The sequence below is a fragment of the Dicentrarchus labrax genome, unplaced genomic scaffold, assembly GCF_905237075.1.
Source record: "Dicentrarchus labrax unplaced genomic scaffold, dlabrax2021, whole genome shotgun sequence".
In the NCBI taxonomy this organism is placed as follows: domain Eukaryota; kingdom Metazoa; phylum Chordata; class Actinopteri; family Moronidae; genus Dicentrarchus; species Dicentrarchus labrax.
In genome coordinates this window covers 20222442-20358798 of record NW_026136710.1, presented here as the reverse complement: position 1 = coordinate 20358798, position 136357 = coordinate 20222442, and the positions used below count along the sequence as shown (strand labels likewise).

Here is a 136357-nt window from a genome sequence, read left to right as displayed (position 1 = left end):
AAGAGTGACTGATTCTGAGTCCGTACAGTTGCAACATATCATTAAAACCTGGAGGAGCTTCATCATTCCCTGTGCCGCAGCCTCACGTGTGCATGTACACAAACACACCCTCCATGTCCAAAAAAGAAAGAAAAGAAAATGGACCAAGCAGGACCAGCTGAAACGCAATCACCCCTTTAAAATCTCCACGGCAACCAACCCAGCACTTACTCCATCTGCTGTCCAATTTAATGATGAGGAGAAAGGGAGAGAGGAGGAGGAGGAGGAGGAGGAGGAGGAGGCAGTGTGCCTGGCACACTGCCTGCTGCCATTCATCCATTCAGGACCAAATCCTGACTAACAACAGCATCCCCCAACAGTCAGCACAAACACAGCAGAGTCCCTGCAGGGTGGAGCTGATCCCACTTACTGTTACGTCACTGTAAAAATGTGCTTTTTAGGAATCAGTCATGCTGCTTTCTTTCTGAGAGTGAGATCAGAACGATCTCATGCTGGAGCTGGAGTCACTGTTAGCTTAGCTTAGCTTAGCATGAAGACATGGAAGCAAGGGGAAACAGCACCTCTAAAGCTTACTAATCAACATGTATAGTTTGTTTCATCTTCACACAAACATGTAAGAATACTGTATAATATCTGTGAGTCCCTCTGAACTCTTTCACCCTGAACAACCTCGGCTGCCCTCTGTCTCAACCCGGGTCATAAAGAGCTCTGCTGCTGCAGCCACATGCTGCTTCTCAAGTGTCCTTTCAACATAAAAGCCTCCTCCTCCTCCCAAAATCTTTTCTGTGTGCTGGAGAGCTGCAGCAGATGGTTGTGATGGGCCGCAGTGTGTGTGTGTGTGTGTGTGTGTGTGTGTGTGTGTGTGTGTGTGTGTGTGTGTGTGTGCATGTGTGTTTCTGTGTTTTTAGTTTGTTGGTGTTTTGGGTGAGCAGGTTGCCTTGGATACAGGCATCAGCATCCCCTCCACAGCTCAACTCAAATAGGTTTTTATCTATCTACATTTATTTGTTTGTTAAGTTATTTATCTATTTATTTTTAGGCGCACACTTTATCAATTGATTACAAAGTGAAGAAATGGAGGAGGATGACACTGATCGGACATTTTCATTATTCTCAAAATCATGCTACTGTCAGTAAGTGAAAACAAGACACAAGAGCATTATGTATTTACAGCCATACAGCATTTGTTCATGAAGGAGCCCTGACCAACTTCATATTCAGCTGATGTGTGTTTAGTTTAGGAAAATATGTGTGAACAAATGTAGTAAGTATCTATTCTGCTTCCACTTGTTTCATTGAAGCAATATGATGTGAAATATTCAAACTCCATACATTTTCTGTCGTTGGGATTTCATTTACATTTTCTGAAAAATGTTTGTCCGAACAAGGTGAGTTTGCAAAGATGGGTCCGTAGTTGCTGACTGCTGACTCGCTCTGTCTGATCGCTATGCTAATATACTTTTAACTATGCTAATGTCGTCCTCCATCATTACCATAAGCCTGCTGCTGTCGTGCTGCAGGTCACAGCTCAGGGTCAAACAACACACACGTCTAACTCTGTGTGTGTGCGTTTGGACAGAGCCAGGCTAGCTGTTGTCGTTGTGTGTATATGCACACACACAACAACAACAACAGTGCACACACCCATTCCCTCAGTCATCAGCTGTTGATGCTAATTTCTGTTTCTGATCTCCATCAGTGAGGCCTGTTTCAGCTCATGATGAATCTAATCACTAATTACATTAACAAACCTGAAGCCCCTCAGGCTGCTCCTCCCTAATAAAAACATTGTTTTCATTCAAATGCTTCCTTTTTAACATCTTTTGCAGTTGCAAGATTCAAAACATCATTGCTTTGGTATTAAAGGGTGATAATTTGTCTAGTTCTGAAGACTTCAAAATAAAGGTTGCATTGCATTACAGTTAGAGCTATAATTGGATGTTGGGTAGAAGCGAAAGAGCATTTGTTTGTATTAGATTTTATCTTTACAGGCAACCAGAGTGTAAATAAATATGGAGATAAAGTATTCTTATCTGTTTACATCCACAGTTGCAGCTTGTAAACACAAAGTGGACAGGCAGGCGCACACACACACACACACACACACACTGCCAGCTGTTTCCAAAACACTGGTCTGCCTCTCTATTCAGTGGTGGGGCCCTCAAGGGCCTCGTTCAGACACAGCAGCAACACTGTGTGTGTGTGTGTGTGTACATGTGGGTCTTGTGTTTGAGCCAACATGAATCTTGAGCATAAAAGTTCATTCTAGGAAATATTAGTTTCCTAATAAAAAAAATATACAGAAACTATTTCACTCAAGGTCCGCCTACTAGCTTTTCCCGGAGCTTTCAACCACATATCATAGTTTAAAGATAGATACTATTAGACTTCTGAGGAGATTGTAGATGTTGTGCATGCAAGATTGAAATGAGGAGACCGGACTTGACACTGACAACACTTATTTGTATCTGTGTGTGTACATGCAATGTGTGTAGAAGCAGATCAGATGGCTAAATGTGCTTGTACTGCGCCCCCATCCATTGCACGCCCTCACCAAAACAAAACTCAGACAAAAGCTACAGCCAACACTTGTACACCCTCATCAATGGGCACAAAGAGCAGAAAAACGACAGGAGGGGCCCAGCACAAAGGTGCACCGAGACCCTGGCCCTCTCTCCTCTTTTGTGCTGAAGAATGGCGAGGTCCAGGAGCAGCTGCTGCTGGCTGCACGGGACATTTGAGATGGTCCCTTTCACTAAAAACAAAGTCTGGAGCTGTGAGTGTGCAGGCTGCAGGGCTGCAGGGCCGAGGAGGAGGAGGAGGAGGAGGAGGGGAGGGCGGCTGTATACAAAACGAAAGGCACACTTTGCCAGATCAACGTGGAGCTGACTCCCCATTCATCCTGCAGATCAGCAGCAGAGGGGTGGTGGGGTGGGGGAGGGTCTTAAAGTGAAGGAGGAAGCCTTTAAAGTTGACGTGAGTCACATCAGTCACAGCACAAAGGGGTCCCAGAGGTCTGCCATATGGACGCAGGCACATCATCTGTTCAGGAGTCACTGAAAGAAATCCAGCCAGGGCCAATAGCAGCGCGAGCTCTGCACCCTGCCTTACCCAGCGACAACACATCTCTGGTTTCTGATTGGCTGTAGAGGTGTTGTCATTAAGACGGTGTCTCAATTAGCCAGATAGGTAGGAGGGCACTTTGTTGTTTTAGTGCTTCAGGATGATCTGTGTGTCTGATTGATTAGTGTGGGTGAAAATTAAGGAGATGTGTTAGAAAATAGTTTACTTCCTCTCTATTCTCAAAGGTTTCTTTTACGCGTCGCTCTCCAAAATGTCACTTTGAGTATCAACTTTTTAAAAAAAATTTCCGACAATTACACACTTTGTATGTTTTCTCAATCAGTGGGGAACTTTTTTTGCTCAGCTGATTTCCCTTCAGATACCAACTAAAAGAATCAGTTCATAACAAAATGTAGCAAATAAATAAAAAAAAAAAAAAAAAAACAACATACATAATACATCTAGCAACATTAATATTTAACTCCAAGATAAACAGAAAAACTGAAGAAGAAGGAAAGAAAGATAAATGAGTGAATTCTGAAATACACTCACTCTCACTACAGAGATTCAGCTTATATTTTCCCTGAGGACATTCTCAACATACATCTGCTTTATTTAGAAATATGAAAATGTTACTTGTTCCACCTTAAGCTAAATTACGCTCAACTTCACAGATGCTGAGCACTGAGGGCTGCACATCTGACACTGTTACAGCGCCCCCCAGTGACATAAGACTTTATTGATCCAGATAGAAAGCTAGATAGATAGCTAGCTAGATAGATAGATAGATAGATAGATAGATAGATAGATAGATAGATAGATAGATAGATAGATAGATATTTTATTTATACCGAGGGAAATTAAAGCACATGGAGAAAACATTTGTTAAAATAATAATATTTTAACATAAACTGATCAGAGGTGGAAAACAAGAATAAAAGAACTAAATTAATAAAATGAAAAAAGTTTATACAAAAATTATATTAAATAAATAAATAAATAAGATATTCTGAAATAAATAGTGATATGAATAAACTGTCTGATCCAAGATCCAATATATGTTTTATTTTAGTTTAATAGTTGATATTATATTATTATTATTATTATTATTATTATTATTATCATTATTATCATTATTATATTATTATTATATTAATTATATATTTAATTTTAAATGCCCCTTTCAAACCAATCATTGTGATGTGTTTTTTTTATTCCAGAGTAAATATTAAATTGTTTAAATGCACTCATTATAATAATTTACTTGATGCAGTTTCTGCAGCCATACACTTCAATATATTTATGAAGACACTGATCAGCTTTGCCTGCATGTTCCCTCAGCCTCCACAGAAACATGAAAGTCTGTTTGACTCAAAATAATTTACTGTTAGACACTAAATCAAGGATCTCAAACTGCTGGCCCAGGGGCCATTTCAGGCACTGTGTTCCCCTCCTTACGGCATGTGACGTGATGTCAAAAAATATTACTATATATTTATTATACCATTATACTATATCTAGTTGTATCATGTAAATTTAAACTAACTCTTCATATACAGTTAAAATAAAAGCACAACTCGTTTGGTGCAAAATAATGCAAAACTGAGAGGTGCCTGTAAGTGCGTGCAAAGAGTTAATAAGAGTAGAGCAGGTTACAGGGCTTTATTTGTTGTGTGCAAACAACAAAGATGATAGAAAATGATAATTTGATAATGTTATGAATTATGTTAGTAATGTAAATATTTTCAAAATATTTCACTTTCTAGTAGTACTTGAATTTTGAAGTGGCCCTCCTATAAACTGAAAACACCAGCTGCACGCGAAGCCAATTTGAGTTTGAGACCTCTCCATTAGATCCATAATACGTTTTGGATGATTCAAAACAAGCCCTTTTTTTATTTGAAATGAAGTTTCATTTTGTCTCCTTTGTGTGTATGCTGTGAACAGGACAGGAATAAAAACTACTGGAATTAAATTAAAATGACTTGCATGAACTTGAAGCAGGAGGAAATTACATTTCATAGTTTTAAAAGTGTATTTGATTATTTCACAATTTCATAGTCATATTACATTTTGTTTGTCATCACTTTGTGTCTCCAGATACATGAATTGTGAAAAAATAATTAGATGTGCTGGCCCACACAAATGTAAAAGCCTGATTAAGGAATAACCTAACATAAATACATATATATGGTTCAATACCAACTGTTTCCTTCAGATGTTTGCAAGTTCCTTTTTTGTATCTTTTGTCAATTACTGAGGCAAAAATGCCCCAAAACCCCCCAAACCTTAAAAAAATAAACATGTATTTGCAATGTGAGCCCTTAATATGAAGCAGTGTCTGTTTGTGACACTTGGTTGAAAGTTGAATCTGTTGAGACTTTGAAGTAAAAAGTAAAAGTCCTGGTTCTGCATTAAAATGGCCCCTCTGACTGATACCTTATCCCATAATCACCTCATGATCCCTGGTCTGAATGAGGGTCAGAGGGGAGTGGAGACAAAGTCCTCACACACATCCAGTTCAATGAATTCATCTAGTCTGTGTGCAGTGTTCCACCCGGTGGTGTAACACTGATACTGCAGGCGGTAATGTTTCACCATCACATCACAGAGCAGCAGCGCCACCCTGTGCTTAAGCGTCGCTCCTGCATTAATTTAACTGCTCACATTAGACAATATGGTTTTGATTCAAGCTATTCATAAAATAAATGACCATGATAAACACGTAAATTTAATTCAGATGAGAAAATAAAGAAGCTGCACGCTTTTTATCCAATAAATGTGTTGAGTTGGACACAGCGTACAAACTAACACAGAATAGTAGATGTATAAACATTAGTGAGTTTCTGAACTCCGTTTCCTTTGGTTTGTTTGACATCCAATTATTCATGCTGACTGAGGGTGTCCAACACACACAGACCCACAGAATATCACAACTTGTATTCAATTTAAGACAACTGTGTTTCTTATGTGTTGTTTCTTATCTACCTTTATTTTATTTAATTTTGACTGATTTAATTTTATTTTACTTTATTTATTTTTAAGCATTTAGTTTTTTTTTACATTAATGTTAGTTAAAGCACTCATTATGCAGCAAAAGTTCTGCTTATTTAATGTACTTTATAAACTGGTAGTTTAATCTCCAGCAACGCATCATGTTCTATAAGATCATCATATGGTTGACGTGTGGCTGTCTGTAAAAGGTCGACTAAAAGGCCACATTTGTTGTGCATTTTCCAGATGATCAAAGAGGGTTTTTGATGAAGAAGTAGGAGTATTGTCTAAACCCATAAAGGGTCAGTAATTTGAAAAGTAACTGCTTTCAGACAAATGTAGTGGAGTTACATTACAAATTATATTTGTCTCTGAGATGTAGTTGAGTAAAAGTATAAAGTTGCTGAAATAGAAAGTGTTCTGAATTTGTACTTACAGTAAGTGCTTGAGTACTTAGTTGCATTACATCACTGGTTCTAATGCATTTCTATGCCTTTTATATCAAGTCCTTTGAATTGAGTGTGTCTGAGAGGTGCTTTGTAATGCCTTGATTACATGTAGTTTTTGTTTTAGATTGAAATTCTTTTGCATACTTGATTCATGTTATCTGTGTGAATCGACCCTGGAGAGAAATAACTACCGTAATACATTCTACACTCAAAAGTAAAAATGTATAGTTTCCAGGACCCTGTCGAGATAACCATAATGACATCACTAAGACATCATCAGGGTTATTTTCTCAGACTTGATGAAGCTGAATTATTATTATTCCACTGATTGGTACTAAACATGACAGGTAAAATGTGCAAAATCAGTGGAATGCACCTTTAGGTATTGTCCCATTAAACAGGTTAGGCGTGCAGTGATCCATCAACCATGATTACAATCGTATTATTTTTATGTTTTTAATGTCAGGTTAGCGCTATAATTAAATTTTCCTTATCCTGAGCGTACGGTAAAGTTGAATTTTGAATCGTGAAAGCAGAGATTTTTGTTGCTGCTGCAGGAAGTGGTCGAACCTGCTTCTCCAACCAGACCACCCACACATGAGGCCGAGGCGAGGAAGCATCAGTCTGCCCATGTTTTCAGCTCACAGTGAGTGTTTACTATGTCAATAGAGGATCTGTGTGTGGTCGAAGGACTGCGTTGGAGATTCATCTATGTTTCCCTCTGACTGATCTACCATTCGGAGTGCAGTATGGCAACAAACTGAAAGACATTAACATGTTTAAGCACTTGAGTTCATACACAGTCCATTAAACTGAGGACGAGACAGACGAGTGAGTGCAAAGCGCCACGAGACTCGGCTGACTTACAGCCACGCTTTGCTCGACTTGAGAAACACAGTTCAGACTGAAGTGCTGCAGAGTTCTCCTCTTTTCTCTCTCACTCAGATGTCCAGCAGCATTTCTTTCAATGGATTCTCTTAGACATTAATAAAAACACATCACTGGCTGCGTGTGCATTCATGACCCTGTTCCAAAATGAAGAATAACAGAATAACAAGGAAACGCAGTGGCCCACAGGTGGACATCATAGACAGACAAGTTCTCATAACTCTAATGTGACCTGTTAGAAGTAAGAATCAAAGGGGGATTGAACCGGCGAGCTTGAGGCCAAGCCTCCTTCTCGTATCGCTTCAGCTGCCAGTTATGCACAAGTATGTATCCCACCATTCATCCCCAACACACACATTTTTGATTTACTCAGTGAAGATGGAGATGGATGGAGCTTGTTGAGGCTGTATACAGAAATCTGCAGACGCCACTTAGGGCAGAAAAGAACCCATGCTCCATTCTCAATGTGTTTACAACAAAATAAAAGATTAGATTTGCAGGTGACAGTCTATAATTATAATATTCTCCTAAAAAAATGCTGGAAATGAAAAACAAAGATAACGTACCAAAGGGCTCCCATAAACTGCTGTGATTATAGCTGAGGTTAGTGCATGCCATTTCGCATTTACATTTTTTTTTTTTACAATTATTAAAACCCAGTAAAAGATTTAATTATAACCCCCCCCCACACACACACACACACACACACACACACACTTCTGAAACAAAAATCCCTCTACAAACACTCTTTTTGTCATATTTGTATTGGGCATTGATAATAAGATTAGCACTTTTACATAAGTAAATGATTTGAGCCTTTCTGCTCAACCCTCCCACCCTCTCACTATTTTTTTTATCTCTGTTATTTTTCCTTATTCTGTTTCCATCTCTGTCTTCTCCTCTCCTACTTCCTCTTTTACTTCTCTCTCTCCTCCTTTCTCTCTGTCCAAGGGTGAACAAGGAAACAGACTGGAAGTCATTTCAGAAAGAAATTAACACAGGAGTCTAATACTCTAATGCTCCCACACAGCAAATTGGATTTGTGCGCTTGGCTGACTCTGAGTATCAGTGTGTTGCAGGACACAAAGCCTCCTGCAGCAAAGCAGAAACACAGACTCAGGGGAGAGACAGTGGTGGTTCAACACGGCTAAACTCTCAGACGGAAAAAAAAAGAAGAAGAGAAGTGTGTCTGGTTTGGGACAGTTTTTTGTGCTACTTTTGCATTTACACTCCATGGCCAAAAGTATTTGGACACCTGAACAAACCTGGCTGCAGAGATTTGCTTCCATTCAGACACAAGAACACCAGTGAGGTCCAACAGTGATGCTGGGTGATAAGAACTGGCTCACAGTCAGTGTTCCAGTACATGCTAAAATTGTTGGATGGGGTTGAGGAGGTCAGGACTCAAGTTCTTCCAAACCAAACTGGAATAAACTTTATTTTATGGACTTTGTGCATTGTCACAGTGAAACGTTGAAAGACCTTCCCCAAACTGCTGCCACAAAGTTGGAAACACACTTTTGTCCTTTGGATTTTTCCTTTAACTTTATTTGATTGTTGGAACCGTGGAGAAACTAACAAAGACTGTTTTGTCTATCCGCTTTGAACCAAGTTACGATTACGTGAGGTAAAATTACTGTTTTTGTCTATGGAGTTCCGTGACAAGCGGTAGCAACATGACGGCTGTTTCTGGTTAACGAATAGGTTGATCTCTGTGGAGATCCTTTCCATAATGTTGTCAGACACAATCAGAGCCTGTCAGTGGCAGAACAAACACTTTTAGTGGACTTACTTTGACAGGCACAATTTTGCCCAAGGATTAACGTTAGTTTAGTTAGTGTTAACAGTTAACAGTAGCCCTTTCACAAATATTGTAAGATCAAACATGGTGAATTAAGAGTTCATTTCGACCAAACCAGAGCTGGTGATTGTCATAGATGCTGGTGCTCTAGTGCAACATCTAGTGGCAAGTGAATTTGGTATATTTAACCTTTGAGGAAAACTTTTCATTTTTTATTATTTAAAGAAAGCGACTTTTCAAATTGGACAACTTTAGCTTCCGACTCGAGTAAAACAGACTCATAAACTCTCCCTTCAGGTAAAAAATCCTGTTACATCTGAAACCTAAATCAACAGCTCATTCCTCATTTCCAACCTGATATTGCTGTAATGTTGTAATATGTTTCATTACTTTGCTGCCCTGCAGCCCGAATGGTAATTCAGTTTGTTGGAAAACCTCTGTGTTGACACCGAGGCATTTCTGGTTGGTACTAGGAGACGTGGATGTGGTGGAGGTCGGAAAAATATTGTTAATATTGTTCTATCTAATGTAATCTATAGGATTTCTTTCCATGTAGCAATGGATTTAGTTGTCAGAATTTGTTGTAAAAGTTACATCAAAGGAGCAATGGATTAGATAAGCTGTTACATACTTTTTTGAACTACAAACATTGTAGCCTCTTTAAAGTTTCTGACATCTTTCCTCTGAGAGCTGAACTTTGATCCTAGAGTAAAAAAGGATGTTTCATGGCCTTCAAAAGCATAATACAAGTCAGCAATGGTTGACTGATTTATACACTTGTCCTTGTACTTTATAAAGAGAACATGTTCTATAGAAGTCCTCAATAACAACAGTACAAATCTGTATTAAGGATACAGAGCTGTGAATGAAACCTTCTCACTGCTATCTCAGAATTTAAACGCATTACTTGAAAAGCTCTTGTGTCTTTGGTCAGAAAATGGGCTGACTTTAGGTTGAAGAAAAAAGTGAGCACTAGACAAAAAAGCTTTAGAAAATTGAGGTTTATATAACTAAAGTCAATCTCTAGTTCTGAACATAGACACATTTTTATTTTTTTAATTAAATTCAGATACTTAAGCTGGAAAGTTGGCAAGAGTTAGATGAAAAGATTGTTTCCATTATCAAATCTGTCCATTAAGTATGAAAAGACAGCTAAAAGACAGTTAGCTTAGCTTAGCATAGCACAAACACTGGGAACAGAGGGAAAGAGCCAGCTAGCTGAGCTCCATCCAAAGATAACATCGCCGTACCAGCACCTCTGAAGCTCATTAACACATTACAGCTCGTTTGTTTAATCCGTACAAAAGCAAGACGTTGGGGTTTTTACAGAGTGGGACTACGTTTGGGGAACTATTTCAGTGACTTCTTGTTGTAACCGTTAGGCTGCCAACCAACTCCAGCGTACAGCCTTTATGCTAAGCTAAGCTAACTGTTTCCTGGCTATAACTTCATATTTAACGAACATACCTCATACATACATACTTACATCATCGAATTATAACCCCAAATATTAGCAGACCCTAACACGTGTAACAAAGCTAACAGGAGGGTTGGAGAGATGTCAAACTGTCTGTCCGTGGACACACCGCCCTGAGGAGAGGTCTAATCAGCCAGAATAAGTGAAATCACATGTGTGGGTGTATGATGGACATTTGTGGGTGTTAAAATTGACACTAATAGGCCTTTTTTATGGACAGTGTTTTGACATGTCACATTAGCAACAGCACATGTAAATAATGAAATGAATGATGGCTGAATTCCATGTAGCTGCTTCAGTTTCAGGGTCCTGGTTTTGTGCATGCTGACTTACTGTCACGCTGTCATGGCTTACTGGGAACTGAGCCATTGTTAATGTTATGAGTAACACCTGTGCTTTTCTTGTAATGTCAAGTCAAAAGGCTTGTTCGAGAAGAACTGCGCCTCGCCTGGAGCAGCAGGAGGTAGTAACAAAAAGCTGCAGATAAAAGGTCCAGTGTTTGACATTTAGGGGGGCAGAAATGGAATATAATATTCATAGGTATGTTTTTATTAGTGTATAATCATCTGAAAATAAGAATCATCTTTTTGTCACCTTACAATGAGACATTTTTATCTACAGACGCTGCGGGTCACCTTCCATGGAGTTCACCATTTAGAACCACCATGTTTCTACAGTAGCCCAGAACAAAAGAAACACTGGCTCTAGATGGGTATTTTTCTACCACTATAGTTTCTCCGTCGTGCTTGGAAAGGGAGGGTGAAGCAAGGGAGTTGCAATCTACAACTACATCGCAACACGCCACTGAATGCTACACACTGGAGCATTCAGTCAGGCAGTTCCTTCAAACAATATACAAGGAAGTCACAGAACTATTTACATCCTGTTCGATCCATGTGTAGGCTACCTGTAGTTTGAAGACCACATTCAGATATTTAAATAAACTTTATTGTTATTAGCATCAACCAGTCAATATATGTTTGTTAACAGATTAAACCTTCATTGCACATGAGACTCATAGCGTGCAATGTAGCATTAAATATTACAATAACACAGAATATAAGGATTTTCATCCAATGGCAGCCCTTTGATCCAAAAATAATAATAATTACTCAGTTACAGTACAATTTTTATCTATGTGTTGGCACTGAGTGATTATTGTTACTCTCAAAATGCTTTAAAATGCATTGATTTATACTATAGTATACTAAAATTTCTTGGGGGTGCAAGTCTCCCAACTCCCCTTGACTCATGACCTCAGTATTTCTAAGATCGCTGGCTACGGTCCTGTCTTTAATCAAAGCAGAGGTCATTTTTATTTAATTTAGGGATAAACACCTTGAGCTCTTGCTGGTCATGTCATTTAGAGGTATAACATACCGGTATGTGTGTTTACAAAGCGTCAGCTGATGACCTTTTTGAAAGGTTTTCATATGTTCAGCAGCTGGATTCAGAGAGGAGCGAGATCCCTCAGCTGATATTAAAGCATGAAAGTCAAAGACTGAATTTACAAGGTTTTAGCAGGACGGCGGTGATCTACAGGCATGACGGACACATTATGAACAGCAGCGGCATCGCTGCACTTCTGTGGAGCTCCTTAAACAATTTCCCCACAGCTCATTTTTTAACCTGCCACACAGCCGTCATCATTTAGCCCCATAATTCCCCAAATTCACGCATAATCAAACAAATTAGCCTTTATGCTAATTTCTTATGACTCAATTATGTTAAAAGCCTGGCTTGAATGACAGTCATAATTACAGTCATAATGCTGGCAGAGATATTAGCGGCGAATAATACGGTAATGGATATCAAAGGAGCAGGCTTCATCTGCCGTGTAGAGACGCCGCTGAGTGGGTTAGCAGGAGTAAATAAACTCTGATGTGTTTGCTGATGAGCTGTTTTTGTCCTGCAGCACTGCTGAGACTCCACAGAGGTCAGCACACACACACACACACACACACACACACACACACACACACACACACACACACACACACAGATGAATGGACAGAGACCAAGTCATTTAGTCATTTTAATAGATTTGATTCCATCTCTGTGCCCCGTTTACCTTCTGTCTCTTTCTAAGCTTTTGACAAGGGTATATTTGAAAAGACATTTTTTTTCCCTCATTGGATGGTTTGATTTCTCACTCACCAACTGATCTTTTTGTTTGTCATCGTCTGAAAAAAAGTTGTATTAATTATGGGCAAATATGTCCCTTAGTGGACCAACTGGGAGTATTACAATTCATCTCATTACACATGCAGCACAGAACACGACCCCTCGTGGGATTAGTATGCTTTAAACGTTGGACTGCCATACAGTGTCTGAAACCTGCACCTCACACCCACCGCTCAGTCTTCAGAGCTACGTGGGGCTGCCTCTGAATTTATGTAACCTTCTGAAACCAATAATCTGACAAACACAGCTTAAAGCAGATGTGCAGAGGTATGAACTTCTGTATTAAGCTCACTTTTTCATTCTTCACTCACCTTTCACTTGTCCTGTGCTGTTACCCTTATTTATTAGATGAGTAGAAATTCCAGGTACTTGTGCTTTACTTGGGTATTTCAATTTTATGTAATTTTTACGCCATTACATCTCAAGGGAAGATGTTGTACTTTTTACTCTTCACAGCCTTTGTTACTTTTCAGATTACAGTCTTTCTTACCCTTCCTGTCCAGTGAAGACAACAATGTAGATCCAACTCTTGGTGAGTTTGAGTTAGAATATTTCTGATAGAACTGAAGTAAAACCAGCAGGGTCTTTACATTGTACACATTGTACAGACTACTTTATTTCAAGCGTACCCTGCTTTTGAGTGTATTAAGTGTAAACTGACTGTTGGGACTCAGAATGACATCAGTACAGTTTTGAAGCACAGCCTTCTTTTCTGCTGCCATCTAAAGAAGGAACCTCTCTGTGTCCAAGAAAACATACTCTAACACAAAGGTACAGAGAGATTTTAAGAGGTTTTTTTGAAAGGCTCTGTGCCAAAACAAGAGGTTATGACAAATACTTCATGGATCTGCAGCAGCCACTGGAAAAAAAATCATTACCCCTAAAGGGGGAGGGTGACACTGAACTGGATGGCCACGGCATAAAAAACTAATATTCTTAAATATAATAACATTTTCTTGTATTGAGCCAAAACATATGCCAATGGGGTAATTTCTTAAAGCTAGCATAAAAATCTGTCCAGTGAAAGTCCATAATGGGAAAAAAAGCCAAAAATATGGCAGTTGTTCTTATTACAAGCAATGGACACGCAGTTATTTAAGATAGATTTTATAATGTTTTAATATGTATTTTGGTCAATTTAAGAATTTGTATCTTAATCTAAGATTCACAATGAGCAGAAACATCTTCAGACAGCCAAATAAAGTTAGTGACTTTGTCTTAAAAGAAGGCACCAGAAGCATTCTTATTTGTAGCATTTTTCATGAAAACAACGAAAAACTAAACTGCTGCTTCATTTACAACACTGGGAGAAGTTGTGCTAGTGGTCTCAAAATAAAAAAAATAAGGAAAAGAATGTTGTTGCTCTGCTGGGATACTATGCAAACCATTGTTGTAACTTGTTACTGCTTAAATCTAACTCAATATTAGCTGTAATATCTTATTAAGACAGCGTTGATTTTCTTAAAACCAGATTACTTTTTTAATGCAACTCATTTCCCCCAAACAAGGCTTTTTTATTTCCTTGAGATTCCTTTTTTACAGTGTATCATGAGTGCATTCACATGCACACAATAGCACATAAGGGATAGTGTATTCATGTGTGTGTGTGTGTGTGTGTGTGTGTGTGTGTGTGTGTGTGTGTGTGTGTGTGTGTGTGTGTGTGTAAAATGAGTTCAGATTGTTTGTGTTTCATTTAACAGTTTACATGTAGAAAGTGTAGTAAGCTTGCAGGATTTCTTTCTTTAAATTGATACTAAAATTAACGTCAGCCTTATACAAAGATCTTACGAAGTCTTATTCAAGTTGGCCATGTTATTGTGCTGATATTTTATGTAAATGTATAAAAAGTACTTGTGTATAATATACTTCATATTAATTTTAAATATAATTTAAACAATAATATTTCACTGATTAACATTAATCACTGAATGCTTCAGTGATTTTTGTTAGTTATGTCACTAATTTCCCCTTTTAACAGTAGTTAAAAGATACATTTTTACTTCCAAAGACTGCCACTGACCTAGAAAAAAGCTGGCCAACTGCACTGACAAGAGTTTAATCAGCGGATTCCACCCTTCATATTTTGCAAATCCAACTGAGATACAAAGACATCTCAATCACAGACTAACACAGAGGAGGAAACAGTTCTTCTGGCAAACGTGGTGATTAATACCTCTCCTCATTGCAACGAGAGTCACCAGGAGGATCTTTTTTCAATCATGTCCATTCTTTTCAAAGCCTTGGAATTTTGGCATCTGATAATCACTTTTGGACTCATGACAGATAGCAATAAAAAATGAAATCAAATCATGGTAATATTTCCAAGAACTGCAGGAGCCAAGGGTTTGTGTTGACAGAATAATAAGACATTAAGAGGCTTGGACACGAGATTTCTTTGGGGAATGATTTTTCTTTGTTTCGGGATGGATTGATTGTGTTTTGGAAAATGTTCCTCATTGCTGAGGTCAGAGGTCAAAACACTTGGCTCTTCACTGTGGGGGGATTTTCTAACTTGTGACATTTTCCTCCCTCTGTGTTGTTTTCCTGTTGTGTATCAGAGCTTTGTCTTGCTCAGCCAGAACAAACAACAACATGCAAACAAAACAGTCCATAACTTTCTATCACCTACTGTTGTGTTGATAAAAGCGCTTCCTTTTCAAAGCGAATCGCTGGGCGCCGTGATAGATGGATCCGGAGCAACTGCAGAGTAATTGCATATTTTAGGGCCCTCGGATGAATTATCCAGCGCTGATCCGTCATTATAATACTGAAACTCAGGCCGTCATTTGCAGTGAGGAATGTTGCTCAACACTGGTATTTGCACAGCTGCAGGGGGTCATAAATAATTGCAGAAGACACGCGCACATTAGCTCAACTCTTTCATCACAAGTTCTCAAACAAGGTAGCCTCCTGCTTCCTTGCATGTTGTCAGAGGCACTCGCTTTCTCCCTCAGTCTGCCATTCTGTATTGCATATTTACAGTTTATGTACGTATACAGAAAGATTTAATGGTATCCAAGTTTATTGAAATGCATCCAGATCTGTATATCATATCATATTATATCATATCACGTCATATAAAACAAAATCAACCGTATTTTTGTGCATTTATCGTTTAGCTGTTCGAACCACAGCTATATTTTTTGTCACTCTTATCACTCCCAAACACCAAAAAACAGAAAGACACTGTTAGCAACTAGCAGGTAAACATAGTGGTACATTTAGCAGCTAAGGCGCCGGATATTTCCCTCAGGAGCTGGCAGAGCTAAAAAGAGGGATTGTTGGACATACATTCACACACAAACACGACTCCAAATGAATGATATTACTCCGTAACTGCTGGATGTGTAAATAAGCCACTGTTTGCTAAAATCAATCAAAATCACTTTAACCAAAATAGTTTGAGTCACCTAAACTTGACCAAAACTTTACCGTAGAGACGGCAATCATTTGTTTAAACTGTTTTATGGATCATTTGTGATGCCCTGATGGCTCAGTTCTGTTCATGTCCCAGTAAGCCATGACAGTGTGACAATGAATCAACATACACCCTGAAACTAAAGCAGCTGGAATTCAGCCATCATTCATTTTATTATTTATACTTGTGCTTTTCCTACTGTGATGAGTTTAAGTGTCTTCAGTGAAAAAGTCTTATTGCATCAGCTCTTAGAACTTGTGGCATATGTAACTTGCCGATGAACACCAAAAACGACCTTTTTGCTAGTTTTATTTTTATTTATGATCCATGCAACATGCTGTTTAATATGCATGTTGGTATGTCACACCTGTCAGATGACGTCAGATGAAATAACCGCAGGCATGTCAACACATATACTGCAAAAAAATAAATAATTTTGGCAAGTGAGTAAAAGAAATCTGACTTTACTTGATTTTTTCAAAAGTGTTGCGTCAAACATTTGGCATAGTATAATTCTGTGAGCCGAACATTTGGTGATAGCGATAACTTAGCTTGGTGAGGGCTTTTGTAACACTTACAATGGTGTGTCACTTCTGGTGTGAATTTCAGGTGGGGATGAAAATCCACATGCAGATCGGTAAACCAGCCTCAGCTATAAATCTGAGCAGACATATTGGCTCTAAAATCAACATGATGCACTGAATGTGTGCTGTGTGAGCGTGGATGTGTTTGCGAGGTTGTGTGTGAATTGATGCATGTGTGTGATGCTCCTAATGTCTCTCTGTCTCTCTTAACGACTCCTCATTCTCGTTTGGAGAAGGATATGGATCACCGCTGCTCGCTGCTCCGCCGCTGCTGTTCACCGTCTGATAACTCTGTCCAATTAGATCACAGAAGCTGCTCACACTCACCGCCTCAGCTCGCTTCTGAGGGTGACAAATATGACAATTACCCAAAGTACCAGGCGTTGCTGTTCATTCCTTATTAGAGAATCAATCAGGACCAGGAGCGCTGGGCCCCAAGGCGCCGGCACTTCCTTAGCCCTGAGGAAAAAGGGCGGTTATTCTGCATGTCGGCTCTGGAGCTTGCTGCTGTTGGGTAAAAACAAGTAAATAGAACTGAACTTACTTAATGCTAATACTTGGACCACAAGAACCTGCTGTCAAGGAGTACTTTTACAGACACACCTATTCAGGATATTAATTATATGCCACCATACAGATATTATTCATACCAGTTATACATCAGTTAAACAAGAAAAAAGGCCGTTTACCCTTGGCATTAACATACATTGGGGGATTCGATCACATGTGGACAGCCTACCATCAATTCACAATCGGCATTAGAATGCATATCCATGTATGCTTGAGTGGCTGCTTGTAATCGGATCTCACTTTCCCACTCTATTTAAATTTCTGCAACATCATTTTAAAATTTGTAATGTTTTGAGGAATTTTTAAAAGGAAAGGCAAAGCAAAAATTGCAAAAATAGCAGAAAAATAGTTTTTGGACAAAATTGCTAGGTTGCACAGAATTAATCGGGATTGGCTGAATTTGCATTAATTGTTGTGATTGCAATATCAGAACTTCCAGGAGAGACTGAAGAATGCGGTCATATGCGGCCAAGACAGCCTCTGAATCTGTGGACAGTTGTTAAAATGAGTGGTCAACAGTGAAATGCCTTTGTTTTTTTCCAGAGGCTGCTTTATGTCTTGGTCTCTTAAGACATACTGTAATGACTACAATACAAAGCTAAAATGATAACTCAAACCAGCTGAAAGACGAGACTGTAAGGGTCATAGCCAAGAGGTTCAGATAATAGCTAGTATTTCTGCAATATTTATAAGGAAGTAATGGCAGAAAGTTTATTTTTTCTAGAGACAGCAGCAACATGAACAGGAAGTTGAAGTCGCTAAGTAGAGGAGATTGGATGGTGTGTGGAGTATTCCTGGAAGAGATAACATTTCCTCACTTGACATCAGTGAACAAAGGAATCACATAAATTCTGACACCCTGCAAGACAGACTAAACATGCAAATGAAAACATGAAGGTCCAACTGCATTAGAGACTTTGACCAGAGTGCATTTCTCAGTGAGCTGTGAGTTGGATAACCTCCAGTGGGGGTCCTTTAGTTCAGGTCTCTATATGGATTTATGGAAGCTGCTCGTTATTCTATTAATGAGGATTAGACATCCAGGGCAAACACAAATTGTAGTAACAACACACTGAACAACATGTCACCTCTGTCAGTCCTGGACAGTCACTGGATTAAAGTTTTGAAATGGACATGTGGGAGATGAATGTTTTAGATGGGGTGATCAATGTATTGAGTTCGGGTTAGGGGGTTAGTGATTTTTATGGAGGGGGAGTCTGCTAAGAATCTGTTAATAAATCACACTGTTAGATAAAAAGACCATTGTGTTGATTAAGGCCTATGGCCTTGGGATGGGCTTTACAAGTGATACAGTTAGGAGGTAACCAGGTCATCTTGGAGATACTGGAGGGTATGATCATTCTGGAAGTCTAAAGAAAACATCCATGATGAGGTCTTCTCTCCATGCTGCATCCAATAAAAGAGTCTTAATTCATCACACTGCCTGTAATTCTTCAGAGAACTAGCAACTCAATATTTTGGAAGAATCTCTCCTACAGACAATTTTCTGCAGTTTTGCATGTTGTTTTAGTGTTTTTTTTATACTTTTAACAGGATTTAGCAGAACCTTAGCTAAGATGGCCGCCTGTGCCCCCCCCCACTGAGCTAACTGGCCAAATGCAGCTATAGTTAGCAGCAATTACTGGCCAATTCTTACATATTGCACCTTTAATAATAGGGTGCCTCTATTTGCATCCTACCTCATTCGTTGCTCCTACCAGGTGACATGAAAAAAGTCTCTGTTTGCCCCAAGCTGCCTGGCAACTCCACGTGTCTCTCTAACCAAGGAGGTTTGATGTTGTCATACACTTACATGGCTGTAGCAACACTTGCTACTACCAAGGGTTCACTCAGCACACGGACCACAACAGAGATTAACAAGCAACAACTTTATAACTATTGTCAGCCACACACTATTGAGACAGCTTAGCTCACTTCCAAAGTCCATGAAGGTTTCCTGTGTCTCGTAAATCCGGCACACTACTGCAAAACAAAGGGTAGAGTGATTACACAATGGGTAGCAGCTGAGATAATCAACTCACCTGGTGCTGCTCTCGCAAGCCTTCCCAACACCTCTCTCTACTGCAGCAGTGCAAAACACACCCACCTCCACAATGGCTTCTCCTACCATTCTTATGTGGACGACACCCAGCTATTCTTCTCACCCCCTGGAGACCCTTTTTCCCAAAACAAAGTTTTCCGACCCCACAGCTCTTCTTTGTTCACTACACCATTTCTCTGTTTCAACTCCAGTTCAAGACTCACGCTAGTCTGAAACGGAGTGAAGGGAACTGTTTCTTCTTACATTCAAACCACTGTCAAACCTTACATTCTGCAATTGTGTTTCTGTGCCTATAGACGATTGCCTACCCGTGAACCACATGGGCCCCGTGGTTGCTCGTCTCGGTCAAGGCTCCTCTCTGTCCTGGCCTCACAATGGTGGACTCAACTCTGCATTGAAATCAGGAGGCTGACAATACTGAGCTTACCTTGCTTAAGGTTTTGGCAAATAAGTGCTGCACAGAAAAAGCATTTTTCAAGGACTGTAGAGACCTTTTTGCTGAGAGTGATGACTGGCTATTCATTATATTTCATTTGTAGGGCAATCTTGGTTGATCTCTGCCAAAAAACTAATTGCATTTTGGAAATGCCACCAAGACTTATTTGTTTTTGGAGGGCTTTTGTTCTTTCCTTTGCATTTTATTTTAATTCAAAAAGCTTCTGCTGCTGTACAAATTTCCAGCAAATAGCATTTACTTGAATTTTTACATGCATCTTTTCTTTTCTTTGATGGTTCATCTGTAAACGTGTGAAATTATAACGTTAGGTTTTGCACTTAGTAATTATTACTTCCAAATCTTTGTCATCAAGTTTGTCTTCTTGGCATTTTTCCCTTGCTCCATGTTTTCAGCAAGTGTACAACTGGAGCCTTTTGTTTTCGGTTGATTTGTATATTTCTATATAAATGAGCCTGATTGAGTGCGAGGCCCGCCATATAGAGTGCCTGAGTTTTATCATTGTTTATAGCGCACAGTTGTGTCAATGGCTTCTCGTTGATCAACTGGGCTTAGTTAATGCCAGAGAGGAGACAATGCAGCAAGTACAGTCTATCTATCACTAATAATTTAGTTTCACAGTTTTGCTCTCCTCGTGGTGATTACTGCTGATTCATTACTGCCTTTCTCATCATGATCATCACCTTAATTATAATCCTAATCATCCACATCCACACCTGATTTGATTTCAGCTCACTAACTGGTGTGAGATTTGTTATGATGGTATATTTATTAGAGGAAGTTATGAGGAGTCACTGACAGTCATTTATTCACTTTTATTCACTTACCTGTTCTGCTCAGAAGACAGTTTTGTGTTTCTCTAGCAGTTAGTATGTCAGCTCATCTACCATTGCTTCAGAATAAACTGCAGTGATTATGAGTTGGTGTTCATGAATCATTTTACCAGCTAACATAACATCAATGTAAAGGGGCACCGATTTTACACATGATGTTCAATTTACTTGTCATGAGGAGTGCTACTCCGTATCTCTTACTTTGTAAGACTGCAGGGGTGGTCAGTCTGGCATATATACCAAATGTTGGCTTTTTCCTCTGTATCTTATATTCTAAGATGTTAAGTTAAAGTCTATCAAGTGTATAATATTTTTCTCATTTCTTTCTAACCCTCATGTTTATAGGCCTTTAATCATTGTTTATTATGTCTAGACCTAACTGAAAACATGCTTTCTCATCAGCTGACACGCTTGACTGGCATTCACATGGACACATTATTTTCCTCTCAGGAATTCTCCCCTCCTGGCGACCCGGAGAGTCTTCTCCGCGCTCACGGGATGACCGATACCTGATCCTGTGCAGGAACCTCCAAGATCTTCTTCCCAGCCAAAACGAGTGCTCTGTTTAATGAATAAATAACGGTTCGGCCCGGTATGCTGGATCACAGGCAAACATGTTTTGAGTTAGTTCTCGGCAGGAAGAGGCGACACAGATACCGCCAGGGAAACCCGATGAGACCAGGAATAACATTTATGGGGAAGAGAACATCATAGCAGGTTTGGTCGAGCCCTCGCTCACATCAAGACAAAAGGGAAGGGCGTGTATTTGATGTGAAATCAAACTGAGAAGACTGGGATCAGTTTTTGGACGATGACTGTGCAGGAAGTGGTCACCGATGGAGATACGGACTAATGACTTACAGATATTTACAGTCACACTGTTCAAGGCACAGACAAAGTCAAGCACACAGAGAAACACCAAAAAGAATTCATCCCATTATACCTCATATAATGGTCTTTGTTGTATTATTTATGGTCCTTTAAGGGCTGAGATAACTGTTGTACTTTTTAGGCTCATAAAACCCCGTTAAAATGTCAACACACTCGGGCGCCCTGTTAGTTCAGTCAGTAGAGCTGGTGACCCATGTACCGAGGCTGAGTCCTTGCTGCAGCAGCCCAGGGTTCGAATCTGACCTGTGGCCCTTTGCTGCGTGTCATCCCCTCTCTCTCTGCCCCCCTCTCCTGTCCCTCTTAGGCTGTCACTATCAAATAAAGGCAATAAAAGCCAAAACAATTCTTAAAAAAATAAAATAAAAATGTCAACACACATAAAATGGGTCTTCTTTGTAAAAAGTTAAAAGCACAGCATCTTCAAATCTCATGCTGGCAGCAAAATAAAAAATGTTATCCTAAAAAGTGACAGGTAATGTATTAAGTTTTTTTTTATGTGACAGACATATTTGTTTGTTTACCTTGATATTTCCCCCTGTAGCTCTAAATCATCCTTAGTGGTAATGATTTTGGTATTTTTTTTAGCAGCTTTGTTCAGACCAGGAATTGTTATGTCCCCTCAACCCTGTTTACTGTCTACTGCGCCTGGAACAGATTCCTGTTCCCTCTTTAATCCAGTGGTGGCACTTGTTACACTCGTATGTGACAGTTTTGGCCTTGATGTTGCTGACAGTGTGACCTCCAGAAGTCTCTCTGGTCACACTGGGTTTTACACTCTCTTTCCTGTGATCCAAAGACTCTCTCTCTAATCCATATTATATTGCAGTAAGAGGTATTAGCATGTCTTCCAGAATTTCTGGCCTCATGCGTGTGTGTCAACATGGACAACACCAGCTGTGACTCTACTGAGAAAGACCAGAGCTAAAAGTCAAACTGTCAAGGTAAACTAAATAATTACACTAGTCTATTAGTAAGAAACACCTCTCCAGCTGTGAGAGCTGAGACTTGATACATCTTTTCCAAATAGATATGTGTATGTACAAAATTTCATGCCAATCCATCCAAGAGTTGCTAAAACATATAACTTAATTTTTTAAATCAAAAATGTGAACCTCAAGTTGGCACTAAAGGAAGAGCCAGGGGATCGCCAACATTAGTGAGATAAATCTTTTGGGAACCATAAATATCTGTACCAAATGTTGTACCCATCTAACTAGAAGACGTTGAGCTATTTCACAGGATAGTTGAAAACCACATACTGGTGGCACTAGATGATGAAGTCAGGGCATCACCAAAATGTTATGGCAATCAATGGATTAGTTGTTGAGACATTTGAGTCTGGACCAAAGTGGTGGGCTGACTGGCATTGCCATCCCCAGAGTCATGCCAATAGCCTCACTAAAAATCTGTTAATAGTGAGTGAGAAAGTTAACAATTTTAATTAAAGTACCCTTCCACTCAAAAAGAACTTTATTCTTGTTCCTACTGTTGGAAGGTTGAGCTTCACTGTGCAGAATGATGTATGTTTTCACATTTAATGAGGAACAAAGAGTCGACACGTTTCCGACACACATTATTGTTCCAAGCAGACTATTTGTATATGTGTCCTAACAGATCTGGAGGGGATATTTGAGCAGCTAAAGTTGTTTGGATTAAGCAACTAATGTGAGGTTACAGGTTTTTAAAACTGTCTTTCTGGGGTTACTGTTACGGTTGAATATTGAGTTCCAGGTAAACACTAAAACTTCAGACATCTGTTTCAGAGCAAAGTGACCTCCCAATAATTAGTTCAATGCTGTGTCTCCTTCATGTAATTATTATGTGGTTGAAAAAAAATATTTTCCCCTGTTTCCAGGGGGCGTTAGGTTTTCAAGATGAAAACGCCTTTTCACTGAGCACTAGTATTGAACATTTCCAGTGTGTTGAGTGAGTCGACCTGTTTAGATGTCCACATATTGGATATATGTATGTGTTTTGGAACAGGAGTCTGGAGGTGCTCAGATGAAATATTTTGTTTGGTTGAGGAGGTTCATGCATGAGCGGAGGCCCCTGGGGCCATCTCACTCAATCCGCCCAGCTCCTCATGTCACGACCCCGCTGTGACCCTCATCACTTCTCACTTCCCGCTCCGCATTTTCCCACCGACATAATAACGCGCTCCTGATGGCCTCAGAGGTCTTTTTTGATACGACCGCTGCCACCTTATTTAATCTTAAACTCAGCGGAAAGCCACAGGTCAAAGACGTTTCAAAGATGTTTTTCTAGTTGTCCTTTTCAAAATAAACTCTTCCCTGCTGTTTTAGTGATACAATGAAGAAAATAAAATGGAAGGCCTGTTCTCAGAAAGAAATGAAGTGTTGAAGCTTAGACATTGTTTAAAGTGCAGGTGAAGTGTGTTTATGGGTCAGTTCAGAGGTTCCTTTTGGAGTGACAACATTGTCAAATAAACATCACACTAAGTGTTAGCCCTTGTTCCCTCATTTCCCCGCAAAAGTCAAACATGCCATGGTCATACTTTATGCTACTAGCATGCGACTCTCTGGAGAGTTTGTCATACATGTTTTAAAGTGACTTTTAATGACTGCTCATGAAACATATTTCCTGGAAGAAAAGGCTGAATAAGAGGCCTTGTTTTAATGAAGCGGTGTATAATTTAAAGGGCTGAGAAATTTCATCTTTAACCATAAAGCAAAGGGAGAGAAAAGCTCAAGAGATGCACATAACATCTCCCCAGATATGCATTTAAGGCCATCATATGTCTGTGAGTAATGTGCTGCCTCCACTTTATCGCACAGACTCTAAGGACTTTCTTCTCCCACAGTATTTATTGCCCTTTTGCATTATTCATAACAGTGTTGTCATGTTGAAATAAATAAATAAAAGTGTAGACCTTGCAGACGTTATCACACATGTTCTTATTCTGTACCTGCATAATATATCATGGCTACAGGGTCGACTTCTTCCTCTCCTCACCTTTTAGTGTGGCTCTATGGATGGTAATGTTGGCCTGTCGGTCGGTCCACTACTTTGGTCCAGACTGAAATATCTCGACAACTATTGGATGGACACCATGAAATTTGGTACAGATATCTTGTAGAGGCCCGAGGATGAACCATCTGTCTTTCTTAATTCCCTGACTTTTAATCTAGGACCATCAGCATGGTCAAACCTTTCACTTACCCAGTAAAATATCTCTACATCTAAGGCACAAAGGTTTGTACAAATGTTCATGTTACCTCCGGGCTAAACTTTGGTGACCCCTTGAATTTTCCTCTGTTTCTATTCCTTATTTACCTAGAAAACTGTTGACCATCCCGTCATCCTGAGTAAGTATTATCAGTGTAGCCTTGTATAGCCTTTAGTGTGTCAATATCCATACTTGTAACAGCAACTTTTATAAAATAAACTTGACCTACTTTTCATTTGTTGGATAGTCACAGAAAAAAAATTCCAATATCCAACTCCATTCAGGAGCTGTGCCTTATCACTGGGACTAAAGTGTCAGAGGATTGTTGCAATACCGACCTACCTGGACTGTGAGCTTGAAGGAATCTGGGAGGTTTGTTACACTACTAGCATAGGAGAATGAGCACCGGAGCCGAGTTGCTCCGACCAGGACTCCGGGGAGGAAGAATAGCTCAAATCACTGCTGTGTTGAAGTACAGCTTGACACAACTGCTAGCTAGGATTCCATGACATTTACTGGGTATTCACTTTCCCTGAGGAGGAGTCCTTCCTAATTTTGGTGACTCCCTTAACATGTCCTCTTGCACCACAGTCAGGAAACATTTCACCGTTGAGCAGCACAATGGTCGACATGTTATGGAGCCTACTGGATGGATTTCCATGAAATTCATGAACTCCAGAAGATGAATCATCGTTTTGCCAATGATTTATTTAGGTAAAAAAGCTGTATTTCTATCCTTTAAATAAGGCAGTTTAAGGCACATTCATGTTCCACAGAAGATTAACCATTTTAGGATGTTATGTGAACTCCTTGACCATTACTTCGGTCCACATGGGTTTTCATGAAATTTTCAGTGGATATTCATGTTCCCCAGTGGACGACTCTCAATGATTTTTTTTACAAATTTTTAATTGACAAATACGCATTTAAATTTACTGACCACATTAATGCTGCTCAGAGGATGAAACTTTTGATTCTTAAAGTCAATCTGACCTTTCCTCTTTGCCCATGACAAGGTGTCTCATTCATGGTCTCTAGAGGAGCAATCCTAGTGATTTCAAGAGTCCCTTCACTTGTCCTCTAGCACCACTCTCAGACCAAAAGATTTGCAGGGTATTAGATGGCCAGATGTCCATGACATTCACTGACTCACAGTTGTGCTACATCAGTGTATAAACCCTTTTGATTTTAATGACCCCATGACCTTTTCCTGCAGCATCGCCTTCTTCTTTTTTTCATTTTTAGTTTTCTTTCTCTGTCCCTTTGCATGTTAAATAGTCAGCTCTCCCTGTCCACACAGCTGGAAAACAGGGCTTCCAAACCACAGTTAAGACAAAGGTCGATATAGCTTGTTTTCAAACATGCGGGTTATCTAATGTGCTGTAATCAAGTGGCGGTGACCGATTGTGTGATTGCTGGTGTTGTTGTTGTTGTTGGCATCATTGGCTCTCGTTCTCTACTTCTTCCAGACCTGGATCTATATTTAGAGAACAGGACTGTGGTAATGGGATGATAAATGGACTCAGCGAGGCCTAATTTCACGGGGCAGGAAATCACTGGAGAAAAGCTAAACTGTAGAGGTTGTAATTACCCTCAGGGAGAGATCAGTCACAAACTACAATACAGGAAATGGATGTATCATGATTCATGGTAAAGTAACATGTTGTACATTCAATCTCTCACAGTGATACCACCTTCACGTGCTTGTGCCCCTTTATGTGCTTTCTCAGGGGATATTTTCTTTTTTTTAAGTGATATACTATTCAAATGACCTCATCTCATTCTACTTCTCAGGAGACACTGAGCCGCACACTGTTGATCACTCACCACTGTTTCCTCTGCAGCTGCAGCCTCACTGCATGACGTACATGCATATATAATGTTATATGTAAACAGTGTTTGTAGAGTGATATATTGTCTTGCCCGATTCATGTTGTTCTTTTGCACCATGTGAGATTCTTTTGCTGCGGCGTGCACAGTAAAATATTGTCAGTATGTTTTTGCGTCCATGTTCACAGGACTCTGGAAATAAAAACCTGGTAGGGGAGACTGGGGTCAGTTGACAACAGGTCTACAATGTTATGGGGCTTTTACAGCTGTGGCTGGGAGTGTTGTGACATGGGCTCTCTATCATTGTATGTAGCTACTACAGAGCCTGGTTAGGTGGAGGTATTTTTGATAAATCATTCTTGAAAGGAGTTTTTAACTGATTATGAAACAGACTCAATTAACTTTTTTTAATACTGTTGCCTCTATATGATCTACATAAACAAACAAACAAGATCATCATTGAGAAGACTGGCTATTTCTACATTGTAAATTTTAATGCCTGCTACAGGGTCAGATTCCCTTTGAAATCAATGAAACGAGGTGGTGGAAGCAGTGCCGCGCTGATTGTTGCTTTAAATACTCATTTGTCATCTGCGCCCTCAGTATACTACATTACATTTAGTTAAGTAATTCATATGATTGAAGGATGATTTGTTCCTTTTAATACCTTCAAAATACTAATGTTATTTTGCTTGAAGCTGAGTTGAATTAATTGATGATATCTGCACACAGAATGGGGAGGGACGTCAAAAAGAATTTTGTCGGGTGCCCAGTTAGCTCAGTTGGTGGAGCTGGTGACCCATATACAGAGTTGCTGCAACGGCCTGGGTTCAAATCCAACCTGTGGCCCTTTGCTGCATGTCATCCCCTCTCTCTTCACCCACCTTTCCTGTCTCTATAAAAATAAGGCCAAAAAATAACTTAAAAAAAAAAATAATTTCTGGATAAGGGCAAGCCTATCTTTTACCTATCTATAAACCTATGAATTTATTTTAAAAATATAACAACATGAAATCAAAGCATTCTAATGCAAGAGTGTTGAGGCACCAAGGACAAATGAAAAAAAAGCTGTTAACCACCTTTAATTGTGAGAGAATCAATAACAGAGTTTGAGGGCACAGATCATTAGCTCAGTAAAATTGCTATATTGAGGGCCCTGAAATAAGTATATTTATTACATTACAATTTATTGTAAATCATTGTAAGCAATGACTTACTTTTCTGAAAAGAGATTTAAGTTTTTCTAATGGATATAAAAATAATAATAATAATAATACCCTTTTTTATGATTTGTGATTCACAATTACCTACGAGATCCTATTACTGCTTTTATGTTAATAATCAGTTTCAAATAGAGAGACACTTAACTTTATCCTTTGTCACAACACAGCCCACAGTCAGTCCAGACTGGTATTCTCTGGTTAATTTTGAGTGAATGAATGAATCGAAGGTGCATAGATAACCAGTCTCTACCCAATACTTTATGCTCTTCCTTGAACATATTACTCTTTATAAATACACTGATATTGAGAATTATACAATTATAAATTATAATTGATGTGAGTGAGAGTGATTCTAGTCCAGGTCCTATTTTTCTTTTGGTGCTTATTTTGAGAAGTTTTACCCCACATTTTAATATCTGATCGATGTGTATGACGCCTCAGTAAGGATGTGTTTGTTGTTCTGTCAGCCAGCAGAGGGAGCCATTCTTTGTCAGTTTGATGATATCAGATTTCTTCTCCTAGTTTTAACGCAAGTCATTCTTATCTTGGCCAGCTTTAATCACTTCTGTGCAACAACTATGGTAAAGTTTGTGTGTGTGTGTGTGTGTGTGTGTGTGTGTGTGTGTGTGTGTGTGTACTATGTAACCCAAGCTGGTCCGGTCAGAGAGCTGTTTGGCCTTCTGATACTCTGGAGTAAATATGAAAATAAAGCTTCACACAGGAAAGCCCTAATTAGTCTGTCACTCCAAACCTACGATTCAACCCTCCCTCACCCACCTCATCCACCCCCTTCTACTCTCCCACCCCACTTTACCCCTCCTCACCCGCAGTATTTTCTCCCCCTGTCAGAGTTGGTCATGAGTGTCAGATTTAATCTGGTGCAGGGGTCGACCGAGCCCTGGGGTGCAGGGAGAAACCCATCATTTTGAGTTTGTTTGTGTGTGTGTGCATGTGATGGATAGAACAGATAGAGGAAAGGATTGGGCCGCAGAGAAGGAAACAGCCTGACAAATTCAATAAAACACCTCTGAAGAGCGCCTGCCGCGCCTTCTGCTTCACTTCGCCTCTCAGAATAAATATGAGTTTGTCTAAATCCGCGGCGCAGCGCATTACCGTTGTGTATAATTGTCTCATTTTTTCCGGACCGTTCCTCTGTTCCGTTGTTTCACAGAGTGAATCCAATTACAGGTGTCACCATCACTCACAGTGGTGGATGGAGTGGATGATGCGGGGATCTGGACGATTGATTGGTTGTTTGCGGGGTGATCGCATTGATTATCCGTGAAACCCTCCGACTGACAGTTTCTATCACTCACTCCCAAATGAGGCTCCAAAAACCTGAACTTAAACTGTGTCGGGGGGGGAGACTTTATCTATGACCTCCCTCTATTGACCGTTTCCTCTGAGTGATGCTAAAAGTAGACATGAGATATTTGTCTTCAGGTTCCTTGTGGGGTTTGAAAAACAACATATTTTTGGAAACCACACAAATCAACCAATGTGAAAACAGATGTTGTCATTTTACCAGATGTAAATACAGTTGGTATTGTCAATTTTTTAAAATGAAGACCTTGAAATGGGGGTTTCCGAATATCCTTCTTGATGAACTGATGTAACAATTCTGGAGGCTCCATCGACATTTGCAGAGCCAAAGAAATAAAAATGAGCCAGACAGAGCATGCGGATGTCAGACGTGATGGCAGCATAGGAGAATTTAAGGAAATGCTGATCAACTGGCCCCATCTAAAAAATACTTGGTATATGGGTCTAAGTTGGACACAACTCTCCCAACTCTCTGTGGATGGGAAGCCGATGAGGGATCATGTCATTAACCTGTCTGCGCCAGATGTGTTAAACCACGCCCCTAGCTCATGCCATAGCTCCCAGTAGTTCCTCATACAATGTTGATTAATCCGGTATCACTATGGTTGGACACAAGTGCATAGCTTGAAGCGGATATTGCCCCGCAAGGTCATGTCATTCCTTGATGTTTTACAACTCCTACTGGTTGGTCGGGGCACCTACATAGAGGGTCAGGTGGAAAGAAGAAGTTGAAACATGGTGTTTTCCATTCAGATAATAAGTCCACCATCTTTGAGGACCTTCAAATTCCATACATTTTCCATTAATGAGGTGTGCAGAGAAAGTGTGGAACCACAGGGGTATCATATGGTTATCCAATGAAACAAATCAAACCAATGTAAATAAAGGAGAACAGGAATAGCAGCATCAATGCTGTGTTAATGCCAGATAATCATAAAATGAAAATGATTAGTTTGTATAATCTGAATCATGAGAAAAAATTCTTTCCGTTTCTATTTTATTTTCTGTTCCAAATGCAACTTGTCAACTATTAAAATGTAAGTTGGTGACAACTTTACCATTTCATTGTCTTTATCGGTCTATCAGATGGTTGGTTTTAAATAGCAAAAGTCTGAACTAGAACCTAAAGTTGGACACAGTGAACCTGATCCTTTTGTGGAAGACAACGTGAAGAAAACTAAAAATTGTTCCCAGCATCTTAGTCCACAAAGAGAAGAAAGACATAGATCTATTTTGTGAACTAAACAAAAACACAACAGAGGGAGTCTGTTTCATGGCTTTGTAGGGGTCACAGTTAAGCGGTGGGGTTAGAGGTGCAGAGAACCGATGCCCTGCCCCGAGTTCCAGGGGGCAAGGGCAGGACTCTCTAATCACTGGGCACAAGCTTTCAGGATGAATGCGTAGACCACAAACATATTAGATCCACTGAGATGAGGATAAAACTGACACTAATGATCCCTTCACCGAACTTCATGTGGAGTTAATTTCATGGTTTTCAAGTGTTTATGTTTGCAAATTAATCAGCTGCTTGCAGTACTTTAACATGATGAGTCAGATTGAAAATAAATTGCAAGAAAACATTTTTTTTAACCAAATAACACATAAAAGAAACATGGGGGATTGTGCTGATAAGATCAACAAATATTGCCATATTATTTAATTAATTATTTTAAAACCAGATAAGTAAATAGAACCAATTCTCATGGAGGCATTACAGAAACGTTTTAGTTTATGTCAACAATAGTATAATTAATCTCTACTTTTTTTCTTGAGGGTTTTTATTTAAAAGCTTTAATAATTTTTTTATATATTAACACCTAATTATTAAATATAATGTGAAATGTGTCACTGATAAACCTACACAGAAATTATCACCTGACTCTGCAGTTCCTCTTAGCTCAATGGAGCATTTTAGCCTTTTTCAGCTCACTGTTTTGGTTTGACAATCCACAACTTTCATTTCCAACAGCAGCAGGCAGCTGTTTTCAGTGACAAAAGCTCTAATAAACCCTCTGTACACTACCTGCCCAGCACCTAACAGACAAAGTTAGCAATGAGCTGTTGAACATAGTGGAGCATTTAGCAGCTAAATAGACAGATATTTCCCTCGGGAGATGGTGGACAGCAAACCGGAGCTAAAAGGAGAGCGAATATTGGACATTCATTAGGTGGACACAAACATGACACCAAATAAATGCAAAGTTTGCACTGTGTTTGCTCGTTGTGTAAAAAGGCACCTGTTTGCTAATACGTTCACCATATCCCCTTTATAAGGTGACAATAAATCAATGTTGTGTTTACAGCTTGGTGTGCTGGCTCCATGTTCTTCCTTTTTAAATCAAGAGTGTACTTACTACTGCCCAAAAGAAGTCTTTTTAAAAAAGATCTAACTCTTTTCTTGTGGTTTTAAAGTTAAAACTAGTAATAATAAAAAATACTACACATACTTTACACAAAATAAACAGATGTATCATCAGAAAGCATAATGGGATATTCAACCATTATTTTGTTTTGGCATTAGTTTAAACATGGTTTAGAATTTCTGAATGTTACTGCACATCTTCAGGATTGTTCCATAGATTCTTACTGAAATGCATCTGTTTATTTTACCCTGAAAAGAAAACACTGACTGACTGACTCAGTTAACTATCAATCAGGACACTGATTCGTATTCAAATATTCTTATTGCATCTAAATATAGCTGTCAACTTTTGAATTATCTGTGGTACTTTACAGTTATTTTTTATTCTGAAAATAACTGTTGAGTTTCTTTACTAGTTGCATAAAAAAACTAATTTCCAGTGAGAGAAGAGAAACCTTTGTGGATGCAAACTTAATTAAAATAATAGTTTTACACTGTCTGGAAACTCCAACAGCTTCGATTTGTTACTCTTTCATATTTTCACTGAGACGTTTCATTCTCTCCTCCACCTGTGAATCCTGCTCAATGTGCATAAACTACCCTGAACTGTTGATAATCAATGTTCACCCATAAAAACTCAGTTGAGCCGCTCCCCAGGGTGAGGCGTGGCGGTGTCTTATTTATGAAATTCAATATGCGTGCAGAGAGAGTGGACTGCGGTCCTCGGGGGTATCAGTAATGGTCTGGAATAACTTCCAATTAATGAGCCAGATGGTATTTTCACAGTAACACCTGGGATGTCCAGGCGCTCAGCAGGCAGGAATTAATTCCACTTAGAGTAATATTTCAAAAAGTGTTATCCCCTACATCCCTGCTTCTTCTTTTTTCCACTGCTGGCTGCTTAAAGCTGTAATAAATACCCTTTGCACCTCTCTAATAGAGCAAGTCTGATTCGCCGGCACAGGCCTCTTCTCTTGTTTCTGAGGGTGTTTTTAGTCCTTGGTAATCCTGCTGAAAGACGTAACTGTCTGGGACGACTTCCAGGGAAGCACAAGGGCAAAGAATGGAAAATGGCAAATTCCATGTGTTGGTCTGTTTATAACTTAATATGCCACTCAGGCTCCTGCAGCGTGGAGTAAGGGCTCTGGCCCAGTGCACACGGGCTAAATCGTGTTAGTTAGGCAAACACTGCAACATGACAGGATTAACCAGGAATGTGAGCAAGGCACAGCAGCCAGCGACTCACAGTATTTTGTCTTGTAATTATGAGTAAGACCAGTCAATTTGTTGACCACATTGGCCACATCGCTACGTACGTCACTTGGAGTCTCTATACAGGGCTATTTGGACAGAGTGATACATTTTAGGTAAAAGGTTTTACACAGTCTTCTACAGGACTTCTCTGTGCTTAAATCAGTGCTTTAAAGTTTACTGTATTTTATTTTAGATTATATGGTGGCCTTAAGGTTCAAATATTTCACATAAAAGATAAAACACACACAAAAAAGAAAGAAAACATTTACTGAACTGCTTTGTAAAATAAAACATTCCACAAACCAACGAAACAACAAAACGTGAAATTAAAAAAATCTGAGAAATGACAAAAACTTAGAAAACATATTTCCCAAAACAGAAACCACAAAAAGACCAAACGGAATGAATAAATTAATTAAAATTTAAATAAAGTAAAAAAAAATTAAGATTATTTTGAACTAATTTGTGGACACACATGATGCACAAATATCATACACATAAGTTTGTGCAGCTATCCTTGTTAGGACATTAATAAACATAGACAGCCTAACCCAGCCCCTTACCCTCACCTAAAAAGAGGGCCTCAGAAAGGACACTTGGACACATTAGGACTGGTCTTTGGTCCCCATGAGGACTACTGGTCCCGACCAGGTCAGTGTTTATACCAGAAAAGGTCCCCTGTAGGCAACATAAAGGCATACACACACATAAAAAAAGAACTGAAAACATTTCACCAAACTAAAATTTAACATTTTAAAAATGACATGTTTACAAAGTCAGTGCAACATAAAATACCAAAAAATAATCGTTCAGCCATTAATGTATCTAAGGTTACAGTATGTTCCTTGTTCAAAAATACTTCAGTATGGGTGGTATGAATGTCAAGAACACTACAAATAAGAAGAGAAAATGACCAAGTGGAGTTCCAAACCACAGCGCTGAGGTTCATGTCTTCACCCCTGGGCTTCAGGCCTGCACTGCACTGAGAAATTACATTAAACTAAGCACTTTCTGTAACAAAGTACAGTTTTACTTTTACAAGACCCATCATATTATGGCCACAGGGACAAGAATGTGGTTGGTTGAGTGATATTCTCAACTGATTCAACCACATTAACACTATGGCTTTAGTTTTAAGATAACTATAGAACCATATCAGCTTTCTAGTAGATCCACTGCTACATATTAAGAGAACTGGTTCCCAACCTTTTTGAATTGTTATCTTTTATTGCATATTTTAAGTAATGCCGACTGCCAACCCCCTGTCACAGATGGCACCTGTTCAGCTGAAGAGTGTTTTTCTCTTCTCAGATTGTTTCATTTGAAAACTCTTGAAGAGGTAAAACCTTCCAGTTTTTCACAAGAAAAAACAAATATTTTAGATGTTCTTACTTCTTTACTGTTTCTTTCAAATCATTCCCCCTTTATGTTGTTATCCTGTGACTCTTTGGGGGGTGGCCTATACCCCCAAGTTGGGAACCCTTGACTTAAAGAAAGGACAAGAGAAGCAGAGGATGATGAGCTGTCTGATTACCATTCTAACTGCACTTAACTAACTGCACCATCATCATCATCATCATCATCATCTGTGCAAATTAAAATTATTTCTCCCAGGGCATCAGGAGATGGAATAGATTACTTATCGAGAGATGTCAGCTGCATAATGCAGCCATCATTCCAGAAGTATAATCATTAAATTTCAAGAGTAAAATTATTCCAAATATCTACACTTACCACCAAAGCGTTTGCCCCTGCTATGAATTTGAAATGCTTCATTACAAAAAAAGTGAAGAAGAGATTCCAAATAATGAAACTTGGCATGTTTTGTCTGCGTCTCTTCACAGCGACATTGGGTTTATTGTCAAGTGCACAATGGGCGTGCTGTGATGAGCTGCCTTTGATGATCATAAATGAAATCAGAGCTCATTATGATAAGTCGATGTTGATCATCAGACGGCCCTTTTTTTTTCCGGCTCATAATGATCAAAGTCGGCTCAAACGTGTCTCCCTGGGTAGTTCTCGTTCTTGCGGTTTGCCGTCGCCCTGTTTCCAGGGGCAGAGCTGCAGCCCGGGGGCTTGGTCCTCCATATGGAAGACATATGCACCCGGTTATTTGCTCATGTAGAGACAGACTGCCTCTCTGCCTGTGCTCTATGATGTAATTAGTAGCTTCTCTTGTCAAGAATGAGGTTGCTGTTTATCTTTGTCGAAGCCTGTCCATTAAATCATTATTAGCTGGCTAAATGCTGCAGGAGGAGTTTGCTGCCGGCGTGGCCAGTTCACTGATTTATGGCCAAATATCGGCTGTGTCTGACTGTCCTGTAATTGATGGCTGGGGTTAAGCTTGGGCTGATCCATAAAGAGCAGTTTCTGCACTGTGGGTAATGCAGGCCTGGAAACTGAGGAAATATGAGATAGAGGAGGCAGTGAGTCACAGGAGGACACAAAAAGTCCCCACTTGAAAGCCAGAACAGGCATTACATAGATCCATGTAATGTAACGTTGCTCATGACATCCCAAGTATTACTTCTCAAGAGATTAATAAGAGAAAAACTAAGCAGTTTTTTATGGTGCCCTTTTTATTGTTGTGCAACATTCAACATTTATGAGAGAAAGATCATCCTTTTTTACAATCTTATGACATAGTCACTAACTGTCTTAGCTAAGCATGCCGTGCAGGAAGTTATAATAGATAAGATTTTCATTATTTTTTCAGCAATTGCTATGCAACGTATGTGTAATTTCCCCCCTAGTAGTCTTCATTGTTTGTGGCGGAGTCCGCCGCACTGCAATGCCTCAAATTGCCTACCTACGAGGGACCGATTTTTTGCACCGTTATTTCCACCATTATTGTCTGTAGTTTTACTTCATTGATGTCATCCTCACTATACAGCACTGTTCACTCTGTAACAGTCGTGTTTCAGCGGGATTAAGTTACTACCGATGCAAGCTACACATTTCCCACTGCTCCTTCACCTGGTGAAACACTGGGTGGATTTTATTGTGAAGCAGCCACAGGAAACACAATGTATTTGTCACTGAGGATGTATTGGTGCTAACCACGAGTGTTCATCAAAAGTGTGTCCACAGAACAATACACGGTTATTTTCTGCATTAGGTCTGACAGCGGATCGTTTTTATGATCCATTGGGGTGCCCAGGTGGCCAAGAAGTTATCGTGCAGACCAATGAGTGCAACATCTTCCATTCAAGTTCAGCTGGGCACCTTTGTTGAATGTCATCTGTAATTAAAACATAAAATGCCCCTAAAATATATATATTTTTTAACACATCAAGGTAACCCACTTTAACATGCCCTGTTTGTGTGGAAAAATACTTCTGCCGCATACATTATAAAATTAGATTAAGGGTTGCCCATGGCATGATGGAAAAAGGCAGATTACTGACTGACTTCCTCATTAAAACAATGGCAGTTTGTTTTGACTGTGCTGTAAATACATTCACCTGTTGACCACCACACACAAAAAATAGAATAATTCTAGATAATAATAATTATGTAATAATAATAATAATTGCTTGAACAAACAAAAAAAGGGGAAATGTTGCTAATAATTTTAGGATTTATATGATGTGAATATACATAAATGCTAGATAGATTTTGATATTTGTTCAGTAAAGTGATGCTATTTTCCATGAGAATTATTTCTTTTAGGAGGGATCTGTGTTGACAAGCCAGCAGCCGTGTGTGATGACAAACAGCATCTGAACTTCTGACATAAATGTGAAATATTAAAACCTCCTCTCACTCTTTGATGTCCACGGCTTTTGGCAGACCTGCAGAGGACTCGCAGGGAAACGTCTGCCTTTAGCAACGCTGCATGTGGGTGTGTGGTTTTGTTTGTGCATATTTGTGAATATGTGTGTCCCTGTGTAATCCCAGTTTGCCAGGAAGTCTGGCTCTGTGGGCAACATGCAGTGATGCATGCTGGGAGCCTGAGGCATGGAGATATTAATTAGCTTAGAGGAAACAATAGATGACTGGCTAACAGAGAGCAGAGCACAATAAAGACTTTTAAACAGGGTCATTTTCATTTCAACTAAATGGAATATCTCATATACATACCATGATTTACAGACAGTGATGTCTTCCTATCCATTGGGATGGAAAAACATACTCCATCACCTGTCTTTTTTATGTAGGTAAAGTATGAAAAAGCTCATATTACATTTACGATGGAAGATGAAGCAGGAAATGCAGCTCTGTAAAGAGATCCCTGAACAAATAAAGAAGCTTATTTGCGAAGTATTAAAAAGGCAAAACTGCCACGATGAGAGCAAGTCTTCATTACAGGTCTCTAAATTATTTTCCAACATATCACAGGAGTGGGTGGTGCCGTTCAACATCAGGTCTCCCATCAGGCAGTAAACATTAATTGAAATTCTTTGTGTGGCGAATTCACACACATCATCATGTTTTCATCTGCTGTGGTATTTAGATTGAGTTTTTGATCTTTATTTTGTAACATTAATATTTCATTTATGCTGTTAGGGATTTGGTGTGAAATGAGGACATTATTATGCTGAATTATTACTGAATGAGATTGAGTTTTAATAAATAATGGGGTTTTTTTTACACAGAGATAAGAAATGAGGGAGATTGAAACAAATATTGTCAATTATTTGTGAATGTTAAAAACATGGTTATCAATCTATAATTTATGGAAGTTAATAAAATAAAAGGTGACTCTGCCATTAGTGTTTGTTTCTTTTGAGTGGAGAAAAAGACAAATATTCTCTTTGTTTCTGTTCCTCTGGAGCTCATAGAATGAATGAATAATATGATAATGTAGACAGTGTCAATTTAATCTCAAAAATGTTTTAAGATCTCCACAAAGAGCCAAAACAAGATTTGTGAGTTGAGAGTTACATAATGCTCATTTATTTAATGCATATATAGAAAAGTATATTGGTATAAATAAACCTCTTAGAAGACATGATACTATTAGTAATTACTGATTATATGAAAGACATCGCCTCTAATAAAACTGAGCTGTAAAATTAATTTCATGTCATGAAGATGTCATGTAAATGTCTACACCAATGCCTTTCAGTTGTCGTACTTATGGTTTATTAATTATTTTTATTTTACTTTGTCATTCTTTTGTTTTTGTCCACCTTACAATAAACACAGTGCAATAACACTTTATTGTCCACCACAGTGGAAATGTGTCTCTGACTATATCTCAGCAGAATAAAACATTTATTATCAAAAAAAATGAGACATGGAGGACCAACATAAAATAAAACACACCACAAGTCACTCTGTGCTCTCCGGCAACAGCCGAAGTAATCAAAAATGACAACAAGCAAACAAAAAAACAGGTTTAAATCCCAGTTGCATTGGGAATTAAATATTTTTTTGTAAATAGTCTGCCAAATACCTCCCGGCAGGGTTGGGTGGGTTGATACTATCAACCGTAATGTTTGTGTGCATTTTGTTATTTACCATTAAAAACTGTCTTCTTATAACCAGTAAGTCTTCCATATTAAAGGATAGGTTCAAATTAAAGACATAGTATGTCTAAAGACAATATTAACATGACCTTATCCCTCGAAAGCACTCTTGGGCCTCCTCTGAAAGAGATCCCTTCTTAAAGCAGTTCCAGTGTAAGTGTTGGCAGACAATATTCGCAGTCCTGTATATGTGCAAAAATGAATTCCAAAGTTCAGCCTATGCAAATCTGAGGATTCATCAGTCAGACCAATCAAACAGGTATCTTCCAAAATTACAGACATACAGCACATTTGATACTAAACAGACTTTTTGGAAGATACACATTTGATTTGTCAAACTCCGACTGCTTAATCCTCACACGAGCTTCAGCTGTTCTTGATTTTGTTTTGTTTGTTTTTTTGCAAGGACTGTGGATTTTGTCCCCATTATTTACATTGTGACCAGTATAGACGAGAGGAACATTCACAATGGCCAACCAGGCTTTCAACATACAACGTACATATGATGTTAAATTGTACATTAGCACACTTTCTGCCAGTGCTTTATAAACAATGTCTAGCATATTACAGTAGCCAACACCAGAGCCATTTAACCCCCCAACCAGGTAAAGACTGAGTTATCACTGCCATCAAAACTTGTAAAAATAATTGTATCCAGATATGTGAGGAGGAACTATATAACACAATAGAAAACTTCAACAGGATGCATATTTGCCATCAAAGTTAGTGTTATGTTCTGTTTAGCATTGCTCATAACTAGTTTCCACATGTTAATTTCAATGCACTGCCATTGCAACAAACAGTGTTGGAAGAAAATAATTTACTTAAGAGTGCAGAAATACTCAATCTATTTCTATACAGCTATTCTTAATGCTTGTCAACTGGTTGGAGCCCCCTTGAAATCAATGAAACGAGGTGGTAGAAACACTACCGCTTTTGTCCACAGGGGTCACCAGAATCAACACAAAATAGTTTCTTGTAGAGGCTTGAAAGTACAGAAAGTAAAAGTACTCATAGTGGCCCATTTTAGAAGAATATCAATCAGATTTTTGATCATTGATAGATAAAATCTGTTTAATTTTGGCAAATGTGTGGCTATACCTTTATTTATTTATATACATATTCCTTTATATACTGGGGATAAAAAAAAAACTTAAAAGTAAAATATATTTAAAAGAACTGTACTTTTGTTAGCATATTAGCTAGTCTAGTGTATTCAAATAATGAGGCCTGTGGAGGTCATAACACCTCTCTAACACTTTTTTCCCATTCTGTTGCTATTTCATGATTCAGACTGACACAGGACACCTGTAATATGTCTCCCACTTTTTTTTAAATCACCATCACTGACACCTACAAGCAGTGAGCAGGTCTTGAGGAAGCCGATTTACTAGCCCACTAAAAACCTCAAAAGTTTCACAGCGGGATGCGAGCGTAAAAAACCGAGCCAATGCTCTGCAGTGACGAGGTGATAGCTGTTCTCATGAGGCGGCATAACGAGCCGCGGCCGCAGCGGGCGAGGCTGCGATTTCCGCCCATTAAAACAGAAACTCCGGGTTCGCCCCGGCCGTCGTTAAGAGGCAGCTGTGTCTGCGAGGGTCAGCACTGACACGGAGCTGGACTCTGATAGTGTGTCTCCAGCTAATTGCGAGAACACTCATTATGCTTGATAAAGAAGAACATAAATCACAAGGAGAGGCTTGACCTGCGGCTGGCCCCGGACGTTTGGCGAGGGAAACTCTCAGGGGCCGAGTCAGAACAGCTAAGATCTCATTACGTCTTTGTCTTGACAAAGAGCCAGCAGCATCTTTGATACTGCCGGGGAGACCTGCTTTCATACACACTGCCTCTGTTCTGTGTGGCCGGATAAAAGCAACCTGAGACTGACACCAAATCTGGCAGTGAGTCTCTGATGCTGGTGGCTGGGACTCCTGCCTACCTCACTGAAAAGATCAATGATCTGTCTGAAAAGAGGCCTGTAATCCAGACCAACAACCAAGGGTGAGAATAACAGCAGTGTCTCCTATACAAATTACATTCATGTGCAACTGTTTTACATTAGCAGTTATGTTTTGGGAGAAATATGATGGTATGCTGATTCAGGACAGAAAAATGTTTAGTCACAAGCTTTGATCTGTTTCAGCAGGATGTGCTGTACTGGCACTGACTTCATAAAATGTAACTCTTGTGCACTTAGGGTGATAATTACTGTATATACACCTGGGTTGTTTAATCAATAATAATACATTGTGATGTATATTTTGTATGAACAATCTGAATCTACTAAGTAATTACTTGCTCAAATAAGGACCAGCATGTAGGATTTAGTGGCATCCAGCCAGGTAGTTGCAGATTGCAACTACCTCGCATCACCCTACCCTTCCAAATGTGAAGGAGAAACTACAGTGGCAGCAAAATCCACGAAAATTGCGAAAGGCCCTATCCAGTTCAATCTCAAAGTTCAAATTTGTTTTAGCAATTAAAAAAGTCATAGACTGCCATTTTGTGCTTTTATTTATAAAAAGTACTAGCTCAGGCACTGGCACGGCTTTAAAAGTAATGTTCAGTATCAAATAAAACCTCTACCCAACTCTATAGGTTCAGAACGGTTTGAATCAAGCTGCATTTGATGACAATACACATCCGAACACATCACACTGCTTTCTGCATATTAACATAAAGACTGGATTGCAAAATAGACAACCTAAGCATGACGGACTGCTAGGAAAGCAGTTTTCTGTGACTGAAAATGTGACTTTTTGGAACTCCCCTCGACTAAGAACCACTTCCTTCAGCACAGATTTGTTTTCCAACATTTCACCTTTCAACAACTTCACAGATCATTGACTTCTCTCTTGTGTGCATGGGAATACAGAATGGGTATAAAATGTAAAAATTGATGAATACACTATTTCGCTCACTATAAACCATGACCTTCGACATGCTTTGGTTTTTTGAAGTACTGGACTTGAACTGCGGCAGCTGCACCAGAGTGAGATATCAGTGGGATCTTTTACAGCAGCACATGTTGGGCCGAGGAAATCCAAACGACTCAGTGGTTTTCTTCAGTAATGCTGTTTCTGGAGCTCATACCAGACGTTCAGTCTTGGGGCTTTTGTTTGAGACTGGAAACATTTCATTCCTACACTAAAAACACTTGAAGTAAAATTGAGAGGAACCGAAAAACAACATGCAATCACGCAGTAATTACGTGCTTATGTTAAGTACAGATTTATGGTACAGGTAGCCTAATAATCTGTATTTCTGTTTTTATTGTTGAAAATGTTACAGTTAACATAGATACATTTTGCAGGAAAAGCCTTGGATATCAGCATTTCAGTGTAATTTCACAAAATGTGTAATCTTTTCCTCTCTTTACTTAATCTATCCTTCCCTTTCTTTTCTTTTCTCCACTTCGTTTCCCCTTTCTTGTTTTCTTCTTCCTTTCATCTGTCCTTCCTTCTTTCCATCCTTATTTCTTTTCTTCCCTTCCTTCCTTCCTTCCTCCCTCATTTGCTCTTCCCTTCATTCCCTTCCTCTTCCTAGTTCCTTTCCTTTATACCAAAGCAATGTTAAAAATATATATCTCCCTTCAGGTGTGTGTTTGTGGTTATTGTACATGTGAACACATCAATAATTTAACAGTGTGAAAAAAACAATGGTTCAAAATAAATAAATACTTTTTACATTTTTAATAAATTTTACTGCAAAAACCACTTTGTTTTAAAATAAATGTTGAATGCAGCACAGAGTTTTCTTACATTGTGGTATTGATACCTTTACCTGTACGTAAAAGGTCCGAGCACTTTTTCTGTGCAAACCTCAGTTTGTTATAGTCGGAAGGGGAGGGTGTCTGTTCAGCAGGGGAAGTATTGGTTTGAGGAAATGGTTGACCTTTGACCCTTGCTACAAGCTACCTAACAGCCAGTGGGTTGACAGCACACAACGTGCTTCCAACTTCCCATCAAACACACCTCGGCTCTCTCCTCCAGGGCAGCGCGCCTGTACGTTACTGCAGGACTTTGACAAGCGCTGTTATTCCAACACATGGCTAATTTTCTCCCTGACACTTTAGAAGCCAAGACAAATATTCACTTTCACTCTCCTGTGTGAGTTTGGATTATGGACCGGAGGTTTGACAGCACAGTATGGAAACGGCAGACTGGAACATTTTGCCACTGTGGCGGACTGCTGACGCTCATCGGGAGAAAACATTATTGTTTGATTTTATTGTTTTGGACATGAAGCAAACTCTAATTTGACATGAGAGAGCAGGATTCAGAGTAAACACTGACAATAAACATTTCCAGAACATTCCAGCACTGTGAGAATGAAGGTGCAGTAACATCTGTACACCCCTCCTCATTCCACTTATGACCACCAGACCAGGCCAAATTTATTTCTAGTTTGATTTAAGTACTTGTTTAGCTGCTTGCAATGTGCTCCTTTATTTAGGCAATTTACTGTATGTGATGTTAGAATTTACAGGAAGGCAGAGAGAGTAATTTCATATAAAACATTTCTCCTTCAATTATCTTTAAAGTATTCATGACAGTCTCACCCCTCAAACTTATGAGAGCGAGAGAGACTTCAGTCTGTCATCTCGCTGTCGATCACATTTTGACGAACAGCCTCACAATTTATTCAGTCACCTGACTTGCTGAAAGCTTCCCTCCTGACAGCTATTCAACATTCACTTCCTACATTTACTGACAGCTGCAGCCAGTTGTAAGGATCCACTTTAAGCTAAGGTCAGCTAGCATGTGTGCTATGTATAGAAGTGCCAAAGTCTTTTTTCTGATACTGCACTGCAAATGTTGGTCATTTTCAAATTCCACACATACAGATGCAGCCTCCTAGAAGTGCGGCTTGTCAATGACAGGCCCTTGCTTACCCAAATGGAATGAATGGATATGGATGAGTACTGTAACACATTATATAGTGGACTCCCTATCAAAACGTCAGGTGATATTCTCTCGTTTTTGTCTGCAGGTTGTGCAGTGTGTAACATTTAGGAAGATCTATTGTCAGAAATTGAATTCAATATTCATAGGTTATATAATCACCTGAAAATAGGAATTATTATGTTTTTGTTATCTTAGAAGCTGTTTTTATCTACAGACGCCGCAGGTTGCCTTCCATGGAGTTTGGCATGTTAAACTGCAATGTTTCTACAGTAGCCCAAAATGGACAAAGCAAACACTGGCTGTAGATAGGGACGTTTGCTTTTTGCATGCGAATCGTGGCCATCGTAGGTTCTCGCTTGGGCTTGGAATAGGAGGAGGTAAATGAGGAAGTTGCAATCTGAAACTACACCACTGGATGCCACTAAATCCTCCTTTTAGAGGTCCAGTGGGCAGATTGCAAATTGCAACAAAAATTACGGTGTCAGTTTGGTTTGTCCGTTCTGGGCTACTGTAGAAAAATGGCGGTTCAACACGGTAGACTTGCTCCCTCTGGAGCTATAAATGGCTCATTCTAAGGTAATGAAAAAAACACCCAGTTCTTATATTCAGGTGATTATACACTAATGAAAACATACCAATGAATATTATATTCCATTTCTGCCAATAGATCCTCCTCAGTGTTACACACTGGACCTTTAATAGACTAAAGCCAAAAATGTATTGATCCAACTAATATTGCTTGATGTATCTTCTTCCTCTGTTGTCCATGAACTTATAACAATGAATTCAAAACACATCAGTGAGCCACACTGTTGCACTATCACTGTGGATGACATGTTACTTCATTATCATGAATACACACATAGTTTATTTCGACTCAATCCCTGTTGCTGTTGGAAATACTCATCAGTACACCACTATGTATTAATCCGCCACTGAAAATAGTCCCCCAGAAAAGCACTATTTCCTCCCAACTGAGTAACGTTGGTAAAAACTACACTGACCAGCTATTAAGGAGAATTATGGATTCTTTTTAAAAGAATAAACATATTGATCTGTGACACATTTTTGACTAGCAATGTACAGAAACTTACATGTAGCACTTTCTAAACTAGGAAAAATGTTTGTTTCAAAATGTATCAACACAAAGTAGTAGCATATAAAGGAGAGGAGGCAGACTCTGTTTACATGAATGATGCTTGGTGCTCAAACGCAGTCAAAGTGGATTTTTATGTGACGAAGAAACCATATTATCATCACTATCTAGTTTCTGCTGTTTACATTCAGCCAGACGCAAATTCAAAAGACGCACTGCAGAATTATTTCCTTCTTATGCGTCTGTATATATAAAACTGTATATATTGATTCTATTTTATGAATCTTTTATGTTATTCTATCTTTTTGTGTAGCATGAAGGAACTTTCTTTTCATTTTAAGTAATTTTTGATCAGGTATCAGCTGTGTGGATGTCTTTTTCTGTGTGTAACCATTGTGGTTTGAAAAAAAAAAACAATGCAATATAGCCATAATAAAGTATTCTGAATACAGTACAGTTACAATAAAACATGACTGCAGATAAGATACACGAGTGAAGGAAAGAGACGACCTGCCAAATGTCAGAACTGCAGTTTACAAAGAATTAAGTGCAGTTTCATTTTTCAGTGGTGATAATCAGCCATGTACCTGACCTGTTCAGCCCTGGGAGTGGTGGCTTTTAGTGGCGCTGCATGACTAATGGACCACAGTTACTCATCTATCAAACCACGAGCAGACGTCTGTGGGCCACCGTACAACTAAACACTCCTGATCCCCAGGCTGGTTAATGGCACTGTACTGTAGCATGGGAAACAGAACCATGTGTCACCTCACTGTAAAGCTATGCTAATTAGCCAGGCAATAAAAACATTCAGGCTAATTAACAAAAAAGAGGCATATAAAAGGAAGGAATGTCAAACAGAAGAGGGGGAGGAGGGGGGAAACTCAAACTGCGGCTCACAAAAGGAAGGAATGTGGGAGACCAAGCACCAGCTGAGGGTGTGCTGAGTGTGCTCCTGTCTGTCTGCAGGCTTTTATTTGTGTGTGTGTGTCTGTGTGAGTGTGTGTGTGTGTGTTAAGATGTTTGTGTACGAGGCAGAGGTCATAATGTCTGAGAATATCAAGCTTCCACACGGTCTCTGGGGTCTGTTTTCTAATTACAGCCTCAGCCATGTCAGACGGATTGTTAATTTTCTTCCTCAACATTATTTGTTTTGAAACTGTTTTATTCATGAATCTACAAGTAGCATTGAATCAGGAGGTAAAATATTAAAGTTAAAACATTTATATCCAACATGGGCCCAAGATGTAAACCAGAAAGGGGGAAAAACACATTGAATTGAAAGAGAATCTTAAAACTATTACCCATAAATGAATACATTTTAAAATGCTGAGATCTAATTGCAGATAAGGGTCTCCTCTATTTTGTTTTTGAGGAATTTTTTTACTATGTGTATTGGTTTAACATCCTATTCTCCATAACTACCCAGAACAATGTTACTCTTGCTGCAATGCAATCAACCTTAAAATAAAATCAATTAGACCAGCCCTAGGCTCATTCTACAGCATATTACTGCCAAATTGAGATTCTGACCTGATGATGGTACCATGGAGGAAGAGTCCAACCCAATCTTACTACCAAGTCATCAAGTACTATCACTCAGTCAGTGGCCCTCTACTTCAAAATGACGTTGTAGGTATCCCTCTAGTGTCACTTCTGGGTGCACCCGCAGTCAAAATCCGGTGATGTAGTAAAAAGTGTGAAAGTTCACAGGTGGAGGTGGTGGGATGGATGGATGGCTAAAACAAATGTGGGACCACTGTTTATGTCCCATGTAAGTAACGGACCCAAGTTACGTCCGGTACATAACATAGTTTACTATCTTTTCCTAATCCATTAAGTTTTTGTGCCGAAACCTGAGCAAACTGCGACCGTTTCACATTACTCCGCAAGACATTTTTTGAAAGCCTAACCGGATGTTGCTATCTTTACCACGGAGCCTTGAGAGGGATAGCTACAATATTAGGGCCACTAACCAAGTGGCAGTATTTGACGAATTGGAAGTGAGAATGTGTTGAAAAGTCAATGGATCCCTTGAGTCTGTGGGATTCATCGTCTCGGAACCAGGAATTTCAGGGCAATCCGTCTGGAATATTTGGAGATATAAAAACCTTGACCTGCTGGTGGTGTCATGTGACCACTTCAGTCATCAGGGTTCATTCTCTGGGGAAGATAAATGAAAACATTTCCAATATTTGTTTTTATATTTCAGTCTGGACCAAAGTGTTAATCTAGGGCCAACATTCCCAGCCTTAGAGCCTGTCACAAACCGGGCCATATGGCCATGACAAAAGGAGGGAGACGCACACAACAAAGCCAATTAACCAATGATTTATTAAGGAAAAAATACTTAAACTAAACCAACAGTAGGATGTGAAATCAGTAGGATCAGTGGTGTAAGTGAGTGCATGAGTGGAGAAGTATATGAGTGTTGTGTTGTTATAAGATGCAGCAACACAATCAAACCATCAAACTCAAAAACCAGTAAGTTGTCTCAGGGAGGAGAGAGAGTACTGAGCTCCCTTAGGGTTTTTAAAGGCACACAGGCACTCTGCTTACACGGCTAAAAATCATTTCCCCCTTCTTCTTTCTCTAACTCAATTATAGGCCTTTGTATTATCTTTATTTACACCTTTGGCCTGTAATAATATTTGTATTTCCTTTCATTTATTTTTCTAAAATCTTCAGGTAGGGAGTACAGTTTTCCTTCTGCAGGAACAACTGCTGTTAATTTTGAAAGTAGTTCAACACCCTCTTTCCAAAACATTTGCAGCTTCTAACTTGCCGCCGAATTAAGAAAAATGGTAAAATCTTCACACAGCTATTAGAAATATTGGTAATGTAAATCTAAAGCAGCCATTTATTCTATAACTAAGTACCTTTCTAAATTGTTCATTTCTGCAGTTCACAACTCACTCTTATTTTACGAAACAGGAGTTCTGCCAGGACAGCTTTTGTCTTATATTATCACACCATAAACAGGCACAACAGATATGTTTAGCGGTGGTATGCTTCTGTTCTTGAAGCTGCAGCCGACAAAATCCAAAACAGAGCAAATCCAGCTGCAACAATGTGAAGCAGTAAAATGGACTGTAAAACAGTAAAAACAGGAAGAACTTCTGGGCTCAACTACATCTGTGTGCTGCACATGTAAGTATTTACGAGGGCAGGATAAGGGATCGAAAACCACCAACATGTTCTGGCTGAAAGTCTTTGTTACAGAGCATAAGACAAACAGGATCTTATAAAGGCCACACCCACACATCTGAACAACTGATCACAGGTGTGTCTGTTCTGAAAGGCAGAACACACAGAAAACCTCTGGAATTGATATTATTTGTTTTCATAAAAAGGCTACTCATAAGCAGTACCTTATCAGAGCTCACACATTTACAATACAGGGAAAACAGACACACAGATACGTCTTTTTAAAGATCCATTGGTGGCTCCACCCCCAGATCCACAGTATCAGATGATACTAACAGACACAGACAGACAAAATGATCCCCCTATCAAACCCCTTTAAGGCCTGGGCACACTGGTATTTTTACACAGTGAAATTTCACAGCAAAATCAAGTTATTTCACCGGAACTGCTGCAGTCACAGGAGCAGATCTAATCCATCTTTAAGATAAATTCTGAATTTTTTGCCTTTATTAGATGACAGCTGAATAGTGACAGGAAACAGGAAACAGAGGGGATGATTGGCAGGAAAGAGCCACAGATTGGATTTGAGCCAATGGCCGCTGCAGCAAGATCTGTAATGGAAATTTTCAAGTAACAGCAGATATACATTTAATAAATAAAAATTGTTCGAAACATTTTCATCAGAGCTCTCTTTAAGTTTCAGAAAAATTATGATTAGTTTTTTGTGTCACACTTTTTTTTTAAACCTGTTGTTTAAACATAATTTTATTACTTGTTTATATACTTAACTCAAAAACAGAAAATGCTTTTCATTAAATGAACTATACATGATTCAATAATGATTTCTGCAAACAGAACCTTTTGGATATATTTGTTACCTACATTTCCTGGCCTAAATCTGATTATTAACATTTCTTTATTCTGCAGACTTTGTTAGCATGTCTTCATCTAATCCTTTCTTTTAGTCAAAAGCTCTATTTATTTTGGAGATGGTGCTTAAAGTGATTATTTAAACTGGTGAGGTGAGTCATTTTAGGAAAAAAATGTTGTCGTATTTGTTGATGATGAAGTGTTAACAGTTCAGCTCTCCACCCCTGTGATCAGTTGTCATGATGGCACTTGTTTTCCTGCAGGTGTGGCCTTTACAAGGACCTGTGTGTGTTTCCTGCTCTGTAAGCCAGCCAGTGTGCTGGTGGTTTTTAGGTCTTCCTTGAGCTCTCTCATAAACTCACACATGTGCCTACTATTAGATTTATATACTTGGTGGTTATGTTGGGCCAAATGTAGGAAATCGTTTTCTTTTGTTGGTGTGTTGGAAGTGAAATTTAAAAGTGTTTCATGATGTATTGTTGGGAACATGTTGTTTATAATAAACAAAGCAAACTGGAGCAAAACCACCCCCTCTATTCATGTTGACTTTTTCCAAATTCTTCCAGCCCAAGAGGATCTGTGGGTGTGTGTTTAAGATCCTGAAGTGCTCTTGTCTTTTTATTATAGGGAAAATAAATGAACTAAAAATCCAAACAAACCCTAATGAGGCTTAAACAGACAGAACAAACACAACTGCTGAACTAGAGCTGGGTTTGCAGGGATGTAATTGCCGGTTTAAAAGCAGCAGCACGACGATCCAATAGAGCGTTTAAATACATACACTTGAGCCGGTCAGCTGATGAGGGTTTATGCTCTTCTACTAAATACTGAGGTGTGTTCTCAGGTACGAGCCCTTAATTATCAGCCCATTTATTCACACAGATCAGACAGCTGCGGCGTCTGCTATTCTGTTAAAACTAGCTAGACTTCTTTAAGGTCCAATCTTCCTTCATTGTTTGTATATTCAGAGTCAAGGCAGAATCAGGCAGATTGCAGCACTAGAAATAAGAAAAATAAAACTAACTTGGAAACATTGTAAAATGATGTCATCACACTGGCATATTTTATTTTTTGACTTGTTTTAAGAGGAGGCTTTTAAGACTATATAGAAGACAAAAAGTGCTTTTTTAATTAACTAAAATTGCTCTGGTTAACATGAATAAGTTTCTATATGTCAAAACTTTAATTTGTTTTCACAAACTGTGACAGTCGTTAACAAAGACTTGCAGACAATACATTCCCCTAAAGGAGACAATGCCACAGCAGTGAACTAGTTTTTCTCAGTACCCCTCAGCAGCAACCACACAACACAAGCAGTCTACAGCAGTTTAAATCCAGTCTAAATGTACGAGAGGTTGGTACTTCAGACCATCATCAAACCTCAGTGTCATTGTTCCCTTCAACAGATCACTGCAGAGTTTGAGCCTGGAAGGCTGAGCACAAGAATGTTTGTACGTTCCCACAGAAGAAGGAACATGTGACCTGATGTTCATAAGTAATAAGTCAACAGTTCTATCACGACTTTCTATATAAAGCTGCTTGTATGCATAGAAGCCATTCAGAATATAGGCAGAGACAGAGTACCACAGTCAAGATCATCATGTAAACAACGATGACGAATGGTTTCAGGAAAAACTTTCATCGACTGCACATTAGATTAGTACAAAGACCTATACTGTATATGCATTTATTTTCCCATAGTCCAAATTTAGCACATTTTTAGCAACATTTTAACACACTTCAAATGTATTCATATAATAACCACCTAAAGTATTATTTTCTAATTGGCTGGCAGTTAAAAGTTAAAAGTTAAAATCATAATAGGTCACCTCAAATAAAGATCAAGTCAACAGTTGCACCACTGGTGTGGAAGTACATTAAATAACAGGAAACTATAGAGACAGTGCTCCTATTACATTACCACTTAACTTAACCTGGTGAAAGTAATTCACTCTTAACCCCAAAAAGCCCCAAAAGTTTGGTATAAAATTACCTAGATCTTCAGCATATACTTTTGCATTGTGTGGCCTATAGAGCGAGTTGGCTAACGTCTGGCTCAGCTGTCTGCCAACATGAATGGGGATACATTGATTTAATCTTGCTGCTCTTCAAGACTTTCTGAATGGAGCAAATACTGACAGTGAAACAAGTCATTTTGTGGGTTGTGATGCTCATAAAAATGTCTTTTGCACAATGTAAGCATATTGGAAAGGGTCATTTTGGGCTGCTGTGTGTCACATGACATTGTCATTACACGGTTTAGCCACTGTGTCAAATTGGCTTCAAATCCCAGTGCAACTTCCTGGGGGCTTGGATCACACCAGCATTTTAAAAATGTTCAGTGAAATCAATTAATTTCAGTGGAATTACTGAGATCGTTCTGTTGCGGATGCCAAGTAAATCCACGCGAACTGTTTGCATTGAGCGGACTGCATATTGGTTAACTTTGACCTGCAAATTTAGGCTCTTGACGTAGTTGTTGACCTTTTTGAGGGAACGGAAGGAAAATACTGCATATTATCTCTGTGTCACATGGCCAACAACTGTTTCAAAAAAGACGCATAGTTTTTATAGTCATAAGACAGGAGTCGACAGTCCCAATGCGTCTCCTAAACTGAACCAAGCTAACAAGCTAGCAAGAAGGCTACAAACTGACAAACAGATGGTAAGACGTTTTAGTTTGGACTGATAGAGAAAATATCAGAGTGAGCTACGGTTTGCACTGCGGCATGCTTCCTCTCAGTCCGTTTGTTTTTTTCATAAATCTTGTCATGCATTTATTGATGCCTTCAAGTCGGGTTGTGTATCATGTTCTTTTGAAGTCCGTTTCAATATCCTAGCAATGCTCTCATGAGTTTGTATCTGGAAAACTTCTGAAAGCTCCAAGTTCAAGCTGTGACATTTGATAACTTCAAGAAAAAAAAGAGACCTGCTTTTTATTATTGACCCTTTATTTAGTTGTTACTCACCTAACTTATAGCTTACAAACACGTTAATGTCAACCAAAGCAAGGTCCTGACTGCTCATTTTAAAAATACAATCTCATGAGCTAAGATTTGAAGGCAGCAAATAACTTCCTTAAATGAAGAAATATGTAATGTTATCAACCAGCTGCTCCCCAGAACTCCAGTCTCTGTTCCAGTTACTTTGTACCACTTTGTACTAATTCTACCTGGGCATAGGTCGTCTCCTCAGTGACTGGTTTGTGTGTGTGTTTGTGTGTGTGTTGTAGTGCTGCCCTGTCTGAGAGCTGGCTCCTGGGATCTCATGCAGCCACACTGTTGGGAAGTGTGTGTCTGCATACAGTAACAGTGTGTGTCTGTGCGTACCTGTGTGCCAGGTGGCCACCTGAGGCCCCGGGCTGGGAGAACACCTGCCTCTGCACCGCCTGCAGCTCCTTACTGTCCCATGTGTTTCAGCTTCATGTTGTTGTTGTGTAACAGTTACTGTAACACACGCTGAACGCTGCATGGAGGCATCATATCAGAACTAATCAACACTATAGCTATACAGTACATAAAATATCACAACAACAAAAAAATAGTGGTCTGTTAGACAGGTGACATTTATTCGCCTCTAATGTTTACAGAATGGTCATCTAAAACATGTAAAAAATAAAAAATAAAAAAAAAAAAAAGCAGGTTGTCAAAGTCAACAAGTGTCTTTTTGTGACGTTGGAAGCTGGGCCCTCTGGGATGAACAACATGATGTCAGTGTCTTTGTTCCCTTGAGCATGAGTGTGAACTTTGCCTTAAGCTTAACTAAGTAGTTTTGATGACTATACACTCTTATCAATTAATTGTGTGATTGTTATTTGTAATGGATTTGAAAGGCAAATACCATTCTGCTGTCTGCTCAGAGTGGCAGTTTCAGTAAATACCTGTCTTGTTGTTGAAGTGGGAGGACATGTTGCCCTCATAATGCACGTCTGCCAGAAACCACCAACTGTGTTTATTTAAAGCTAGCTGATGATAGCTACAGGTAGCCTAAGCTACATTTATCTAGCTCTAAATATACATTTCGATAAGCAGAAAACTAACTAAATGAGTCAGTGTTAACTTTACACTAAAATAAAGGATTAGATGAACATAAAGGCAGTACAAACATAACTAAATAGCTAAACTAATCTTGCTAAAAGGTAATTAGCCTAGCTTAGCTGAGTAGCCATTCTCCCGTCCCTTCTCAGTCTCATTTTAGTAAAATCATTTGGTGGAATCAGATTTGTAATGTATCAAATTTAATTTAAATGTAGTTCAAATGGACAAGATAGCTAAATAAACACATTTTGTACTGTAGGTGGTGCCTAACCCAAACCCCACACCATAAGTTTTACTAATTTTAAGTTTTAAAATTTTTAAGTTTTACCATAAGTTTTACTAATGGTGTGGGGACCGGTTCTACTAAAGCCAATATCACACACACAATACAGCGGCCACTGCAGCAAAAAGTCCTGCTAGCTTTATTTATCCAAATCACACAGAACTGGCTCAATGATTTTAATATTTATCCATCTAACATGACATAATACATAATAATGAGATCAATGACAGACAGAATAACATTATTTTATGTCTCCATCTTTGAGATAAATAACTAATCAATCACGATGCTCTATACTGTGCTACCAGTACAAGAGGCCATTTTGTAAATATTGATTTTTCTTTCTAAGGTGTGGGCTTTACCCTACAGTCCTGTATGTGTCTGAATAATAGATTTAGCCCATTTCACCGGCCTGGAGTCAATCACAGTGCCGTGCTCTGTGTTTTCTCTGGCTCAGCTCTCTCCTTTCAGAGATCCCATTCAGCTCGGAGCCATCTACAGCAAGAGCAGAGAGCGATGAATATGTTCTGTTCCACTCAGTCTTTATTTTTAGGTTTGAGTAGACTTACAGATGGCCTACATAAAAATGAATAGGGCTTCATTTTAACAGCGGGGCAGAGATTTGGCCGGCGTGCCATTGTGTGGTCTCTATTATGGGAATACGGGGGAGTTTAGTAATACAGCCTGTCCCTCGCTGTCCGTGCACATGGCCAACGTTATTTTCCATGATGATTTCTGAAATGGGTTTGTCCTCGGGGTTTGCGGCTGCGCTGCCATGCGGTCGAAGGTTACCGCTTCTGAAGAGGTGTCTCGATTGTTTGGCTGCTGATATTACGTCTCGCTCCCCCGAAACTATTCATTTACTGCGGCCCGTCGCCCAATTCCATCTGCTCGAGTCTTCAGCTAAATTGAAGAGGACAGGAATAAAAGTTTGAAGAGGAAGCGTTGGGGATTAAAGTGGAGATACTGAAGGGGGGGCTCTCCCCGTGAGATCAAATTAACACGAGCCACATGAGACGTTCTTAAGACCGAGACGACAGGAAAATTAATCAGTAAAATGAAGGATCATGAATTAGAAGGTGTCAAACTGGTAACATGCAAGTCTGTTAAGTATGCTGGATATTAAGAGATTTCAGCTCAGTCTCGCATCTTATTTTGACCTCAGTGGCAGTCAATATATCCCCTTAGCTAAGAGTACATCCTGAAAAGCCACATGCTATCCATTTCATTTTTTCTCTAATACCCTGATCAGACAATACAATATTTTTTTCCTTCCATGGTGATTACTGTGTCAGATTAAGCAATCATAAAGCCATAAAATCTTCTATGACATGGCTAAGAGACATGGCGGACTACCTTTTATCATCATAGGTTGCTGTCTGTAATGACTTGAGTGATGTACTAGGGTGATCGGAAAATTGCCAGGGACCAACTTCACATGTCAAAATGTCCTTGACACTGATCCCCAAATTGCTCCAAGGGTCAGGGAGTCCCTTGCATGCTAGTGAAGCTGGAACCATTCTTCATCACTCAGCGGTTAAAGGCAGTTTCTTTCAAGTCCATACAATGAACGTGTGGGTGCAGCATACATGTGTGCAGAAAGTGACATTGCACATACAGATGTGATTAATTTGGTAAAAGGCTCCTGACTGAGTGAAAGTTCCAGAGGATTTGGGATTTAGTGGTATCTAGCAGTGAGGTTGCAAATCACAACCAACTGAATATCCCTTGTGTGACCCTCCCCTTCCAAGCCTGCAAGAGAAACTATAGTGGCCGCAAAAAACGCTAAAGGAAAGGTTGCATTGACACAGGACCAAGACTGCCGTGGTCAGAGACCCTGAATGCCAGATCTGAGTTGATCCAACCTTCCGTTCTGGAGACATGGGCCAATATGTGTCCCCATTCAAAATCAATGAGATGATCGAGTGTTTTGGCCAAAATTATGCCTCCAGAAAGTGTTTAGAAGCAGATTTCAGGCCATTTGGAGTCGATTAGTAGTGACAGTAGTAGGATAATTTTGTGCAGCACAGTTATTCCATAAATGTGGACATTAATCTGCTGCTATAACAGCCTGGCTGCAGGGATTTGCTCCCATTCAGTCACAAGAGCATTAGTGAGGTCCAACACTGATGTTGGGTGATGGTTGATGAGGTCTGGGTCACGGTCAGTGTCCCAGTTTATCCAAAAGGTGTTGGATGAGGTTGAGGTCAGGGCTCCGTATAGGCCAGTCAAGTTCTTTTAAACCAAACTGAGAAATTTCTTTGTGGACCTGGCTTTGTGCACGATGGCATTGTCATGTTGAAATGGGAAAGGGTCAAACACAAACTACTGACACAAATTTGGAAACACTAGTATGTAAAATATCACTGTATGCAGTAGCATTAGAACAGAACTAAGGGGCCTAGAACAAGACAGCTCCAGACAAGGACAGTGCCCCCATATATTGTGGATCTTTTGGGGAAAGCAACCCCATTGCAGCTGCTGTCAGCCTCCACTTTATCTCCTGCTCTCTCAGACCAAACAACAGCAGCCACCAGACTCCACTTCCTGCAGCTGACATTTTCTCAAGGTGGCAGGTTTCTTCACCGCTGAGTTAATGAAAGTGACGCGCCTTGCACCTCCCGCTAAGGCGTCCACTGCGTGACGCGCACTGCTGTTGGAGAAACTGACAGAAAACAGCTTCTAGGCTTTTACAGTTTAAAGGAAAACGATGGAACAGGCTTCCAATTCACACCCCACCCCCCTCACTCTCTAAGGTGGTCTAATGCAGGATTACACACAGATGATCAGCCGTGAGCTCATGCACAACACTCCCATGATGTCACATCGCTGTCCTGTGAAAATCATGTCGCCATATTTGACGTTGTTTGTGGGTTTGTGAAAAGCCTTCAAATGCTTAAAACAAGGCTATTTTCATACATTATGAAGAAGTTGATTTAGTGGATGTACAGAGATAGATTGTAAGCAATACATCCCTCATGATGATCAGCAGCTTTTGCAGTCTTAAGTTTATTTATTTAACAGCAGAGCAGATACAGTGAGTCTGTATGTAATGTAATCCTACCACTGTGAACAGATTCCTGGATTTATCCTCCATAATCTTGCAATAAGAGTTTAAACACACACAGAATCCCACAGTCTTAAACACGGATTGTATCCTGCAGACAGAGGTAGAAAACATTGATTACATATTCACTTCTTGACACTGTGTTCATGAAGGGTCACTGAAAATCCCAGCTCAAACAACCACAGATGAGGCCACAAAATCAGTGGGTAGAGCCAAGAACAGGAAGTGGAAGTGTCTGGCAGATATATTTCCCTCAGACCCAAAACACAGATAACAAGGGACTGGTTATCAATGGGAAGTCCAGTTTGAGACATTCCCACAATCCAACATCTGTCAACATGAAACATGTAGCCTACAGGAGGTAGCTAAAGTAATGGAAACAGTTAGACTCGAGTTGACTTCATGCCAGGTACAAACCCATCTATAAAGGTGGGTTGAATAACGATTAGCAGCAGAATCCTGTAGACTGGCAGAGTAGACTCAGTGATTTTTGTTGTTTCTATAACAACAGGAGGCAAGAGCTCAAGAAAGATTAAAACATCTGTCTATAAATTGCAGGTGCATGAGATTAACACTAAAACACACAAATATAAGAGGGAAAGTTAGATTTTGTGTTGTTTCTATGGTTGCAAACAAAAAAGTTTAAACTCTATGATTTATGTACTTTCTGAAATTGTATACTCATATGACTGAGGGTTCTTTTTTCTGCACATGTATACTTGGCAACTAATTGTATCTAACTAATTGTTTCTTGGCAAAAACATCTGTTTAGTGTAGCGTGGATGCTACATGGTGTGTTTTTTGTGATGATTTTCACTACATGGGGTGTGTAACTACTAATTGGCGAATTTAAGTCCTTTTGAATGAAGTGCTGGCATTATTTCATCTATCCCACGGTGCATAGTAGTAGACCTACAGCTGATAATGCTTGCTTTATATCCTCAGAAATCTCCACTGAAAACAGTCATTCGTCCTTGGGTCGTAAACAGGCCTCACCAAAAGAAAAGATAATATTGTCATGTTAGTCATTCATGTAATTGTTATATTTTCTGTAAAGTTAATTTCATCCTCATTTTCTTTATTTAAAAGGACAACACCCATAAATCAATATTTCTTTAAATGTGCAGTGTTAGCCAGTCGGCTAATTTTCAACTGCTCCTTTTAGCACAGGGGCTCCCAAACCTTTCCATGCCAAGGCCCGCCAGATAGCATTAGCTTACAAACGGGGCCGCAAGTGTTTGTCTGTCTGTGTTTGTGTCTGGGAGTGAGGTCTGCTAGTCAGGTCCTTTCCTGGTCAAACATGTGTCTATTTTTCAGACTTTTTTTTAGCACTAGCTAGTAAAATTTCCGCAGCAGGGCAGCCCTGTGGCAGGCGCCCTCTGTTACACACTGAAGGTTTATGTGATGAATGAGGTTTTGAATGGCAGCCAATTACAAAGATGTGCATGGCAAATACAATTTCAATATATCATGTATTATTATAATTTATATTTTATAATAATCATAATAAATTATATTTTATATTTTGATTTTGAGGTTAGGATCTTGAGTCCTGCATGTGGTTAACTATGGCCCTGATCCTAAAACAGCAAAATCTGCCAGTGCAGTTAGATGATTTAAGTTATTGAGTTGAGTTATTTCAAGAATTTGCTACGAATGAGTGACACTATCTTGAAATATCTGAAAGACAGAAATGACTTTATAAAATGTCAGAGTCTTGCTCAAGGGCACTTCAGCAGGGTGAATCAGAAGGAGACTGAAGTGGCCCATTATGCTTGCAGTTAAGTCTCTCTAACCACTAAGGCTTCTCTTCTTGAACCACAGTTGTACTGAGCGAGGGTGAACTGCAGTGCATCCTTCAGTTAGCACCTGACCACAGGGCCGTCTGAGAATAGACATGGCCTCCTCAGGACCAAGATTGAGGGTGGCAGTGGACTTGGGTGTCACCAGCGGTTTTGGAAAAGAAGAGAAGGTCACTGACTCTGAAGTCTGTGCCCAATAGCAGTATCTCCTTCCATTGCTCATTGTTCACAGCGGAAAAAAATACTCAACTCCATGTTCCTCCGAGAGCAGACACGTGATCAGAGGTGGACAGTAAAGTACCTTTTTTAAGTTTTGAGGAAGTATTTGATTAATTTAATAATTATGAAGTATGTCCCTCATGTTTTTTCTCCACTACATCTCAGAGGGAAAGTGTTTTTCTTTCTGTCTGCATTTGATCATTTTCACCCTAAAGTTAATACTCTAGTTCAGTATTTAGAAGAAGATTGGCTTTATTGATCCCCAATGGGGAAATAATTTTTCTCTCTCATTTTTTAATTGTATTTTTTTTACACACACAGGCCCGAAATCCAATCATGCTCACATGGATGCTTAACATGCTTACAGGCATACACATGTGGGGAGATGGTGGAGCTGTGAGCTGCCATGTAATGGTGTCCTTGGAGCAGTTGGGGGTTCAAGGGCACCTCAGCAGTGCCCAGGAGGAGAAACGAGCACATCTCTAACTATCAGTCCATGCTCTGTGCTGTACTTGAACCAGCAACCCTCCGGCCCCTTTGGACTGACATACTGCCGCCCTTATGCTTGTACTTTTGTTTTACTTGAGCAGCAGATGCAGAACTTCTACTACAAACTGGGTATTTTTACAGTGTTATTGCTTGTATTTATACACATTAACATCGGTTTACACATTATGAGGACTTCTAGTCCGCCTGTGAAAACCCTTATTTTCTGTCGCTGTGGAGGAGCCACTAAATAACCATGATGATGTCATAATGATGTCATCAGAGTAGTCTGGACAGATTTATAACAGAAAGTCTGCGTTACAGACTTGGGGTGTGACTTTTGAAAGACATTTTCCCAGTCAGGAAGGGTCTAGTGAATGATAATTTCAAGTTGCATTATGGGAAATGTTTTCTTGTCAGCCAAGTTTGACCATTATTTTGTCATTCAGTCTCTTGTGACTCAATGCTTTATGAAGGTGCAAACATCACTGCAGTACTTAAAGAGTGGAAAGGATTTTTCCACCACTGAGAATTCACAGCTCCAAACCATCCAAAGGAGAAATGTGAGATTTCCACCAGCTTTGATTCAGACACCTCAGCTGCACAGCATCATTACTGTTGATAAAACAGGTTGTTCTTCTGGACCACAGAATCGTGTGTTCTTGACCTTTTCCTGGAAATGTCCCATTGTGTTTGTGACAACAGTCTGACTGCTATTATAGGACGTCTTAAAGTTTTTGCAGCAAGTTGGTGAAGTCAGTGCAGAGACAAAGGGAGGAAGAGAGAGACAGAAAGTGAGGATTTGATGCAGACAGCAGGAGAGGCAGAGCGAGGCAAGGAGCTCAAGACAGCGCGAGACAGAGTTTTCTTGGCAGAGCTCCCTGAAGCGCTGCACATTCCCACAAGATTAATTGGAGCTGTTGTTTTTTTTTTCTTGTTTTTTCAGCTTGTGAATTACCTCCAGATTATAGAGAAACAGCTGTTCACCCACTTCCCCCGGACCCGGCCTGTGCGATTATGCATCAAGTGACAACCAAGACAAACATCGAGCTGCTCCGACGAAGCCTTCACGCCTTTTTGATGTTCTTTCCATTTCACAAACTGTCACTCATTTGCATAACGATTAATAAAAAAAACAGACACGATAATTACAACGACAAAGAAATATTTATTAAATCTTTTTTTTTTTTTTTTTTTGTTAGTCATAGCTGCTCCAACACGTGTATTTACAAAGAAATGGCCTTTTTGTAGAAAATTCTAGTGAAGGATTGAGCAGGAAACAGACATTAGAATAGATTAGATGAGTACAGGAGAGGATGGGGCTCATATAGGCACAAGGTACAGTTACTACAATGTTCAAAGAAATGTGCGGTTCTGTGGCACATCCATGTCTAGTTTTTGAGGGAAAAAAGCACAGTTGTGGCTAAAGTAACAAAAACCTCCCCAATGCTAGATGCACTGACAAAAACACACATCCTTTTTTCAGATACACAGAATGGAGAACAGACGCTGCAAAGCAGGGACACAGTGGCGTTCGCTTCAGGCTACATGGTACCAAAATCAGGTGAAGAAGTCCTTAGAATATAATATCTGCTCTCCTTGTAGCGCAGTTTGCTCAATAAAACATGAAACATCAAAGCTCGAGGTGGAAAACAGACTTTCTCCTGCTGCCACAAACAAGCACATTGAGCTTCTGCACACCAATAAAAGTCAACTGTATCTCCTGAATCCCGCAACATTGCCGCGCCGATCTTAAACGTAGCTTGGTTTGGAAACAGCTGGAGGTGAAGATTAGCAAAAGACCACAAACAGAAAGAAAGAACATCTTGCACCTTTAAAGACACTTTTGATGCAACAATACAATGAACAAGAGCAGCTGTGGGAGAAAAAAAAAGTCAGGGAAAACAGATATTCTAGCTCTTGGAGATCCATCTGTTCTTTCTTCAGGCCCTTTGATTCATGATTGTAACCCGACTGCACTGCATGGTCACTGTGTGCCATGTTTGCACACATTTACAGACAGAGGGTGCAACGTTAATCCTGTATTATTATTTTTTTGTTTCATATAAAAGACATATAAAATGAAACGAAGCATTTTTTCATATCAAACAGTGAAGCTTTTTTCTTGCTAAGAACATTAATGTGTCAGTTAAATCGCCCTTCAAAAGAGGTGTGGAAAAAAAGAGAAAGTATCTAACACTGTATGTTACAACAGACTAACTGCTGGATACACGGTATCCACAAACTAACTGATTGGTTTTTCTCATCATGGCATGGCTGGAGGCGATTATTACAGTGACAGTGGACTCTTAATGTTGGCTGAACTGAAGTGGCTGGAGGCTGGTAGGTGTGAGGAGGAAAAGATTTAATAAAGTAGTCATTTGTGCTCTCAAATTAAGAATTACTCCCTGAAACTACCCTCAAAAACTTGATTTATGTCCTTACATTAATAATTCCTTCCCTCACATTATACACTTGTAGACCAAAACCTATGTTATTATGTTATTGCCTTCAGTTCTTTTCTCCCCGGCACTCTCAGCTCAGATTTAATGACATTTTTATTTAGATTTCGTACTGACATATGTGAATATTCTTTAGGTCTGTGAAACAGTAATCTGAAATTATGTAACACAATTTGAATGTAATTAGTGTAAGACAAGAGTATTGAGGGGTGAAGGTGATGTTACTAATTTGAAGGAAAGAAATATCAGTACAGCTCTGTAATTTAATGCAATTACTTTTAAATGATAAATTACTATTTAAAGGAGCACTGCACCAATTTCACACATCAACTTCCGTTTACTTATCACATAGAGGACTGCTCAGCCTGTGAAAAACGTTGTATAATGTCTTCTGTGGTACAGGAGGAACCCTTTTGTAAAATAAAGTACAGGAAGTGTGTGTAACAAACTGGTGGCGCAGAGTTTGAAAGATGTGCATTTACTAGGCTGGAACAGTCTAACGAAAGATACAACTGAGTTGCATTATGGGGTATTAAACTTGTAGTTGAGAGTAAAAGGTCAGCATATCCGTCCTCTGTTAGTTGTTGTCTCTCGTGACTCATTTTACTTTATGGATGTGCACTATGAAATCGAGGGAGTGGCCCTTTAAGTGAGTAACTTTTCTTCTCTGACAGCAAGCCGTCTGCACAATGATGGAATATTAGGTCCAATGATAAGGAAATAAAAATATTTCAAGAAAAATTTTACTATTGTAACAAGATAACTCAGGTTACTTTTTACGCAAAATTACAATTTTATTCCTGTAATAACTTTTTCTTGTAAAATTACATCTCATTGTGATTTTTGTAAAATACTTTATTCTCATATTTTGACTTTTCTTCAAAAATTACTTATTTTGATATTTATTCCTGTGAAATTACAACTTTAATCCAAAATTCTGATTCATTCTCATAGTTGCCTCTGAAATTAATACTTTTTTCTTTATTCTTTATCATTTTCTCTTGTAACATAGAGTTTTATTCTACTACTTAGTTTTCAAAATGATCATTTTATTTTTAAACTTATGACTCATTATAACTTTTAGCTCAAATTGACAACTTTTAATATCAGTCTTTAATAAGTGGCCCTAATACTGCATCATACTGTGACAGTGAGCTGCTTTCAGTAGTGCTGAGAGTGATGGGTGGAAAATACGGTTGGGCAGTCTATATTTTATAGTATTGTTATATTGTCATTTTGTCATTACCAGAGAACACTGATAGATAATTCAATGGTCTCCAAGTGCAGATGGGTAAAGGTATCTTCTCTCAGTTTCTCGGTCTCTCTATAGTTACAAACACGAAAAACTAGTTTTGCTGTACTTTAGACAAAGTCAGTAACAAATTAAATGCATAATTAAAAATTAATAACAGGCATTTATATACATTCACAAGTGAATTTCACTCTTCAGCGACACAGGTAGGTCTGGCAAAAAGGTAGCCAAAGGTAGCAGAACGGGGGAAAGAGTTTTCAAAATCGTGTGGCTCACGGACCCAGTGGACACACAGCGGCTATAATGGCAGCGGATGCTGTGGACATCGGTGCACAGAGCAAAGCTTTGGTGAGCAGGCATATGGAGAATGGAGAATGCCGGGTTTTTATCAGATTGCACTTGTCAGAAGATGAAACGTGTTTTGCTTGTTCTTTGACTTAAGGAGCAGAGTCACTTGTGCTGATTGTTAACAGTGATCATCATCACCAGGCGCAGGCATGCCACTCCACCACAAACATCTCCTGTAAATGCACAGTAAAGAGCAAAGTTTAGATTTTGTTCTTTGACAAAAAAAAGGCCATCGTCTCTTCAACTGTCAATAATGGATTTTGATTTGCGCCAATCAGCACAAGCCTAGTGGAGAAGATATGTTTACCGCATGTTCCTGCTTTAAAACATCGCTATTGATCTCAGCAGGAACACTACAAAGCTTCACATCTTGCTCTACTTCTCTTTCGCCTCTCAGGTCCATTGGTGGTAGAGTTTCAGTTTGCCCCGAGAGAACAGGACACCTCGCTCTGTATATTCCATCTCCCCGGGTGGTCGATTTTTCATTCCAGAAATAACCGGTACAAGGGTGCCCCCGGTGTATTTTCTGTTCAGACGCCACTTTACACGACATCAAAGAATCACGCACAACCCCCCTGCCCCTCACACACTACCACCACCTGCTCTGTAACTCAGTCACTGTCTCACTGAAACATCTTTAGCCACAGAAAACTTGTGCTGTTTTATTCGAGGAAGAGCAACCTTCCCCGATTTAGAAAAACTAAACAAAAATCATCTTTTACCTCATGTTAGGCATGGACACATCCCTGAACTTTGTAGGAAATTTGCCTCTATATATACAATAGCTGTGTTATGACAGTGATTCACAAAAGCAATAGTGTAATAGTAAAACTACATTTGTGACATTTTTAATGACAAATTCGAAACACAAATATTCAACGACTTCTACACCCTGATAGCACATCAGACTTTTTTTTTTTTTTTTTTTTTTTTTACTTCTTCTTGGACTTTGTTAAAAACAATTAAAAAAGCATCATCAGCAATCAATCCAAGCAGATACATAAACTATACTCAGTGTTTTTGTATGATTGTATCAAATAAACTGTGTGTAATATGAACTAACATAATGGGTAGTTGTTTTTTATTGCCTTTCTACTGTACTTACAGACTTAACCAGAACAGAAAAAAGCACGAGGACTTCACAATAAATAGGAAAATACATTTTGCCTGGCAAAATACCATATCCACTTCTACGCTCCGCTCAAATATTTTACTGTACACCCGTGTTGGCTGCTACAATTGAATTACGTGATTTATTAAAAAACAAAACAAATACATTAATCGATCATTAAACCCGCCCCTATCCAAACACTAAAAGATGAGGGCTTCTTTAACTTTTCTTTTTTTTTTACTCTCAGCAAGGGTCCTCCACAGTCTGACACGATGCATCAGACTCCTTTTTTTAACCTGAGTGGAAGGTTAACTCAAACGCCCACCTCCTACCCCCACGCCCTTGGCAACAGTCTCTTAGCAACTTCTTGTTTTTCCTTTCCGTTGGCCCGTATGTGATGTGTGGCTGCCAGATCTTCTTCAAAACCTCCTCCGCTTTGACGTGAGATTTAATCATGTTACATGTCGGGGTTATGTGACGTTTTTCCTGAACACAAAATTTTTTAAAAGTCTGTAAACTTTTGAGGGATCCTGCTGTGCTTCTTTGCCATTCAAGCTAAAGAGTGAACTGATTGTGTCGTCTGTGTTCTGTGTGTGTATATGTTTAAAAGCAATGTATGTGTCCTTGTCTTTAACAAAAAGAAATGTTTAATATCTGCATACTGTGAACGGTAGCGAGGCGGACAGGTCAGAGACTCTTTCACCTCGGGGCACCTCCACCATCAGCACCCGCCAGAAAGTCAAGAATCACACTCGTTGGCAAGTCAAAAAACAGTGAAGGCTTCGGTGCTGAAGTCCCTCCCTCTCTCTTTTCACCTAGAGAGATTGTCAGTGTTTTTTTTTTTTTTAAAAGTGCTCCTTGAGGGGAGGGGTCGCAGGGTAAGGTGGCCTGTGGTCCAATCAGGACAGTCCATTCCTGGGGGATTCCTCAGACTGGGCGCTATAAAGACAAGATGGCAGCCAGGAGTATGAGGGCGGAGCTGAACAGGAGGACTGAAGTCTGGCACCGACTGACCGAGTTCACATCCCTTCGTGCTGGCTCTGGTGACTCGGGACCGATGCCGTCTGAAGGGAGAGAGATGAATGTTGTCATTCACAAGCAAAGCAGCTCAAACTTGAAGAAAGGAAGTGGTGCTTTTTCTCTGTGTTAAAATGACGAGGAAATCAGACACTGTGAGCAGGACTGATCACGCTGTCATTTATTCCTGTCTGAACCCTTGAACCAACACATACAACAAGGCCCCTACCCCTAGACCCCAAATCTTCAGGCCCCCAAAGGTGACATCATGTTGTGTCAGTTGGTTCGTGGTAAATTCAATTACAGTAAATTTGCTTGGGAATGTGCAGCACTAAAGCAGAGCATTAGCTGAACTGAAAAGGGCCTTAAAGAGCAACCCATTATTAGCTTCAACGCAACCCCCTTCACGTACTCATACAATGTATTCAAACCCTGACCCCTGTGTCAAAAAGTACACAGCGCTTATTCTTAAATAACATTTAGTTTGAAAGAATGGTTACGTTTACACAAAACACAACATTTTGGGAAATATGTTTATTCTCTTTCTTTCTGCAAGTTAGATGAGAAGATCAATACCACTTACATATGAAGCTATACCTCAGGAGATGGTTAGCTGAGCATTTAAAGGAGGTTATGTGTGGGACTATTTCTTGGCTTGGTGCAGTGAGTTGCCCTTAAAACCACAACTCTTTTTCTATAAATTAAAAAAAAGAAATAACCAAGATAATTTGACTGGTTTTCAGTCTTTATGCTAAGCTATGCTAACCATCTCTTAGTTCTAGCTTCATGTTTAGCACATATACATGAGAGTGGTATATTACTCTCAGCAAAAAGTGTATTTCCCAAAATGTTGAATTATTACTTTAGTCAAATCACTACAGATATGGGGGCCAATAGGGGCTCAGAGTTAGGGCCCCCTAGCTTGTTAATCCGGCCATGATGTACAAGCAAAATCCTACTTCCTCTAAACAAAAACAAACACTACGTAGACACAGAAATACAAACGTTTACACACAACTCATCAGCCAATAACCTACAATATTAACCCCAATTGACATGCAATAGGTAAACTTATTTATGTATCAGTTACTAAAAATGTGCGTAACAGCTTGCCATGTCATAAAAAATTATACATTATTCTTGTCTGCATTTAAAAATGACTATTACAATTAAAAGTTCCTGGTAATATACTAATAACAATAACAAATAACACATTTTCTTCAGTTCTTAAACTCTCCTTAATACATATTCATGAAACTTTTTTTAAGGAAATGAAAATAAAAAAATATTATCAGCAGACGTAGCAGTTGTGGGGAATGTAAATTCTGCCTCTAAAGCACACACTCAAACATTATGTACTGTTTATTACCACCAACCTCTGGGTTCTAGGGAGTTGTGACTGTTGTCCTCAAAATCGACCCCTTCCTGCACGCTCCCAGAGTTTTTCACACAATTGTCTTAGAAAAACAAAGAAGAGAGAGGATATATGAAGATTAGAGAACTCGTCCACAGGCTGACCATGAGCTGGTGCACAACAGAATGGAAAACCAGGCAGAGTAGACACAACAATCCGTGACTCACTTTGAGGCCTGACGAAGACTTTGAGTCGAAGGCAGCTCCGTCTTCCCTTGTCGTCAGTGATGGAGGCTGTGGAAACATCACGCAGAGTTAAGAACAAAACACTTTATGCATGTTGCCTATGCTTTTCCATTTCAAAATGCTTTCCTTGATCAGATCTAGCACTGCATGGTTATGGTTTAAAAGGGCAGACGTCATATTTTGCTCAATAATCACATCATCATGAGTCATCCGTCTGGAAACAAAACAGTTTTGTTAGAAAACAATTAAATTAGAATTTCTTTTTTTGACATAATTGCCTTCACTTCCATATTATTCTTTATAAACAGACAACAAAGGAAATGGCTTTAAATGAATACATTTTTACATCAAACTAGGGACACAAGAGAAATGATTCACCCAAACACAGAAAAGTATACGTTTCAACACATGGAATAAAGTTTAAAACATCAGAACATTTTAACTAAAACAACCATTCTTCTCTAGCAATTTGTTGGCAGTATGATACTATAAACACCAACAAGACAAAGTTTAACTGAACTGCCAAACTAAATATTCGAATAATTTAGACAAAAAAAATACCTATTTAAGTGAACTTTTACATTTTGCTTTTTCAGAATTTCTTGTGTTTACACATTTAACATTTGAGAAGGGTTAATAAAGGCTTCTGCAAAAAAATTGCTTATATTTCTCTAGGTTTTTGGTATCAGTACTGAAACTCAGATACTGTAAGTATCCAGAATCACATTACTTGAACTGAATGAAGATACTGACGGAATCAGACGCGATATAAGCCTACAAGTTATACAAACAAAATTTATTCTTGATGAAACAGCTTATACTAGTAATTTCAAGTGACACTAAGTTTTAGGTAAGTACTTTTTACTAGGCATTTTGATTTCACAGTACAAATAAAAATGACCAAATGACTCACTTAAAATCACTGAAGAATGTTTTTTTTATTTTTTTATTTTCTAATTTTGGATATAATCAGTGTCAACTTATCTGGTTTTACAGTGTGGGAAAAACTTGAAACTTCAGCTTCTAAAGCCGGACCCTAGCTGGCCCCTCCTTACCAGTTAACTACAGTATGTTTGTAATGCAAGTCTTGAAGCCTGGCTCATTACATGTTGGACCTCGACCAGCCATAAATTCACCGCAAGAACCTCTGACTCTATGATCACCTAATCTACATCACCAAAGAATCATGCAGTCTGATTCCAACACAAGTTTTGTGGTCCTGCTAATACAAACCCACTCACCATTCTCCATTATTCACAGCTTCACCTGACCTTCACTCTAAAATCCCCCTCCGTTCATAAATATCGGCTAAGCAGTAGAAACGAACAATCTGACAAGGTCGATTGTTTCTTCATCAGAGGTACTCCACCGAATCCCTTTAAATACAGTCTGAAGAGCTTTACCTCGTTTCCTGAACTTCCCTCTCATCCTGATGTGAAATGTGCTCCATATTTTATGATAGGAAACAATGTCAATGTCACCCTCATATTTCCAAGTCTAATTTGGCCAGGGGCAGCCGTTTCTGCAGATGTGTGTCATGCTGTTATACTCACCTACAAAATCTCATTTCCTCTGTTTTCTGAATGTGAAAGGCAATCATTAGAAACTTTTGTGCGGTTGGTGTGATTGTTTTGTAGAGCTACTAAATCTAATTAGTTTTCAACTAGTGCTGGGGACCAAGTAGCTAATAGAGCGCTGAGGGTGTCTCCAGCTGTGACGAATGACTTCAACTTCTGTCTGAACTTTTGTCAAGAATATTTCCATGTTTTGTCTGGCCTTATGTTCATCCCACAATAGTTTTTCTCTCTTTCTCTTTATCTGATTTTTCCTCAAGGGCCTCGGTACTCTGACCTACTCATTTCCTCCCCCACACACACACACACACACACAACCTCGAGTGTGTTTGGATATTCGTGGGCGTGTGTCGTTGGGTATGCATGCATGCATGTACGTGGTTTCCCGGGTATGTGCATCTGTGCACAGACGTGCCCATAGTTTGTCCTCAGACACTCTTCTATCCTTTCGCCCAGACGCTCCCTGTGATGGATTCTGGCTCAGCAGTAAATTCCTGATAAAAGTAAACCATGTCAGTGTTTCCACTGTCGCCAATGACTCTGGTTCTTATTTCAAAAGGTAGTTTATCAGATACCGCGCGGCTGTGAGAGGAGATAAAAATCATCCTTAAAACTTCACCATGAGAGGAATATTGCAAGTGAAGCAGCAGAGGGAGGAAATAAACGAGTGAGAACCGGTGTCAATCACGCTGCTTCTGTCTGTGTCAGCGGGTATCGAGTAACTTACCTCACACCCCGACGGTGGCTGGAACAGACGGGAGAACTCACTGTCTCAGTTTCTGTCTCTGAACTCGACTGGCCAAAGCCCAGTCTTTTTCTTTCTTTATGCCTCTCATGCTCCTTCTGTCTCTGTTTCCTTGGCTGCTGTTATCTCTCGCTTCTTTGTTTGAGTCCTATAAAAAGAGTTCTTCTTCACTCTCGCACGAAAGTCTTGATGGGCAGATATATCGAGACACATTATAGGACAAATGAAAGAAACCATTGTTCCAAGCTCCCGGTCTAGGACATTTTATTGATCTTATGAAATTATTCCGATTAGGACTGCAACTTCCAATTAGTCTGGTCTACAAAATGTCAGAAAGTAGCAAAAAAAGTCACAAGTTCCCAAGCCCGAGGGTGACGTCTTTAAATATTATTGGCTCATGGTCCATTGGTCAGACAAAATGAGCAGTCCCCCCTCCACTCAGAAATCTCTTTCTCTTCTTCCTACTGTTGGATGTTTGAGCAGAATGCTGTCTGTGCAGAGTTTGAAACTAGAATGATGTTTTTACATTCATCTGCTGAAAGTGGAAAGTTTCTTTGTGCTCATTGAAAATCAGATTTTAAGGGGCGGGGCCTACCAGCATGATTTGTGACACCATTTACAATAAGATAAAACCGAGAAAAGCAGCAATATCTCACATTTCAAATTATGGAACCAGCTAATGTTTGGAATTTTGGTTTGATAAATGACTTAATGGTTCATACATTTTCTGTCTTTTGATTAATAGACGAATCGGTCAGTCATTTCAGCACTAATTGTAACGACTAGTACTGTAGATTTTTTTCCCCCACAGCCAACAGGGAATTTCTCTTCACTAAATCAGTGAGCAAGATATATTAAACTGCAGGTAACCATAGCAACAATACATATGCCTCACACCGCATTGCAATTAACTCACAGGTGACACATAGTTTAAACTGATATCATATTTTAGATGGCAACATATTGAAATAGCAGTTATTAGCCACTGTAACAAGCTGTTCTCAGTATGTTTATGAAATATATTGTTCCTAACACTCAATCAGCACTGAACATCCAAAAAAATCAGTGCTGCAAAAAGAGATATATTGCATTAACAGTAGCTGCAGTTGTTTTTGGATTGTAAGAAGGCCAAATAAAAACCATAAAACCACTGCAACAGGAAAAAAAACCACACAGCCGCTCTTGTGTTCCTTTGGTAAGTAACCATGACATAAGCAGGACAATGCACCCCGAGGCGTCACTGCATTATCTCTAACGGACGTCTTATTATTGCTTTGATTTCACTTCAGTTATTTGGGATTATTTGTCAGGTGACCTCTCCGATGTGCTGTCTCTTTCTACCATTTCCCACTCTCATTCTTTATCTTTCTCTGACACCGTGTCACACTGTCTTTCTCTCATCTCACTTTCTCACCCTCTTTCTGCCCCCCATACCGCCATCCCTTCACAGATTCCAACACACACACAATTACCCAACTGTCTCTCCTCCTCTCTCTCATGTCTGCCACTGAGGTCAGAGTCTGGGTTTTCTATCCTCGAGCAACACAGCCGTGCTTCACCATGACTGTAACTCCAGCTCTGCCTGCAACTCTAGACCCAGCGTTAGTCAGGTCATCCGGCAGCCGCCTCACCATGACAACGGGGCGACGGTATAACCAGCCGGTCACACGCTCAGGCACATGTTACATGTTCAGTCATGTGCTGCGGGACTCGTGATCGTCGCCATCGCACATTCGGGACTGGCAGCACATATCACAGATCACTAAACAGGCTGGGATACCGTGTGAGGCCAGGCTTTGGAGTGACTGTGAGGTGAATTAGACAGATCCTGATATAAATACTGCAGGATCAGATGTTTTTCTTGTGATCATAGGTTTATCTTGGGGAAACAAAGCCTTTTGTCTTTGCTTCAGCCGCGAGAAGCTAAAGGGAAACTGTCGGGGCACTGGGCTGGCGGGGTTCATGTCATTATCGATGTAGATCTGCACTGGCTGTATGGAGCGGGACCCGGGCGTTTGAAGCGCGAGGGCTTTACAGGGAGACAGTCATCTCTCTCACACAGGGAGAGCCAGACTCTCAACTGTCTCCTCTGAAAATTGGATTTCTATCCCCTGAGATTAGGATCAGGCTTTCCCTGCTCCACTGAGGCTCTATTAGAAAAACATGCCGCCCTCTGAGGCCACGAGAAGCTCACAGCGCAGACCTCGTCGTCATCTTGGTGACCTTTGACCTTCTAGGACCAGCCGCAATACTGATCCCACCAGGGTGGCTTTCCTCCGGGTGTTTGTCTGCCTGCCAGACGGGCATGGCATTAGCCAACTGCAGGTGTCATCTATTTGACGTGGTCCCACCCCCTCTTCCACCCTGCCTGGGGCAACTGACGATCACCACGGAGGAAGACAAAGGAGTATCTGTCTTCACTGAGACAAGTAGACATGAGCCCCCCTTCAATGTGTCATTTACATGACCACTTAACGGATTCCCAAACCATATTATATGTACAACACTGGTATTAACTATCAGCTATTGTTGGGCTTTGTTAGAGCAAGACACAGTCAACATGCAATTTGACACTGATACCAGCAGCTGATAAAACATAGTTTACTGTAATGCAACCGGCATTTCTGGATGATGCTGCTGGGAAAAAAACAAGGATCCATCTGAAAAAATATGTTTTTCATGTGTGACAGCAATACTTCGTCTCTCACTGCCAATATAAGTTTCAAGGCTCTGAGAAAGTCTTTGAGAGAATACATGATGATATACTGTAAGCATTCAATGATAAAAAAAAATATTTCCTACATAATTGGAGGCTCAAGAAGTAATAGTCCTGTTTTTGTTGAGACAATGTTAGCTGACTTACAGTCGGAGTACCTTGAGGTTTGCGAGTACAAAAGATAAGCAACTGCATTAGAAAATAACTAGTTCTTTGATGAAAAAGTCAAAAGGTACAAGCCTGTGGACATAAAAACTTTTTCGGTACAGAAAATTAAATCACCAAGACTAATGGTGCATTCCATTTGAACTGGGAAGACGAAAGTTCCCAGTCAGAAATTCAAACTACAATGCCCCCCTGAAGTTGAATTTCCAACTAGGAAAGTCAGAAGAATCTCACCAACCTCAACTTCAAAATCCAACATGGCTGCTCCATGTGTCAACTAAGTGAAAACTGCACTGTTTATTGGCCTGTTGGTGTAATGTCATTCCCAGCTCCGACTTCAGACTTCCGGGGTAAATGGAACGCACTATAATTTGCTGTTGGTACACAGCGAGCTAAAGCTAAGGATTACACTGTGTAGAAACCTGATTCAGTAACTTAAAGCCGCACTAATCAATATTACTCAGTTGTGGTGCATTTTAGCCTGTTTTAGCTAATAGTTTTGTTTTTTTCAGCACAAAACTTTATAAACCCACTGTACACTACCTACCCAGCACCAACAAGCAAACAAAGCTGACGACTAGTAGACATGAATATAGTGTCATAGCATTTAGCAGCTAGATAACTAACTCCAGATTGCCTCTGGAGTTAGTGTAAACTAAAACAGAGCTTAAAGAAGAGTGTATATTGGATTTACATGAATCAGGTGGCCAAAAACATGACTATAATTGAATGCTAATGTTGCACCATGTCTGCTGGATGTGTAAATTCTTGCAAACACGTTATAAGGTGATAATTAGACAAGAGCAATTTGCTTTTTGAGTCTGGATCAGTGTTAGATGAATTCAGCAACTGTGGTGCATTGTTATGTTCACAATGGTAATGGTGAAACTTTATGAATTTGCTCCAACTACTGCCTCTGATTAGCTTCTACAGCGATAGCAGCTGAGGCTCATGGATACTGTAGTATTTAGAGCTATTCATCACACCAAACAGGTGAACCAACTATTTCTATGTGGAGGAACACAGAGATTACCATTCAAATGAGAATTTATTGGTATACATAATTCCAGCTCTTCTTTCCACCTATACCACTTTATACAATGTGAGGACAAATATCGGTGTTATGTGAAATACTGTCTATAAGGCCTTGGTATTTTATGTCTCTGTCTTTTGTTATTTCATCCCGTGCTCAGATCCTGTGTTCTCAGAGGGGGGAAAGTGTCTTTAGTGAACAAGGATCTGATGGATGAGTCATGAATCTGAGTCAGCCAGAGATAGTCCATATGGCCTGAAACTGCTCGAAGCCATATGGACTGTCTCTCTGCCTTTCTCTCTCTCTCTCTCTCTGGATGATCAATCATCATCAAAGACTACAAGAACATGGTCTTCACTCATTTTCACATCAACCAGAGCCAACTGAACAAATGAAGCAGAATTAGGCAATCTATGATTTTTCTTATCAACATCCAAGGAATTGCAACAACATCAACAATTCTCTGGCACGGCTAACAGTTAGACCACAATTTCCCCAAACAGTCACATTTATTCAACGGAGTCGGGTAGACTAGCCAATGGACACAGAAATCCAACAAAAACTTTTGGAGAAGGGTAATAAATCACAATACAAAACTTCAAGAAAAATAAAGATTTAGATTTGGTTCAACTTGCATGAGGACAATGCTAATGTTCCTCCCAGTGCATCACCCAAGATCAGTGAGACAAAGACCACATTGATGTGAGGAGAGTGTTAGGTCGAGTGACGGATAGTTTACTTAACCACTTAAAGGGACAGTTCACCCCAAAATCAAAAATCTGTATTTTGTAACGTTTGCTAGCTCACTGAGATTGCTAACGTTCAGCTATGGTTGGCCGCAGTAGTTTGGTAGAAAACTAAATAATTCCCCTGTGAAACTGCTTACAACATGGTCTGTGGATTATCATGGGTAACCGGGTCATGATATCTGGAAAATAGACATTGCTGTTGAGATTTTCAAATGTATTTTTTTGGCACTTTGAGTGCCACAGGCCGAGTGCCATCTGGTTCCATTATATTTGAGAAAAAGCAGACATCTCTACGGCCGATATCTCCAAAACTCAGCAACTCACACCAAAACAATCCAGATGGCACTTCTTGTAAGAGGAAACATTCTATTGTTGTCTAATGGTGCTGTGATCTTAATCTTCATTACAAACACACAGAACTTATTTTTTAGCTTCTAGTGGAGGTCGCAAAGTTTTCAAAGATACAAAATGTGTCGAGATGGAATTTAAGGGGAAATCAATGATGATGATGTTGAGTCAAACTGTGCATCTTTTTTTAATGAATCAGAGTTTTTAGGCAGCTTTCTGAAACACCTGCTCTGGGTCTATGGAGAAAAAAACTTTCCCCATACTTCCCCTACCCACTCACCAATCTCCTTGGATTGGATATCTTTATTATGTGCTTTGTTGCAATGCCAAGATTGTGTTTTCTTTTCACTGACTCTTACACTCCTTACTATTGGTTTCTGTTATGTGTGAAGTTTCTCTGACCGATGTCAGATAAATACCGAAAATCTACCATGGAGCACACTGTATCTCATTTAGCCCTTCTCTTCTGCCCCTGCAGGGCACTGACTTCACTTATGAAAACATGACTTCCCAGCTGCTTGTTTTCTTGTGTCTTCTCACGGGGAGGAGAAAGCTGAGCTCAGCCAGCCAGCAACAAAAGACACTTCAGACGAGACCTCAGTAGAGAACAGTAGAGAAGTTTTGCTCCCTCTGGCTTGTATTTTGGCTTGGCCCTCCTTCCAAGGACTTGCAAAACAAAACCCAAACATTGCTGCTGTCTTTTTGCAACATTCCAAGATGAAACTGATATCAATCTTCTGATGTGACTCAATGTTAATAAATGTAAATCTTTTTATTTCAGTGCTGACACAATACCTGGGTTTCAGTGCTGATACCACAATACTTTCTGGGTGCCTCACTTTGAGATATTTGACAATTACTTTCTTCAAAAAAATGTTTTCATTTAACTAAAGAAGCCAGAGTTGTCAGATGATAAATGTTGTTTAAACACAAGCAGCTGTAATAGAACTTTATGGCAAAATGTGCATTTAAATCAGTAACTATCTGATTTCTGTCTGTATACAAAGTACAAGAATTACTGCAAATAAGACTCACAGATATAGTAATACTCTCTGCCAGGGCGGAACTCGAAGCCCAAGGAGAAGGGAGTAAAGAGCTGGAACTTCTCGGAGAACTTCAGTGGTCCATTCGGCGACAGAGGCCTGTTGCACTCCCAGCGCTTGAAGCCCTTGGCGGTGTGGTCACAGGAGCTGTAGCCGTCGTAGTTCACCATGTAGAGGATGTAGCGCTCTGCCCTATCATCAGAGACTAGGCCCATGTAGTGCGGACAGTAGACGTCAAGGTAGTCGTTGATGCAGACATCGATGTGGTAATCACCCCGGTAAAACCTGGAGAAGAGAGTGAGACAATGGGGAAATGTGAATATACGAGTGACAAATCTTCATAGGAAAAAGTATAAGTTTTTTTTAAATTGTTCTTACAAGGTCAAACTTGAAAGCAGAAAGATTCAGTTCTTAAGAGAGTCTCAAGTAAGTCAAATATTGAGCATAGCGTTAGTTCAGGCAGGCCACGAAGTCAGGCTCAGCTCTCAATTCCAGCTATATCATATGATCACAGCTAGTCATAAACATACATCAGCTGATGGATCAGCTGATTCCTCTAAGCTTCCTATTGGAAACCATACTCAGTCAGCTGACAGCTCACCTGATTCCCTCAAGCATCCAATTGGCAAATATCATTCATGGCGCCTTATTTAATCTGCTTTAGCCTGCCTGCCTATCTCAGCTGCTTCCTCTACAAGCCTTTTTGCAAGCCACCTCCACCCCAGCTCCTCCTTTTATGTTGTTTCTAATTAATCAATGTCATTTTCTGATTGCCGTTGATGCTTGCTCCGTTCTGTACCCTGGGGGGTCTCTGCTGCCGCTCTCCTTGTCTTAAACTTTTCCATGTATGCACATGGAAGGGCAGGGAGGTGTGCTCTCCCTGCCTTAAGGTTTTCCACGTAGGCACGTGGAAGGACAAGGAGGTCCCAGAACAGAGCCATACCAAATGTAACATTCTGCTGTGGAATAAAAGATATTTTGACAAAAGTGGTCCTGACTGAATTGAAGCCATTACTTTGGTCACTTAAAGGTACCCTATGGAGTTTTTGCCAACTAGTAGCGCTGTAGAGAAATGTTTTTCATGTGTGGGTCCCCGTATTGTTTTGCACACAAGCATGCAGGTGTTGCAATGCACATTCTACTGATTGACAGGTGAGCAGGAGGGAAAAGGCAGGAAAGAAGAAGACCCCTAGCAAGGACAAACAGTGCAGGTTTCAAAATTATCCAAAAAACGTGTTGAGGGAAGAGAGGTATACACATTTGTTAGACTTCAAGGATACACCCAATGCAGAGTCCAAATTCCAAGTCTACACCTCTGAAAGGTACATTAATAAAAATCACGTTCTCATTCACACCAAAGAAACGTGAGTACTTATGCTTACATGGCTGAATTTAACTGTGTTGATAATCCACAGTGAGGGCAGTTTTTTGCATGTCAGCAATAATACTAACAAGATTAATCTATTATCAGTGAGGTGATGGTCCTGCATGTTTACATGCAAGGGTAATTCCCACAGGAGCGTCATGTGATTGTTGATCTTGACCTTTATTTACCAAATGAAAATGTGCTGAGCATGCACGCTCTCTCTGAAGCAGCCAGCTATGTTTTTTCTCCACATTTAACATTTAGATCCCCTAAAGCAGGGCACACTAGTAGCAGCTGTTTAAATGGGAACAGAGTAACTCATTGATTTGTTTGGGGAGTCTCTCGCCATCATGCTCCTTCATGATGCATTCTCCAAAGATTTATCCAACACCTGATGACAAGAGAAGATACTTTAGGTATCTTAGCGAGGCCACAGTGGAAGAAAAAAGTTACCATATGTGCTCTGAAACTGAGGCCGGACTGTGAAAGACACATCCAGGCTATGGCTCCTCTGGTGTTGTTTACAGAATCTCATCCCGTGTCTCTTGTGAGACTCACCCGAATCCCCCTGCAACACACCCGCCCCGGTGCAAACCCCTTACGACGCACGCTAGTCAGTCCTAAGCCATATATCAATGTTAGTGCTCAGCAGCTATGACTTATGCTGGTGCTGAAATTAAAGTCCCCTAGCGTTACAGGCCTAATCCCCTGGTTAGCATGTGCCTTTAGCAGCTTTAAGAGGATCCCTCTGTAGAATGAGATTTTCATTAGCCCAATATGACAGCTTGATGTAGGAGCCCCTTGTGGAATCTCCGAGTCTGGGAAAATGAGACCTGTTCTCAAGCCTCGCCTTGAAACAGCCCCAAGATTTTTCGCCTGGTGTTTGCTGTAAACCGAGTGGACAGGAGAAAGGGGGGAAAAAGTGCAACGGCGAGATATGCCAGGTATTCATTCCTGAGGAGAGTGATTGGAAACACATATTCCCATAGGCGCCGTATAAGGTTGCATTTCTGAGGCTTTTAGCAGAGACAGATTAGGCTTGGACAGCCGGCTGGTTGTGTCTCTATAGCTGCTAATGGCCCGCGGTTCAGTATCACTGACATACTGCGGATGTCTTCAATACTCCACCTCTGTTCATTGACACAGCGAGGGCCGTCGGGGGGAGACAGGCCAGAGACCGTGTTGGAGCATGCAGCAGGCTGATGATCCGATACGGGTGAACTCGTCAGAACACTGCGGGGGGGGGTTTAGCCTGACGTTTCACCGGGCCTCGCTGTCCATGGATCAGACATTACGCCTACTCTTGCTCCTCGCCAAGGGAACGGGAGCACCAGTCAGCTGATCTGAGGCCAGGTGAGACAGGGAGGGCGGGAGCTGAGACACAGCTGTTACCGCTGACACGTACATGTTGGGGCTTTGGGAGGCGTGAGTTAGCATAAAGGGATGTGTGTGCTCGCCGTGGCCTGCTGGGGGTATCAGGTTGTCGTTACACAGATTGTAAATGTGCTGCAGGATTAGTGGCCGTCCTACTGGGTTTGCAGGGGCAACAAATGAGCGGGTGTGTGTGTGTGTGTGTGTGTGTATGCATGATAGCGGGATGTGTGGGTGTCTTGTGGCATCAGCAGCCATATTCTAATCTTTTTCTCTCTCTAATTATAGTCTGGTCAGATGTGAAACCAAAGGCCTTGTTTTCTCTCCCCAGTTTTTTTCCCCTCCAGCACCAGCTGAGCGCTTTGGCTCCAGGCAGGCACAGCATGGCCTCCCTTAGCCTCAGTTCCAGAGCTGCTCGCTGATATTATGACTACCAGGGGTCAACCGGCTCCACAGTATCATGTCCTCAGCTGGAGGCCCTGTGGGATAGCATGCTTTGTCCTCCTGTGTCTTTACAAAGCCTTAAAAGTTTGCTTCAACCTCGCAAGTGTCAGCGGCTGTCAATCAAACCGGACCCAGGAGGAACAGCTAAGATTAGTCAGGATTAGAGAGTTTCTAACTCTTTGTGAGGGTTAGGTGGGAAAAAGTTTGTGAAAGTGATAAAGACCCTGTTCACTTCAGAGCTGGATTGTATTCAGATACCTGGTTGTGTCTGGAGTGGAGCGTTTACTCCTGGCATCAACAAGCACCTCAAAATCAGTCTCCAGTGGCCACTTCTGATTGGATTTCACTTGTCCACAGAAACCAATACATTCATGACTAATCAATGCTCAGTGCATTCTTTTACTTGGTTGATGTTTTGGGGATGAACAAATGAATTAAAGGGCTGCTGCACCTGTTGCGTTATGATTCTGCATTAAGATTCACAATATTCTTTTATGTGACTTTCTTACAAAACCAATTCATGCACACAATTCATTTGTGACTACTACCACAGCATTAGGACTGTGCTGTCGGTGTAGTTATCTTTATGACTACGTAAAGTACATTTCCTGACAGGACCAAACTTTTAAAGCTGCAATTTGCTGAAAGCTGCATTGGATTTTAGGTCATGCTGGAAAGGCAGTCTGACTATACTATACTATACTATACACACTATACAAAATACTGTGCCATGGGAGGGCACTGCGCCCCAATGCTCCCGCTTAGCAACAGCCTCGGAAACAACGTGCAGCCCTGTCTGCCTGCAAATGTAGCTTGGTTGATCAGCCTTTTTTTTTTGCTATCCTTTTTGATCACATCACCACAGATGGATCTGGATTGCAGTTCTGAACAGGGTCAAATGTGGCCAAGCATATGCAGCAAAGAGGCTGTGTACAACTAAAAGCTGAACTATGGACTGTAGGTGTTTATTACAGAAGACGATAAAATAAAATGCTGTGAGAGAAGGAAGAGAGCCAACAGATGATCCAGATGTTTGCCAGATGGAGGCTATAAGGAGGTTTTTGAGTGGCAGAGATGAAATATTGATAAGACGCAGAGCCATAAAGACACAGCCTGACTCAAGATGTGCTCCAATAGATGACATTTCATCTCTCAATGTCTTTTGGTTTCTTCTTTGGAGGAGGCTGGCCAGAGACTTTCTCCTGCTGATCTTCACTCTGATCTATACCGTCTTTACCCTGAGACTCCGAGAACATCCGTCACCACCCCCCCACGGGCTGGACTAGTGTGACAAAAAAAATCATTCATTCACCGAGCTATAAACCTTCAGCAGTACTCGCAAAGTTCAGCATGAGGGTTTCCTTCGTTTTCATTACCAGCAAGATTTATTCATCTGTTTTTCTAAATGGCTTTGTTGTTATAGGCTATTTAGTGAGTCATTAAGCCTTCACAGGGCTGATCGAGGCAATTTCAACAGTTGTGTTTTCCTTTTTGCCGTTGTTCTGAGCAGCAGGGTGCGGTGAAGGCTGATTGAGGGTTGGGAGGTTTTGATAGCAGGAGGCATAAGAAGAATCAGAACCTTGGCAAAAAACAAAAAAACAAGAACAAAACTAACCCCAGCACGGTTCAGCAGTTCAGTGTCAGTTATAAATGTGTCATAATGAGCCATTAAGAAAATAAAAGCACCTAAATCCTAATTCCGTTTGTCTTGGGGATTAATGATCCCTGATTGGCTGAGTTACTCACGGCCAGTTGGAGGGGCTTATCAATGAATCAGTAACTGGAGCTCTTGACAAAGCACGCATCTACAGATAATCCCTCTTTTCAGTGAGCTCCCCTGCTTGTTTGCTTTCTTTATCCCCTTCTGTTGTGTTATTGTCACTCTGTGGCCTGGCACAGGTAAGGTATGGCGGAGCCAGTATGGAGAGAAACAGACAAAGGGAAAGAAGGGAGCCAATGGGAAGAGAAGGGAAGAGAGAGTGGGAGTGAGTAGAAGAAAAAATGACAGGAAACAGGAGAGGAAGAGAAGAATGTAAAAGAGAAGAGGGTGTAAAAGTGAAAGGCAGTGAGGGAAGTAGGGGGAAGTCCCTCCTTAGAGTTCCCAAAGATATCCTACAATTCAGGTTATCAACAAGTGCTTACTAACAACTAAATAAACTACAATATTTGAATGAGAACTTTTTCTCTATTTGCTCTTTCCAGGCAACTTCCAGGGAAAGTATTATAAAATTGCATAGCCATACATACAGTGTTATGGTTGTATTTCCTAACTTGAAGGTCTAAATGCTTTTTAAAAAGTCCTCTAGATGAAGAAAATGTCATCCTGGTATATAAATAATGAATTCTTTATGTGTTCCTTTTTTATTATTTGTTGGCATGAACGAAAAATATTAAAAAAGAAATCCTTCACATTCACCTACTACTAGTATACTCTTTTCTGCTTGACCTACATGAGATACTTGATGAAGTGAAGTTGCTTCACATTTAGGTGTGTGCAGACATTTTTTCCAATATGTTGTTGGTATTTAAATAGTCAATTTATATATTTCCAAAAAAGAAAAGTGGAATTATCCAAAAATATTTAGCTAAGTTTGAAACTGTATTTTGTCTGGAAATCTGGTGGTATTAACAAACAGTGGGAGGATTTACATTCTGCAGAGGATGTGACCTCGGTTCATGTTCTTTCTAGGAGCCAAAGACTGGAGAGAGAATGAGAATTACAAGGGACAAGAGAGAAGAGGGATAAATAGAGGATAATAGAAGCAATTAGGAGGGAGAAAAGAGAGAAGACAACAGAGTAAACAGGAGAGTAGAGTAAAAGAGTGAGGGGGGAGGAGCAGAGAGAGGGAGAAGAGAATAATGGAGGAAGTTAGCTGAGAAGAGAAGCCAAATGATGAAAACAGAAGTTATGAGAAAGAGTGCAGGACACAGGATAGTAGAAGAGGGTACAGAAAAAGGAGAATAGAGAGGGATGTAGACGAGCAAGTAAAATAATGGGGAAGAGGAGGAGAAGAGGAGTGAAGAGAAGGGAGTAAAAGGGAGAAGAAAGGAAGAAAGTAGGTGTCAAGATGGTAAAAGTAGGTAGAAAAGGAAGAGAGGGGAAAGGAAGGAAAATGGAGGAGGGACAATATTGGAGGAAGAGACCAACGCAAAGAAGAAAAGGACAACAACAAGAGGAGGAAGGGAGAAAAGAGAGAGGAAAGAAAAGAGGAGAAGTGGGAAGAGGAGCAAAAAGAAAGATGGAAGGAGAAGAACATAGAGGGAAGAAGAAAGAAGAAGGGAGGAGGAGGAGGAGGAGGAGAGGATAGTCCTCCTGTTTTTTTCCCCATGAACACAGTTGGGTCAGACAGGGGGCAGCTTCCCAGGGTTAGTCCACAAAGGGGAGATGCTTTCAGCCCACAGGAACACATGAAGCTCCTGTCTTAACACACACACACACACACACACACACACACACACACACACACACACACACACACACACACACACTCGCAGAGATAACGTCTGCACTGAAAGACACAAACCACAGACCTCACACTGATTCTATATCAAGTCCCTCAATTTCCTCCTCCACAAACCGATGTGTGCACTAACTGTCTTCTTAAACAACACATCATGGAAACACGTACTTCCTGGTTACAGCCTCTAGGGGGAACTGTTTATGGGGCCAAAAAGGGGTAATCAGGTCATGTGATGTGATGTCACCAGATGGGGTCTGTCCATCCTGTTGCCCTCAGGGTTGGGAGGTCTCGATCCCCCTCCTTCCACCTGTCCCATCATTCATAGCGTTTTCGCCGCTGGGACGTTAAAGCCATTATTACTTAGTTGTCTAATTATATACACACATCTGTCCGTGGACACACACACACACACACACACACACACACAGAATGTATTTAAACACATAATGTGTCTGCCAGGGGGCTCAGTCCGACTGGGCGTTGACAGCGGAGAGATGGGAAAAATGGAGCCTGTAAAGTATAGACAGTTCTCTGTTTCATTTTTTTTCCTGCTGGGAACACAACCAGAGGAGGTGAATAATTGGCCTCAGATTGAAAACACATTGCTGCTTGTGGGAAGGCACCTTGGATAGTTAAAAAATAAAACAGAGGCCGGAGAGAGAGAGTGGAAGCAGACAGGAAGAATGAGACGCGGGACGGTCTGTTTATGGATCCTGGTGGTCCTGACTGTGCCAATCGCTAACTTGCCCTTCAACGCAGCTGCAGCCACTGTGTGTGCCAGGCTAAGTGAGTGCGCACAGACAGAGAATGTCTTATGTAAAGCTGTATATTCTGATGTCTGTCTGTTTGCAAATGAGGCCCTGTTGTGTGGCAGTACGTGCTGTGCAAAAAATAAACAGATGCTGAACCCAAAACGATATTTTTTTCAATACCTTTACTTACTTACTACTTTACTAACTAAAAAAAACGTTTTTTTCTTTTTTTCAAGGTAAGGTCCCCAACTTCCAAATAATAAAGTTTACTGAAGAGAACAATGTAAGTACATTTTAGCAAACTAGAAAAGAAAAAAGAAAAGCATTTAAAGGGCTACTCAAACAATTAGGTTTTGTACTTCCATAAAGTTAGGGGACTCAAAAGAAGCATATTAAAAAGAGAACGGACAAAATTTAAGCAGCAGAGGCTCAGATATCCTGACTTTTTAGTCCTTAGGATAGCTTAACCTATAAAAGCACTGGATCCTACATTTCCCATAATGCAACCAAATAATGTCTCTGCAAGTGCACATTTCAAACTCAACGCTCCCAGTGAGAAGATTCTTTCTAGAAAGTTTGCAAGACGAGTCCAAGATGACCCTGATGACCTCACTACGACATCATTGGGGTTATTCTCCCAGACTTGGGGCAGCTCCTCCACAGCCACTGACGACCACATACAACTGTTTTCACAGGTTGAGAATCACTAACAAGTGAACTGATCCCCATGTGTAAAATCAGTGGAGTGTATGTCATTCATTTCTTATTTAAAAACTTTATTATTCACCATACCGTATTAAATATATCTTTTTCCTATCCCGATCTTTCACTTTAAATGACATCAAAGCTCAGACTAACAACAGTGGATGGAAAAACGGACTTACTTTACGACTATAAAATAACTGAGATGTGATTCACACTGGTTTAATATTATCAGCTGAGAACAGTGTATTTTTCCACAAAAACATAGCAAACAGACTTGATTTGAGTGACCTGACCCTTTAAGATGAATATTTCTGACTGAGCGAGACAAGAGGTTCTCCTTCTGTCTTACATGGATGAGGCAGGTTAATTACTGACAACGCTATTCTGGTGTCAAGGAGGTCAAAGCAGCAACAGCAGCATAGGGTTAATGTCAGTCAGCACGCACACACACACACACACACACACACACACACACACACACACACACACACACACACACACACACAAACACAGCAGGGCTCCGTCATTCAGTCAGTGTAAAACCCCAAGGGGCCGACAGAGCGACTCATAAACCCCCTCTGTGCCAAAGATGGTTGTGCAGGTTGCCATGACGGCAGTTTATGGCGACACCACATAATCTGCGCTTTTGACAAACACACAGTGTTCATACCCGCAGGTGTACACATGCAGGCGCGCATATATGTCGGGCCCAGACGCAGGGACACACACGTACCTCCTGTACCACCCCTAATGCCACATAACTCCAGGAGGCCCAGAGCGGGTCCTGTTAAAATAACCCCACTAAAATATGTCCCATTAACACCTGCTAGACATGTGTGCTGAGGAACAATCTGCATGACGCTACAGATCACTGAATACACACATATAGTGAATCAATGATTATTTAATTTAACCTAATGTGGGCGCTCCTGCAGAGCACAGCGTGCATCCTCTGAGAGCGGCCGTACATCCCAGGATGCCTCCCGTCAGGCGAGTGGCTCACCGTGCTCGGCTGATATCGATCTGACACCTTAGACTCTGAGCTGAGGTCAGGGGTTAGTGACAGCCCATTATTCAGCCTGAGAGCCAGTGTTTGGTCAGTGTCTGAGCCCAGGTGACAGAGTGACCTCGCTGTCGTCCATCTTAGGAGCTGCTGAGGGATGGAAGGTGAAGTTTAAAAAGACTCTTAAAAAAAAGTCAATTCCCCATGAAGTGCTTCATGCTTCATTCACTTCAGTGTTTTATTCCTGTAAACTGGGATCCTTCTCTCTGTCTCTCTGTCTGTCTCTGTCCTGCTTGGTGGGCGTGTCATCCTCTTAATGCTTACCTATGGTAGGTTCATCGCTATTGTTTATTATAATTTTCTTTCATTATTATTACTTAAAACGGCCCAGATTACAAAATAAGTAGGTTGGTTTAAATTGTACTTTCCTGTAGGAATGGGCGATACGGATAAAAAGTCCAATCACATGTTCTTCCAACTGATTTAATCTTTTTATTGATAACATTTTTTTTAAATGACAATTTTGGCTACAGTTGCTTCCATATGTTGCTGCTTTTAGGTCATAATTTTCCTTGCCACTGATTGTGTTCACTTGGCTGTACTGCTGCACTCACGTTAAATGAGCACAACTGCATGTCGCTCTGAGTGACATTTAAAAGTAAAGGCTGTGTATACGCCAACACGGTGTATGTGGTTCTGTTTATGCTACACTGTCTACAGGGAGACATGTTCACACATGTGCAGTCGGCACACACGGTCCGCGTAGACCCCCGTGGAGGGTGGCTGATGATGGGTGAACGCAGAGAGTATAATTTGAGCGTGAGCCACTAACTGTAAAAGAAGAAAAGTGGGAAAATTGTCATAAAAATCGAATATGCAGTCACTCTGAATACTTCCAAGCAGCTGTTTTTTTTATTGTTATAGTGTTAAAAGTTATTTGTTTCTAAAATTAACATTCATTTTTTGTTTATTTTATGCAAGTGTGGTGTATGCTCTAGAGCAAACACACACACACACACACTGGAATTAACTTGTACTTATTTATATGTAGATGTGGGCTACATACAGAATGTGTAAGTACATATAAAAATAAAACTTAAAAAAAGATAAAAAAGAAAAGAATACAAGAAGGAATATGTTCACACACAAGCAAGACAACCCTCCCCCCATCCACACACACACACACACACACACACAGATGCGAGCTAACCTAAGCTGCAGTGAATTCTACAGGAAGGCCCCACCTGAAGCGTGCTTGACTAACATGGCCCCGATCCCCTCTCTGCGAGGCCGAGACTCCGGCCTCTGACCTCCCTCCCCAGGGGCGATCCAAGCCCCCTGCACTGCCCTATCACTTTACTGCACCCCAGGGAGCCGCGGCCCCACCCGCCCCGGGCCCAACACACTCTGAACCCACAACCAATGTGGGGGAGGGGAGAGTGGCGGTGAGGAGAGGAACCCACAGCGTCTGGACTCAATCACCCGCCCATGACAAGCCTGCAAAGCTCTCACACACACCACCACTGCATGCACGCATACGCACACACACCGACACCAGCACTTATCCACCAGTGAGGTCTCACACACATCAAAGTGCGGTGGGGCTGACTTGGTTGAGTAATAGGCGTTCTGTGGGGAGATGGTGAAATGCTAAAAACTCGGGCTTGGAAAATTTGTTGTGTTCATGGTTCTGAGAAGAGAGGGGGAGAGAGAAAGGGTGAGAGAGGATTATATGCAGGGTCTGGAAAGGGGGGGGGGCAGAGTGAAAGATTGACTAGTGAAAGAAATGTGAAAGAAGAAGCCAAAATGATGTGAGAAAATGTGCGGGATGTGAAAGAGGGGAGTGGGAAAGAGCACATCCTTGATTTAAAACTCCCATAGGCCCTGTATAAGAGCTAGGAGGTCTGTGTGTTTGTCTTTGTGTGCGCTTGGCTCTGAGAGTTTATTTGTAAGGCCCGATATCACATACTCCTATAAAAAAAATGAAGGAATAAAAGAAATAAAACCTTGGTCTTGGCTCAAAAATGTGTAACTCTGGAAAATATGCTTTTCTATGTCTTTCAATAGACAAATACAAGTTGCACATCAGTGGGTTGACAACAGGGGGCTCACTCAGGTCTCTCCAGGAGCCACTATGACGTACAAGGCGAGGGTCAAGTCGCTGCTTGTAATATATAAAGTTAGTAAGTGGAGAAGCTGACATACAAGCTGTCCTTGAAATTCAACATTTCGTAAAACACTAACAAACCTCTCTCTTACTGTCCCTTTGCCGTGAGATGTAGTTAAACAACCTGTCACGTTTCTGTTCTTTTACCTCTATAATTTGTCTTATGATTACAGTGATTACTGTGACTCGTGCGACATGGTGGTCCCTCGACATTCTCCTGGTGAAAAGCAATTCAACTTTTCAGGAGATGTTGCGTGGACCTCTTTTAAAATCTCCAACTGAGTGGCAGAAGATCAGAGAAAACCCAGTTGTATTCCTCTCTACCCCCCTCTTATAACACTTAACACCTTTAGCACACCTTGCACTGTGTTAAAAAAAAGGCGAGCAGTTACGTGTACGTGGGCTAGTTCCTGCAGGTACAGGTGAGAGGGTGACCCCCACTGTGTCAACACATTGGTCACCTTGCTGCGTTTGACACAGTGCTTTTATTGTGAAAACTTGGCAAAGCGACTGAACGGACGAGTTGACTGAACTTAAGTTGAGTAATTAGTTCAAAGTCATTTAATGAGTTGTGAAAATGAAAATCAGCTCAGTTGAGTTCACTAAACTTGAGGAAATAAGTTTGATCATTTTCTGCTAAAGTTGAGATGTTGAGTTCAACGACTGTTCAGTCAGATTCACCATAGTTAAAGTTTGTTTTGGTTTCCAGGCAGAGTACAATAAAGAGAGAGTTTTAACTCTCAAACAATGCGTGGTGGGAAGTCAGTTAATATGCTGCTTAATTTGATGAGTTAACTCTCAGCAGTGCGTTCACTCATCATTACAAGTCAGGTGAACTGGTGTTATAAATGGCTCTGAAAATGCACGTACAAAATTTAATTAGTTTGAAATGAACAAAAGTTGTGTTTTTACATCAGGTTGATGATACAGATTAAATACAGAACTTATGTATTTATGTAGTTGCATTAAACTGATGATACATTTCTGTCTGCTGTTTAACAAAGTAGAGGATTATAATAAGTGAGACACTCATGTAAAACTAAAACTAATGTTACAAATCTAATAAAAAGTCTGAAGTATCCATTGAAAGGGCTGCAGTTGGAGGACCACTTAAGAGGCCCAGCTCTGTTCCCTTTACATCCCACAGCACGTCCAGAAAAAACAGCACATGTAACATCATGTAAGGGCTAAACATAGAAGCGGCCTGCGAGTGCCCCGCATGCCAGCGCCAAGCCGTACCACCTGGTCCACTCAATCTGCCCCTGCAGGGCCCCATCACACCCCTCGCCCCTTCCCCTTGACACAGAATGTCTGTCAAAGTCTCGTCCATCAGCCTACAATCCGAGGACTATCTCAGATCTGCGCATGCCGCCTTAAGAGAGTCCCGGCTCGGATTCACACGCGCCGCCTTTAGAAGCCCAGGGCTCAGATTCACGCGCTCCACCTTAAGAGGCTGTATTTCATATTCACACCCACTGTAGCATTCCTGTGTCAGCGCCAGTGGAGGCCATGTTCCTCATTCACATATTCAGCGCGGTGCAAGGCGCTCTGTCAGTGAGGTAATGGCCTGTCTTTTGGGACCTCCAGTGGGCAAATTTCAATGCATATAAAACGGTTCCCCACTGATACGGAGCATAAATGGACCTGAGAGGTGCTCCAAAATCTCAAGCACATGTGAATTTATACAGTAACTACAGACACACACGCACACACGGAGGCAGCAGGAGCTAAAAAGTTTAAAAAGGGTGGACCCCGAATGTAATCCTTCCTCCATATCACATATTGTCCGATTCAAACACACTCCTTCAACAAACTAATGACTTCAGCCAGTTCATTTTATTAGATGTGAATCCAGTATTAAATCTAGTTATCAAATCTGAATCCTAATGTAATCTAGAAGGATTTTTCAAATATTCAAGGTTAAAAAAATGCATTAATAGTTACGTATTTACTTACTAAAATGTAATTCAACAGACCAAAACTTACATATGATACATTTACTAAATTATTGACAAAAAAAGAGGAGATAAACAATTTGTAGGACCTTAAAGGCCCATTTTTTTCCAATCCCTTCCGTCAATAGTATTCGAGGACTATTTCTTTAGAAGAAAGTAGTTCCAGTCAAATCTGTTTGCAGTGCGCTCGCTGGATTATCCATAATAATGAAGAGTGATGTTGATCCTTTTGCACATTTCAGATTTTCAGATGAAATGTTTTGTGGACCACAAAAGAAAGACACCTCAGAGACAGCTATCTAAAAACCTGGAGAAATACAACCAAAAAACGATCTGTATGACTCCATACCACTAGAAGTAAGTACCCAAAGACTATGTGCAACAGTCAAACCTTAGCCTAACGAATATGGCTAACTTTGTGAGCCTAAAGCAGGGCGTTGCCAACAGAAAACCCTCCCTGGATAAATAACAGTTAAGAAAAAATACACACATACAAATCCATCCGCCCACATGTTCATGCACTTTGCAGACACAGCTCATATTATTCTGAGCAAAAGGCCACTGAGAGCAGCAGAAATCTGGCCCGGGACAAAGCGAACTGGTCCGACAATGTGGACTGGCCAAAAAAAATATCACCAGCTGCTATCCAACAGCTGATCAGCATTAAACCAAACCGAGCCCACTCACATACAGAAACACGCCTTTCAAATGTTTGAATAAACTCACATCTAGGAAACATCACTGCAACGTCCTTCTCATATGTTTTGCAACACCTGACGCATATCCAGTCTCTATACGCCGCTCTCTGAACTTCACAACTGACCCCAGATCAGCTATCGGCACGTTCCTCGCCGAGAAGAGCGTCACCGTCGGCTGAATCCAGGCCAGTTGTGAAATCGCTAGATAGGAACCACATGTCAGCAGCTGCATGTCAGTTTGAGGAAGGATTTACTGCTTCTATGCGATGATGGAGAGGCCCATAAAGGAGAGATAGAGCCGCTGTTGATAGATCACCTCACCGCGGGCCGGTTTCCGTCTCTCTGAGAACACAAGCAGGCGGCTTCTTAACCTCCACACCTCGCCGAAGGGAAGGAGACACAAGACAGATGTGTATCTATTTTCAAACAATGTCGGAAACGTCCCTTTTCTTTCCTTTCACCGTCTGCCACAGTGTGTGTTTTTACATGTACAGTATGAGCCTGGGTTAAATTAAGCATCTCGCGCCAACCGAAACCTCCCCTCTGCCCGTCATTATTGCTGTGTTTTAGGGAGCAGACTGCAGTGATTAGCCCCAGCCGTTGAACCGTGGGCCACCTCATTTAACACACCATTTGATGTAATTGTTATTGGAGTGGAGATACTAGCCTGCTGTTCACACTGCAACACGCAACAAGACTTCTCTCCGTCTCACCCTGACAGTTGCTGGCGATGCTGTCGCCGCCTGTCCTTGTTTGTGAGTCGGAAGATAAAAGAGAAATCAAGATCTGGCAAAGGCGACAGAGCTTTAACAGCGTATGAAATGTGTGAATGTGGGCCAAAAATACAGATAAAGAGAGCATTTGTTGAGCCAAAAACATGAAGAGGAAGAGATATTGATTTGTCAAAATATGTGTTAAACGTGTTTGGTTGAAAAGTGAAGCGTTTTTTAGACATTAAGGTTACATCTAACCTGTTTAAATTACTATAGTTTAAATTATTATATTTATCAAAGTTTATCATTATTTGTCACCAGTATTTGCATTTAGTAATGGCCAATCAATGAATTTGTAATTTCCTGGTTATATAGTTGCTGGCGGAGTCCGCCATTGTGAAAGAGGTAAAATAACCAACCAATCAAATTTTTAAGTAGTGATTTGTAAACAGGATGTCAGCTTTCTAGATGGAGAGATGAACAAAATTTGCGTATTCATAGATTCTGTCATTTTTAATGAAGTAGAAGTAGGAGATGCCTCTTTAAGGATTTTTATGTGGAAATTTATAAATGTCATAATACATTTCTGGAGGGGATCTTTAAGTTATGATTGAAATGATGGTGGCTCAATGTTTTGAACAGAAGTGTGATTCTGCACAACATCACCATATTATGACACATACAACGTATGTGTATTATAAAATGAATATCTTAATATTAATTTCATTACACTTGCAAATCACCAAATCAGTGCCTCCAGTGAACAAGGGGGGAGTTCAAAGACAAAGAGACAAAGGGATAAATGAGGGTGAAAAAAGAGGAAAAAATTAAGGGAGAAAATTGAAAATAAAAGATTTAAAAGAGGAAAAAGAGGAAAGGAAAGAGCTGAAACAGGGATAGAAACATATTCAGTGGAGACAGTAGGGTGGAGGGCTGGATAAATATACTCCCCTTCACTGAATGACAGGCATTCTCATCTCTCATCTACCCCCTGGGGAGACGGGGAGAGCGGAGCAGGGCTGGACCTGCCATCTTAACCCTTCCTCTCTGCTCATTTTACACTACTATTCCTCTCTTCATCTTTCCGCCTGCTCCTCTTCCACTCGCACTCAGCGCTGCCATCTTAACCCTGCATGTCTAATCACTTTAATACCACCCCTAACCCTCTGTCTCGTTTTCCCTCTCTCTGTCCCTTCACTGCCATTACTAACCTCTCTCTCTCGCCCTAAATGGCATGTGACCGCCATTATCGCCTTGCGGAAAGAGCGGCGTCATCATGTGTGCCATCATTTTCATCCATAACCATTAGGAACGTTGTAAAAAGATACGACCACTCACACAGAGTCTTCAAATAATGGACTGTAGGCACACGGTTGGACTGTAGCTGCTCGCCAACATCAGCAGGCGCTGTCATTACTTTTTACGACTTTGAGTACTTTGGCCCTTAATGTACATTCTTCCTGTCCTTCAGCGTTTGAACCCGAAAGAGGGAGGGCAGATTAGCAGCAGGAGAGAGCATTTGGTTATCAAAACAGCCGCAGGTTCGATCTCTGCTCAATTAGCAGAGCCCTGTTTGGAGCTGAATCCATGCCGACGTTATTTGACCAGGGCGTGGCAGCAATTCAATAAACTGGTGATCGTGTTTCAGTAGAATCACATCATGAAGTAGCGCTGGTGTCGGCTTGTCAGGATGCATGATTATTCTTGTCGAATGGATATAAATACACAAGAAATAATGATTATCGGCGTGTTGAAGCAGATGTGTTTACTGTGTTTGCACAACACTTGACTGACTGACAGCCATCCTAACTTGTGGCACAACATTGCTGCGAGCTAAATGCTAACGTTGCACACAATGCTAGGTTAACGTACTGATGTTTAGCAGGTAGGCTACAATGTTTACGATGTTCGCCGTCTTAATTTAGTGTGTTGTCATGCTAACATTTGCTAATTAGCACTAAACACAAAGTACAGCTAAAGTACAAATCACAAATTTGACCTTGATTGTGGATCTGGATGTTCGACTAACCTTGTCATGAACATAAACGCACTACTTTCATTTGAACTACATAAAACATCTAAAGCAGATCTTGCAGAGCTTGAGTGTACTCCATCCTCATCAGTGCAATTAACTATGACATTTTGCACATATTCTTTTGATGAATGCAGACATAAAAATCCTTTTGTGTTCATAGTGCTCAATTAGTTAGTTAGTTCAAGATCTTTATTTGTGCTCTAAGGGGCAATTGGTTGCAATGAAAAGCAACAACAGTAACAGCAACATAGGGTGAGATACAAATAAAGATAAAAAGCCACACACACTTAACTACACATCATAAAAACCACAGAAGTAAAAGGCCAAGCACAAAAGTTACAATATAAGTGAAAAAAAAAAGATTTCTAAAGCCTTTGTGGAGCTTTTAATTATCAGTTTGTTGATCTGGCAATTTCAAAAATGCCACCGCTGTACCACTTTAAAAATGTCAGAACACAGCTAAATCAACGATCAGCGAGTCACCAATTCAAAATCTGAAAACTGAGATAAATATGGAAGTATCCAGCAAGTACACAACATAGTCCAAAAGAACACTCAAACATATGGAAGTCTGAAAGCCAGCAATAATCAAAAAAAGCCGCATCCTAGAGCCAGTGGCGTCGGTGGAACACGTGCTGAGTGTTTCTGCTGATTGCTTGAGGTTCAGAAGTACGACCAGTAAAAGAAAACGTCTGTGTGCATGAAAGAGACAGTTTAGGTAAGAGGGCCAGAGTTTAAAATCCCTCTGAACTAGCATCAGTCAACACACACACACACACACGCACGCACACACACACTGCACTCAGCACGTTAATGCACACACCAAACACTTCACAGGCTCAACACTTCTCAGATAGTGTTTACCCTCCGAACAACAGCCAATTACGAGGACAGGGAGGCTAAACCGGAGCAGACGCACAAACATTTGGACATACTTCATGTTATTCTACACAATACTGCCTGGGTTAAATTAAATAAAATCAAAGTGAACAACATAACTCAGTGTAGACATAAATATACATTTTTCAACTGAGGCTCACAGTTCAACAACCCGAACTCTGTTAGTGTTATCATTCATCAAATCTACTATTTTCTTGTATTTTTACCCTCTCTGTAAGGCCCTCTGGTGAAACCTCTCGTGCTAACAAGACTGGAAGAACAGTCAGATTAACTTGCTGGGGCTCGGGACGAAAGTAAGTCACTGGGACCTTACAACCCCCCCTTAAGTATCTGAGTGCAGTTTTTCGATACTTATCATGTCAGTTGATACTGTGCTTTGGTAATGCGAATTCCTAAACATAATTTCTCTTTCACTTTCAGGGTCCCTGGAGTTTGGGGTCCTGCCACAGTTTCCTGCTTTGCTACAATTACAGTTAGAATTTACTTTTACTCTTATTAATGCAACTATTTAGTTTGTGTTCTTTTACTTTTGGAAACATTCATCTGATGCAGTGTATGTGCACTGGTGGCTTCAAGTTTCTACATCACACCTCCAAACTATTTGTGATGTCACAAATCATGCTTGTAGGCCCCGCCCCTTAAAATCGGATTTTCAATGAGCACAGAGAAGCTTTCCACTTTCAGCAGATGAATGTGAAAACATCCTTCTAGTGTCAAACTCTGCACATACATCATTCTGCACGGTGGAGATCAAACATCACACTGTAGGAACAAGAAGAAAAACTGCTTTTTGACTGGAGGGGAGCTTTAAGTACATTTCTGCTGATGTACCAAGTGTACTTCACTACAGCAGAACTTTGTTGTCTGCTCTCCAGTAAGTTGGACAGCTGTTGGTCCATTTGCACTGACAAGGGTAACCAGGATTTATTTCGATGCTGCATTTTATTTTGTAATGTCCAATATTTCATTTTCCCCCCGTTTAATCTAGTTTTATAGCAGCAATTTCACACTTTCATGTTCAGCTGTACACCGACTTAAGACTCTCTGGGTTATGATTGCAAGAAATTGGAATTAATTATTTTGACATTAACATTGCCTCAGTTTGTCCTACAATTGGTACCAAATCACATTGTCTTTTTAGAATATGAAAGGTAACATGGGGACCCCTAAAATAAAGTGTTACCTTATGGCCCCTTTCACAGATTAAAATCTAGTTTTCCTGCAATGACTATTGACTAACAGCTCATTCCCCATAAACAACGACTAATTGTATAAAGGTTTCTTGGTCGGGCAAACATCCTAATGACCAATTAGTTGAGTAATCGACCGAGAGGCAACCTAGAGTTCTGTTTAAATGAACCTCTTTATATTTATGCTTACATAGGTATAAACTGCCACTTCTGCTTATTCTTGGGTATCACAGAGGAGCACTTCTGAGTCTTCTATCGCTGCATTCACACTGACTTCAGCATTAATGTTGTCACTTAGGGTCATTCACATGTAAAATCAGCTATGTGCCGAGAGTTAAGATGTCATCTCGCACATTCAACCTGTCCGATCGCAGAGCCAGGTCATCACAGTCGAGAAGAGGTCCCAGTTTAACACCCACAGGTCACAGAGTGCACCTTTCCTCTGTCATTAGGCGCTAGCTGAGCCTAACCCAGAGAGTAACCCGAGCCCTGCCTTGCAGGCGGCTAATCCACCTCCACAAAGCTTTTCTGCTGCTCTGACAGCCTGAGCGATCATCAGTCAGGTAAAGCAAACTGCTCCAGCCTGACCACTATACACACAGGTGGCTTTACTGGCCACTCTGTGTTTGAGTAGGTGTGTATTTTTGCATACATTGGGGTGGTAGGAGGTCGCAGGAGACACATTTGACAAACAGTGTCTCCCTGGCTAACTGGGTGGTTGTATGTGTCTGTGTGTGTGTGTGTGAGTGTGTGACATGTCTGGACCTGTTGAGTTTCATACGAAATGAGGCGGTCCGGTGCCGAAGCCGAAGCTGCCGCCGTCACAGGCAGACAGACTGATTAGGTCGCCTTTTCTCACGGCAGGTAAAGACTCAAATCCCCATAATCCCTCAAATGATTAAGCTCAGGTCAGGAGTGACAGCACACACACAGGCCCAAAACTAAAAAAAAGGAGCTTTTTAAACAAAGCTGGGCAGCTTGTTCGTATAATAAGTAATAGAGATGGAAATTTCATTTAAATTAGCTTTTACTTTTGGCATTGTTTGTGATTGGTTGGAGGTATCCATTAAAACTGTATAGGCCTATTGATCAAAAGTGTTATTATTATTCTAAATCATGATCAAGTAACTGTCGGCATATCCAGGATACCTTCTATCTTATCTGCTTTCTGAGTATTGAGTAGTATTGATTGTCTGTCGTCGTCTACTGCTGCCAGACTGCAATGGACATTAGCAGAGACTTCAGCATGTGATCCCTGACAAAGTGTGATATGTTGTGTCTCATAAATGTATTAGAATAATGTCAAATAAACCAAACCAAACCAAACCATAAAAGGGGGGGGGGTTACTGTACACTACAGATACTGAGTGACTATTTTGTTATTTTTGCTTGGAAAAAAGTTCTAATTTAAACGTATTGTGTGTTTTTGACACAGACTAGGATGACACTAAACTGGTCAGTACTAAAATCCTTCCATAATATAATCTTAATAATAATGAAGATACTTAAGGAGGAATAGGCAACAAGGCAACTGGTGTGACATAAACAGGAAGTGAGAGCCTTTTTTTTTCTCCAGCAGGCTGGTTGAGATTCTCGAAGAGACGCAAGTTAGCCAGAGGCAAAGAAACAACACAATCATCATGTATAGCCTTCAACAAGCTAGTGAGAGCAATTCTTCCATTGTTAACCCGTGCAGGGAATGAGAGAAACACACACACTCACATACATAGAGAGTGTCTGCTGCATTCCTCCTGCCTTCTGGCTCTTGTCCCTCCACACTTGTCACCGAACAGCGCAGCAGGGCCCTGCGGTGCGAGCCGACCGGCCTGAAGAGGCTCTCACAGGCCTGTTAGCATGCAGATGGTGTCAGGTGACAAGAGCCGGAGCTGCAGGGCGCAGATGGAGGCTGGTGGCTGCTGCGGCCTCAAGACTCACAAGTTTCTTTTCAAAGCGCTACAGTCACTTAAGCTCAACATACAACAACCAGGATCAAGGTCTGGTTTCTCATTTAAATTAGACAACAAAGGCTTGAAGTGAACTTACTCAATAACCTGCTTTTAAATTTGAGCTTTACACATTTTTGCAATATAATGGTTGTAGCCAGAGGTGTACGTAACTGAGTTCTTAAATGTGGGATATTTTAAAGTTTATTTATTAACAATGAATATAATTATATATAATTATAACAGCTTTCAAATCGTGAATAAAAAAGGACGACGTTCACTGACAAATTTGTATATCTGTGGGTCACCATCATCGGACCATTTTGAATTCTACACAAGCAGCTTTAGAAAATAACGTTTTGTAGAACTGAGCACCTTCAGACACAAATAAACCCTTCCTTACAACATAAAATATATAAAGCTTTACAATGACAATAAGGATAAAGTGGTGAATTCAAGGGTTGAAAGAATAAAAATGTATTCATATATACGTTTAATAACAGTACAGACAGACAGTGACGTTTGAGTGGACAAAGCTGAAGCCGAACAGACGGCACACAGCAGCGGCGGCGGCGGCGGTGATGGTGATGTGTGTGTTGGGGGGTCTTAATTGGAAGGAACAACATTGCTCTTTTCAGCTCAGCAGCAGATGTGAAGCAGGTTTCAGACAGACAGCACATGAGGGGAATGTAAATGACCTTTCTGACCTTTTCACCTAGCAGATCCCTCTCTCCTCTCGTTTCACGATGGATCATTTTTTGAAAAAAAATTAGAATAGCGCGGTCATGTTCCCCAAACAACGTTATCAAAAAGGTCTGGTTGGGTATCAGTGCTGAATCTCGTGTTGTGCTGGCACTGACGCAAGCCCCAGTTTTCCATACACTGTTTTTTTTGCGGTATCAAAGTCGCATCACATATTTACGAGATCAAACCAAAATTCTGGCACCTGCACACGAGTGTCTGCCTTCGTGTCCAAGTACTGTCCTCGCCTCGCCGAGGAACAAGCAGAGGAGGAGCGGAGAGAGGGGTTTTGGGGATTCCACGAGGAGACAGAGACCCCTCTGAAGGGTCACAAACCAGCTGTGCTCACTTGGCTTCATCACTCAGGAGGAGAACCGAGGAAGGGAGGAGAAACATTACGGGACATAACAGGCGAAGGAGCAGAGATAATTGACTTTTTGGTGGTTTGTGGGCACAAACACTTGTCAACCAAAATGTTTACACAGTCTGTAATAAGCACAAAATCCACACTGTTAGAGAATATTGAATATTTATATGTGGTAGTGTATGTATAGTCTACTCTGCATGGCACAGTATGTCTTGTCATGTCTTTGTATATTGTATGCGTGGTGCTGTTTATATTTTACCATATGTTTCAGTATAAACTGTTGTCAGAGACTCCCTGTGGCAGCATCATGAAGACAAATTCTCTCCTATTTAATGTTTCCTGGTGATTAATTGACTCTTTAACCATAAAATGCTTGCGAGTCAGATGGTTTGTAGGCATTTCATTGTTCTCAAATGTAATGCAGATCAAACAAGATGGAAGATCACAACACGGATGATTAAAACGGGAAAAACTAGTACATCTTAATAACTGCTAATGAATCTTCCAGACTGTCTTTAATTGTAAAATTCTTTCCGGCGTTGTCTCATCCTGTATTTGTCTTCATAAAGAGGAATTTCCCCTGTTTGGCATAAATATTCACCTCTCTGCTTCCTCTCTTTGAGGCGATGATCTGACACCGGAGATGAGAGCTCATACCCGTACACACACACACACACACACACACACCTTCAGGCTGTTCTGCTTCTCATTAACACCACAGTGAAGTTCACAGATGTATGCATACAAAGGCACGCACATACACACACACACCCCGAGACATTTGCATGCACTCGCAAGCTCGCAAATGAGGCTTCTTTCAGCAGAATCAGTCAGCGTGCACATCGCCCAATATTTGACACAATTCTCTGCTCCTGACACACACATCACAGAGGGCTGCGTTCAATCACTCACTAACCTACTCTCACAAACACTCCTGGGCTCTGCCAGCTCTGCCTTTGGGCCCCTCGTCATGACGGAAGCACTCACTGCCCCGCCGTAAATGGATGAGAGCGTCGGGGTGGCCCTGCGGTCAGCGAGACCGGCCAACCAAATGACATGTCACAGATTTGGTGCCAGCGACGGCCGATATGCGCATCTGTGGCCGCATTAAGTAGACGGTGTTGACAGTGAACGTTGCACAATAGGATGATATTACAGTCGATGAGTTTTTAAATGGCCCCGAGTGGATTTCTCGGCACAGAGCGTCAGTGTTTGTCCCAAGGTTGCTCTGACACCGCGGAGGGCGGTAAAGGAATGCACATGTGCTCGAGAAGGAAGCAATGATTCAGCACCATGTGAATACTGAGACAGTATTGATCTTAAGACATATAGATAAGTACGGCAAAATGTAAAGAGATGCTATGACAACGCTGCAGAAGCATGAAGCTGGTTCTCTTCACTCTTTCATCAACTTTTTGATGCAACAACATATCACAAACTTGATCTTGTGATCATTTTGAATTTGCCCCCTGGTATAATGTCCCTTGTGGTAAAGGGTAAGAGGTCTGTCAAAAATGACTGAAAACTTCTTATTAAATATTTCCAGAGACCAAGGTGACGTCTTCCAATGTTTAGCTAGCAAGAAGAACTTGAGCTGAAAACTATTTTTTGCAGTAGGGTTTAAATCTTCACCTTCCGCATTTAAAACACACAACACAATTTCTAAATATGCAAATACAGCACATTTAATTTTAGAGGTTTAACCACTCGGGGCAGGCTGTCTGCTTCACTGAAAAGTCCATTTCCTTTTTCACATTGTGCTTGTGTGCTATAATTTCCATGTCGACCCATGTTTGGCATGTTTTCAGCAAAAATAAAATGAGAATGGTTGCAGAATGCGTCAAATGAAGCTTCTAGCACGAGTACAAGCACGAAGACAAATGTCAGCCTATTTGGTCATCACACTGTGGCTTTACTTCCCAACTATTATCCAGTGATTTCACCGTGGGCTCTCCTATCATCCAATGATCATCTTAGCTGCACAATATTTAAACCATCTTACCTATTTTGTCTCTCTCTGCTGTCACTGCCGTCTGCTTCCCCACCCCACCAGTGTCAAGGCCCAGTCTATGGCTCCCTAAGGGGATCTCCAATTGGCTGCTATTTATAGGGCTCTGTCCCTATATATCTATCTAATCGACAGGGTCAAGTCTTCAATCAAATAAAGCTTCATCCATTCATATTAACTAGTACTGTCTTTCCTGATTGAACTCCCTTTATGGGAATGTGTTCACTTTCTGGAACCTATTTTGGGCATTTTTGGGCTACCCTAGGGGGCAGGAAACTAGCTGAACCATCTTTATTTAAGCCATGAAGTGCCAGCTTCCGTTTCCCTTCAGCCGAAAATCGGCAGAATGCCAGGCACAAGGTTTTTTTTTAATGCAACAGCTGTGATACATCCTACTGTACCCCTAAGAGTAAGGATTTAAGGCAGAAGAGGAGGGAGGATTGGTGAGGGATGATGGGTTGCTGGGAGGGCGGGAGTCATGGAGGTGGGGCTTCCTGGCCCTTCACTGAGGCTCTAATCCGCCTGGGCTCAGGAGAAGGTGTCGGCGTGGAGAGCGAGCCTGTCAGCACCCAGGATCCTCTCCCCTTTATCATTCCCCTCCCTTCATCCCTCTTTCTCTGCCCCTCCATCCCCAGCCACATTCCTCAGATAAAATGGCAGGTAGAGAGGAAGAGGAGGAAGGGAGAGAGTTGAAGGGGCAGCTGTGGCTCAAGGCAGCTGAGGTGCGTTGGGTAAAGCCCACCACTGAAGCCCTGATAAGCGTATCTCCCTCCCTCATGTGTGCCAGACAAAACCCATTTGTTTCTCATCTGTTCCCCTGATTTGGGCCTGACAGCTCGGGGTGAGCTGTGGAGGACCTGCGACAGAAGATGGGGGAAAAAAGACAGACATGCCTTTCGTTTCCCATACCTTGTTGTTTGCCATGTTTGGCAGCATGTTTTTGTCCATCAATGACAGGACTTTGATGGGGGTAAAAGTGTATCTCATGGAGTGGATTTTGTGTCAAAAAAATGAAGTACTCTTTTGGGGACATATTTACTCTGTGGTTTTGAAGTATTAAAAGATATTATTGACCTGTGTGGTGCCATCATGAGACTTTGGTGTCAGAAACTCTGCTGTAACACTAACTATTTACTCCTGTTTTGTATTCAACCTGCATTTACTGATTTTTCAAAATTATTTTTGGGAAACGTTAGCATTCATTCAGAGTCATGTTTCTGACATTGACGGTATACATAATGGACAGAGCTTCAGGGTCTGTGTAGTTAAGTTAACGCAGAAGCGTCTTAAACCTGCATTCTGTGTAATGGTCAGCAGGGGGCAGCTCTATTGGCTACACAAAAAAAGAAAAGAAAGAAAACTTTCACTTCATTTACGGTCTCAATCGCTAGTTTCAAGTCTTCTTCAATACAGGATATGTTCATTTTGTAAATGATGGTCCAATTAGAGTAAATTGGCCAATAAAGCAGAGCATGCTTTAGGGTGTGATTCTGCATTGTCTATTTGTCACTTTAAATCTTTTCACAAACATATTTTAGTGTACTGTTCATCAGGCGGGCTGCCATTGTTTCCTGATGAGTCAGAACTAAGTGCAGCCAATGAGAGTAGCTCAACTCGCAGTGCGTCACCACTACTGGCTCCAAAAACCAGCCATAATGCCAAACTCGAGGCTTCAAACTGGTACTGTAAAACCAACAATAAGTTTACACACAGAATATCTGTCTCTTGACATGCCAAATGCTCCACATTATAACTAGTCATTTGTTCTGTTGTTTTTATAGAAATAAAAAAAAAATACTGCTATGAATATTTTGTCCAGTATTAAAGAAATATTCAACAGTCAGTATTCAACAACTGCTGAAAGCTTTCTTTAAGTCTAAAACTCGGAAAAACTGAATCTGCAGATGAAAGTCTTTCAGCAAACAGAAGCCTTTTACAATGTGTACGGTCCACAAACAGAAAAAGACATCTGGTGCAACCGTGACTGAGCCTGCTGTCGTGAAAAGCAGGACGTTACCCTAATAATTTACAGAACCGACTGCAGAGGAGGACTAATGAGGAGGAAAGAAGTGTGTGGTCCTGCATAGCTCAACTGGCAGAGCATGGCACCGCCTCTGCCGGGGTGGCGGCGGTGAGAGGGGGTTGGCGCTGCATTCCCAGTGGAGCCACCAATGCTAAAAACGTATGCACGCACGGTACGGTGAGGCACTTTGGATAAAAGCGTTCACTAAATGGTGCAGGAGAACAAAAGAGAAGAAGAGACAGGAGGAGAACACGTCTGCTGATTGCAAATGGACTCTTTCTCCCCGGTTCTTCCCTTCATTCTGTTTTGTGTGGATGTAGGTCTCTCATCCCTCATAATCCCTTCCCCAAACACCGATGAGTAAGTCCTGACACACAGCCACATTGCCTGCTGCTGGGGATTTACTACCTAAATAAACACTCTTCACACACACACACACACACACACACAAAGAAACACACACGCATAAAAAATAAATTGAAGCAATAAATTCAGAGTGTCGTCTGTTACTAGGGCTGGGTATCCTTGGAAATCTACTGATGGCAAGACCATAGTTTTTGTGATTTCTTACTTCGAGGGATGTAAACTTGTTTTTTTCTACAAATCCATGTACTTCCAGTTAACTAAGGCTAAAATGCAACGTTGTTATCTGGTTTATGTGTTAGCTAGTTTAACGGACGAGCGAGCAATGACAAATGTAAACTTTGAGAGAATCTCCAGATAGCTTTCACGCATACGTATAATATCAATATTTTAAGTTGGTCAACTTAATTAGTTCTTAATTAACTTAATCAGACCTCCAATATTTGCATCTTCTTCTTCTTTTATTGTCTCTTCCTATTTTCGGGTTGCAGCTACAGTGGACATTAATTACGGGACCACTCTGCAGTGTTTCTGCCTTCTCAACCAGCAAAAGCTTATAACAGATTGTCAAGTTTATGTTCTTAACAGTTGTTGCGAATGTTAAAAGCTGAACCTAATTAGATGTGATAAGAGGATTTGGATCCAATAAGTGGAAATGGATACTGGATCTGATAAATGCAAACCCTGATAAACCCCAATCCTACAAACAAGGTTAAGAATCTTACTAGACAATAGATGGCAGTTTATTGAACTTATAATCTAAGCCACAGGCACATTTTTCGTCACCAAAAAGGTACTGACGTTCAATACTATCCATTATTCTTGCAGATGAAATAGCTGTTGGCAGAAAACCTGCATTCACTGCAGCATCCCTCAGTGTTAGCAGTCTGCACCTGAGATGTCACACTGCCTGAAAGAATTTAATTAGCATCGGCCTCAGTGGAGACTTTTAGTGGTGCATCAGCTCAATGCTTGTCCAGAGGCCAACATTAATTCTGGGGAGAGACCCGATCTAAAACAAAGTTAAAATCTCATCTAAGACAATATAAAGTTTTATGTTCGCCCTAATGTGATACACAGAGCAGGAGAGACGAAAGGCTCCCAGGAGGTTTAGGTTTCCCCTCGCAGTTTTACTTCCCTCTTCCTCCCTCGTCTTTTCTCCTCACCCTCTTCCCTCTAATGACCGTGCCGCTTGCTGGCTCATGGCCCATGTTGATCTACAATCACCCATCTGGCCTGTATGTGTGGGTTTTTGATGAGCCTATGATGAATCTGAAGGTGCACATGAGGAATGTATGAATGAATGAATGTGTGTGTGTGCACGTATGTGCGTTTCATGTTTTTCTGACACACCTGCTCCACATATAACCAGCGCACAGCCCTGTTAACTCCTCTCAACACTCTGTATCGTGCCATTAGCCAGCGTGGCGTTGCTAATCCGTTGTGTTCGGGGTTAGCTGGAGGCTACCATGCTGCTGTCTTCACACTTGTGTGAATGGGAGGAGAATGTGGCACAGATGTTTGCTGTGTGGACCTGGCATTTGGACTGCATGTTCACTTGGCTCAGACATGGCCTGTCAGTGTACTGACCTGTGTCACCATATTAAAGATTCATGTATTTCTATTTGTTGTTACACTATCCAATTGTGCCGTGTATGAAGACCTTTTCTTAGTTAGTTGTGTGTCAAGATTGTGTAAAAGTGTTAGTACTCTGAACCTTTTTTTTTTATTCTAATTGTCTTTTTATATGTAGTTATTGTTTGTAATGGCATCATTTTTATTTATTCGTTTTCCAAAAGAACCACCTGAGCCAGTTTTAAATATCAGACCAAATAAGTGACCCACGCCTCTCTCGGACCCCCTGAAGGTCATTTCAACTACATACACACTACATAGCTGGTCCTTCACTTTCATTCATTTACTTGACCAATAGTTCAGGAGAAACTGGATATTTCCGGAACAGCTGCCATTGTTTTCCCCCTCTTGGATTAAAGGACGGTCAAATAAAAGCACCTATTCATTTGCAATAAGATAAAATGAATATATTTCGTTAGGATTCATCCACATTATATCCTGTGACTTACGAAACACACCAGCAGTGTACGCCGTGAATCAGAACACCGGGGTCTGTTGTTTTTATAAGCCCACTCACCCTCGGCTGTCATCTTGGGTTGTCACGCGACAGTGTCACTTCGGACAGAAGTTGATGATCTAGAAAAGCAACAATTTTATCACATTCGGCACATGCTGCACCTTGACTGCTTCTGTCTGTGTGACACATCCAGTGTGTGCTCCGGGCATCAGACGACATGACACGACGTGACAAGGCTGGTGTGTGCTGCCCGTTAGCTATTGGCATATTGTGAAAGACTTATGAGAGCTGTAGTTGTTGCATGTTAACGAAATAATAGTTTTTTTCTTGGTTAAAATGACAAGGTGTGTAATTTCTTTCTATCCAGTACAGTAGTAGATAGTAGCTTTTTTTCCTTTTTTAAGAGTATAAATAGAAAAGCCAAGGAGCACGTTTGAGCTCAAAGACTGATAAAAGAAAAAGCAGCATGAGAAAATAAATGTGTGTTACAGTTGCGAGTTGAACAAAGGCTAGCTCGGATAAACGGCTTTAAATGTTTCTTCTTTGCATGTCACTTGAAAAACGGCCCATATTTTCTCCAGAGGATTCTATTACATACAGCTCGTAGGCCCAGGTCCTCGCTGTCTTGGTCTGGGACGCTTGCACATGAATGGACACTGTCTCTTTCAGAATTTAAACCACATGATCTGACACCGAAGCCACAAGCCACTGCTTACATAAGCACCAAACCTGCAGCTCCCACAGCTTTCCAAGAAGAAAACACACCAACAACTTCAGCAGGAAGAAGACAATGAGGCAATAACTCTTCCTCCCTGAAAGGATGGTTATTATGACAGCAGGCCCATTAGCTAAATGGAGAAAGAGCATGTGCAGCATGTAGCTCTGGCTATATAAATCTGCATCCCTCACCCTGACCTCTAGCAGTCGCTCCCCAAAGGAGTCAACCTGGGATAATTCCAACACCCCATGATGGCCTTCCCTGGGTCAGGTCGCCGTAAATCTCAGGCTCATCAAGACCAAGTGACACCCGGGAACGTCCCTTTTCTCCACGGCAACGCGGCGTCAGCGGTCATGAGGTATGTCAAGGACTTTGTCATGACCAAAAAGTGCTTAGCTGGGCAGCTGGTGGTCAGGAAGCGACCGGAGTCACGTGTCCCCACTTTTAGTTTTCCACTCAGGATATTTATGTGTCTCTCGGTAGGCCTTCAGTGAAGAGAGAGAAAGGAATTAACTGTGGCTAATGGCCATGGTAGCTAACGAGTCACACGTGCGCCGGGGTTACAGAATGACTTCCCCTCCATGCTTTAAAACAGATGAGGGCTGTGACCGCACAGTCGCACAGTAAGAAACAGGACGTAAATTAAGGCCTTCTCCTCTGGTGGAGAAGTGTTGGGCGAAAATAACGGTCTTAAATCAAACGCTCCAGCAGGCTTCATCCAGCTCCGGGAAGCTACACCTAAAAAAATCCTCCCAGTAATGGCACAGAGATTCATAGCAAAGACACGAAGGACACGCACAACACCTCCCGGCGCAGCGGTGATAAAAGCTGATCACATCAGTTTCTTAAAAAACATGTAGATTTACAAGGATTTTAGACGGGAAATGGCACTGCTAACAACATGTGCTCTGAGTTTGACCTCCGTACATCTGATGTGTTTAATATAATTAGGCAGAAATCTTCAGATGTTTGCTGTGCGCCTCACTTTACAGAGCCTTTATTTGCTCACTGAGCGGAGTTACAGTTATTCACTGTAACCGTTTAACCAACAGTAATTTGATTTAAAGTCTCTCAGCAAATATTAAATGAAACATCTTTTATTTAATTTGATTGAATATTTAATTTATTAAAAAAACATTAGAACAGGTCTACAGATATAATTAGTACTAAGTAGCTAAACTGGTTCAATGACAAAGATTATACAAAAGGACAGCTCCGTCTGTGGTTCTGTATGTCAGGGACGGGAGAAGAAAAAAGAAGCATGTCAGCTAGCAATGAATAATACAATGTGTCAGGATGAGTCTGTGTATACACCTATAATCACATTCCTCATCCAGATGATTGATTCCAGCATTCTGGTTGAAAGCTGATTTCAGTGCAAAGCAGCGTTTCACGAGGTGTTACATGAAATGAGGAGAGATAAAATATGTCACCATCCCTGTGAAGCGTGATGAGCCTCATTTAAAACTACTACAGAACAGCAACATGGAGCCACATTTCAAGCATGATTGTATGTAAGTTACAGACTTCAGTTTCCAGTCTATAAATACACAAAGACATCAAAACCAACCTCCATCATCCTCAGCAGTATTGCCTATGACTTATTGAATAGTTTTAGCTCTTTACCGACCACGAGTCCCAAATATTAATCTTTTATCTCGTCGCTTTAACTCAGTAAACTGACCGATTTGCAGCGTCCTAATACAAGCAGGGATATTAAAGGAAGAGACACCTCTGTCTATGAAACCTCTGACGGTTGAAAAATGTGTATTGCCTCACATAACATCATATTCTCTCACCACGTTTGCAGTACAGCACTGGCCTGTACAGCATCACAGGACTCTAACAACACCCAAGTCAATGACGGGACCATCCCACTCCCGCCGCCATATTGACGTCCAGCGTTTTATCGATGTCAGCTGTCTGGACGGGTCACCACACACTGGCAGGAATCCTGTCCTTTCAAAGAGCGTCACTGACGGATGTATTGACCTGTTTTGGAGCATTTCCTCTGATCTGCTTTGTTTGGGTGTGTGTGTGTGTTTGTATTGACGATCTCAAGAGCAGAAGGGGAGGATGGGATGCAGGAGGAGGCAGAGACACCATGATAAGGTCAGGCCCCCTTACATCTGTGTGCTGATAAAGCAGGACACACACTCACACACACTCAGACAGCCATACCAAAGCATCAAAGACTGATAACACACCTCTGCGTTATCTTCCTGTGGCTTTGTCTCCGGCTATGACACCATACTCCTTTACTTTATTTCTTTATTTTTTTCTTACCAGAGCAGGGCAGTGTGGGGCTTCAACAGGGCGAATCCATCTCAAAGTGTTTACAGGAGATCAAATGCATGCTTTATTTTGATGAAAGGTTTTTACTCAAAAACAAGATTTTAATCAACAGAAAAATTGTGAATGATAGAGATTGGAATGGTGCTTTGATAATGGAAGATAATGGTGCTTTGTAAAGCAATTTTAAGTTTAACTTTGCTGCTGTCAGAAAGATCAGTGGTTCTCAACCTGGGGTTCTGGTCACTATTATTTCATTGGCTAAAAGTTAGTCTATGTAAAGTTAGTAAAAGAGATAATGTATCAGAATGACTATTATGTTCAGGTTTCACACTCTTCACTATTAATCTGCAGTATAGACAGTTATGGAATAACTAAATATGATCAGGTCTTATTAAATATGGATCTATGGCCTGATGTGTATCAATTTGGAGGTTCTTGGAACCAAAAAGCTTGAGAACTACTGAGATAGATCACTAAAATGTTTCAGTGTGAAGCCTTTATATGTTGGAAATCATGATTTTATCCCATGTTGGACATTTTGTTTGCAAATGAACTCTTTAAACACACGCTGTAATTTAAACGTGCAGCTGATAAAAGAAAGACTGTTTGGCCCCGTGGTAGAAACCCGGCAACTGAAACACCAACAAGGTAAACTGAAAATCCTCAGGCAATTTGACAAAAGCTGAATCCAGACAATAGTCTTATCCCTCATCCAGTACAAAGCCCATTGAGTCAGCTCTTTCATCTGCGCAAACAGGGCAGGGTGGAACAGAAAACATTTGATCAAGTCAAAGTTAATCTTCCAACAGTTTGAACTCTGCGAGCTTTGTTACGATGGGACTCCTGAAAACTCCTGAAAGTCTCACCAAGAGAAGAAAGTCTTGTCTGTGTTGTTACCTCGTGTCCCCGGGTGTTGTTTAATGTATCTCTGTGCACTTTTATATCAAAGTCTCATTTTCTCTTCTTTTGAAGTGTTTTCTTTCCTCAGACACATCATGCACTTGGGGGATTATTTAAAAAATTCCATGTATTAAACTGACATAATACTGTAGATGTTAGAGTGATCTAACCAACCTCTCGAATCATACACTATCAAATCTTTCAGGTTGAACTTTGCAATTAAGTTTACAGACATCAAACAACCACATTTACAAGAGGACGCAAAGAAGTTCAAGAATTCTTTGAGTTTATTTTCGTTGTAGTGACACATGTACAGTATGTATGGAGCCCACAGATTCTCCACACACTGCACTCAACGTATGTGAGGCCCTTCAGTCCTCCGTTAAGTTGTCAACACATCTCTGTACCAACAGGAAAACAAATTCCTCTTAAGTCAAACTCTTCTTAATGACAGCAAAAATGATTTTTCATTCTGAATATTAAGTTTAAACCTGCAAAAATAACATTCCTCAAACTTGTTTTTGCTGTTTTCTTATCACTCTTGACAAAGCAAAGATTATTCTAACCCCCACTTTGGGGAAAAAGAAGGAATCAGTGAAAATGTTTTAAAAAGTCTTTTGGGTAAAACAATCGTTATCTGAACTTCAGAATGTTTTGAATAAAAGTCAAGAGAGACCCACGGGTACCTTTAGGAAACTTTACCCTGATAAAAAAAACTGTCCCTGGACCAGTAGATAAGGACATAAAAAAAGATATTAGAGGGCATAAAGTAAACACCCAGGCTGAACTCGACTCCTCGGGCCCCTGGCTGCCACACTGGGCAGCAGCGCCACCCGATCCTGGAGCCGCAGGGCCTCGCCGCCGTAAATCAAGAGGCATCCGAGACGCTGAGCTCGCGGGTGAGACGAAGACGAGACCGCAACCAGACAGACAGGAACGCTGATGTGTGCCTCTGATAACACTCATACAGGGGGCACGCGCACACACACACACACACACACACACATCTCTGCATTTCCCTCAGCTTTCCCACTCGGCTCACAATAGAGCCCCACAAACAGTGGAACAAGAGGAGATCACAGGACGACTGACATAGTTGTGTACACACTAATTAGGCACACTTGCACGACCACAATGGGCTTTTTTATAGCCTGCATGCACGAATCACACTCTCTCACACACACACACACACACACACACAAACAGGATGGGTATCAGGGTCGGGATCTCTGCCATGTTTGCTATGATACCCTCTTTGATCTGGGGTGAGAAGTTCTCTGCCCCTGCTAATAAAAAAAAAGAAACGAGACAGCCGGGTTTTTGAGAAGGTGGCAGCGTTTGTTGGAGTGTTTGACAGTCGCAGTGTGAACGGAGGATGCTGTGTTTTGTTCCGGCTCTGTATGAACAGGCGTTTTGTTTGCCAGATGACATTTAGACAATGGCTGCAGGACGGGTGGGAGGAGGGAGGGAGGGAGGGGGGGGGGGGTGTTGTCGGCGGCGGTCATATGAGCGACGTCTGAAGCTTTTGTGGACGGGTGAAGAACAGAGGGGTCAGCAGGTCAAGACCGAGTGACCTCTGCTGACACCGAGGCACAAAATAACACGAGAGGAACCAATCATTCCTCCGTGTTGGTTTTCCGCCTAATGCCTCGGGAACATTGTCTTGCCGTCAATCAGGCGTATTTCCATCAGTCACTGCTGTTGTGACCCTCACGAGACTCACTGGTGTCTACTCAAAATCAGTGTTTCTTCTTGTTCCTACAGTGTGCTGTTTGAATGATGTATGTGTTTTTACGTTCATCTGCTGAAAGTAAAAAGTTTCTCTGACCTCATTAAAAAAAATGATTTTTATTGGCAGGGCCTACAAGCATGATTTGTGACGTCACGTGAGATGCTGGCTGTAGCTTTCTATTTACCGTACAGACATCAGTCTTATAGCACATTTCCCCAAAATGTGAAACTATGAAACTATTCCTTTTATTTTTTTCATCATGTGGTCTAATCCCAACTTCTTCTTTTTTCTTTTTTTTTACAGCTGTGTGTGCGCACAGGAGTTGGTCTCCGGCTGTGTGTGTTGAGTGACTTCCTGCAGGCTGTTTGTCCTCTTATCTCTGAACCAGAGTCTGATCACTCTGATAAACACACACAGTGTCATTACACACACACACACACACACACATTCAGGTAACTCCAATCAAGCCAGTTTTGTTGTGTTGCAGTTATTCGCCACAGGTGTTGACTCAGGTAGGACCGCCGCTGATATCAGCAAATGTGCTCCAGTCAGATCATCCAACACACACACACACACACACACACACACACACACACACACACACACAGAGGCTGAGCAATATAGGTGACGTGGCAGCAGACATGAGATTAGGTCTTGATTCGGTGCACATGGTGGTACCCGCGACTCTCAGCGCTCAGAGTGACTCAGCGTCTCAGTCGAAATGTTGATGCAGAGACAGAGATGAAGATGAAGATCTGAGCGGATTCACTCTGCTCTGATATCACCTCTTTGTTTGTTCAAGCACTACGTTTAAACACATCCTTTCGTGCGTGCAACCAAATGGGAAACTGTGACGAGACTCTGAAAATGTGTGCATATTTTTCACCCCTCCTTTGCGCGAGGCTGTTCGGAGCTACTGTGAACACTTTTGCCTCCCGACATGGTCGGACAGCGAGTAGTACAAACTTGTTCTTTTCTAACACAACCAGGCCCGGAATTTCAAAGTTCAAACACATGGGCAAAATGTTCACTTGTTCACTTTATTTCAGGGCTGAAAAGATTAGTCAATTTATCAATTTGTCAAACAATAGAAAAATAATCTGTTACTAGTCTTTTCAAACCAAAAAGGCTACACATTTAATCGTTCCCTGTACTGAAATGTGAGAATTTTGCTGCTTTTTCTTGTCCTTTATTTTAAGAAATTGAACATCGTTGCGGTTTAGACTGTTGGTCGGATAAAACAAGACATTTGAAGGCATCACCTCTGTAAAATGGTCACATTTTTTCCATCTGTCTGAAAACTTTTTCCCGCACACGTACCCACGTAAAGACCCCATCAAAAACCTCTCTTTTCCAGTAGAAATGCAACTGTTTTTCACTTGCTCTTACATCTCTCTTCATTCTTTCATTCTCCATAACGGAGAAAAGTTAAAGCCAGTCCATCGAGGGTACAGAGAGGCCATCGCAGAGCCCTAAACTTGGCCTTTATCCCCCCTGATTTAAACACCTCATCAAGCCGGCCTTACACCTCCCCCAGAAATAGACACTTTCTATAGATAGTAAATAAAATAAACAGTTATGTCTCCGTCTGCCTCCACTGCTGCCTGGCCGGAGAGAAGGTTTCTGGGCTATCAGCTGCTCCAGGGCAGCGGTTAAAGGGAATCACATGTTTGGCATGACATGAGAAAGCTCTGTCAGATGAGGAAAAACAAAGACATTGAGAAATAAGTGAGAGAAAAGAGGAATGACTGGTTGCACTGGTTGCCTTCCAGCCCAACTTCAACTGCAGCTCCGCAGGCTGGAAGTTAAAGGCTTCGTGAGGTAAAGAGAAACAGATCTTTATTGGAGGTTTTACTGAGTGTAAAATATTGGGTGTTGATAAGGCGCCGTGCGGTTGCGAGCCTGAGAAGAGAGCACAAAAGAAAAGAGCCTGGGTTTTATTTTGGGGGTTAGTTTCCCCATCAATTTCACTGGAGTCTCTAAAAGGCCCATTAAGGCGAGTTGAGGAGAACAGCGACAGAGGGCAACCTGACATCCATCACCTCCGCTGCTTCAGAGCCCGGCAACGCACACCCCAAAGAAAGCTAATGAAAGACGGTTGGTGGAGTGTTGTGTGTTGGTGCGCGCACAAGCAAAGCGCCTTCTTTTGTGTACAATCCTATCAATGTCACAAAGGTTACGCTCCCTCAAGATAACCCGCAGAGATTGCTGTGGGCTCCGGCTGATTTTTTTTCACTCCCCTCTTTTTGTGATTAGGTGTCAGCAGAATTTCCTTGGTGTGCAGACGATGGCTTTCATGTCGGGGGTTTCTCATGGTCTCCTGGCCTATCGAGCCGCCCATTCAAACACCATGCAAAGTAGCTGCGAAGCAAAGTACACAATGTCTGTTTGTAGTCTGGTCGCACAAGCATGAGTCCATATTTATCCAAGCACAATGACATCCACTCCTGGGCTTTCTGATGTCAGTCGGCAATACGGAAAGGCTATTTTCTTTTTCTTTCTTTCACAAACGCAAGTACCATAAAAGTTTAGAAACTTCTGAAGAGTCAAAACTGTAAAAGGTATTTTTGAGATATGGTAGTCACATAATTTGAGAAAGCTAAGTTTAAGATCCTGAAAAATATAATGATGATATGATAAAACGAGACACGATGAAGTCATGATCTCACCGTCTTTGTGCTCAAGATGCTCTGATTGAAAACATGTCTACATATTTTGGGAGGAGGAATGTAGCAGAAACACTTTGAGTAGGCACAGATGTGGCAGAACTGGCAGAGTGCTGTTTGGCAATGAGACAGAGTCTCTGGAAAAGGGATTTGTTCCTCAGCCACCACTTGGGTGGACTGTGGTTTGGTTGGTATGTACTTTCTTTTTACATAAGCTTGTCATTTAGTGCAGTAAACATCCTGAAAGGACCAGTGGCACTGCAGGGCCCGAAAAAATGGAAGGCACTCACTGGTCTGGTTTCAAGGGTTTTTTATTTACCTCTCACTAAATAAATAAAACACAAACTTACTTAAACTTACAGAATAAATAATTTTACGTTGCTTTGTTGTAAATAACATGAAAAAGTTACTACATAAATGATTGTGAAGTTCTGTCATTGTTTTAAATGGAATTTGAATGAATGTCTATGTTTAGTCATTTTTTTAATTTTGGCAAATTCTTGATTAATTGGGTTAGAGTACAATATGATAGCACTATCTGCAGAATATTAGATATAACAATGGTTATATCTCGTCCGCAATAAAGTTTAACCTGGCCCAACTTTCGCTGCAGTTCTGTCAGGAGTCATCTGCAAACATTGCGCTGACCAATCAAATCCAATAAAGCAAGTTAACAGTCCAGGCAGAATACCCTGTAAGATATAGCTTGTTTTAGCTTGTGTAGCTTTTTAATAAGACTTACATTTATAGTGATTATATATATATATATTTCAATATTTATTGGTACTTCGTTTTTTATTTAATATGTGCTGTTCTTATCTCTTAGTTGAGTGCAATTCTGCTGTCGGAAACGACAACAATGAAGCTCTGTTAAATCATGAACTACTGCTGCTATTTATCTCACAAACACTGCGAGGGATGAAAAAAGTTAGGGTTTGTTAACTTTGATAAGTTGTAAAATCATGCCTCAAAGCAGTATAAACAGCTCTACAATGTGCTAGTGTTTGATATACCTTCAAAATGTACTTCCTGGTTTGTTTTTACACCAGTGCAAGCTGCAGTATGGTATTTAATGCAGTTCCATTGTGGGCCTGAACACACCCTCTGCCATAGTATTGGTTGCATTCTGGATGAGGCCTGAAATGTAAATGTGAACGTGATTTACCATGGGAACTTCATGGCATTCTTCTTGTTTTGGAGGACTGTGAAAGGAACCGGACTAGAGCCAGCTGAAAAGAACAGTGAGGTCTAACAGCCAAGAAGCGGCTGCAGTGAAGCTAAATTGAGAACGCCATATAAATCTTGGCTTTTTAGAGAGCAACATCCCCACACACACACACACACACACATATGCAGATACCCACATGCACAGCAGCTTTGCAGTGACAACTGTTTACGGCTGATATGTTAATGGTTCAACCAAGGCCGGTTTAGTGCCAGTGTACCCACATCGGCCTCCGAAAAGCTCCGAATCTAATGAAGACGAGTTCGCAAAACTAATTTCCAAACTGAGCACAGAGGAGAAACACTGAAGGCTGTCCTGTAACCGAACACTGGACTGCCAGCTAGTCAGTGTGTGCGAGCATGTGTGAAATGTGTGCGTGCAGCATGTGCGAAAGAGAGAGAAGGAGGGAGGTGGGGGTAGACGGCGAGAGACAATAAGTGAGAGAGAAAGAAGGAGAGAGAGGAGTACAAGTGTCAAAGCCAAACAGCCATCCTAGCAATAATATGCACCTTGGGCAGCAATGTCAGAGGAAAATGGGGCGAGGAAGGAAGACTGTGGGTGAGTGTTAAGAGCAGCGCGGCAGTGAGCGGAACAGACTTAACTAGCGGTGGAGGAGGCGGCAGAGAGGGAGAGCAGCTCATCTCACCGCTGGAGGACTGTGGAGCAGTGGGTGTCGAGGAGGTGAGAGAGCCAGAGGCTGATGTGGGGATGGAGGAAGCTGGAGGGGGGGGCATGAAAAGGGGATTTCCTGGATCGTGATGTCACAGGGTGGAGGTCTCGACTACAAAGCTGACCCCTGACTGCCCAGGCCTGCCTGATCCTTATCATGCCAGTGGTGCTACTACACTGATCCAGACGGACTCTCATCCAGTTTGAGCTGTAACTGAGCGGGTATTTGCTTGCTGGCTTTATTTACAATACAGGGGATACCTTTTTTAAACCAAACCTGTTACTGAGGTAACCCTAGTCATAAACCGACTAGAAAGACAAGCATGTAAGTCATTTTATGCAGCCCTAAATATGAGCAGCTGAGTGACAACCCGTGTTAGCCTCCTTGTTATAATTAGAGTCAGAGAGGTGTTTTCCATTTGGCAAAAAATAGCAGAAGTGTCACCAAACTCCATGGCCAAAATAAATGAATAAAATCCAAAGCTAACACTTAAACGCAGCACATGTCACTTAATGTGCATAAATGGATTCCCATAGCACACATCGGACGCACTGTACGGACAGAAGAAGTAGTCAATCTATAGTGGCTGAGCTGTGGGCCGTTGTTCAAGTTTATTTATCATTCTACAACACAGGGTTGTATAACGAGATTAGGTTTTTCTTTATGCCACTTACTAAATACAATAAATGAGTGAATAAATAACAAGTCGTACGGCCGCAAGTACTTCTGTATCTGTTGCCAGAGGGCAGCAGGGTGAACAGGCTGTGGCCAGGGTGGGTCAAACAGCTGCTTTGTTGTTGTTTTTTGGAGCACCGATGCTTGCGGACACCGGAAAATAGGAATAGCAACGTACCATGACGCATCGATGTCTGTAGGCCCGCATTAGCATGCATCAAGACACTGGACTTACAAACAGAACAGTGCCGCGGGCGTTTTTTTTAAACGTCAGATGTCGCCAATGTATGTTACCCTCAATACAGCTGCTAATTAAAAATGAGCCATATGTCCAATGCATCTTGTTTGTGTCTGGTTTAAGTAGTTAGCAAGTAGCTACACATATTTAACAAGTTAAATATGGCTAATAAATACCATATTCATGGCGTGACTACTGGTGTGAATAACAGACCGTTATTTTTCTGCCAACATAGTGAGAATGCAGCATTAACAAAGTGGAATCCAACATTCAATCTAAGAACAGGCCCAGGTACTTTTTGGGGCTCATTAAATAGTTTAATGATCTTATACACCCATCATTAACATATTTGTGTGTTTAGTTCATTGGGCCAGCAGATGTGTTTGTTAGAAACTTTAAGCCCGAGGTAATGACCAAACGCAAAGCTGTGAAACTCTGCTGCCACTTGTTTATTTATTTCCAAATCTGGGTTTTCCCTTCATGCTCCGGCTCAGTCAGCACATGCTAACTGTAGGCCAAGGCCAAACACCCGCAGGGAGCGACCCTGTCCTCGACACCGCTGCCTAACACATCATGTGGCTTCTTTCTGCCTTCCACTTAACCCTCACCACACACACAAATATGCTTCCCACTGCCCAAAGACACAAAATATGCCGAGACCAAATAAACATGCCTGGCTGTTGAGGAAATGCGAATAAATGCTGAAATGCAGGACAAGAATTGTCCAAACGTTAAAGCCAGGCAGGCTGAAGCGATGCTGGCGATGCACCAACGCACACACACACACACACACACTCACACACACACACTCAGGTCTGCAGCAGAGCGAGGTGTCAGAGCCCGTTAGAGGCCTTTGGCTGGACGCAGCTCCAGAACAAGCTGGACAAAAGCGTTGCCTGTCTCCCCTCATTAAGTGATTTAAGATCCCGTGTTCCCCCGACTCCTTTCATCGCCGTCCAAAGTGAACACACTCAAAAAAGCCCAACAAGACTGCCAGGACCTGCTGACATGAATGGGGTGAAGAGGGGCAGGAAAGCCAAGTTCATGGCGGAGGACCAGGGTCTAAAGCTGAGCTACGCTAGCCATGCCTATTAGCCTCCACGCAGATGGAAGGGGGGACATCTAGCTTGAATAAACCGGGGTACGGTAAACAGCAGCCACTTAATCCATTAACAGTTCTTCCTCCACAGAAGAAGCAACGGTTTCCCATGAAGGTTTAGTTTAGCAGAAATGTGCCGTTTCCACATTCCTGGCTAACAAGGCAGCACTATCTGGGGAGGTGGGAGACGACGGAAAGACGGAGGAGCTGGATGGAACATCGGAGCCGCATCCAAAATCAACCTCATGAGAGCGCCGGTTTGGTTGAGTCGTGTCATAATTATGAGTGATTAAAGCAGACTATCATATATCACACAGTTACCAGGATTTGCTATGAAAACTCCATTTTACTGCCTGTGGTGCGGGTTGGGTCTGGATTTGTCAGCAGTGTTGGAATGTACCAAAGGTTTTAGCAGCTGTTGTAAAAGATCTCAATCTTTGCAAACCATGTGGTATATCATTGTTTGGTTTAAACAAATGAAAAAAATCAAGCTGTTGTTTCATGAACTTGTATTTTACTGACCCCTAAAAGTCTTGGTTTGTCAAAACGAGTACAAAAAAACTTTCTATCTTTCTCTTTCTAGAAATTAATAATAGCTGTTTGAAGAAAGAAATGAATCAAAGGATTATGGGGAAGGAAAAAAAAGTCTTGTTTTGTTAATTTAGGTCGAAAAATCTTGTTGGTTCCAGACTTTTCTGGAAGTGAGTATTAGTAGCTTGACACAAGTCAGTAAAACTTAGAAGGGCAATGAACTCTGTAGTATTTTTGACCCCTAAAAGTCTTGTTTTGTGAAAACAAGTGAAAAAAATCTTTATCTGTGAAGAATCTTCTAGAAATGAATGTATGCTTCTAGAAACAGGACCGAAAAAGGCTGTTTTCTATCAAAGGATTTTACAGCTAATGCAATAAATCTCCATCTTATCTAGTTCATTTTGTATTTTAGGCTCGAAAAGTCTTTTTTTGTTAAAACAGATAAAAAAAGTCTTTGTTTCAAGAATTCTATAGAAATAAGTTTCAGTATCTTGAAATAAGGAAGTAAAACCTAAGGGGCAATGAACCAAAGGATTCTGCTTCTTTTTTTTTTTTCATTACTGACAGCTACAAGTCTTGTTTTATCAGAACAAGCACAAAAATTCTTGATGTTTCAAAAATGTTCTAGAAATGAATGTATGCTTCTAGAAACAAGACAGAATAAAGCTGTTACAAGACACAACGTATCAAAGGATTGCAGCTACTGCCAAACAAATCTCCATCTTATCAGGCCCAAAAAGCTTGTTTTGGTAAAATAAGTGAACTTAGTATCAGTATCTCAAAATCTGCTGCACTAGATTAAAGGAAAATGATACTCATATAAAGCAAATTCAGCTGATTCGTACTTGAAACCAATTGAAACCTATATACTTTTTTACCTTATTTGAACAAGAGATTTTATTGTAATAGATCAGAATAGAACAGTCACTTGATGAGATGGAGAATTTTGCATCTGTGTGTGTGTGTACACACACACACACACACATAAACATACCACACACAGCTTCAATCAACACCTGAAAGGCAGCAGGCTCTTCTGGGTCATTATGTCATCTGTTAGCGTTCGGATTGAAGCTTTGAGAACGCCTCCTCAGATCCACCACCGTGCATGATCTGCACTTAAGTAAACCACTTTCTACTGCAGCTTTGATGAACACAGATGCATTTGATGTTGGTCAACTCTTTTGAGAGATGTGACTAGCAGAGGCGAGCCCCTCACTGAGCTGACGTCAAGAAACCTATAATTCAGACTTGTCTGAGACTGAACAGCTCTGCATCAGAGACACGGTGGCGTGGAAGAAATCTTCAACATCTCCGTTAAAAGAAAGAGCCTAATTGGAGAGTGAGTGTGGTCTGGAGTGGACAGTATACAGAGAATGCAGAAAATGCACTATTTGGATGTGGAAAAAGATCCTCTGAGCAGCCAAGGTCCAATTAGTGTGGTATACGATGTGGGATCCAAACATTTGTTTACAAGAGGCTGTTTTTTTCCCCGGCTCTCTCTCTCAGGGACGGGGAACCCTGGTCGGATTCCACGGCAGCTCCACAACAGAGTGGGTGTGGCTACACCGCACAAACCTCGGGGCCTTTTGACATTACACTGCGCGACCATGAGGTCAGAGGAAGGCTCTTTCTTCCAAGGCACAAAGGAGTGATTTTTCACTCGCCCCGTGAGAACAGCGACGAATAATGAACTCTCGGGCCCCTGGTATCACGTTCGGTTTCACACGCGTCAACTCCATTCTGGAGCGGAACAAAAGGGCAGTAGGAGAAACATTTGTGGGGAGGGAACAGCGTGCCCAGGGCATGCCATGCGGGGTGAGTCAGATGCATTTTAAGGCATTTTTACGGCGATGTTACTCATGAGATAAGGAGGAAATTGTTTCTTTCTGACATACAGAGAAATGTGCGTAGGCTTTACCACGCAGACATATGCAGATATATGTAAAGGCGCCGTTGAACATGCAACTTCTGGCAGCAATACGGTATGAACAAAGTCGCACAAGCTAGTAGCATTTGTCCAAACGTCGCTCTAAGGAAATATCTGGATCCTGACTGTGACTTTTACGCTCTGCCAGAGGGGGCTTTAGAATCACCGCATAGAAGACGAGTCTCAATTAATATCGTAAGCAAGTCTAGCCTCGAACCGATTCATCTAGAAAAAGAAACAAAAAGGGAACACATGGCTAAAACGTACGGCTCTTCTTTTGTGTTTTCTTTATTAATTTTCCACCAAAGAATACACAGATTTTTTTAATCCGAACAGATCAGGTTTGATTGATTTCACCTCAGACTTTACATTATGTCCCCACACACACAAATGTTATGCCCACTGCATCAATAAGACACTGTTTACACGTCTGCAGGGTTCCGAATATGCTTCATGTTGGAGGGATTTAAAATGTATCAATAACTTCACGGATTTCTCTTAAAAAATAAAGGCACACAAACGAGCTCAATAAAGGGTGAATATAAAGGACACAACAGTTATCGACCAACTGAAAGCGCGAAGCAAACGTTGGGGCAACCAGACTGCGGCGATTCGAGCCAGTGTGGCACCGTTTCAGCTTTCTTTACCCAGCAGGACCAGCTGTTGGTAACATGTTAGACTGCTGCAGTAAATGTGGAGGAAAACAGGACCAACAAGGTTACAGCGGCAAGATCATAGGTTAGATGTACCGTCATGCACACAGTTCAGTCCTGTGACATCAATCACCTGGCACACCTGGTTATTTATTAGCTGCTGTTTCCTCCACCTGCTCTCGTTGAGGGTTCTGAAGTAAAACTGAAAGACAAAAAACAGGAAACGCCTCTGCCTGTTTATGGAGCAACTCTCTGCTTTTATACTTGAGTAATATAATATGAGTGGATTTTTGGCACGTTTGTATTCCTTGTGCGGTAGGGCTGCAACTAACCATTATTGATTAGTTGTTTGAAGCCCGAAGTGACTTCTTCAAATGTCTTGTTGGTCCACAACTCAAAGATATTGAATTTATTTTTATAGAGAACTGAAGAAAGCAGAAAATGTTCACATTTGAGACGCTGGAATTGACTCAAAATGATCAATTATCAAAATAGTTTGCGATTTAATAGTTGACTAATCGATAAAGGACTAATCGTTGCAGCACCGTTTGTTGCTTTCAGTATCTAGGTGAAACACTAAACACGCTTTAGCCTCCTCATGGAATCATTTCCTTCAGTTTTGGTTCCTTTTGGTCGTTTGCAGCAAATCTTCAAACCTATTCCCAGCTGAGACATTTATTACAGACAAAAGAGAGTGCAGATTACCTGCTCACTCAGATTGTGTAAAAATGACAAATATCCTCCTAGATACACATTTAATCAGCGGGGCAGGAATTTATTGTGAGGCGACTTGGACTAAAACCTGCGACTTTCCACTTATAAGACTCTATAACAGCACCCAGCAGCCCCGCTCTGTGTCATCTGCTCTGCTAAACTATAAAGCATTTGGGAAAGGCCAGACGGATTAGGCTGCAGTTACTCTGACATGAAAAGCTGCACTTAATTCAAAAGCTCTCATGGCTGATTAATCACAAATTATGATCAAACAACTGACTTACAGGATAAACATATGACACCATGCTCGCAAGTCTGCGTCTGCATCTGTGTGTGTTTGCCTGCGTGTGCAGGCATGTGTGTCCTGTGTGTGTGTGTATTAAAGTATGTGTGCTTGCGATCACACCGTCTCCCCCAAAGTCTGCAGACTCATTTTCCACAGCAGATTAAATTTGTGTCTGCACCCACAGAGCACACCGCCAAATTAAAGTCACCAATACGCTGACATTCATCTGTGCAGCATGTGAACCTTTTTATGTTTGGGATTGCAATGATTTTCCTCAAAAGAAGATCTATAAAAAAATGGTTCAAAACAGGTCCAAATTCTGAGGAAGGACTCGAAACATTTATGTTGCCTGAAGGCTGATGGAGCACTCCACTGCTGTCTGTTGTATGTTGCACACATGGAGGAAGTGACTTCACCTCAAAAACCTGGCAGAGAGTGAAGGAGTCAGCTGAGTGGTCCGGGGTGATTTTTTCTTTTAGGGGGTAGAATAAAGCGCTGAAGTCTGAGAAGCTTTAATCGCCCTACTCATAACTGATAGCAGGAGCAGCAGGACTCAGCAGCTGGATGAAAAACATCTGGATGCCAGCGTTAGCAGAGCTGAATCCAGAGCCAGCAAGGAGACTGCTTTTGGGGTTCTCTGTTAATTCTTTGTCATTGAGTCAATATTTCAAGATAATAATATGAAAGATAGACTTCTTCACTTTGTTGTAGCATACAGGCTTGGCAGACATTTTGTAACTCGGGGGCACTACAACACAATTTTGGGATTATAACAGGCATTTTGGTTTACTACAGTACATGGGAGTCTATGCTGCTGTAACAGATTTAGGTTAGATACCGATCATAAATAACAACTTTCCGGTCCCTACAACATTTTTTTATTATAACTAACACAATTATAACAAATACATTTTAAAATGTACTTTATATTTGGGGAATTTGTGGTGCTATAACGAATTAGGTAGGGAGCACAAATACTTTGGGACACTGCACCAACTGTTGGGGATTTATTTATTTGATCAGGACAAGAATGAATTTTTGGATTTGGACACTGTAAAAAATCACAAATAACTAATTTTGGTGGCATTAGACCAGATTTTGGGACAGACATTTTGAAGCCATGTAACACATTTGGTGGTTATAACAAATACATGCTGGAATCTGGGGTGACACATTTTTGGGACACTACACTATATTCTGCCGATTTGCATGCACTATAACATATTTTTGAGGTTTTATGTGCCATATAACACATTTTGCAATTATGACAAACTATAGGGCAGCTACACCAAATGATGGAATTCTGACATTATAACACATTTATGGATTGGATTCATTGTAACGTATTTTAGGATTATTTGGGAACGTCTTATGGGCTCTATAACAAATGTGTTGCCTATAACAGTTTTTGTTGTTACTGCAACATGTTTTGGAGTTTTAGGAATACCCCAAAAACAGAACTTTGGGAGCATTACACAAAATTTGTAAGTAGTGAGACTGGTATTTTGTAATTTGGGCAGCACATTTTGGGGACTATGCAAAACCTTTGGTATTAAAAGCAGCCTTGGGCGCACAATACAACAGTAATAGAAGAACAGAGAGTATAATTTATACTATGTACTGTAGAACAGGTATAGTTCAAGTTTAAACAGGTGGACTTTTTACTCAGAGTGACTTTAATGGTCATAATTTTAAGCTAAATGTCGGGAGGAAAGAGAAAGATGAGGTTCACTGGAAGAGATAATGAGCAGGAAAGAAGCAGAAAGAGAGAAAGCAAACAGCTCAATGTAACCTTCTAACATTTATACTATTGTGACTGTGTGTGTGTGTGTGTGTGTGTGTGTCCTTGCCACAATGAATACAGACCATACAGATAGTGATTTATTCAGATAGTTGTTGGCATTTGAATTTACATCCCCCAGAAAGCAGCAGGCTGCTGCAGCATGGATTCAGCATGCTGCATTAAGAGCTTTGCTCCCTCCAGGCAACAGGAATTCTGGGTTATTTCTACCCTGGTGTATCTGGCACAGTTTTGGTTATCTATGCTCAACGGGCCAATGAAATCACAGCTGCTCCATGGCTCATTGGCTGCTGCGGGGTAATGGGTTAATCCTGATTGGTGACTTTCTAAGAGGACACACCCCTGTTTGTTGAGGGGGGGTTGGAACAAATTTGCATATTTATCCATTTTCACTGTAGTGTGAAGGATTTGTAACCTAATTTTTGAACATTTTAGGCTCCAAATGACAAAGACGGGATATCACCAAATGTAAAAGAGACCTCTCGGCTGGTGATTCAGCCCCCAGAGTTGCTCATCAAACTCTTGATTCAACGCGGGAATAATTATTAAAACCATTTTAACATCTGAACACAAACTTTAAACCCACGCAGAGTCTTCGCTATACTTTGAAATAATGAGAAAGTAATGTGATTTCTGATTGTAAAAGTCAAGACGTGTATCTCAAACAGTGGTGCTGCACCATAGCACCATATCCCCCACTACACTGCTGGGTTGCTGGGCAAAATTTAGAACGGGCCTGCCTCCATACAGGAGTGGCTTGGTGGATGGTAAATGTGTGTGACGTGTTAGCCGGCGTGTTTCTTCTAACCCCCCTGTGTATCGCGTGTCTAGACCTCACCAGCACTACTTCTGGAAAGGACCATGTGACCCAGAGGAGCAGTCACAGGACTTCAACATCCACACTCAAGGCCCTTTTTTTTTTCTTCCAGTTCTTCGATCAATTCTTGCCTTTTATTCCAGCCTATAATCAGGTTCAAATAAGTGAAACTGAGGGAAAGTGACAGAAGTGGAACCTGGCGCCAGCGACACATGGCTGCATCAAAGCGAGGTTCAACCCGGCAAATGCCAGTTCGCTTTTAAAAGAGTTTTTTTCAGTTATTTAGGTTAAACACCAGTCATAAGACTTCGTATCAGATTAATTTTCAAAACTGTGGCAACAACTACGCAGAAATTTTATAAAAAACGTATTGAAATGAATAAATGAAATTACAACGAAAGTGAAATCAATACATTTACTGTTACTACTACTATTATTTTATTTTGAAAGGTTTTTTCTATATGTGAAAATGCTGTTGAATTAATACCTTTGTACTTTTTAACACATTATTCAAGATTTAACTGTAATATCATATTACACTCTGGAAAATACTACATATTCTTGCAAATGCATGTATGCATATATAAAGTATACATATACAAAAATAATATCATATTTGTACTGTAGATTACTATATTATGTGACAAATAAAAACAATAATTATGGGTGTATTTTTTTGTAATGCAAAATAAAAGTATGGTCTAAAATTAAGTGAAAAATTAAATGAAATTAAAAAATTGAAAAAGAAAATCAACAAATTCTATTCTTCTATTTTTCAATTAAATAAAATGAAAATATATTAGTATTTTATTTATTTAAAATGTTTAGTCACTATGAATTGAAATAATATTGTGTATAAGCCATGCCAAATGAATAATAATAGAATATCTATGTAGATGAATTGAAAGATAATCTGATTATACTGATAAAAAGCTTACTTTAGGGGGATTCACTGAACATAACTGATTTAAAGTTCAAATATAAATTAAAATAAATTCTTCTTGCATTTGAATGTGTTCTCCCTGTGATGTAGATATTATAACACCATAAAATCACACTGTATAACCAATAAATTCATTCCAAAGCCTCACGCTGCAGTTCAAAAATTAAATAAAAGTAAAGAAAAAAAATAATTAGTGAACTTTTGGTGACCAGGCTTTTGCTACTTAGAAAAGTCCACTAAAACTTAATAGTCACCTCCATCCAGAGACAGAAATATGAGCAGTGAGCCATAAAGACTTCTGATGGAAACCTAAGCAGCCGGCACACTCAGGAAACAAATAAAACATCTTTATGAGCGGGTTTTTATGATCTTAATAGGCACAGTCCCGGTCCAGTGGCCTCTAAGTGCTCTGCTGGACAGGTCTGTGTTTCAGAGCCGACTTCAGAGCCCGGCTACTGTCTGCACCGCCACACACCAAACTCTGCACAACTTAACTGTCTTCATTATGCTGCCTGGTGGATAATTAAAGGAACACTTTCACTGCCCGTGAAATTACAATAAATTCCTATTAGCCGGCTCCAATGTGCATTTTGCATATTAGGACAGAATATAAACTTAATTGATACACAACAAACACTATATGGGAGTCATATGGTCTGTGTAATAAGAGACAAACTGTCGTTTTTCAGCACTTGAGGGTGTGGTGATCACGGTGCAAGAAACTCCACAATTTACATTTTACGGACTTCCAGAGCCATTATTTCTTAAAAACAAGGGGAAATAATCTGTTGATGAGGGGAAATATTTCACTTTCCAGCATGTTTTAAGCATTTTCTAGATTATAAAGTAATTTTCTTGACTTTTCTTAGCTTCTGTGCTTTTTATAATACTCTGTAATAATTACAAGATTCTTTTTTTTATATAGAACATTGCTAAATTTTAGTTTAGTTTTAAGTGCTCCCATCTCACCACCACTGGCAGATTTTCTTATTGTTTTTAGGATACTGAAGATTCAGTATGAGATTAAATGACTAATTAAAGTGGTTGTTTGTTTATGTTTTTTATTATTATTTCTACTCTGTGTTTTAAGTTCTAACAAATTATTACTGCGTAAAATACTGACTAAATGAGATTTATTTGGTGCATTAAATCATAAATTCTTACATAAAGTACTGAATTTTATCTTTGTTCATTTAAATTTTATAAAGTTGTTTTTGGTTAATTTTAATTTTCTTTTAGTTCTTTCAACTTATCTCCTTATTCTCAGGAAAAATCATTCACATGTTTACATTTTTTGCAGTGATTTAATATTTTTCTGACATTTAATCAGAGTGAAACTTTGGGGGCTGAAAACCCGTCTCTAATTTTTATTTGCTCCCTCAGAGTTTGTCAGTCTCTTTGAAGCGGGACGGGACAGGTTATCTGACCTTGTCCCTTTTGTCAAACAGACAATACAGGCTTGTTGGGCCATTAGTTTGTCTTTGTAGGTGCTCGTCTAGGTGTGATATCCACCCTGTCACTGCTGATACCGCAAAGTCGACCTCAGAATCCACTAAAGGAAAACAAAGGAAAGCCTTCTGAGGCCAGAAACACCCCGAGGTGGTTTACAACATTCCTTTCCAGTCGAAGCGGAATCTCCAGTAAAATGCAATTATCTCAATTATACATCAGAATCAACTTGAGGCTTTAATTCCACAAATAAGAGAGAACAGAAGCCGACAAGAGCTCTGAGAAGCACTGATAAGCGGAGAGTCCCCGATTCATGAGAACGTAGTACTCCGCTCAAGTGGAGGCGTCTGATTGGCGGGGAAGAGGAGGGCTGCGATTGGCTGGGGCTGACATATTCTGTGTCGACTCAGCGCTGGGACCTGTTACGCCAGATGCCCTCCTCTCGTCCCCTGCAATGTTTGCAGCCCCACGCACGCGATCCCTCGCTCCGCTTGGCTGCACCCTCTCATCGCATTACTTCTGCTATTCTAACTCCTCCATCAATTATGCACTAGAATAACTCAGGGCCCTGATGGAGCCAAGACATAAAAGGGGATCATCAGCAGCGAGCGCTCCCAGCGTCTGCCCGCGTGTTCCCACCGTGCTGCTGCTGCAACCAGTGATATGAGCGCCAATGTAGCGGTTCATATAGGGCAGCAGTGATGGCACACACACCAACGGGCTTGTGCATAAACAAACACATCACAGCTTGTACGCTCATCATTGTGTTAGTAGGTCAATCAACCTCGCTGCAAAAAGGCTAACTCATCAAAGTCATAAAACCCTATTCTAGGATCAGAACATCTTATCCAAGATACACAGTGAAGTCATGTAACATTTGCATTAGATTATTGATTAGATGATTATATTGTTTGAGGGTAATTGGGGTTGATTTGTGATTGATTTGTTCACAAGAAACAAAGTATAAACTGTTGTCGCGCTCATAGCTCCAACATCTGTCAAGAGGAAACAAGATGGATTTACTTATTTCAAGAATCTCAAAGCTTGGCAAGACAAAACCATCACAGCGGTTGTCTTATTAACTTCTGAACAGAGCTGAATTAACACAATTGAGACTGAAACAATGTCGTTTCCAGAGCCTTTTTCATGAATTTGTGAAGATTTGTTGCTCACATCCGAGTCTTTTTGACATTTTAAGATCAGACAGGGTTTTACAGTGTCCTGATTTTTGTGATAGTTTCAAGAAATCTTGTCATTTAGTCAATTTCTCAGCCTCACTTGCAGAATTTTTTGTTTAATACTAGCAAGTGTTTGTAGAAAAACTAAATATTTGCCTGCCCCCATATCGATCAACATGCACAGATAATGTAAAGTGCATTAGGATGATCCTTTTAATCTTCTGTAAAATCCTATTATTTCCTGTTATAAAAGAGTCCTAAAACCCCAAATTTTATTCAAACAAGTGAAAACTGCCAGCAAAGAAAGAAAACTTAAACTTTTTCGCCATAGAAATCAATAAGAATTTTACCAATTTCTAAAAAAAAGAAAAGAAAGAAAAAGACATGATAATAGAAACCCTTCAAAAAAACAGATATGCATTTATAACAGTCAGAACCATTTTAACGTCACTCATAAATTCTTTCACGTTTTAGGAAAATCAGACCTGAAGAACTTCAGAAAGGACTTCTTTTACAGATATGAATGACTTCATGAGAAGCAGACTCTTTTTTTTGCAGCAGTTGAGTGCCGGATCAGAAAAGATCAGAAAAATGCTCAAGTGACATCCCAGGATTCGTAACCTACTTTTGTTCCTTGAATCAAAATGGAGTCGAATTTGGAAAATGGCTGCCTGTGTTTCGTGCTCCGCCACACACCACAGAGAAAAGGCAAAGAGAAGCAGAAGTCAGCCACGTCTATGGAAAGTGTACAGATCTTGGCAGTCTGAGATTTCAATTAATGACCCTGCAGCTCAAGTTGTGCGATGATAAAATACCAAAAACAATTTAATCGCAGTCATTCATCAGCAAAGAAACACAGGCCAGGAAAGAAACTGTGAAAAAGAAAAAGCACAGCCGACATAATGTCGACCCCTCTATTAAAGTCATGGCGGTCCTGACCTGGATTTCTGCTGGTTGCGTGTGAAGGTTTGTCCAGGCTCTATCGTGAGATCACAAACGGCTTTTTTAATATTTCATGGGTCCCAAAGCACCAAGTATGCTGAAATCCAACAGGAGGAAACACTTTGGGTCTCAGCGGACCAGAGAGCCACACGAAAGGTCCCGCAAAGTCACACCAAGTTCATGAGACAACAAATGTTCTTCACACGCAGATAAATAACATTTGTCCTCTTAGTAATTTCCACCACGGGAGTCTGAAAACGGCAAAACAGGCAAAAACTTCTTCTCTGTTGTGGTACGAAAAACACAGCTCCAAACCATCATCAGATAAACGCTCATACCCCAATGATTACATGAGACATTTGAACTGGAGAAACAAAAGCAATTAGACAGCAGCAGTGTCTCCCACAAAAGCATATTTTGCCTCATCAGAGATGTTTTGGTTTGTCTCTGAGGTTGAAAGAAAAAGCTGGCGGCCGTACGCGGCGCGCAGAGTGCTCCATCGCTCTTGTGAATCACACATGATTCACAAACCTTGACTGGAAAAGTAATGTGCTCACACATCAGCTTTGTCTAATTTCTTCCAAGATACACAAAAAGCTAAAAGTCAGCAGCCATTTAAAATCAGGAAATATCGGCCTGATGAGGGGGCGCGCATACTTTTTGTTTCAGGCCTCCCTCCAAAGCCGCACTGACCCACATTTAGTTCCAGAAACATTTACTTGGAGGTTTGGCCCCTGCTGTCAGAATGATCACATTTGCTTTTTATCAAGCATATACTTCAGGCCAATTTACATCTCAGCTGTGATCGTATATGATTTCAGTCTACTGATGTGCCAATTGTCTCATTACCTCCATTTGTCTTAAACCAGAAGAGACAGCGAAGCCTTCGCCATGTAATAAAACTACTGACTTCACAGCTAACAAGTCAAAACCACACTGACAGCTTTAAATCCAAAATTAAGCTTTATAACCACTACAAGAGAATTATCCACTTGTCAGTAATCCAAACATGTAAGAGAAAACACTGCTGATTCTGTTCTCTTCCAGCTTTTGCTCAGTCCTGTTGAACCTACTCATCCTATTCTGAAGAATGGAGCACCTTTAAATTCTAATCTTCCTATTATAAAGTCCTTTTATAAAGTCCTTTATAAAGTTTATAATGACTCATATACCAGTGATTTAACTTTAGTCCAACTGGTTTCCAATTCAAATCAGCTCAGTTCAAGAATTTTCTACTGAGAAATAAAATACATAAAATAATTATAAAAATAACACGACTTTTGCACTAGAATCAAGAAAATGTCTCATGATTGTAGTAAATGCTTGAAACAACTCGAAAAAGAAAAGATTTTTGGACTGAATACTACACAAATAAATCTTGGTAAGATGGAGAATTGAAGCACATAGGACGGAACACGAGGAGCACATTCAGCAGCTGCAGGGCTCTCTGACAAACAGTCACTGTTGTCTTGGACTCTAGTTTACACAGCAAGTCTTGACAAACTGCATTTACTCATGTTTCATTATTTCTTGCTGTTGACAAAACTATAAAAAGGATGCTAAGATGGCCAAGCACCCACCCTGCTATCTTTGATACTGTGTGCTGCCCTACAAACAGCAGCTCTTGCCCAGTCTGTTAGCAGCTTAGTGGCTCTTTAGGACCTTTTTGGAAGCAGTTTTCAGAAGCTTTACTGCAGTCATTAGGAGCTAAGGCTGATTAATGTGAATGGTCAGGCAGGGTCTGGCTTTCTGAGGGAAGAACAGAGCGGGGTGAAGGGTCCCACAGGAAGTGTTTTGTGTCTCCACACAAAGGGAGGGCTGACCTCTTAAGCCCCTTAGAGCCTCTTTGCTAATACCCTCACCGGTGCCTACAAAGACACAGGGGATGCCATTTCACCACTCACATTTAAACAGCATACACAAGAAAAAAGCCCCACCAAGATTAAAACGGCAGAAAAGTGAACCTCTGTGCAGCGGAGTGAGACTGCGAGATTAGGCCTGAAGAGTCCCCCGCTAATCCATTGAGTGCCGCGCATATCAAACACAGGATGCCAAACTCACACAGTACCTGATCTGGACACAATGAATCTTATCAAGTCGTTATTGGCAACTGTTGAATTGTAAAAGTTTCATTTACTTAAACAAGTAAAAAAAAAAGAAAACTGCAAATAGAGTATTTCAACCTGTTCCGTGTCCACATACGTGTAGTGAATTCTCTAGATTCAACGGTCAGTTTCCCCATACTCTGTCGTATCCTCTTTATTGTTTATTGCTGTATTGCAAACAGGTTGAAATAATCAAACATACATATTTTCTTCAGGTTTTCTACACAAAGATGCTTCTAGCTACAAATGACCTTATTCTCTAACAAGATTTTTTTTCCAGAAACTGGTTGAAATAATTATACTGTGCAGGCAGATTCTTTTTTATTTTAAGCTTATTTTATTTTTTTAGATCAAGAGAACACCAGACAAATTGTATTCAAGCTGAAATTAGAAATTAGAATTAGATTTTTCTACTAATGAGTAGAATTTTCTAGATTCAAGAGTTTCTTCATTCCAGTGCAACAATTTATCCCTTATTCTGTCTTCCTTCAAGATACTGACAATTCTAGAAAATTCCTGTAACAAGTTGACTTCTGTTGGAAAGTGGCTTCACTGGCAGATATATTCACATATTTTAAACACAGTTTCTAAATTCAAGGGGAATTTTTCTTGATCTGTGGTTTTATTTTTTTCTTTCAGGATACTGACACTGAATTCTAAAACGTATTGTACGTTACCATGCTGCATGGGTATTTCCTAAATTTGAGTGTGATTTGTCTGTGATTGACCTTATTCTCAAGATACTGGCACTAAATTCTAAAAAAATCTTGAAACAACTTGACTTCTATTGGAATCTAGTTGAAGTAATCATGCTGCAGTGGCTGATTCTTTGCTCTCATTTTAAGAAAACAAGAATTTAGGAGCTCATCATTTGACAGTAAGGGTTTTTTAAGATGAAAATTCTTAACACAAAATAAACACAGCAACTTTCAGCACATTATTATAACCACAGTGCATTTGCCTTGCCAGAACTTGAGAGCTATCTTGCCGTAAACCAATAAACCATCCACACTTATTAGCAATCCTTCGTCACTAGTTCCTGTCAATCAGGCCCCGGCAGCCTGAGGGCCTCGCCTTATTAGTCACAGCGTAAAGGGAAGGCAGGGGCAGCTTCTCTCTGCAGGCAGGGTCATAGGGAGCATGAGGACTGACGGGCGTCTCCACATGACAACTGTTCCCCCTCCTGCAAGAAGCTTAGTATATGAAACTCACAGCTTAATTGACCTGAAGGTTCAGTCTTATTAAGTACATTCTGTAAGGTACAACTGATTAAAATACACCAAGAGGGGAGGAAACTGACATTATATGAGGAACTGAATAAGGGAGATTTCCTATCTGTGATGTGACGCTCTTTCATTTCATACGCTGAGAGCCTGAAGTGCTGTGAGGAGGCTTAATGCTTCAGCACTTTGTAATAAAATGGACGGTAAACCTCAGATAAGAAGCCTCTTATCCTCAGTTTATTGACAGTTTCTGAAGCCTCGCTGCAGGAAATCACATTCTGTCAGCGGCCTTTGATGTCTTTTGAGATTGACACTTCCTCAGGGTGGAAACACTGGTTCTGACCCCACCCCTGGACACTGCTCTCCTGTCGTAGCCTCTGGCCTCTAATGCGGAAGTTTCTCTCACCCCCGCGACTGTGTTGTCCCTCCTCTTATAATCCCCCACCTCAGATAACTTATGCACGCTCTCCACAACCACCTCTCCCGTCTCCTCCTTCTCCCAGTCTGTCTCCCCACACAGCTAAAAGCTGGCTATGGGCCGCTGAGTACGAGCGGAACAATAGTGGCCTTTCAGGCGTTCTGTGCCGGCGCTGGGAGAGGGCTGCGGTCCTGAGACCCAGTCAATATTTGGACGTGGTTGCCTTTTTGTGTCCGTTTTTAATCCAAGCGGAACCAAGCTGCAGGGAGCCGGGAAAAGGCTGAGAGGGGAAAGCAAGGGTAAACACAGGGAACAATGCAAACGGGGCAACTCACAATGCCACTGGGAAACTATCACAACATCAGCTCGCCACCAAGTGAAAAATGGAGTATTGTTTCTTTAAGTGGAGATTAAAAAGAGAGCAGTGTAAGAAAAGCAAATAGTGGAGGTCATTCTGCTATGAGAAGAAATGTGTGTCAAGTCGAGGAGCTTACTACCATTTTTGAGGTATTACCTCAACCAAAAACAATCAAGTAGGTCCAGAAACTTGGAAGGAAAAGAGCATTTGGATCATCAGAAAGGTCTTTTAAGTCAATAACCACGCTTATCTCAGACATAAAACCGGCCACTGAAGCGATTCTTTGATTGTCTTATGGAGAAATATGTTGCATCTGCTGGGGAAAGCTTTGGGTGGGTATTATCAGGGATTAAAGGAAACCCCTGGGGTGACAGTGCTCTCCCTGAACACTGGAATCCCTCTCTCCCCAGCTGTCAGGTCGTTAGTCCCACCCAATGAGGTTCTTTGATGACGAGGGGTATCAGTTTCCATGGCGTCCGAGACACAAACAGCTTGAGAGATTAGGGACGGAACTCGGCCCTGATTCTCTGTTGATCCCACCTATCAGCAACAAATAAACACCTTGGGTCGCGGCAACGCCTGCGTGCGGACCATATGGACCCGGGTGGGTTTTAATGAAGCAGCTAAATAGCTGGTGAGCAGGGAATTCACTAATAGCTCCTTGTCAGAGCAGCAGTAAATACCCCACTCATACACTTTACTCCATCACTGGTTACCGACACAGACGGCGAAGCTGACAAGGAACATCTGTGGCTCATTTTTCTTACATGAGCCTTTCCACCACAGTTTTTAATTTCTAGCTTTTGATTTCTTGTCTCCAGTGGGCTGCTTTTGTCTTGGTGCCACTTTCTAATAAAACATACTCACATACTTCAGGCAGTATGAGCTGCAACAAATGACTTTATTAACGTGTAATACACATGTTAATAATACTTTACCGGTTACACTTTATAAAGGGTAACTACTTCTACATTTATAATGGCTAATAATAGCCTTATAGATTAGCAACTAGCTAATGCCACCACAAACTCTGATCTACAAAGTAATTCTTAAATATTTATTAACCATGGGTTACAACTTCTTTATTCTGCTAATAGCGCCTTGTCAATATGGCAGGAGCTACAGTGAAACCGCAGTCATACATTATTCTTATCTCAGTATCTCAAACTGCGTATGTCTACTACATTTTTATTTTTCCACAAACTGAATTTTCTGTTTAGTTTTTCATATGTTTCTCACTATCTAATAAGTCATTAAGTCTGCAATTGTGAAAGTCACTTAGTTGTTAATAAATGGGTTTTGGTCCACATGTTCTGCAGCCCTTTTGCAGGAAGTGTGGGGGGGGGGGGGGGGGTGTCCGTTGGAGGAGTCTACTTTTTTACAACCTGGCAACATAAAAGCTGTCTCACTGATCTTTAAACATTAATAAATTACGATTTATAATCCCGTAGATACCGTTAACAATACTGATAACAGTATGAGAGGGACTTGTAGTGCTGCCACTACATATTACTCTTCATTACTCTTCTATGACAATATCTGAAACCACTCTGTGTCTAAAAGGAGTTGCAGTTTTTTCGCCACATATTCAACAGATTTTTTGTAAATTCCTACATTGTTTACAGTTTACAGGATTATATCCAAATTAGGAGCATTCCCTGACTTTCCAAGCCTGCATAGCAAATATGTACACATTTTACGCACATTACATCCCCTGACTAATGGACTGACTCTGAGTAGACCGAACAATGCAGAAGATGCAGCCTCTACACTCAGTGAATTACATTTGACTGATGAATACCACAATGGAACAATCTGAAGCTTTTTTTGGGTTGATCTGGTAAAACAACAACTAAGAGTCATTACATCAATTGTGCCTCGGCAGTTTCGCTCGAACAAGGCTCCCTGATACTGGAGTTTCATTTAATTTCATTAAGTAGCTTATACAAGCACAGCTACTCGCTGTCACTGTGGGAGCTTTTCAAACTCCAGGCGAAAGCTGAACCATCCTCAGGGCTGTAAATCCCTCCTCCACCGCTCAGAGTCCTGCTCATCTGAGCCTAATCAGCAACGAGCATCAGCACGGGAAGATGTTTCCCTGAGATGAAAGCATAGCGAAACATGGATGCATGTTTATCTAAATTACAAAAAGGCTCCTTTTAAAACAACAGAAAAACATGGAAATGTCATTGCATTTCCATTTTTCACGACTCACTTCCCATTTCAATTCCAGAGCTCCTGTAGGGGATTTCATGAATGGCTGAGTATGGACTGCTGCTCCGGATGCCATTTTTCCCCACTTTGGTCAAATATGTAGCAGAGAAGGCAGAGAGGGGGGTAGGAAAGCTCATCTGGAAGTTGGGACTGTGCCGCAGCAGGTTCCCAGGGCTCCAATACTGAGTATGGTTACATTAAACAGCAGGGATCTGGAGCCCACGAGCTTGTATGGAATACTGTTAGGTTCTGCTGCGGGTCAGGGGGGCCCCCAGGCTTTGAGCACGGCCCTCTCTTACATTATACAGCCGGGGTCAGGTTTAGATTAAAGTCATGAATGAGAAAAGGAGACAGTCATTTAGAGTTACTCATTTATTTAGCCCCCATTCTGCAGAGACAAAGCCCAGGCAGGGTGCCGTGCCGGGGCCGTCACCGGGCCCCATGGCCAGCGGTACTGCCCCGGTTTTGACCCTGACAACGGTCTCCTCTGTGCTGCTTAACCCGTAACTCGCCTGGTTACTACCAAGTGTGTGACCTCAGCATGTGTGGATCTCTCACAAGAGGGAGCACCACGCTGCGCCTTGGCCGCAGCTGAAATACCCCTGTGTACCCCCTCATTGTCTGCCCCAGCGTGGGCCGGGAGGGGGGCAGAGGGGGTGGAGGTGGGGGGGGACACTTGGACAGGGGAGCATGGCAACCAAGAAACCAGACTTGGGAACTGTTTGAAGGCCAAGAGAGAAAAAACAACCTGCAGCCTGTGAGTGGGACAGAATGCTGTTATCGGACTATCTGTCGGTTAGTGGAGCAGGAACTCCATCAGCCTTTGATGCTACCACCACATTTGCATTTGTATCATTAACATCTTGTCAGTTCAGCTCCTCTGAAGCCAAACAAACCAGTTTCTATTCCCTAAGCAAATGTTGATATGAATTTCTCTTCTCTTTTTTTGACTCATGCCGAAACTGTGACCTGCTAATACCAGACAGAGGTGAAAGTATTCCTGTCCAACTGAAACAAAGTGACACACATTCATTATATCAATATGTGCTTAAGTGCCAAGAGTGAGGCACTGAGTCACCAAGGGAGGTGCCCTAACACACACAGGAGGGAGTTTAGGAGAAGAATTGTCACTTTAGTATTTAAATTAGAAGAATCTGGGCTCATGTGAAAAGACTTTTTCTGCAGCTTTGTAATAATTAAAACCAGAGAGCGACAAAAAGTTTTCAGCTGCAGGTTTTTAGTCACCCAACGCAACAAAATATACTTTATCAACACTTTCTGAGCAAAGCAGCGTGTGACAACCACTGTGATAGTCACAGACACTGTGTTGATAATAAACAATTAATAAATCACAAGCTTGACAGAAACATCACCTAAGACTCATAAGATGGGTCTCCACTAGACACATAAATTAATTCTGTCAATTGTAATCGATGGCAGCAGACTGGAGGACACTCAGCACTATTTCAGCGCAGCAACTCAGCCGAATATATTTCTCCCAGCGCTTGTAACACTCCGCATGTATTTCATTTTCGGCCTGAATGTGGGGCAAACGCTGAACAAGAATGCGTAATAGCGCGTAATGGTGCGTAATAGCGGACAGCCTGTGTGAAAATGTCTTGTTGTTCCTCTGTCAGGTATGATTTATGCTGCTCAGTGTGCACAGTTGATTACAAAGATGATCCAGATATGGAGGATTATGAAACGGTAATCAGCACAACGATCCATCAATGAAGACAACAAATAAAAGGTTCTAGTCAAGCCTGAACCAAGCAAACACTCACATTTATCAATCGTGTGTGTGCCGAAGAAGAGTTCATAATGTTGGTAATTCAGAGCAAATGTTACACCATAAGAGGCATTGTTGCAAATTGATGTGGTAACATGTTTGTTTTTAAATTGTAAATATATAAAGCGATGTTTTGTTTTGCTTCTCTAAGTGGATTACTTTGCTTTTTAGCACTTGTGATGCTTCAAACGGACTGTACACGCAGTCACTCAACAAACTGTAAACCGGTTAGAGTGCAGATTCAACCGGGCAACGTCAAGGGTGACGGAGCCCCTGTGTGCCGGTGCGTCCCTGCGAGCGGGCAAGCGAGCGGGCGAGCGGGCTACTTACTTGGGGTTGGTCCGGTTCCAGTAGACGGCGTAGCGGTCGGACACCACCTTGGAAGCTGGGTCCTGGCCGTACACACACATCCCAATGATGAGGATGAGGAAGATGATCATTTCCACCTGCGGCATTCTGGCTCTGGAACTCCGACGAAGCCAAACGGGTAACAGTCCCTCCTCCGGTTCAGGTTTAAAGACTCTGATGGATGTGGCGGTGAAGTGTTGGGATGAGAGTCCACTTCACGCGTTTTATTCCCGCACAGCTGTAGCTCCCTCCTCGGGGTTTTTATTACAAAACTGAAGCTTAAACGTCTTTCTCTTCTTTTAAAACAGCGGTTTGTTGTTCAGTCTCAGTCAGATCTTACTTTGGACCAAACTAAATCCAATCTATTTCTGCCTGACACACGAACAATCTTCCTTCGACTCAACTCCGCTCCGCGCAGCCAACACTTTCTCCAACTCGCATTGAATTTCCCAGAGAGGAGGCAACGTTGCGTACGCAGTGGAAAATATAAAAAAAAAACAACAAACAGAGAATAAATGTTCCACACAGCAAAGAAGAGCAGAGACGTAGCTCCTTGTGCCGTCGCTCAGCTCTCTCCGGCTCAGGATCTCTCCTCCTGTTCGCTGTGAATCACCAAGAAGCCAGAAGAGAAGAAGACTCGCAACCAGCAGCTCCGGCTCCCGCAGCTGCCCGAGCGCTTCTGCCCTGCGGAACAGCAACGCACGCAGTAAATCAAACCTCTCCGCCGCGCGTAAACGCACACAGTCTCCGGGTTGAACGTCCCCCGACGAGCGCCACGAGCAGCGGTCTTATCAACGTGGAGGAAGCAAACCAAGTCAGCGGCGCTCCTCTGGCTCCTGCGGCCATGCTCTCCCGGACCAACCCCCCTTCCTCCAACCCCTCCACTCCCCCCTCCCCAATCTCTCTCTCTCTCTCTCTCGTCCTCCCTCCTACTGTGCCAGCCGCGGCACGCTGCAAGAAATGTTCGTCTTTTGCAGTTTGAGCGCTGAAACATAAAAGACTGTTGAATCTTCTGGAGCTCGTATTCTCACATTCAGTGTATGCAGGTGGTCTCATCAGCCCTGCTTTACCTCCACTTTCCCGTGTTCACCCGTTGCAGATCAGCCCACTGTTCACATTCACATGGGATTTTGCGCGCAGCCGCTGCAGCGCCGTTTGTTGTTGCGCGCATTTCTTGCAGCGTACAGTTTCACGGTTGCTCACAGCCTCATTGGATTGGATTTTGAATGACGGGCGTTTCGCTTACAAAAACAACGTCCCTCCTCCTTGGGGGTATCTGTGTTTCCCAGGCCGGCAGACAGTTCCCAGATCAGTTCATAAAGCTGCTGCACAACAAGCTCCTTTCACGGGATAAACTTCATTTTCTCTGAGTTGTCATGATCTCAGTCTGGAAGTTTCACTTTCCCACATTTGTCCAATTAAAATGCTATAAAGTAGCTCTTTTTCTAATGTGCCATAACCAAAGTTCAGCTGTTTTCAAAGCAAATGAACTCCGTTTAAGAATTTACTGACATTAATTATCTTGTCAGAAAATGCGCCTCTCTCACACTGTTTTGATCCAAGACAGTTCTTGAACTTGAAAAAATGTCTTGAGAGCAGTAAAAGTACCATAAGTATCTCAGCTGGCAGAGTTTTCGCTTGTTTGAGGGAAAACAAAATTTCCATTCTGCACTAAATGACCCGAGAAGAGACAGATTTTATTGGCAGATCCAAAGCAAAACTGCTTTCATTTCTTCTTGTTTACTG

General features: G+C 40.9%; 1 protein-coding gene across 1 annotated transcript; it reads right to left on the bottom strand.

The window, feature by feature from the left end:
- Nucleotides 1–59383: 59383 nt before the first annotated feature.
- LOC127370436 (ephrin-A5b) lies at nucleotides 59384–135497 on the bottom strand. The gene is made up of 5 exons (XM_051412475.1): nucleotides 134594–135497; nucleotides 74390–74682; nucleotides 66007–66072; nucleotides 65802–65882; nucleotides 59384–64472 (listed from the first exon to the last, which is right to left on the bottom strand). Exons 1-5 carry the CDS (start codon nucleotides 134716–134718, stop codon nucleotides 64348–64350), a joined length of 690 nt encoding a protein of 229 aa, XP_051268435.1. The 5' UTR covers nucleotides 134719–135497; the 3' UTR covers nucleotides 59384–64347.
- Between the last annotated feature and the right edge of the window lie 860 nt (nucleotides 135498–136357).

What these genes read in the sequence shown, in the direction of transcription:
- LOC127370436 (XM_051412475.1), bottom strand. Translation starts at nt 134,718, where the DNA reads ATGCCGCAGGTGGAAATGATCATCTTCCTCATCCTCATCATTGGGATG. An exon ending in TGGAACCGGACCAACCCCAA is followed by an intron (nt 74,683 to 134,593) that starts GTAAGTAGCCCG and finishes TCTCTTCTCCAG; the next exon opens with GTTTTACCGGGGTGATTACC. An exon ending in AGTCTTCGTCAGGCCTCAAA is followed by an intron (nt 65,883 to 66,006) that starts GTGAGTCACGGA and finishes TGTTTTTCTAAG; the next exon opens with ACAATTGTGTGAAAAACTCT.